We start from the raw sequence: 113,694 nt of genomic DNA on the forward strand, positions 1-113,694 counted from the left end.
CTCCTCCTCCTCCTCCTCCTCCTCCTCCTCCTCCTCCTCCTCCTCCTCCTCCCCCTCCTCCTCCTTCACCCAGATTGGCACAGTGGCACTGGGTTGGATCCTCCTCCCCACCTGTGGAGCAGAACCAGAACCATATGAACCTGAGTGTCCCCATGAAGCCCACCCCATCTGGACCTTCAGTTCAGGTGGACTCACCTTCAGGTTCTGAAGAACCACCGTCAATGTTTGTTTGTTTATTTATTTATTTACTTATTTATTCATTCATTCATTTATTTATTTAGTTGGTTAGTTATTCATTTATTTATTTATTCATTCATTCATTTATATATTTATTCATTTACCTATTTATTTATTTATTCATTTATTCATTCATTCTATCATTTATTTATTTCTTTATTTATTCATTCATTTATATATTTATTCATTTACTTATTTATTCATTTATTTATTCATTTACTTATTTATTTATTTATTCATTCATTTATTTATTTATTCATTTACTTATTTATTTTTATTTATTCATTCATTCATTCATTCATTTATTTATTTATTCAATCATTTATTTATTTAATTATTCATTTACTTATTCATTCATTCATTCATTCATTCATTTATTTATTTATTTATTTATTTATTTATTTATTTATGTATGTATTCATTCATTCATTTATTTATTCATTTATTTTTTCCTTTAAGTGTGCATTCAGCTGCTTTACCACCCATTTTTCTGCAATCTTGGAGATAGTGTGGGTGCAGGTGGACCAGTGTTGGTGCAGGTGGACCAGTGTGGGTGCAGGTGGACCAGTGTTGGTGCAGGTTCTTGTGTCATGAACTTCGGCTGAACTTGGTGCTCCAGTCGCTCCGCAGCACCGAGCGGATCTTCTACCTTTTTTTTTTGACACTTTTATTCTCTCCCACAGATCCTCCAAAGTTTTTCTAAAGTTCTTGTTTATTCAAGAGAAAAACTTCTGGTCCTGAAGACAAAGGCACCACATTCCAACAGAGCTGAGGACCAGATACTGGGGCTGCTAGGCCAACGCTAGGCGAAAAATTTGGCTCACAGACAATCAGAACTGTTTTAAACCATCAGTTCGAACCATAAATATGGGAACATGAACGTTTTGAGAACAAGATGGACGAGGGGTCTGCACTGAACCACCAGCGGATCTTCTGAGTGGAGCCTTTACCTCTTCACGGAGGCTAAACCAGCTTGTGCCGGACACTAACGTGGGTGTGCCGGGTTCTCCTACTGTCAGAGCTGATGCAGACGCTAAGGCTTGTGGGAAAATTAGAGGTCGGAGACTCATCATGTACGTGAACCACTGCTAGTGTTTCTGTGAAGGCGACTGTGTCCTGCCGGGATCTTCAACTGTTAGCTGTCAGCCGTTAGCCTACAGCCATGCAGAGGTTAGCTGTCTGTGGTTACCCCCCCCCCCCCCACACACACACACAGAGGTGTCTAGGGTTACTCTAAGGGGTACTCTGACTTCATTCCATCAGTTCATGAACTGTCCCACTAGCAAAAAACAGGAGAGTTGACCTGCTGTATGCTAATGTGAGGAATGCATACAAGCCCCCCCCCGGGATGTAGAACCACTGCCTGGTCCACCTACAGCAACAGTAAACCCCCCCCCCCCCCCCCCATTCAAAGACAGTCTGCTGCAACACGCCTAATCAGGAAGTGGTCGCCTGAGGAAACAGTGGAACCTGTAGCAGAGGTTTTGTGTGTGTGTGTGTGTGTGTGTGTGTGTGTACTCACTGTGCTGTTGGTTCTTCTCTGGTTGTTTGGTTTGAACTGTAGGAACACAAACACAACATGCATTCACTGTTTACATTTATTCAAGCAAGTAAACAAACAAACAACACAAACAACTGGTTCCAGATACAACAAACTCCGCCCCTCACACATATTGTATCTTATTTTGTCATGGATCCCGCTGATGTCATCATGTATGTGTAATGATGTCATCATGTCTGTGTAATGATGTCATCATGTCGGTGTGTGACGTCATGTATGTGTGTGATGTCATCACGTCTGTGTGTGATGTCATCATTTCTGTGTGACATCATTTTTGTGACGTCATCATGTCTGTGTGATGTCATCATGCCTTGTGTGGCATCATCATGTATGTATGATGTCATCATGTTAGTGTGTGACGTCATCATGTATGTGTGATGTCATCATGTCTGTGTGTGATGTCATCATATCAGCTGACTCTATATGTGACAAGTCTGAAGGAAATTAAAGCAAAATTGATGTTTTTTTTTTAACAACATTGTAAATTTCATCCTTTAGAATTAAACTGTGACCTTTGACCTCAGTCTGTGCTGGGTCAGAGTTCATCTGTGAACTGAACCAGCTCTGAATTCAACCAATAGAATTAATGAGGATTAATGATCATTAATGATCATGAATGACACTTCCTGCTGTCAGACGGCACTGACCTGGGGCTGATGCGTCCATAATGTCTGTCCTTCAGTTCAGCTACGAACTCTGACCTCTAACCTCTGGTCCAGTGGGTTCTGTTCTGTTTTCAGTCCATTGACTTTGACTCAAATAAAGACCTGAAGGAAAATGAGTCTGAAGCGTCTGTGTTCGTTCTGCTGGACAGGTTTTCCACTCCCTGTGACCTCGTTCACACACCGAGGTGAAGTTAGCAACGGGTTGGATATTCGACAGACATTCAAAACCCATCGCCTCAGGGACTATCAATAAATTACTGCTCGTAATGTTTTTCTTCAATAGATTCTCAGGCATGTGACCCAGAGACTCCAAACCTGTCTCAAATTATTATAATAAGGAGGAGCTTCAGGAAACACAACTTAATATGTCTCTCCAGTTTATATTAATATTTTTTATGAATATTATTCATATTTTTATTAAAAAAAAGTCTGTTTTTCTTCAATAGCTTCTCAGTCATGTGACCCAAAGACTCCAAATCAGTCTCAAATTATTATAATAAAGAGGAGCTTAAGGAAACACCACTTAATATTTCTCTCCAGTCTATATTAATTTTTTTATGAATATTATTCTTTTTTTTTTTTTTTTACAAAAAATGTCTGTTTTTCTTCAATACCTTGTCAGTCATGTGACCCAGAGACTCCAAATCAGTCTCAAATTATTATAATAAGAGGACCTTAAGGAAACACCACTAAATATTTCTCTCCAGTCTATATCAATATTTTTTATAAATATTATTCTTATTTTTTAATAAAAATGTCTGTTTTTCTTCAATAGCTTCTTAGTCATGTGATCCACAGACTCCAAATCAGTCTCAAATTATTATAATAAAGAGGACCTTCAGGAAACACCACTTCATATTTCTGTCCAGTCAATATTAATTTTTTTTTTAATGAATATTATTCATATTTTTTTTTTTTTTACAAAAAATGCCTTTTTTTCTTCAATAGCTTCTCAGTCATGTGAACCAGAGACTCCAAACCAGTCTCAAATTATTATAATAAAGATGACCTTTAGGAAACACCACTTAATATTTCTCTCCAGTCTATATTAATAATTTTTATGAATATTATTCATATTTTTTAATAAAAATGTCTGTTTTTCTTCAATGGCTTCTTAGTCATGTGACCCAGAGACTCCAAACCTGTCTCAAATTATTATAATAAAGAGGGCCTTTAGGAAACACCACTTAATATTTCTCTCCAGTCTATATTCATATTTTTTATGAATATTATTCATATTTTTTTCAAAAAATGTCTTTTTCTTCAATAGCTTCTTAGTCATGTGACCCAGAGACTCCAAACCAGTCTCAAATTATTATAATAAAGAGGACCTTTAGGAAACACCACTTAATATTTCTCTCCAGTCTATATTGATATTTTTTATGAATATTATTCATATTTTTTACAAAAAATGTCTGTTTTTCTTCAATAGTTTCTTAGTCATGTGACCCAGAGACTCCAAACCAGTCTCAAATTATTATAATAAAGAGGACCTTTAGGAAACACCACTTAATATTTCTCTCCAGTCTATATTAATACTTTTTATGAATATTATTCATATTTTTGAAGAAAAAATGTCTGTTTTTCTTCAATAGCTTCTCAGTCATGTGACCCAGAGACTCCAAACCAGTCTCAAATTATTATAATAAATAGGACCTTTAGGAAACACCACTTAATTTTTTTCTCCAGTCTATATTAATATTTTTTATGAATATTATTCATATTTTTTAATAAAAATGTCATTTTTTTCTTAGAATCTATTGAAGAAAAGTAGACATTTTTTGTAAAAAATTTGAATAGTATTAAAAAAATTAATATAGACTGGAGAGAAATATTAAGTGGTGTTTCGTAAAGGTCCTCTTTATTATAATAATTTGAGACTGGTTTGGAGTCTCTGGGTCACATGACTGAGAAGCTATTGAAGAAAAACAGACATTTTTTTATGAAAAAATATGAATAATATTCATAAAAATATTAATATAGACTGGAGAGAAATATTAAGTGGTGTTTCTTAAAAGTCCTCTTTATTATAATAATTTGAGACTGATTTGGAGTCTCTGGGTCACATGACAAAGAAGGTATTGAAGAAAAACAGACATTTTTTATGAAAAAATATGAATAATATTCATAAAAAATATTAATATAGACTGGAGAGAAATATTAAGTGGTGTTTCTTAAAGGTCCTCTTTATTATAATAATTTGAGACTGATTTGGAGTCTCTGGGTCACATGACTAAGAAGCTATTGAAGAAAAACAGGCATTTTTTGTTAAAAAAAAATATGAATAATATTCATAAAAATATTAATATAGACTGGAGAGAAATATTAAGTGGTGTTTCTTAAAGGTCCTCTTTATTACAATAATGTGAGACAGGTTTGGAGTTTCTGGGTCACATGACTAAGAAGCTGTTGAAGAAAAACAGACATTTTTTCATTAAAATATTAATAATATTCATAAAAAATATTAATATAGATTGGGGAGAAATATTAAGTGGTGTTTCTTAAAGGTCCTCTTAATTATAATAATTTGAGACTGATTTGGAGTCTCTGGATCACATGACTGAGAATCTATTGAAGAAAAACATTAAGAGCAGTAATTTATTGATAGTCCCTAAGGCGATGAGTTTTGAATGTCCGTCGAATATCCAACCCGCTGCTAACTACACCTCGTTTTTTCACCCCCACTTCCTGGATGTGACTCAGCACATGCTTTAGGTTTATGACAGATATACAGGGTGACCCAAAAAAACCGGGAATTTTTGAAGTGCGTATTGGCAGACATGAGTTCCCGTTTTTTTGTGTCACCCTGTATAATAACATATTATAACAGAACACAGAAGGTTCAGGTTCCACCATTAGAACCATAAACTCTGACCTTTAGATCCAGGTTCTAATAAACTGGTGCTTCAAAGAAGACGGAACAGCAGGACCGCACAGCACCGTGCTGTGGTACCGGAAGTGAGCCACAGACAGTGTCGGTGCCTCATGATGCACCCGCTGTCTCTCCCCTCTCGAGGATAAAGCGGTTCAGAAGATGACTGACTGACTGTTATAAATAAGTCCCTCTATTTTTCACCCTGTGCATAATTTCATTCGTATCTCAATAAATAGTGTATACTTTAATGATGTATGAAGAAACACGGAAGTCATCGCAGGTGAAGTTGTTAAATCTATGTTTATGAACTCTGTTGATGATGTCTGTTCACTTGACAACAGTTCGACTGTGTAGATCTCGACACGTCAGGTCTGTGTGTGCAACGGGAGTCGGCTTTTCTTTTTCAGGTTTTTACAGATGTCTTCAATGCCAGAGTGGTTCGGACAGTGATGTCGAATTCATAATTGACCGGGTAAATCCTATTTTTAAGTGTCATCATCATAATTAGATTTTGTGTCAATTGTTACAAGTTGTTCTAGCAAACCGGCTAGTTAGCATACGCTAGCATTATCTAGCTTATTTGGCTAGCGTTACCATTAGCTAATGCTGTGCTTTCGTTTATTTATCACCTAAATGGTAGATAAAGGTGACAATAAAGCATAGGCCGTATATTAAAGAAGGTGTTCGTTTCCTTGTAAATGTGGCAAATGCTGACATATTAGTTCTGTGATATAAGAGTAAAATTAAGAAGCAAAACTATCAGTGATGGCTAGCATAGTAGGCAGCATTGATAAAATTATTAAAAAGTTGATATGAGTTATCATTCTTTGGACTGTTAGAGCCCCCAAGGAGCAGGCAACCATATCCTGTTTTTATATCGTCTGTTTTATGATGTATGGCAAGGCGGGTTGGTCCTGAGCTGTCATATAGTCAAGACACAGCAGCCATACTACGGCCTGTTGTGGTCACATGATGAGGTAGAGACTGTTGCTACTTCTGCTATTTTCATCTACACATCATCTGGAATGGCATGCATAGCAAACGCAAACTCTGTAGCTTTCTTCAAGGGGTAAGTGTAAGCGAGGTCTGAAAAGATTTCTGTTCTTCACAGCTATTAAAAGAAATTTCCGAGTTGGGTAGCATTTGCGGTGTACGTGTGGTGCTATCAGCCGACCGTTACTAGCCAATCAGCCGTTCAACTGAGGAGATAATTTAATTATGTGAATTAGAATGTTTAGACAGATGTCAAACAGTGTCTGTGAAACAGTTCTTGTGCTTTGCTTCTGTAAACAGTTTGCTGATTGATAGATAAAGTTAGAATAATTTTAATGCCGGTTGATTGAAAATCCGTTTCCTCTCGAGAAAAAAAGAGGAAATCATTGTGGCCATTTCTTGAAATCACAATCAGATTATTATGGTTTAGAAATATATAACTAATTTCTCTAACATTGCTAAGTTTTTCTACAGGTTTCACTTAAACACTGGCTTCTTATAAATCTGTAGTATTTTACACACAATATAGTTTGTCAATTTGCTTTGTTCTTGTAGGTTGTGGGTAATTAACAAGATGACTATCACGTGTTTTAAGCAGACTTCTGAAGCTAAATACCAGTAATCGCTGTTGTTCAGGGGTTTATGTTTACTGCAGTTGCATTTCAAGACATGCTTGCATTTCTGCTTTTATTTTCTGTACTTTTTTTTTTAAATACACACTTATGCTAGGATTAGAGGAGAGCTTATTATTAAAGTAACTTACTGCTGCTGATGTGAAACTGATGTGAAACTAGAGCATTAAACTATCTCAATCATCATATCTGATTTTATTGCAGGTATGAATATAATTCTAGGAACGACATGAACTGTTGCCTGCTGGTCAACAAGACAACTCTAACAATGTTAATGTCTATATGCTGATTAAAAAGGGTGACACTTGCCTATAATACAATAAATATGTTTTTGTTTGTTTCAGGAGAAGCAGTGACATGGCTGCTGATGACAAGTCCTCGTCTTCATCCTCAACGGACTGGAGTGTCGAGCCGCCTGTCCTTTCTCCCACCAGCCCCTCACACCTGACCCACTTCAAACCACTGACTCCGGAGCAGGATGAGCCCCCGCTTCGCTCGGCATACAGCTCATTTGTCAATTTGTTTCGTTTCAACAACAAAGGTCAGGGATTTGCACCTGCACCCAGATATATGTTTGATATTATGGATTAAAGTGAGAGGTATATGAAGCCTTATGGAATTTCACCATTATTAGTAAAAATCAACTACACGAGAACAATGAATGTACAGCATAGAAGCAAATCTGTGAGTAATTAAATTAATATGTCCTAAGGGAGAGGAATTCAACAACAAAGATGACAAGTTTAAAAATGTCACATGATATGACAAACATTTTTTCACTTAATGGATTCAGCATGGAAACATTTAAATGCTCACATCTCGTAAACATCAGTAAATTACAGATGAAAAGGCAGAATGAACCTGTTCATCTCGTAAACATCAGTAAATTACAGATGAAAAGGCAGAATGAACCTGTTCTAAGTATTTAAAACTTACAGGTAAAAAAAAAAAAAATCTAGTTTTGTTTTTTTTAGTTCCCATCCACACATTTTTGACAGACTACAAATGAGCATGACCTAAAATTGTGACTTTCTATGACTCACAGATGGGTTTTGCATACATTGTATGAATAATACTATATATGGCATGTCCAATATTGTTACCTACTGTATCTATAATGTGGATGATACTGTCTGACTTCCAGACATGTTAAATGAAACATGCAGATTTTCACTCAATATCATTTCCGGAATGTTTCACGCATTCCTGCACATTAAATTAAAAGGGTTTGTAAACTAATCCTTTTGACTGGGTATTGTAAAAATAAAGAAATATGAGGAATCCATTACAATGAAATGAAAAGGAAGTGAAAAGTATCAAAGACTACGTTTTAATCTTAGGTAAAACCTTAGTTAAAATATTTGAAAGTTAGTGGAAACTGTAGCTAAATTCGGGAAATGAAATTAAGTCATATCACTATGGCAGAGGCAGGACTATATTAGTTAATCTTGTTATGAAAATGCTATGATTTTCAAAAACCATGCTGAATATCCTTTTCCTGCTGTTTAAAGAAGTCATAGCAATTGGCTCCAGTCTTGTGTGGTCATGTGATAGAAATTGCTTGCCTGGACCAGTGCCAGGAACCAGTGAGCTGCCTGACTCACATGGTCACCCTGTAGGTCTGGCCCGCTGCAGAACATTACTCCTCTAACTGTACTTCAGACTGTGCCTGAATACTATAGGCCTGTTATAGATGAGATTACTGGAAGAGATGTGCATTTTATTGAATTTTAGGAAAACTGTATTTTCTCATAATACGACATTCCTGTTGTTGTTTTATATATTTCTAGTCAGTAGGGCTGTAATCAGCTAATTATTTAGAGTAAAAAAACAAAAACTAAAATTAAGGCTGTAACAGTAATGAAAATTATGTTGCTGAATGATTAATTGCCATACAGATAAATGTGATTCATTGTTTCGTTGTCTTTTTTTCCTGTTCATGTCATACTGCTAGCACAGTATAAACTTATAGTCACCATTTCCCCATTATTTTTCACCGTTTGACCTTTGGCTAGCATTCTTTTAATGAGATAATCATGTTCCATTGTTATCTCAAATGCTTAACTTCCTCCTGTCATAATCAGTTAAGGTTTCAGGAAGAGGTACTTTGTGTATTAATTCTTTGTCAAATCTGTTCAATGTAGTTTTTGATTAGAAAACTTAAAAGGCAAACAGAAATACAGTTCTTATTTATCTTAAAATGTTGAATAATGGCTGCAATATATGTGCATAATTCAAATACTGTTAAATTTATGCTATAATATTGGCATACATGAACAGAAAAAGACAATTAAATCACGAATTGCAATCTCTTAGCAATTTATTTTAAGCTAAGGTTTAATAACAGACAGCTATAGATTATCAACAGATCCATATAAAACTAAATACTGTATTATGCATAGATACATATCTGATCAATTGTTATGGTTTATTTATTTGGATCTTATATTCGTCTGTTGGTGTGGATGGGGGTGGTTGTTCAGAGGAGGGACGGCCTCCTTCAGCTGCTTCAGAGAAGCCAGATGTGCCATCCCCTTCTCCTCAGTCTGAGAGGAGGAGCTGGTCCACCAGCCCTTCCCATTCCATCCATGGTTCACGGACGTACAGGAAACAGCACCCTGAGCACCTCCGACGTACCTCTACCACCTCAGGTAATACACATGCTCAGATGTTCAAATCAGATGTTGATACTGTCATAGAGCATTTCTAGGGCTGGTTTTTTAATGGTTCAACCTCATTTTCAGCTGTTGGGGTAAGCCATTCTTAAAAAATACTGATATGTAAATCTGCAGTAGGTTCACAGGTATAGAAGTAGGATTAAATATATTTAACATGCATGATTCTAATTCATCTTACAGTTTAATGTGATTATGACGCTTGTGTGTTATAAGTATATTTTAGAAGTCTTTAAAATATTGCTGTTAAGATCTGTTCTTATAATGGGCACATCAGTCCAGTTAAATGTGATCTTTTTTATAGCAGAGGATAAATTATTTGATTGGACATACATTTGATTCCTTTTTGCATTAACAGGCCTTTTCATTTCGGCATTATTAAGCTTTGTAAAACTGGCATGTCCTGTTTCCTGATTCAGACATTTTTTTGCATGTCAGTTGATTTGGTTTCAGACCCTCCTTCATGTAAAACTAATCAAGACACAGATAACACTGTTAGCAGCAGCTGTGATATGAGTTACCTCATGTGCTTTAAAGGTCTTCATGTCAGTTCCCATACTGACATGAAGATATGACTTTTTTGAATCTTGCCTTTTATATTCATCAAAATGTAAATACATCTATCCCACAAGTTTGAAAACATTTTTTATTTCTAAAAATATCCGTTTTGCAGTACTCTTGTTTTATTGTCACCGTGATTCATAACTTTCATACGTTGAGCATTGAATTAGAGAACTGAGGAGTTATATTCATACCCTCTTTTGTTTATCACGATTTAGTCAGAGTATGGTTGAATACAACAAGGTTTTATAGTAATTGAACATGGCAAGATTTATTGTATTGAAATTGATTGTGTTTATATTACTATTATACATAATGTGTCTCTTATAAATAAGAGAAGCATTATGAGAAATAAGAGAACATGAAGTTATATTCTGACCCCATTCTTAATTCAGTACAACTTGCCAGACAGACCTTAAGGATACAAACAAGATGATGCTTGGTATTGAATTATATTTAATGTAAATCTTGAGAAATGCGTGTTCTCTGACAGGCTGTAATGTCGTTCTCATGTCTTTTCTGATTACAGTGGATTGGCCAGGTGAGGGGTCTTCTGCACTGTGTAGTTTACTAAAGATGCTTTTAGCTCGACTGTAACACTTTGAAACAGAGTTGCTTTACACCAACTGTTTTGTTTGTCTGAGTGCATGTGTGTGTGTGCGCACACGTGTAAGTATGTTTTTTGCATTTTTAATGGAGTGCTTCCTATTGTTGTTTGGTTTGCCCTAATGTTTTCCACTCAGATACTAATAGTTGGAATGATGTTTGTCATGAATAATTTTAAAGCTAACATTTAAATTCAATACGTTTTGTTTCCTGCCCAGCTTTCTTTAACTACATAATCTTAATCGCATCTTGTGTTATTTTATCCATCTTTACAACTTCAATGGAAGTTGGTCCTGAGGTGCGCATTGTCAAATGTTTCTCACTTAGCCTTTTAAAGTGTAAAACATTATTTAGTATCACCTTATAGCTCATATATTTTGATTACAAGGGTGTGTTTGACAATGCAGCAGAATGAATATTAAAGATCAAATAAATTGTGTTCATTCATTGGGTTAATTAAGTTGTGTGTTTGTGTACATGTGTCTCTGCGTGTATTAGATGGCAGCAGGAAGTCTGATACATCTTTAAGCAACCATGATCCTCGCACAGCTGTACAACTTCGTACGGCACTAAAAAGGCTGAAGGAAATCATGGAGGGAAAGAGCCAGGTAGCCACTCCCTGTTTAATGTCAACTTGTCAACTCACTGTTACAGATACTTTTTGCTTAATTTGTACTTTTTATAGAGTCATTTATTTTATGGTTATGAAGTATTTCTTTATGCCAATGGGCTTTATGCACAGCCCCACTACTTCCTGAACTTCAGGTGGCTCCTTTAATTCCTGTCTTTCATTATTGGACACACTGATTAATCCAAGTGTGCCTGCTGCTTCTTGTTGTGACTACTGATTAATTAGGCACACCTGGATTAATCACTGTGTCCAATAATGAAAGACAGGAAATAAAGGACCCACCTGAAGTTCAGGAAGTAGTGGGGTTGGCCATAGAGCTCATTGTCCTTTTTCTGAGCTGAAACCATGCAGTTTCACTTTATAGATGAATGCTGAGTACTATGGTTGTTTTCCCCCTTTTAGGACAGTGATCTGAAACAGTACTGGATGCCAGATAGCCAGTGTAAGGAGTGTTATGACTGCAATGAGAAATTTACCACTTTCCGCCGTCGCCACCACTGTCGTCTTTGTGGTCAGATCTTCTGCAGCCGTTGCTGCAACCAAGAAATTCCTGGAAAGTTCATGGGCTACACAGGTAAGGCTGTTTTTAGGTTCAGAGATGCTTAAAATGGCTGCGGACCATTATTACCTTCTTGTGTTTATTGTTGTTGTTGTTGTTATTATTATTATTATTATTATTATTATTATTATTATTATTATTATTATTATTATTATTATTGCCCTAATTTACATTAAGTAAAACTCAAAATTGTGCCTCATAGTTGTGCGCCTTTTTATGATCTTTTTTTTTTCTTCCCAGAAGGCCAGCAGTTATACCACAGTTCTACATGTATAGAAGATAGATTTTTCTGTGTTTATTATATATAAGCCTCAATAATGAACAGGGTTGTAACAGATTGTGGATTTTTCACATATTAAGCAGGTTTGGTCAAGAAATTTATTAAATTATGTTCTGATATAAAAGTTAAAAAAAAAAATTATGTTCTGATAGATTTTAATGTACATTAAAACTTTACCTCTTTTGTTTCCTCTTTCCTTGTTAACCCTTTTCTCTTCTGTTTCTTTCTCACTGTCTCCCTCTCTTTCTCTTCTTCTCTCTGAACCTAGGAGACCTTCGGGCCTGTACCTACTGCCGTAAATTAGCCTTAAGCTACGCTCATTCAGCAGACTCTGGCTCCATTGGAGAGGACCTGAGCGCTCTGTCTGACTCTTCCTGCTCTGTTTGTGTGCTGGAGCCCAGTGAGCCGAGGACGCCTGTGGGTGGACGTAAGGCCAGTAGGAACATCTTCCTCGAGGAAGATCTGACCTGGCAAAGGTGAACACACACAGGCACTTTGTCATGTGCACAAACAAATCCACTCACACAAATCTAATCAAGGAAATCAGGAAAAAAAAAAATGCATGACACCTCCAGTGTCAGCCTCATTGCACCAGTAATCACAACACTCAGTGTGATATTTCCATTATTATTATTATTATTATATTGTGGCTTAATTATTGGGTTCATTGATTGTTGTGGTGACAGAAACATATTGCTCTAATTTTTCCTCCATCCTCAATCTATATGTGCTCTTTCATTTCCTTGGTTCTCTGCTGTTGGATATGTGTGTGTGCTTTGTGTGAGCTATGCCCTGTGCGTGGTTAAAATTCATGAATTGTAGATATAATCACTATTGGAAACAATTTTTTAATGTTGAGCTACAGGGTTTTCCCTACCATTCATATACATCTGACTATATACATATAGTGTATCTTTTAGAGTTCTCTACCATATTTTGTAGTCATTTATGGTCATGCTAGATCAGTTAGAATCCTGCCACTATTATACAGCCAGTGTTATTTTGTAAGGATTATTTTTTATGACACACTTTGTGCATACCTCGATATTTTTGTTTTCTTAGTGATAATCTACAAGTTACATGATTTTACATAAATGTGACAATACACAGTTTTCAGTTTTATAACATCAAATCTCGTGACCCCAATCTTACAGTCAGCCTTTCACATAACTTGTAATTTAACTTCCCAACTCTTTTCAGAATCATATGGAATATCTCAAGAGAAGTTTAAACATGTACTAACTAAGAAGGAAAAATGATTGAGATGTAACAGGAATGTAGCTAAATGTGATTTGGCGGTGTGGAAAACTTCCTGAAATTGATTAATAACGCAAAAGTGAAAATTTAATTTGAAACAAAGATTTAGGAAAGTATTCCTGTTTGAGCACAACAACTGGTCTTATTCTCTCTGTTACTTTGTAAAAGATCATTGTTAGTGGATTATCAAAAGATTTCATCAGCCGTGCACAGAATAGTCTGATTGTTCACAGGATGCTCAAAATCAGCTTTGTTTGAGGGACTGTCTAACAGTGCATGCATTTTGGTGTGCAGTCAAGGCTATGTTACTTTTACCTTTTTTGAATCGGTGTGCTTCTTGCTTACATTCTCTATCAACCTGCCTCAAAGAAATTCTTTTTCCCTTTTCTCTCCTGGCATAGAAAAACTCCCATTGGGATGAGAAAGAAGTGAGTCTTGCTGTTTGTTTTATTCATTTTGTTCACATCTCTCTCAGCTTTAGTTGTCTGGAAGTAAAGCTCGATGCTTTCTAGCTCTATAAACTTACCTTCTGCATGCACGAATTGACTGATCAAAAAGTACTCTGGATTAAATGGTGTAGACAAAGTGTAATAATCAACAGATATGATATGTGTGTGTGATTTTTGTACATCAGTATGATTCATCAGGAACCTCAGAGCAGTGGCCTCAATTCCAGACTAACAACACTACAAGAAGACATCGGCAAATCACCAGCTCGGAAGAGGTCAGTCACTGCCTGTAGGGTGATGTCCAACGTACACATCCAGATTAACTTCATTTATCGTCAGGGGGAAATTCATTTTGATGATCTATATGACAGAAAACACTTGAGGAGATTATGAGCTATTGTGTAAAGCTGTAGTATAGACTCAGTAATTTTAAGTGGAGCTGAAATGCTCGATTTATTAACTCCTAATTAATTGTGAGCCATTATTTTATTCATTTTGTGTAAAAATATCAAAATGTCTAATTTGCAGATTTTCTTTTGTTCTTTCAGTCGTTTTAAAAACTTTATTTAAAAGTTTGGGTTGTTGGATGGACAAAAAAGCGCCTCTGAGAGTCTTTTCTGAAATTTTCCAAAGTATTTCTTTGTGGGTGTGGAGTTATTCAGGCCACCTCTTGGCAGCAAAGCCCTTTGACAAAACACAGTGGCTCAGAGAAGTCCACAACTGACTGGAATGTTTATCTTGCATGGGTGTTGAACTTCGTCATCCCGTCCCTAACCACAAAACAATCATCACAGCAGAGTAGATCATTGCTCTGGCTGATCTAATCTGTACCGACGCTTCCCTTAATGTACTTGGAAATGTCTCTGTGTTTCAATCTGACTGATAACAGGAGTTTTGCTTGTTTTTCCTCAGATCTGCCAGTGTGACCAATCTGTCGCTGGATCGTTCAGGATCCTCCATGGTGCCTTCCTACGACAGTTCAGTCAGCCCACCCCCCAGCCGAGCAATCTCAGGCCCCAAAAGTGGCACAAAAATGGACCACAGTGATGAAGAGAGGAAGATCCTATTGGTGATGCCGCCTTTTATAGTTTTAAGCACACAGATGTTTATATTCCCATTCATTTACATTTATCTACATACTAGTCCACTGGAGGCTCCCCTGAAGGAGGAGTAAACATCAGTAGTGGAAAGTAACTGCTCAAGAAAATCCTGAACTTCCCCTACTATTTTTGAATTAGAAGTTGTACTTTCTATCTACTCCTCTACATTAATTTGACAGCTTAGTTACTTCTAAAATGTGTCTTTCAGGAAATGCATACCAAGCTTTAAACATACAATGCACGGTTAAAGACTTAACCAGTCGTTTCCAACCTTTTTGGCAGTGTGCAGTAGGGCTCACAATTTAGATGTCTACAAATTGTTCACAGCTCCACCAAAATTTTCAGAGAACCATTTTATTTCAATAAATGTTTAATCATCTAATATCTAAATCAAAGATGAGAAAAAGCCCAAAAACTGTGAGTAGAGTTGTGTGTGCTTGTGTCTTTTTTTTCCTTTTCTCTGTCATTCATCATGTGATGAGTAGCTTAAATAGCCTATCCAGCAGATACACCAGTAACATGCTACCACTTATTCATCCGTATTAATAAACTACTAATATGAATCAGATGCATCAAAACACTGCTTTTGCTTTAATGCTTTAACTATGTTTTTTTAAATTAATGTTGTCATGTTTTTACTTGAGTTGTTTTTTTCATGCATGGCCTTTACTTGTAACAAGTATTTCACATTGCTGTATTGGTACTATTATTAAAGGATCTGAATACTTCTTCCACCATCAATAGGGACCAGTAAAGTTTATCTGAATCTGAACAGGGGGCATCATACAGTGCTTTGCATTTTACAGGATTCATCCCAGCTGAAGGACTTGTGGAAAAAAATCTGCCACAACAGCACAGGAATGGAGTTCCAGGACCACAGATACTGGCTGAGGACGTACCCCAACTGCATTGTGGGAAAGGAGCTTGTCAACTGGCTGCTTAGGAATGGCACTATCTCCACCAGGTAGCATCTACCTCACTGAACAGTATGCTGATGAAATGCCACATTTCAGTCTTTGCACAGTACTTTGCTGTAATAAATTAATGATTTTCTAGATCTAGTTGCCTTGTGTCATACTGAATTTATAAATTAACCTGGGCTTCAAATTGATCTAAGTTGAACGCTGTCCTCGACTTGTTTTAATATTGCGTTCTTCCCATCCTAAGGGCCCAGGCTATAGCAATAGGCCAGGCACTGGTGGACGGCCGCTGGCTCGACTGTGTCACCCACCACGACCAGCTGTTCAGGGACGAGTATGCTCTCTACCGCCCCCTCCAGGTGACAGCTGTTGTACACAAAATATACACTGGAAAGTTTAAAAAATATCTGATTAAAATTTTGGTGTGCAGTTCTTCTATTACTACCTTTCAGCATGTTAAGGTTTGACAGGAAGTAAGACTTTGGCACCTCTTCTTGTCTCTGTTTAAAATCTGCAGACAATCTACCGCATCACAGCCCTTCTCATTTTGACATTTTTTTTTTAAATTTTGGATAAAAATTCAAAAAAGTAGTCAATTACTACTATAGTGACTACTTGTAATATTTTAGTCATCTGACCTCTTGATTTTATTGTACATTTAATTGTTGAAGTATGATTAAGAAGCTTTATTTACTTATGTGGTTGAACTGCTTGCTCAGAAGCAACACAATAGCTCCTACATCTGTGTTATGATGACTTAACTTTTCTGTAGCAGCAAAAAATCCTTATATCATTTGTTTTTAGAATTCTCCTTTTGATTTGGACACATCCTGCAGCTTTAATTGCCAAATTTAATTGATATTTAAAAAACAAAAGAATTCTGAATGGTTTTACTTTTGTTGTGGCATACTTTGACTCGTGTTTATACTGATTCAATTAGGTCATGTGTTGCATGAGTATCTGATTATTTCAGTTAAAGTTAAATGTCCTGACATCTCTCTGTCTGGCCTGTAGAGTACAGAATTCTCTGAAACACCTTCACCAGATAGTGACAGTGTGAACTCCCTGGAGGGACATTCAGAACCATCGTGGTTCAAGGATATCAAGTTTGATGACAGCGACACGGAACAGCTTGCAGATGAGACTGAGTACACTATGCCCAGTATGTATCTCATGTCTGATGCTTTAAACAGCCCTTTCCACTTTGACACTTTTTTTTTTTTAAATTTTGGATAAAATTTCAAAAAAGTAGTCAATTACTACTATAGTGACTATTTGCTTTAAACCTTTATTTTACTACCTTCTTTGCTTAGATCAGTGCTTCTCGTACAAATAGACTTAATTCATTGCTGGTATGGTTATATGACATGAAACCCCAGCTGCAGCTCACTGACCTATGACTCTGTCCAGATTCTGCCAGCCCCAGTAAGAGAACATCTGTCAGCAGCTTCCAGTCAGTGGTGGACAGTGACTCAGCTGCCTCCATCAACCTCAACATGGAGCAAAACAATGTGGACTTCCACATCAAGAAACAGTCCAAGTATCCACATGTTCCTGCTGCTGAGCAGAGAGGTAAATATTACCACAGGACATGCATCAAAATGCACCATATGTCTCTCTAGCCCTTGCTGACTTGACTCCACCTGCTCTAGGGGTGTGATTCTTAACACAGACACCTCAGTGTCTTGGTGTCAAAATGAAAATGAATCCCTTGAGATTGAATCAAATTACACTGTAATCATCACCCTGTGAGGTTCATGCACAGAGACTCAGACTGAAGGAAAAATGTGATTTGCTATGATTAAATGCTTTTTAACCTGTTAAGGCTGTTGCTTATAGTAATGGATACTTAAATATAACAAAATGAACATAGAATTCACACAAAATTAATATACATTTAATGTCAAACTGTTGTTTAGTAGAATCTCTTTGGACACAAATTCACAAGCCATCAAATTTATCAAAATGGTTATTATGGAATGCATATTTCTCATCCACACTAAAAGAAATAACAAAACCCACGCCAATATGTGGAAACACCATCTGACTATCAAAACCATCAGATGAAATATTCCCAGAATGTAGTAATATAAATAATACATCTTTTTAATCATCTATTGAATGTTTTGATGGCAACTGCATTACTAAAGGGCAACAAAAGGCCACCAAATATGAAAAGAACAGTTTGGTTTTGTTGACCTCAGCCAGTTACAGAGAGTTGTCTGTTTGCATAAGAACTGTGTGTTTTCGATGATCAGGGTAACTACTATTACTACGACATGTCACCCTCATGTGATGAACATATATTGATACAGGCTGCATATATGTCCATTTATAGTGGTGGGGTCGCATTTGTTTCATTTCAGATCACAGTAGATCATACTATTGTCTGAAATGCACAGGAAAATGTAGTTTATGTTGATAATATTCCACTACTTGAGCAATATAGAGATACATAACTATCACCCTACTGAAAAGCGTAGTTCAAGGAGATATTTGTGGTTTTCATAGTAAAAAAAATAAACCAGATAACAGCAGGGGGCACTAGTGTACCGGAACAAGAAAATCCCCCAGATCGTCATGTTAATTTACAAAGGTACAAAGAAAAACTCTTGTCCAGGATTGTCTTGGGCAGTTCTAATCCAAGGATGCAGTCACAGTGTATTTGCAAAGAGTGGCAGAAAATGTCTTTGTGTCCACATGCCACATTCAGTGTGTAGTAACTCATGTGATTAATGTTTCACCTATTGAAGGGGAGTTGGAATGCAGTAACACTCAATTATTTTGTTGTTTCCTCCTTTAGCTGAATTTCTTGTATCTGAAGATGGTGGGCAGAACATTGTCATAAGTGATGCCTTCATTAAAGGTATGAGCTTTGGATGTCTTGTCTGATTTAATCAAGTAAGTTTCTCAGTTGTCATAACAAAACTCTGCATTGCTGAATGCCCCGGTAGAGTCTCTGTTCAACCGACGTGTGGAGGAGAAAGCCAAAGAGATGCTGTTTACTCCGCTGGGTTGGCATCACAGCTCTCTGGACCAGCTCAGAGAGGAGAATGGAGAGAAGAAGGCCATGGAGAGGCTGCTGTGAGTAAACACATCATAGCTGGTTACTAAGGTTGCAGCTTATGATTGTTTGCATATCAGTTTAGTTGATGATTTCCCATCTAATCATTTAGTCTTAACCTGTGGCCTAAGATGACTAAAGTGTTTGTTTTGTAAACAGCAATTCCTAATTCACAGATATTCCAGAAAGTGACTGATTTGGAGAAGATTCATTTCTCTTTTTCTCACCATGTTGCTCTCTACCCTCCCATTCAGCTCAGCTAATCACAGCCACATGATGGCGCTGCTGCAGCAGCTGCTGTACAGTGAGTCTCTGTCACTGTCCTGGCGGGATATCATTGTCCCAGTTGTCCGACAGGTGGTCCAAACGGTTCGCCCTGATGTTCGCAACTGTGATGATGACATGGACATCCGCCAGCTTGTCCACATAAAAAAGGTCAACCATGAGTTCTAGTGAAGTTTGATTTGTAGAATGCAATACATGTAAAGGAAACATAAAAACAGTTTATTAGGGGAACCCTGTTTGTTCACCCAGTAGAGCACATCCCACTTGGCCCAAGGCCTGATCACAATCTGGTTTCAATTCCTGGCCCAGGTTCTTTATTGCATATCACTCCTTTCTCCCCCATCTTTCCTTTCTCTTGACACTGTCTGTAATAGTGTAAAAAAAAAAAAAAAAACCTGCCCAAAATGTAGTAAATTATTAATTCAATTCAATGTTCCAGATGCTTAAAGGATCTTCCTTTACGTTTCAGATTCCTGGAGGGAGAAAGTTTGATTCCATAGTGGTGAACGGCTTTGTGTGCACCAAGAACATCGCACATAAGAAGGTGGAAAAGGATTGTTTTGCTGAACCAAAAACCCACTATTTATCCTTACCTCAACAGGGATTTGTTCAAAAGTGACAAATCTTTTAGATTGTTTATATTGTGTTTTCCAAGAGAAATTTCAGAAATGTGAAAGATTTGATTTGGATGATTGTCATTGTGTTCATGATTAACTTTAGCTATAATGTAATATAGAAATTAATAAGTATAATGAATTTAATGAAAATACAGAGCAAACTGTGGATCTGTTTTTAACAGGCATACTTATCTATGTGTTTAGATGAACCCCTACATCAAGAATCCCAAAATTCTGCTGCTAAAATGCTCCATAGAGTATCTGTACAGAGAGGAGACAAAGTTCACCTGCATCGACCCTATTGTGCTGCAGGTCAGTGAATCACTGGACCACACTCACAAAACATGAAAAAAACAGCCTGATTTGCCCCTTTTTTTTCTAAATTTTTTTTTTTTTCTTTTTCAGGAAAAAGAATTTCTCAAGAACTATGTCCAACGCATAGTAGATGTTCGTCCAAATCTGGTCTTAGTAGAGAAGACAGTGTCTCGTATTGCTCAAGACATGCTGCTGGGGCATGGCATCACACTGGTCATCAACGTCAAACCGGTCAGTAAACCTTCAATGCTTTATAGGCACAGGTTTTATGTAAAATATAAGATAAGGTACATTTGTATTAATATTTTGGTTATTCTTGACAGAATTTCTGCAGACCCATAAAAAGTCTGATACCTAGTAGCATGCATTTTAGGCCTTGAAATGTCTTGAGTACCTTAAAGTTTATACAGTTTTTTGCCCTCACCACAGGGTATTGTCATCAGTTTGTCGTCCGTCCATCTGTCCATCCATATGTGCAAAAACTTTGGCATGGACTGAAGGCTGAGGGTTTTCAAGTGCGGGCATATTTATAAAATTGCCTTAACTTCAGTCTCATTTTGATGCACTTTTTCAGAAGAAATTTGTATTTATGTTGTAACAAAAACAAACACACCATGGAACCAATAACCATTAATGCATCAGAATTTATTGTGCATGCAGTTGTTATGTTGTGATTTGGTGTGTGGACTAGCAAAAAATTACTTTCCTCTACAACTAGTAAGATAAAGTGTTTTCACTTTTTCATGTTAATCTAATCATCTAATATGGGTAAGTAGACTGCTAATTGTGCAAAATCTTTGTAATTTTTTGCCATATGGTCTTAAGATTGAATTCGTAATGGCCTTCAAAAGTCTAAAAAATACCAATGAAGCTAAAATCTACAGGAAACCTTCATCAGCAGTTATTTCAGTATTATCAATTTTTATTCATCATAACATGACGTAGAATAACATCCAATCTTAAATTCTAATCCCTTCTCATGTTCCATACAGCAAGTCCTGGACAGGGTGAGTCGAATGACCCAGGGAGATCTGGTAATGTCCATGGACCAGCTCCTCACCAAACCTCGTCTGGGAACCTGCCACAAGTTCTACATGCAGCCCTTCATTCTGGCCAACGGTGAGCAACACAATTCTACTTCTTACCCTTAATCTCAGTGAGTCCTTAGAGACAACCACACACTGTAGAATAAACAATGTTTGGAAACCAATTACAGATTATTAGTTACCCTGTTAAAATATAGAATAAATATGGTATTTTATTATTTCAGTAAAATAATGTAGCATATTTCATTTGATTTCTTTTAGGTATACGTTACAATGATTGCTGTTGAAGTTTTATTATAATATAGCAGTGTGAGATTCCTCCCCTAATAAATGACATATCATTACATCCATAAACTTAGTTACCTTTCCATCACTGACAATAAATACCAGTTTCCATTCTGTCTGTTCCTGTAGATGAGATTAAGACTTTGATGTTTTTTGAGGGATGTCCTGCTCATCTTGGTTGCTCCATTAAGCTGCGAGGTGCTTCAGAGTATGAGCTCTCCAGGGTTAAAGAGATCATCATGCTGATGGTGTGTGTTGCCTACCACTCCCAGCTGGAGATATCTTTCCTAATGGATGAGTTTGCAATGCCACCCAACCTGGCCCAAAGCACCTCCTTTCCCTGCCTGTTAGAGGGCTCCACTGCAGAGGAGGACGAGGGAGATCTGGAGGACAAACAGAAAGAGACAAAGCCTCAAGAAAGCCTCGGAAAAGCATCAGAACCTGAAGAGTCAGCAGTTGGAGCACAGTCAGAGGAGGATGGGCTTAGTTCTGATTCTTCATCCAAAAACGGACAAACAGAAAACCTCACTAACAAAGTGTCAAACCCCCCTGGAAAGGAGGAATCTGAGACCACAGAAACCAAGTCCTCCTCCCCATTTTCCAACCTGCCTGCACCTGCTTTGTCTGTCTCTCCTCCTTTCCTCATGGAAGAGGATCAGGAAATGTGTTCTGACACTCTGATCAGGGCATCTGAAGGCGAGACAGGGGAAGAGGAAAGTCTTAGGAAGGGGGGCTCAACAGGCATGGAGGATGAGGACAATTCTGAAACCTCCACTCCCAGATTATTCCGGGATCCTCTGCAGGATGACACGGGGCTGTTTGTGGCCGAGCAGGTGGCTTCATCTGATGACCGTCTGAAGTCCATCTCTGCTACTTTCAAACAGGAGCTGAAGGATATTATTCTGTGCATCTCCCCCTTCATCACATTTAAAGAACCATTCCTTCTCACCCCTCCTGGAATGCACTGCCCCAGCAGAGATTACTTCCCTGAACAGGTATAAAGCTGTCTTTATTTATAACCCCAAACAAGGAAAAATAGTAACATTCTGGGAAATGCAGATAAAAACAGTTGTACATGTGCATGAAGGTACATTTAAAAACATGATTTTTAAATGTACATTCACTCATGTTTTATTTCAGACAGTAATAGGACAATATTTAATTTTGCCTGGTTAACTTTTTTTCAAAAGGCCTTTTAAAGAACTTTCGGTTTAGTTGAATAAGTATTAGTTTGTAGACATCATTAAATTGTTTTAAATCTGAATTTCATAGATCTTGGTTACCACAAACACTTTATCTTGTTTAATTTATCCATCTTTTATTGTCCTAGTTTCTTGTTAAGCTATATGAAAGTCTACATTTCTGATGTTGTAGATCTTTAAAGCTACCACTGAACCCAGTCTTTTTCCTCATACTTATGTGCCTACCTCTTGGTAAATTGTAGATTTGCCTACTTCAGTTTAATAAGCAAAGTCCTAGACTAATCTACTGTACACACTGTTTATATTTACATACAATACTGGGTTAAAACTAATGTGACTAGTTAAAAAGTCAGTCTTGTGTTAGATTAAAGTTATATTTTCAGAGTCAAATGAGCAAAGCTAGAATAAGGATTGCCAAATTGTTCTCAAATTCATGAGAAAGTCATTTAAGGGTTTAAAAAATGTTGTTCAAATGACCATAGGAAAGGATTTGAATATTCCACTTTCTATATGTAAAGCAAAATTGAGTGGTAAGGAATTTTAGTGTCCAGCTTAAAGGTGAATACATGTGACCACTTAGACACCACCGCAACAACCACCCTTTTTTTTTTCGAAGCAGTAGAACCACATGGCATCAGGATTACCCTGACAAACCTTTGTCAGTTACTACAGTGCAGTTATATCCACAATTATATTATGTGCTACTGCTGTTAGGGACCAGAAATGCACATTTTTACTGTTCAATGGCATATTTACAGATAAAAAAAAAGTCAACCAGGGAAAAATTACATACCTCTTTCTGTTAGCAATGAAAAGACACACCAAAGTACATCAGAAACCACTGCTTTTTGTTTTTATATGCGTTTTTCATATCTGTTTAACATCCATTAGGTAGTATTCATGAATTTGTCCCGATTGGCAGTGTTTCATGGATCTGGATTTCGTCTTTCCTGTAGGTCTATCTATCGCCTCTCCTAAACAAAGACTTGAAGGAACTCGATGGACGCAGAAAGCGGCAGCTTCTTAAAGATGGGTCTCCATCCTCCCTCGCCAGTGGCCAGAGCAGCGGTGGTGCACCAGCGAAGCCCATTGATGTGCTCCCCTGCCACAGTCTGACCAGCACTCGCATCATAGAACAGCTGAACAGCAGCCAGGAACTTGCCAAAATGTTAGCAGACTACAGAGCCAAGGGGGGTCGCATCCGGCAGAGGGAGACCACTGACCGCTTCGCTCCTATTATTAGTGGTCAGAGCAAAGTGGGGGAAACACAGCTAAAACTTCCAGCCAAGGCTGACAGTGAAGAGGAGAAGCCAAGCAAACAGAATGACCTAAGCTGGGCCCCCAAAGTAAGAACATGAAACAGATTAATGGAATACAAAAACTATAAGAATTTTAACATTTTTAACTCATAAAATTCATTTATCAATCAAAAGTCAAAAAATCTCACATTCTGGCTTCTTAAATGTATATAATACTTACTTTTAGCTAATTGTCACTTCATGATATTTTGATAACATTTTAAAAAGCTATTATATTTTCTATTTACCAGACCAGTATATAGAAAAAGCATGTAATTCACGCTCTTACCTCCTATACATCTCACATCCCTGGTTTTCAGAGCTACATTTTTATCCTGTTGATTTCTTATGTTTTGTGATTTTTTTTTTTTTTTTTTTTTTTTGTCCTTAGCTGGACTGTCTGAACCCTATCAACCATCAGAGACTGTGTGTGCTCTTCAGTAGTTCCTCCGCCCAGTCCAACAACGCCCCCAACCCCTGTGTCAGCCCCTGGTAAACAGTTTGTACACAATAATACAAAATGTCAGAGCTGGTTCATGGGAGGAATTTGCATTATTATTCGTCATTACCTTTGCTGTTAACAGGATTGTCACAATGGAGTTCTACGGCAAGAACGATCTCTCTCTTGGTGTGTTTTTGGAGAGATATTGTTTCAGGTAAGAAAAGTGTTGCATTTTAAATGATGTTTTCTTTACGCGGGCAGCAAATGTGATTACGTGCCTCAAATATGTACTCTAAAATATACTAAATATGTATATGATTTGAAAATATTAATGGGCTTCAGTGAAATATGTAACTCTACAGGCATTTTGACCTAGCCATATATGTGTGGCATATGTTGTTTTTTCAGGCCGTCTTACCAGTGCCCCAGTATGTTCTGTGAGACTCCCATGGTGCATCACATCCGACGGTTTGTGCACGGTAACGGCTGTGTACAGATTGTGTTAAAGGAGCTGGACTCCCCTGTTCCTGGTTATCAGCACACAATTCTCAACTATTCCTGGTGCAGGATTTGCAAACAGGTCAGTAACGATCAACACAAACAGCAATTTAAAAAACAAATTATCGCTTATTCAAAAACAGTCTTTTAATGGAATGTCTCACCATATGAAAAGTGTCCAGAATGACCCACTCCAAAATAAACAAAATCATAAATGAAGGGGGGGGGGTGTGTGTGTGTCTTGGTATTTGTTTTTTCTTTTTTATGCTGACTACTCAATTTTTAAATTGGGTACATTGAGTTGGATTGTTTATGGTGAATTCATAGTGTGTTTCATCTTGACCCAGAACCAAGAACCAAGTAAAAATCTTTAAGAACTCAAGAGACATGAATTTAGGACAAATCCACTGTTTCTAAATAATTTTAAGACACTGAGCCTTGGTTTCAATGTTGTCTTTTGAGCGTTCACCCTATTTCCACTTCATCTTCCAGGTCACCCCAGTCGTGCCTCTGTCCAATGACTCATGGTCCATGTCCTTTACAAAGTACTTGGAGCTGCGCTTCTATGGCCATCAGTACACTAGGAGAGCTAATGCAGAACCCTGTGGACACTCTATCCACAAAGACTACCACCAGTACTTCTCATACAACCAGATGGTGGCTTCTTTCAGGTCGGTCACCTCTTACTTTTTCACCCTCATTCACCTGATGTTGAAACATAAACAGAATGGTAGAGCAGACAATGTTTCTTAACTAAACATAGGTCAGAAAATGGATATCCAGGATGTATTTATGTGACATACTCTGAATGTCGTCCATTATTTCACCATTGCTTTGGCTTCAGTATGACATTTTAATTGCATTCTGGATTAATTATTTTTATGTTTCTCTTTTTCTTAGTTATACCCCTGTTCGACTGCTGGAGATTTGCCTTCCTCGTCCCAAGATCTTCATCAGGAACCTCGGACCTTCTAAATCCAACCTTCAACAGGACCTTAAGGACTTTTCTCAAAAGTAAATACAGTATATATTATGAAAAAACAGTCTGTATTGTTCATACATTTCAGCAGGCTTGGAAGAAAAGTATTATCAGCAAATCTACTTGAATAACAAAATGAAATAATAATGAAGTTATTGTGCTGCTGTAGAAGTTATGTAGAAGTTTCAGTGTGTTTATTTGGCATGACAAAAGGGGAAATTCAGATGTACAGCAGCACAAGACAATAGGCATCAAATACACTAGAAAAATAAAGAGAAGATAAAAATATATATAAAAATTAGTTAAAGTGACTGAATGTCATAAATAGCAATAATAAATAAATTAACGAGTGTGCAGTAGGTGATATTGACAAGTTAGGGACATTTAACAGATGATGAAGTCTGTCTAGAGCAGGATGCAGTGATCAGCTGCTTATGTAGCCTGGTGTTATGTGCATTCTCTCCATTAAAAATGACAAAGATGGATATTATCTAACTAATATAAATATGGCAGCTTTATTTATTGTGCCGTTTCCCTCTCTGCTCAGAGTGACTCAGGTGTATTTAGCCATCGATGACCGCCTCACTTCCCTCAAGACAGACACGTTCAGTAAGACACGAGAAGAGAAAATGGAGGACCTCTTTGCTCAGAAAGATGTGAGTTCTTATCCAGCGTTGTGTCTTATTTCTATACATGGCGGCAGCTTAAGGTCATGTTGGTGTTTTTTATGTGTCCGTAGATGGAAGAGGCCGAGTTACGGAGCTGGATCGACAAGCTTCAGGCGCGTTTGCAGGCCTGTGGTCTTGATTCTCCTCAGCAGCTTCAGGCCATTCTGGAGTCACTAGTTATGAAGAAACAGAGTCTGTGTGAGATGCTGCAGTCCTGGAACAGCAGGTCAGAGTCACTGCTGACGTCATGTGTTTTCATCAAACATGTTTAGGTTCTTGAATTGAAGTAAACTTATATTCCTTTGTTTCCTGTCACTATCCCAGGCTACAGGACTTGTTTCAGCAGGAGAAAGGAAGGAAGCGTCTGTCTGTCCCTCCAAGCCCAGGCAGACACAGACAGACTGCTACTGATGAAAGCAAGGTCAGGAAAATGTTTACTTGTATTCAGTCGTGTGTTTTATTGCAGCACATGTAAGGCCACCTTCAGACTGCAAATCTGACAGTTTTGCTCACATATAACTGAGATCTGTTTATCAAAGTGTGTACAGCACACGCCACAAGGAGTCTGATGTCATTAATTCAGATCGCCATGTTATATTAAATCAGATCTACATCAGATTTTGTTTATTTTTTGCCATGCAACATCAGTCAGATCAGTATGCAACTTTTACATCACTCCATGTGTACTTTCTTATCTATACTATGGAGGAAAAAAAATGCAATCGGGCAGAAAATCTCTTATATTTACCCAGTAATACTAATTTACATCATTTACATTATTTATTTATTTATTTATTTATTTATTTATTTTTGTTAAAATGGGAGATGTACAGATCTCTTCTTTTGTTCAACCAAAAATCCTATACATGATAATGATGACTAACTTCATTTATGCCTTTAAATTAGTTCTGGGGGGAAAATGTGTATTGATCTTGCTTAAACAAATAAAAAAAAAAAAAAAAAAAACAAAGATGGAAGGGTAAGCACTAATGAAACTCAGAATTTATCAGAGCTCACTCAGCTACTGTGAGGCAATGTAATGCAGACACAATAATATAAAGATCAAAAAATGGCTACTTGTAGAAGTAATTAGTTGAAATTGTTGCTGTTATGTTGCTTTTATCTAATATGGGTAAGTTTAAGGAAATCTGACTTGAGAATAGAGCATTTAGTGAGAAAAGAAAAGCTTCCTTCTTCCCTTATTTGCAAGTATGAGTGTTAATTAGGTCTTGAATTGCATTTGTAAAAACCTTAACAAGTCTTAAAGAAGCTTGTAAGCAGCTAGTTGAACCCATGTAACATCAGGTTGAATGTTAATATAACATCCCTGTTTCCCATGGTGGTCCTTACGTTTTCTTTGTTCTGATCCAAATGTGCACTTTGTTTTCTTTGGATAGAGTAATCTGGATTCTTCCCCCCGTAACCCCTCTCCTGTGGTCCAGAATGGAGAGAAAGGTGAGTTTGCCACCTCTGTATTAAATCCTTCTTCATTTCATGTTTCTATGAAGCTGGTTGGGAATGCCAGCTAATCTTCATGAACTTTTTGCGTTTTCAGAGGATCGTCACCTCACCACGATGCCCTCGGGCTCTTCCTCGCTGCTGCCATCACCAGGAGACCTGGCCGCTGAACCGGTCACACCTGCACCTTCTTTAACCGAACAGGACTCTCTCAGCATCCCAGAAGGTACACACTCTTATACACCTAAACAGCTTTTACCTTACCTCTGCTCTGTTAATTTGTGGTGCTCTTGTTGTCAGATGTCTTCGACGGACACTTACTGGGCTCCACAGACAGTCAGGTGAAGGAGAAATCCACCATGAAAGCCATCCTGGCCAATTTCCTGCCCGGCAACAGCTACAACCCCATCCCCTTCCCATTGTAAGCATCACACTCATTCTGTATCCTTCTCAATACCAAGAAATTAGTTTTTGTAGCACAAAAAGCAAAAACTGGCATCTAAAACATGCTCTCTTAATCTTTTCAATCATAAAATAATGTCAGTATAATAATGTTATGTGATGTGTGTGTGCAGTGACCCAGACAAACACTACCTGATGTATGAACATGAACGAGTGCCCATCGCAGTGTGTGAGAAAGAACCAAGCTCCATCATAGCCTTCGCTCTCAGGTAACCACCGGCTTCTCTTTTCTCAGCTCATTATTTTATTTCAAGAGAAAGTAATTCCTTCAAAATATATCTGTAAACATGCTGTTGTTGTGCTGTTAATTGTCTTTTAGCTGTAAGGAATATAAAACAGCACTGGATGATCTGTCCAAGACATCAAACGGAGGAGGGGATGAAACTCCACAGGTCAACAGGTACATGGAAAAACTAAAATATGCATTTCATATTCATAGTTGGTATCTGTTTTTCTGCAGCTGGAAAAACATTATCATCAAACCATGAAATCAATGTTAAGAAGGGGTGTGGTTGCAGGGAGAAACTAATACTAAACATGTTTTAAACCTGCAGATATATTAAATCACTTGTTTCAAACAAAATATTGAATTAGTAAATGCACCTGCCAGTATATTGTGTAATAATAAAATATATTTTTAAAGAAGTGTGTGGATATTGCTTTAATTTCCATTTGTTTTTCTTTGCAGCGCTGGAGAGAGTCGGGCGAAGAGCAGCCCTGCCAGACCCAGTGAGTCGGCCTCGTCCCAGCAGAGCCGAAGCAGCGTGGACGCAGATCCACTCAGTACGTGTTCTCCACTGGCCACTGAACAGTTAATGCACTGAGGGTTAAATGTATTATTATTCATCCAACATTATGTTATTGTATTGTGCAGAGGATGTTGATTTGTCAGATAAACAGAAGAAACAGACACTGAATCCACACATCGAGCTGCGTGAGTTCTCTTTTCTAATTTATATTTTCTTTTCTAGTTTTATTAGTCTGTTTGTTAGACTCAATATAATTTATATAATCATTAATGTAAAAGTTGGGGTGTTTCTGTAACATGCTTAACTCTTGCCTGTTGTTACATTCGTAGAATTCTCTGATGCCAATGCCAAATTTTACTGCCGAATCTATTATGCCGAGGAGTTCCACAAGATGCGAGAGGAGATCATGGAAAGCTCAGAGGAGGATTTTGTCCGTTCACTGTCCCACTGTGTCAACTGGCAGGCCCGCGGTGGCAAATCTGGAGCAGTTTTCTATGCAACAGAAGGTTGTATATACACTAATACTGACCACACATTACACCAGTGACACATTTAAATGTAGATTATTTTCATTTCCTGGAAAGCAACGTTCTGCTCTTCTGTGTCACATCAGATGACCGGTTCATCCTGAAACAGATGCCCAGACTGGAGGTCCAGTCCTTCCTGGACTTTGCTCCTCACTACTTCACCTACATCACTGGAGCTGTGCAGCAGAAAGTATGCATCAAGTACAAACACTGTTATGTAATAAGTCAGAATAAAAATGAAGCACCTGAGTTTGATGTATGTGGAAGATAAATATGATCAAATGCTTGTCGTCAAAAATAATGAAAAAAGTAGTACATCTCACATCAAGTTCACTTCTTTGGTTTCCATCACAAGAGAAATATGACTTGTGTGTTAATGTGCCTTTATGCACAGATTCAGTTTAAGATTGGACACTGTTGTTTAACTTCAAATCATTTCTCACATGACGCACATGGACTAGTCACAAGTATATGTGTACTTATATGTGTGTGTACACTTGTACTTAAGATCAAACTTGTGTGAATTAACTCAGTTGAATTTTACTTGTGCATATTTTTTGTATGATACAAGCCAAATTAAGTTAAAGGCATTTTGGCTTAAAAATTTGAGATAAATCATTTGTTTTAGTGTTAGACCTTGGATGTAGCACACAACTGAAGATGTTGTAATGCAGGATTTCTTTTGCTTAGTTCAGTGTTAATTGTAATAGTGGGTAAATTGAATTTAATTGCAAAATGCATCTATGCATTATATTCAACCTGTTTATTTAAAACAGAGGGAAAAAACCCTACAAAACGTTTTTGTCATTATGCAGTGCTGTATTGTGCTATATTTTATTACATAACGCAAGATTTTTAAATAGTGTCATGAAGAAATATTTACAAAAATGCTTTTCTTTAGCTTTCTGAAATAACAACTGCAATTGTGTCACAGCGACCGACTGCACTTGCCAAAATCCTTGGTGTTTACCGGATCGGTTACAAGAACTCCCAGAACAACACGGAAAAGAAACTGGACCTGCTTGTGATGGAAAACCTTTTCTACGGACGCAAGATGGCTCAGGTTAGACAGTCGCACTATGCCTGTACTGTCTTTGGTACTGAATAACTGCTCATAAAACCACATTCTGACAGTATTTTATCTGTAAAATATATGAAATACCTTTGTTTAATGAGTCTAAATTGTAAAGCAGGCCTTCTTATGCAGGCTCTGGTACATATGAGTCTCTAATGCTGATAAAACTTGTCATCTTCAGGTGTTCGACCTCAAAGGGTCACTGAGAAATCGTAACGTGAAGACTGACTCGGGGAAGGAAAGCTGCGAGGTGGTTCTGCTGGATGAGAACCTCCTGAAGCTGATCCACGACAACCCGCTGTACATCCGCTCCCACTGTAAGTCCATTCTCCGCGCCGCCATCCACAGCGACGCCTACTTCCTCTCCAGCCATCTCATCATCGACTACTCCTTACTGGTGGGGCGAGATGATACTACCGATCAGCTGGTGGTCGGGATCATAGGTGAGAGGAGGATCTCAGATGTCACACGGATAACCTTTTATTATATGTCTGTAGCCCTTGTCCTCTTTGGTTTCATACATCTGCTTCTTTTCTCTGATATTATAATGACCACACTGTTCCTCTTCCTCTTTTTGCAGATTATATCAGGACATTTACCTGGGATAAGAAACTGGAAATGGTTGTGAAATCTACTGGAATACTGGGAGGTCAAGGTAGGTCATAGCTCACAATATTGATGGACTTTCACTGTCATGAAATTTATTTTGATCATTAATTATTGCACTAATGTGTCTTTTTCTGTTCATTTTATTCCAGTATTAGTATATAAACCTAATAATAATTTAATAAAGCACTTGCATCAAAAAGAGAGGAGCTAAATTAAATTTCTTTTGAAATTGCACACGGAAGAATAAATAAATATACAACATATAAAGAAATGGCAGACAGCAAGAAATACCAATAATGGAAATAAATGTGGTACCATGGCTAAACCGGTGTTAAATCTCTGATGTTAAGATCAGTAGATGCTCATCAAAAATGGGAATCTTTTAATAAATTGTTTATGTTTATTGTCCTCCAAGGTCAAAGTGTAGCAAATCAAGGAGAACGAATGAGACATTATTAAAACGGAACCAATCAAACCTCAAATGGTATAAAATGATGTAGAAATTATTGGATATGGGCTCTCTTCCACAGACAATTTTGACATTATTTGATTAAAAATAAATTTTAACACAATTTCAGCCTATTGCAGCATTTCCCCAGAGTTTGTGGAAGACGGAAAAAAAACTGTAAAACTTCTTTTTTTTAGTAAAATAATACATTTTGTATCATTTTGGACAATTATTAACATATCAGTGGTGGGAAAAATTGGAAACAGTGGAGCAGTTATTAAATGACCACCATCTAAAAAGCTCATTTGGATGCTCTCCACATTGACTTTAACTTGAATCATAAAGAAATGCCTGTTTATAGACTGATACACAATCAGCTGTTTTGATAAAAGTGAACATCACTGAACATTCTGTGGGTTTTCCTACTGGTCTCTAATGTGTTGGTGTGTTGTGCTTTCAGGGAAGATGCCTACTGTTGTATCTCCGGAGCTGTACAGAGCTCGTTTCTGCGAGGCCATGGACAAGTACTTCCTGATGGTACCGGACCACTGGACCGGCCTGGGCATCAACTGCTGAGCGGTGCGTAGATGTCCACCTACAGTTCCACACACAGGCACTCCTCATGGACTTTCTATGCATGGAAATGAGCTCCCATATAAAGACGCCTCCATCTGTAAACGCTACTTGAGACCCAGAAGCACACTGGACGCTGTAAAAGACGATGATGTGGACTGTAGCCTGACCGGTACACAGCACAGTATCATTCCATTGGACCAGTAATTCCACCTGTTTTTATCACTGGGGACACATTTCAGTATTATGTGATAATTTATGTTTCCTAGGCAGTGTTTTTATTTGTGCCATGAGTCCAATGGTTTCAAGAGGACCCACCCTGACAAAGCACTGACCACATTCAGTCTCGTGGTTATAGTTTGGTAAACAAACCAATTCATGTAATTTAAAATTTGTAAATGTACAGAGATTATGTAACTATTAAAATATTATTAACACTGATTTCAAAGCAAATGTCTGTTTTTGGGGGGGAATTAAGACATTTAGCAGTATGGGATAAGTAGATTTTTATTTTTTATTTTAGAGCTACAACATTGTGTAACCTTGTTCCTCCTTCAAGTCATGATACTCTTTCATATTCTTTTATTTTTTATACAGTACTTTACAAAAGTCTTGGGCCACCTTTAGCTTTGTTTTACATGGTTGAAGTGGACATGCGTATTTATATCTTATTCTCTTTTCTTCAGAATGCAAAAAGAAAATACAAAAATTATGTGCACAGCCTTAATACACAAGAAACTGAACTAAATGAGGTTGTAAAATCACTAGTGTGAGCCACAAAAAATCAGAAACATCTGACGTGGTTTAAATCATCAGAAAATTCATGCAATAAATATATTGTCTGAATAAAAGGGTTAAAGATGTTAGAGCAAAGGGAGGTCACAATAAATTCATCTACTTTGGTTCATAGAAGCAGTTTTTTCCTTGAAATTTTAGTTTTTACTGCTGTACACACTTATATATTCAGATTATATCTTAATACAGACTAAGAAATGCCTATATGTGGTCATTATAACTTTACTAAACCAACAAACCTAATGCAGGGTTACCGCGGGGTCATAAAAAGTCTTGAATTTACAAATCTGCATTTAATACCTTGAAGTTTTTAGAAGGTATTAAATTTGATATTGTAGGTCTTAAATTACGTTGCCATAAACTTGTTCGCTGTATTATGTTTAAATGTGTCTGGAAAATGTCCATGCTGCAAAGAAACTAATGTTAGTCGACTCAGTTTCACCCGTTCCAACCCGACGATGTACAGTATATTGAAATTAGGAACCAGTTCTCACTAACTTTGCATTCCCCAGTGAGAAATGACTCAGAAAAATGGGAATCAAGGCGTTGGAGTTAGGGGTGTAAGAAAATATCAGTTCTGCAATATATCACGATATTTCATTTCACAATACTGTATCGATATTAAACAGTACTGTATCGATATTTTTATATTTATTCAAATGTAGATATTGTGGAGGTTCATTTTTGGTTTTTTTTGGTTTTCTTTTTTTGTTTGTATTTTATTTATTATTTAACTCTCTTATTAAATAATGTTAGTTCCTTTGTTGGGATTGCACAAAAATAATGTTATGATGTTAGTTATGAACTAATAGAATATGAACATTTGATCAGGATCTGAAACTGTAATGTCTGTAAAACATAATTTAAGTTTTAACACAGGAAAATTTTGTGATATAGCATTAGGTCCTGTTCTGATCAAATAAAAATGAGTTTATTTGTGCATATTTCTGGTGTAATTCAATCCTTCAAGGAAATGATCATTTAAAAAAAAAAGAAACAAACAAAAAAAATTGCCTTTTTAACAGTATCATTGTATATCGTATCGTAATCCTAGTATTGCGATTTGTATCGTATCGCCAGATTCTTGCCAGTACACACCCCTAGTTGGAGTAACTAAATACATTTTCCTAAATTCTAGGAATGTTTGCCAGTATGGCTGTAAAATGGCCATTAAATTCTGTTCTAAGTAGTCTTAAAAAGTCTTAAATTTTACTTGTAGGAACCCTGCTAATGTTGACCTGGGATTTTTGCATATTACTGTAGGTTGATAAACTGATTATTCATAGAGATACTGGAACCAAAGGTGCAAAATAATTGACCGACAAAGACTGGAAAACAAACAAAAAAAAATTGTTTCTCACAAGAAAAATGCTGTGAATGAAATGAACTCTATGCATGTTTGAGTCATGAAAAAGAACTTAAAAAAAAAAAACTACACACACAGTTTTTTTTTTTTTTTTTATCGGTACAGTTCATATAAAAACAAAGGGTAGCTGACAAACAGCCCTCAGCATGTCGTACTGCATCAGGAACTGGTATGAAAATCATCAGACACATGACGATAGCGATTGTCAGGACTGGTGAAGCTCATTTTCTGGTGGGTTATTAATACTGGCAGATGGGTTGGGTCTCAGCAGACCTTCAGCTCAGGGACAGCGGAGGCAGAAAAGACTGTGCTTTGATAACGTGTGCTTATCGGACGCTCGAGTCGTCTCCATCCAACTCCTATGGCAGCAAATGACGTTCTCAGTTACAACAGAGACTTCGCTGATGTGGGGGGGGGGGGTTTGTATACAAAGCTTTATGTCAACACTATGTACAAAATCAGTTCAGCAATTTCATATTAGTACCTAAGGAGGGACCCTCACACCCATAAACAAAACCAGTTCAAGAGGAAAAACTGGTGATTTCATGGATTTTTCTTACTGTCAACAAATCTCAAGTAAAACCCAAAAGCTTAATAAAGCACCAATTTAATCCCCTTCACAAAATAATCCCCCAAATCTGGACTTCTTACTGCTTTTTCAGTAACATTTGGGACCAAAACATGGCCTCTTAAAATCAAAGTATACAGATATACCCTGTTTTTAAGATTTAGTTCTATAGTAATAAAAGTATCAAGTGAAAAACAAGCATGTGATTGGTTTTTGCCTCTTTTTTTTTTTTTTTTTTTTTTTTTTTAACAAGTTTGTCGACAATATAGAAAAATCCAAATACTGTCAGCCTTTAAGGAGACAGATTATCTGCAGTGGTCCCTCGCTGAGAGTAAAACCCTCACACTTTTTCATTTAGGGGACACAACTTCTCACACTGACCTCAAAACACATTTAAGAATCAGTTCACTCGCATTACATCAGTATCCAGTGGTATCGAACCATGCTGTTGGTATCAGTTTTGAGATTTCTGCCTTCACACTCCTAGACGCAGGTGAAATCATCAAATGTTTGTTGATATTGAGCTCTGTGGATCATTCATAACTGTTACGACTCCTATAAGCGTATGTCTAGATCATTTTAAGGCGTCACATGATGGGAAAATATTGAAATCTACATTTTTTTTTGTGAACTTTAAGAATCTTCAGTGCAAATTTAAGCAAATTTCTTTAATTTTTTCTTGCATTTCTGGAGCTTTTGCTCATTTAATCTGACACATTGTCTAGACAGATTTTATTTTAGCACCTATAACAAAAAGGAGGAAAAATGTATCTGCAAGCTTTTCTTTATTAAAATATCTTTAATTAATAACTGTAACATTCAGAAATTGAAGCCACTGTATCCTTAAATTTGATGTGAATTTACCATAAACTGTTAATGTAACTTAATTTGACCATCTTTTTATTTCTTTCTTTCCATATTTCTGATGCTACAAACTGAACGCTGCTTTTCTCTTACTAGCAACTTAAAACTTTTTTAAAGCGTCAATCAGGTTTTTGTATTAATGTCGTTTTTCTGTATATTTGAAATGACATTTGCACCATTTTTTACCAAAAGTAAAAGTGAATGCATCTGAAATTGTCAAAATGATCAACTGTCCACTACTATGAACTTGACTTAGATCTATTTAATTGTAAATACATTTAAACATAAGACTATTCAAAATCAGACAGTTTTATTGACAAATTTTATGATTTTTAAGCCATGTTAGTTTTTACGGTTGCACCAAATCAAATTGGATTCTAGACACATTTTAGACTGAGTTATTAAAAAAGAATGACAAAAAACCTGCAAGTGTAGCTTCAGATTTTAACCCAACTAAATTTAACTCAACTATAAGGACGTAAAAGCATTAGCAACATGTCACTGATGCATTTATTACAACTTCCCTTTAAGAGAATGATAAGTTGTCCATAAAACAGGCTTAAATTTGGTTAAAAACTAGCTTGGGGAGTTCTTAAAAAAGTCGTCCGATACATGTAGACACTCTTTCTTGTGGTAACAAAAGATGGCAGCATTTCAGCTTTAACTTTGATTAAACTTTTTCACATCATTGACTTAAAAAATCAAAGAATCAACTCATGCTATGACAGAAGTTGAAGGCAGATAATCCCAAAACATGGGAAAACTTGTACAACTCAATACCACTCAGGTTAAAGAGACATTAATATGTAATCTGGGTAAACTGACCCTTTCAATTGTAACAACATTAGAATCTACCAACATAGGATATGTTGTAAAAGAAAACAAATTAATCGACATCAAGGCACTGGACACGTTTGAGACAATGGCACATAGCTGGTAGGTAGACAAACAGAAGGGACGGGGGGAGAAAAGTGGTCAAGGCCCTGTGTTATTACTGTACATTTAAGTGCTGGCAGTATTTGTACCATCATGTATCATGTAATAAATACCAAAATGAACTGAGGAGATCTAAATGAGCGTTCCATCATTCAGGAATTTGGTTCAGATGCAAAACCAGGCTTGCATGATTCCACATTTAGAGCTGCCCAGATGTGGAAAAGGTGTTGAATTTGAAGGTAAAAACTGGATCGGCTACCCTGGTCTATAAAGAGTGCAATGGTGCACCGCAGATGGGGGTCAACATGGAGTCAGAACAGTGCAGGAGGCCGTTCAAGGCCACAGGAGAATAAAATGCATAAATCTCTTAAGTCATAATCTCAGCTTTAACTCGCATCTGCACAAACCCTGTGTTCAGTGTGCTGAAGATTTTCTAATTTCTATTTCAGCTACTCAACATCTTAGGACTTCACATTTCAGCCGTAGTTCATCAAAACCAGTGACGTTTGTGCTTCAGTTTTTGCATGAAAAGTCACAGCAAGATCTGAGTACCTCTTCATGTGACTCTGAAGTACCGACCCTGTCTCTAAGAAGTGACATTTATATACTCAGTTCAAATATGACAGAGGGAATAAAACGCTGCCCTTTAATGTTTCTGTAGTTTACAAGTAAGAGTTAAACCAGGTTAGACTGAGGTTTTAAGAAACATGAGACCAAGGAACATGGGATTTTTAAGTGTCATTTACGGTCTTCTGTTATTTTATTTTTTTTCACATACTATGTATTTTTTTGCTGCTATTGATATTTCGATCAAAACAATATTAAGATACATCCACTGCTGTTCATTGCACGTTTACTGCTAATCACTATATTCACATTCTTTCCTTCAAGTGAAACAGCTGCATTAATAATAACTTAGTAAATGCATATGAATTAGATATAATGTAACATATAACATATGGAACACAGACCTTTTAGATATTTTAATCCATAAATGCTAATTCATCTGCATTTTGGTTACTACTAATTAAATTATTTCCATATTTTTTGCACATTTTAGTTATTTCCCAGGTCTGTTGTTTTGTTTAACCCTCCAAAGACCTATGACAGTTGTCATGTCTGATCTGCACTTTACTTCTTACCCCACCCCGCAAAGGGGAGGCAAGGGGTGTTTTTTTGGTTCGGTTTGTTTGTTTCTTTGTTTCTTAACACTCTAGCAGAAAAACTACTGGTTGAATTCATACCAAATTGGGTTTATATACTGCCAGTGACCCAGAATAGATATTACATTTTGGGAAAAGTAGGTCAAAGTTAAAATTTTTTAATGTTTTTTTTAAAATCCCCCCCCCCATTTACTTATAATGGGCGAAATTTCAAATGTCTGTAAAAACATCAGTTTTGTTTCAATTTACTTCAAACTTGGCACATACATAGAAGCAATTGATATGCTGACATCAGCACACGCATAGACATGATGACATCAGCTGGATCCATGCCAAAATAAGCTACAATACGTGTGAGGGGCGGGGTTTGTTGTGCCTGGCACCACTTATTTATTTAGTTTCCATTTAGAAAGCTATATGTGAATGTTTTAGACTCCCAAATGCATTTTTTTGTATACAACTAAACTTTCCTTATAAAATTAGAGCAATTTATTGAATAAAATTAAGAAATTCTGACAAATCAATTCTGCAGAGTAATAGGGCTTGAACACATTGACTATAAAGGCTCTGAATGTGCAAACAGGACATGTGTGTTATTACTGGGAAGGGGAGAAACTCCAATTCATTTGACTTCTAAAAGAATATGGTCAGGAGAAATGGATCACAAGTTATTGAACATTTTTGAGAAAAGCCGTTTTAGATACAGATGATGTTCTTGGTCTTGGAGGGCTAAGACGATTGCATTTTTTTTTTTTCATAAAAGTTTTTAGAGTAAAATCTTGACCATTACATTTAGTTAAACTTTGAATCCTTAGTCTATAATAGGGTTGTATGAATTGGTGAGAAAGTTACACAGCAATATTGAACCTTATTTAAACAAAAACTGAAAATAATCCAACTCAACGCGTAAAAATCTAAACTAGAAATAAAAAATACCCACTTATTCTCCTTTATAGAGCTTTGATTTTGTAGGTTTTACACTGTACTGCTCTGTGCTCAGTGTCATTGAAGCCAAAATATCACCAGATAACAGGTCAGGTTTGTTTTTTTTTACCATTTCTGTTAATATACCAAAATCTGGACCTTTAAACTGAAGCCTTTTATGATTACATAATTATATAATTAAACATGCTAATAATCCGATTACAACTAGATCATAGACACTTAAGCTCTTTCAATGCTAAAAAGTCTATTATTTCATTTTGATTTAAATGATGATTTGTCATACTTATTTTTCTTTTATACTGAAAAAATATCTTTCCGGAAATTTTTCAAAAAGTCTTCATTTAAACTGTTTAAATCATTATAAAAAAAATACTAAAGCCACCTCAACAATACTATGACTAAAAAGTGCAGCTTAAAGCGCATATTGTCAGGAAAAAAAAGCAATGAAAATGTCAGTGAATATTTTAGGTTCAACAAATCTACAGTGTTCTGTGTATCATAAAAGGACAGCATTATATTTGTTTTCTAGTCACATTTTCTGTAAAAAATGACTGAATATATAAATGTTAAATCGAGCAGACAGGGTTCTCAAAACATCTACGTATGGAAGTTAAATATTTGGTACAACAACAAGCCAGAATCATACAAAAGACTAAATTTACATTTAACTTTCTTAATGGTCTTCTTCATTTTGTACAACCAGTTAAAAATGCCTTCTTTTTTTTTTTTTTTTTTTTCTTTAAGACAGACGAGTCTCAGAGGCTAGTTGCTGTGCCATGCAGAGACTAAGTACCGAGGTCTGGTTTGGATTTAAGCACCCGTGAGTAGAAAGAATGAACCATGGTGTAAATTAACACAAGCATGCAGACCCGAGCCGTATTTGGTCCGGATCAAATTCTTCTTCTTGAACCAGAGTTTGAAGAAGTGACTTTAGTAATGGCTGCAGTAGTCAGTCGTTACAGGGCAGTGCAGCTGCTCCTTTCATTGTTTTTGGACGAGTGAGCTAAAAAAACACAAGAGCAGAGGGGTCTCCAGCTGTTTTCAACAGCCGAGTGATTCTGTACAAGTTCCTCGCGTGAAGAGCAGACGATACAGACGCTGTGTCTCGACCAAGTCTCTACCCTTCTGCCTCTCGTGTTGTCAGAATAAAACACTGCATGGTCCTCAAGGGGAACAAAGGAAAGGTCTAAGTGCACACTCTGAGGTAGGAGGGTAGAGAGTCGGTTCGGAAGGGTCAGAAGGTTTCCGAGTCCTCCGAGTCATTCTCGGTGGTTCCCTCGCTGGATGGTCCGGAGGGGTTCCTGGGGCTGCGAGGCCCCCGGGGGCCAGCGCTGGGGACCTTACCCCCCTGATGCGGCAGCTGCCTCAACAGGGAACCTGGGGAGGGAGCCCCGGAGCTGCAAGGGGAGCAGAAAGGCATCATGGTAGCCAGAATGAGAGCCAGACAATCAGCCACCTCTCTGCTAGGAGCACAAGCCAGAGCAGGGGTCAGACCTGAGGTACAGAGACAGAAAAACAAAGAGAGAGAGAGAGAGGAGAGACAGGGTGGGGAGGGGACGGAAACGAAGAGGGAGAAACGAGGAGAAGGAGGAGGGCGAGACGTAGACGTGGAGGAAGCAGGGAAGGCGAAGCAGAGACGGGAGCAGGAGACAAGGGAGGGACGGAGCAGCATTCCATTAGTCTTCAGCCAGCTGACGGTACGCAAACATGTGGGGGGGGTCACAGAACACAGAGACGACCACTGCTGACGGCTACAGGACAAATGCATTCACAGTAACACGTCTAGAACAGCACACGGCAAACACACAGTTTACTGATTCATCAGGGTTCCCACTGTCAGCCAAAAAGGGTAATTATCTAAAACAGGGGGGCTCAACATACGACTCGTGGACCAAAACTGGCCAACAAAGGGTCTAATCCAGCCCATTGGATGAATTTGTGAAATACAAAAATTACACTGAAGGTATTTACAATCCTGTATCAGAATCGTTTTAACTCAGGGGCCACATACAGACCAATATGATCTCTGGTGGGTCAGACAAGTAAAATACTAATAACCTATAGTTTAGTGTAAAAAGTGAAAATACATGAAAATGTTTATATCTACAAACTGTTCCTTCAAAAATATGAACAACCTGAAATGTCTTAAGAGAAGTAACTGTAATTTTAACAATAGTATATCTGTTACTAAATGTGTAAATGATAAACTGAGGTCTAACGTTGTTAAAATTGCACTTTTCTTCAGAAATGTCAGGTTGTTAATGTTATTCACATTTTTTAAAGGATACTTTGTGGATGTAAACATTTTCCTTATTTAATTTTAATTTTTTCACTCTAAAACAAAGAATAAATGTTGGAGCTGACATTATTGATATGTTGATATGTTAATATTTTACTGGTCCGACCCACTTGAGATTATATTGGAGTGTATGTGGCCCCTGAACTTAAATGTGTTCGACACCACTGCTCTAAAACCTTTAATGCCCCTTTTCCACATCTATAATCAAAAAGATTATTTTTTATTCTTAGACCAATGTTTTACGGCTGTTGTTTTTTAAAACTGTAAACCTAATTCACAGTAAGTTTCATAAAACACATGAACTGGTGCATAAAATGTATGTTTGCATCATCTTGTCAAGTGAACCAGCCGCTTTGAAGAAGTATAGCTTTGCACGTGTTAATAAAAGCTTATACATGTTAAATACTTTAAGTGAGACAAAATACAGTCCCATAAGTGCAGAGTTAGCAGGCTCTAGTTGTTTTACTCTCAACATACTGTCTATTGCTCAAAATGATCATTTATTTGTTAATCTGGGAGTCTAAATCAGTGTTTTTTCTTTAAAGGATGTTCATTTAAAAAAAAAAAAAAGAAAAAAAAAACCCCCCCAATATCCTGTTCCATCCTCACTGTACAGTATATTGTATTTCCACTAGTTGTAAAAATGGATAAACTAGGATAAAAATAAAAATTAAATCTCCTGCTACAATCTCTCCTCAGATACATTAATCTGCGACGTTCTCTCTAAAATTGTATGTTTTTAATCTAATGCCCAGTGGGAACTCTGATAAAGATGGATTCACTTGCAGCAAACATTACAAAAAAATCATAAGTCAAACGGAGTTCGTGCTGGAAGGGAAATCAAACGTCCATGCGCACATCGTCAGTGACATGCAATCTACAGCTTTTACACTTCCTGCGGCGGAGGAGGGCGGGTTCATCCTACCGTTCTCATCCACCGTCTGAACGTTGGCTCCTCGAGACAGCAGCTCCTGGACCGCCTGCTTCAGACCGCTACGAGCTGCCAGATGCAGAGGACTGACACCAACCATGACAGACGGGAAAGTTATGGTAATTAGTAACAGTCTGGGAACTAGTTTTAACACTCATACACTTCCAGATTAATAAAGACTATATCTGCAGATGCATTTTTGTTTATTTTTACTGAACTGCACAATTTAGAATGTAAGTAAAGATCAGTGTTAACAAATCTAACTTACGTTCATTCATTCTCATTAAGTTACAGAGAACAGTCTGGATATCAGAGCTTTAGACACTCACGTTTGCAGCGCTGTGTTTGTCGCATTAATGAGCGCAGAATCGGACAGTTTCTCCAAAATCAACAAGACGCAGTCCTCCTTTCCCTGCAGGAGACGAGACATACAGTTACACCGAAATCAGACCCTTAAACCAGAGCACTGCTGAACTCTGAAGTAATATCAATGAAACTGGAAATGAAATAAATGACTAATGCTCTGAAGTGATCGTAATCATTAAGATTAAAGGGGTGATATTTTACTAAACCCACTTTTATTAGTCTTTGGTACATTTATTTGTGTATTTGGACCCTAATAGTTCTGAAAGTTTGAATTTGAACCCTCCAGGTGCTGCAAAGCTATCTTTATATTCATTTTGGCAAAAATAGAGTGGATTTCTACAACCTGTTTTAATTCCTGCTTAATTTTTTACATTTTATAACTAGTTACGCCAGGACATTTGCACATATAAGGTCAAGACTTCTGATGAACATTTCTCCGAGTACACCATAATTGTTTGGGTGTGAAGTGGCTCATTTGCATTTAAACGACCTTTCTGGTGTCATTACTCAGATATAGGGTTGAAGACAGACCTGTGGAGTTGAATTAATGAAGAATTCAGACCCAAGAATAGCATTTACAGGGTGGGGAAGCAAAATTTACAATGAACATTTACTTGTTTTTTCTCAGCAGGCACTACGTCAATTGTTTTGAAACCAAACATATATTGATGTCATAATCATACCTAACACTATTATCCATACCTTTTCAGAAACTTTTGCCCATATGAGTAATCAGGAAAGCAAACGTCAAAGAGTGTGTGATTTGCTGAATGCACTTGTCACACCAAAGGAGATTTCAAAAATAGTTGGAGTGTCCATAAAGACTGTTTATAATGGAAAGAAGAGAATGACTATGAGCAAAACTATTACAAGAAAGTCTGGAAGTGGAGGAAGCAACAAAAAAACATACCAAAGCTTTTATTAAAGCTCTCAAATCCAAAATCAAACCAAAACACTTGTTGTCAACAAGTGTTTTGGTGTTCTTGTGTAAGATTTTAACTTCAAATCATATTTTACTGCATTTCTAACGGTCTTGTCTACCTCAAGTTCAATTGCCATTTTTCTCACGGATTTGGTTGGATCCTTGAGGATTTTGGATTTGAGAGCTTTAATAAAAGCTTTGGAATGTTTTTTTGTTGCTTCCTCCACTTCCAGACTTTCTCGTAAGTTTTGCTCATACTCATTCTCTTCTTTACATTATAAACAGTCTTTATGGACACTCCAACTATTTTTGAAATCTCCTTTGGTGTGACGAGTGCATTCAGCAAATCACACACTCTTTGACGTTTGCTTTCCTGATTACTCATATGGGCAAAAGTTTCTGAAAAGGTATGGATAATAGTGTTAGGTATGATTATGACATCAGTATATGTTTGGTTTCAAAACAATTGACGTAGTGCCTGCTGAGAAAAAACAACTAAATGTTCATTGTAAATTTTGCTTCCCCACCCTGTACAGTTTATGTAGACCACAGGGAAATGTTTTAAAATGCATAATTCCATTTAAAAAACGCAAAATATCACCTCTTTAACCCTTTCGTGCACAGTGGTCACTACAGCGGACAGCTATTCAAAACTGTTCTCTTGAATACAGTATTCATGGATTCTGTTGTTATAGTTCCATATCAGCTAACACACTGGGCGCTCATGCATCATCCCATACATTGCAATTCATACCATTACTGTAACTTTGTTGTTCTTGTTAAACCTTATCTGTAGTAACATGTTTGAGTGTAAAGCACTTGCTTGTTATTGTTACTAGACTGTAATTAACAAAAAAAAAAAGTTCTTTTTTTGCATATTATCTCCAGGAAGTGGGTAATGACCAGTATTAGAGTAGGTTAAAATGTGAGAAAACATCAGATTTGCAGCATTAAAAATGTTTTTATTTCATAGTTTTCACACAGTATATCAGTAAATGCATGTTTCTTTGCTTCAAAAATTACACGTGTGGGGTCCAGCTGAGTGGATATTTTTGCAACTCCATGAAAAATAGGTTCATAAAAAAAAAATTTAAATCACATCGGGGTTTTTTTTAATGCCTAAAGAGGAATAAAAACAGGGAAAAAAAATCTTGATTAAGGGTCTCATAATTCATGCATGAAAGGGTTAAATTAAGACTAAACAATAATGTACTTTGAATGGACTGATAGCAGCTGTAGTTGTGGTCCATTACAGGTAATAGGGAAAAAACATGGAATTAAATGACAGTACCGTTACTAATCAAAATGTCTGCAGTTATGTCCAAATAGTTCTTCATTTGAACTAAATTTAATCTCAGTATATATTGGTGTAAAGACTTCATTTGAGACTAACTATTCCTCTCAGTAAAAAGCTTGTCACAATACATCCCTTGCAGTTTCCAGCTTTATCACCCAGTTTAAAAAAGTATTCATTAGTAATTGAAGTGACATTATTTTGATCAAATAGCTATATTACGTGTTCACTGTAGTAGCTATTAATCAGTGATCTTTTCAAGTGTATATTCACAATAACTGACTGAGTGGGAACAAAAGTAAATCAGACTGAAGCAGGGGTGAGAGAAAACTACCCTATAAATAATCTTTTGTATGTATTTTCACTCTCTCACTGTAGATACTTACGTTACTGCAGGCTAAATGCAGGGCAGTGTTGCCTTCTTTGTCTGTCAGACTGAGGTTTGCATTGGCACTGGTCAACAGCGCCTCTGTAACAACAGACAGAAATGCAAACTGAACTCAAGTGTATTCCGATAATCACCTGTGAAGGGCTAAACACGCAGAAAAACAGCGATAACGGCGTCAGGCAGGTAAACGGTCACATACCAAGAGCTCCGACCCTGCCCTTCTCAGCCGCCATCATCAACGCAGTACGACCCGACTGATCTGCAGTATCGACAGGTGCATCATGGGAAATAAGCAACTGGACACAGTCGACGTGACCAGAGAAGGCTGCAGCATGGAGAGGAGTCCTGCAAAAGAGATGGTGATTTTAATGTAAGTTTAATCAAACTTTGTCTTCATACTGTTTCATCCTTTTTTTTTCATCTTGTAAAAATCACGTATCTAGAAATGTGTTGATTTTTAGTGTTTGGTTTAAGTCACAGGTGTCAAACATGTGGCCCGGGGGCCAAAACTGGTCCACCAAAGGTTTCAATCTGGCCCGCAAGATGAATTTACAAAGTGCAAAATGCAAAAATTACCCTGAAGATATTAACAGTCAAGGGCGTTGATCTCAAAAAATAATAGCATATAACCTAGAAATAATGACTCCAAATTTTCTTGGTTTAATGTGAAAAAATTAATATGACATTATGCCTATAAATAATGGCAACACCAACTTTTTCTCTTTGATTTATTGCAAAGAACATTAAATTCTGATAACCTTTAACAATAAAATGTCAATAACCTGAACAAATATGAACAACCTGAAATGTACGGAGAAAAATAAGTGCAATTTTAACAATATTCTACCTGTTTTGTGCCTTGGTAAATCTGATCTGTAATGTACAAGTATAAATCATAAGTTGAGGCATAATATTGATAAAATTGTACTTGTTTTTCTTCAGAAATTTCAGTTTTTTCCAGTTATTCACATCTTTTTTGCTTTGGATAGAAATAGTTTCATCATCTAATGTTATTTTTTGCGCTAAAAAATTTGGAGTTGTCATTATTTATAAGTTCTCATGTTATTATTTCACTGGTTCGGCCCACTGGAGATCAAATTGGGCTGAATACGGACCCTAAATGAAAATGAGTTTGACACCCCTGGTTTAAATGATAAACTGAAGAATTGTGTGTTCCTTTTGTGTGCTTAAAATTCTCCTCCGTAAACTAAATCACATCTTTAAAACCCTGTTGGATTCATTGGAAAATGCACTGAGCCTTTTTACATGATCATAAAAATCTGATAACTGGGAGTAATCAGATAATTGTAATAATCAGATCTGAGGTGTTTACATGCCCTTTGGAAATGTGATAATCAAAAACCCTGGTTTAGACGCCTCAGTCCATTATCGGAGTACGTATGACCATATCGCTGATAGACTCAAACTTCCTGTTACTGTCTTCCGCTCACGTTTGACTACATAACCTCCATTTGCTACGATTTTAATTGTTTTAACACATGCGCACACATAAAAGAAATGAAATAAATCGCATTAACCTAGATATGTGCAGGAAGACATCAGAGTATTGTGGAGAAATCCAGGTGTGTTAATCCCATTTCTCATAATCAGATTACTGCTGTTATCTGATAAAGTATATCAGATTATACTGTTTAAATGATCCCTTGTTAAATCTGATAACTCCAGGAATCAGATAATGATCGGAGTGTTGGTGTGTATGTGAACAGGCTCAGTGTCACAAATGTGAAAACAGCTGTTATAATTAGAGGTTGATGGTTCACAGGGCATATAAAGTAGTAAAATGAAACCAAAGACAGTAAATATAACAGTAAAAGGCTTACATGAACCATTATAGCTTTTTCCTTTTCACTCTTTGGGTACATTTTGTTAAATTTAGAACTTTTATTGTACTTTTCTCAGTGTGGTTCTCAGTTTTTCTTCCCCACTGCTCACCTGTCCTTATTATCCTTACAGCCGGCGATGTCTGATCCCATCGCCTCCAGCAGCAGCGACGCACACGGCTCGTGATCATTCACACTGTGTGAACACCGATAGAAACAGAGGATTTCACTGATGGATGTGTGCATATGGGCTGAGTTATAGGAAGTGTGTAGCTACAAAAAGGTAAAACTTCAAAGCTGACATGACTGCGCCATTACCTTTGACGCTTAGGGTTTAAAATCTATATTTCCTTACAAATTAGGCTTAAAAAATACAGTGATAATACTTTATATATGTGTGACTTACACAGCGCAGTGCAGAGGAGTGAAAGGATTCCCATCGATGCAGCGGCAACCCTTCTGCTCCAACAAAACCTCCACACACCCCTCATGACCTGGAAACACACACAAACATACACTGTTTACACTACAGATAAGGGGTGTCGAAAAACAAGATAAAAACACTAAATCTGAGGAAAAAGGTACTCAAAACAAGTGAAATATCTGCTCATGCAGAAAGATAATGTCACTTGACAAGATTTCTTGAATTAAGATTGTTAAATGTAAAAATAGGCATGTCTATAGATGTATGAGCACTTAAAATAAGAAATTAACTCTTAAAAGAACATAAATTATCTAACACTTTTAAGTCTAAGTTTTTCTTATCTTAGCAAGAACCAAATAATTTGCAGTGTACATCAGAAATGACCTCTGACCTTCACTGTTCTCCATTATTTTATCATTATTATTATTATTATTATAATATTTATAAGTATTTTTAATGTGCTTCTAGTTTATAATGAGCAGAAGCCCCATCGTTCAGATAAAAGCACAGACCAGGTGAAAACAACAATTAAAAGACACATAAATCAAATAGTGTATCATTAACGAAAGGTCTGAGTGTGTAGATGTCCGATTGGACCCTGACCGTAGTAGCAGGCCCAGTGCAGCGGCGTGTACCCGTTGTAGTCCCTCAGGGGGGGCAGGGACGGCGGCTCGGAGCAGGCGATGCTCAGCAGCTCGCTGAGCCAGGAGGCATGGCCTCGAGCAGCCGCCAGATGAATGGCGGTACGACCTCGAGAGTCGCCGAGCAGAACCGAGGCCTCCTGCTCCAGCAGACACTGGATACACTCCTCCTGACCACACAGCAGCTGCAGACAATGAACGGTGAGAGAAACACTTTATCATTCAGCAGTTCATATCTATTCTGAAGTCTGTACTGTCATGGCATTATCAACTCGTACAGATACTTCGGTTACACAAACCTTTAGAGATATTCAGTTCATCTGCACTTTTTAGCACTTTAACACAACAATATAAACTTACTACAGTGGTATTCAACTTAACTCATCTGATTGTCAGTTTTATGATTCAGGCCTCGGAATTTACCCAGAAGAGTTTTATTACGCTGTGATTCTGTCAAACACATTAAACTCCATATAATTCTTGATATTCTAGGGGACAAATACTGATTTTAATGGTGTTTAAATCTTTGTAAGTGAATAGAATAGAATAGAATAGAATAGAATAGAATAGAATAGAATAGAATAGAATAGAATAGATCTTTATTGCAACTGTCACAGGAACAAAGAAAATCAGTTTAGCAGCTCTGATGTGTTTAGCGCAAAAAAAATTACTATAAAAATATCACACAAATACTCAGGGTTCCTACACAAGTATGGAAAAGTATGGAATTTGATTTTATAAATTTCCAAGTCTGGAAAAGTATGGAAAATGGAAACAAATGTATTGAAAAATATTCATGTTTCCAACTATTATCACTGTTCTATTTTCTAAAACATAAAATTATGAATATCTAAAAAAAGAAATGGCTCGATCTGTTTTTTAAGGCGCTTGCTAGCACAGCTAAAATGTTTGTGTGAGAGCACATACAGTAGGCTACGCATCCCAGAAAACATTTGGGCAGATTGACAAGTTGAATGCCCAGCCGTCTGCTCTTATCCTCCTCCAACCCATTTTAAGGCCCGCCCAGGTGTCGTCAAGTTCCACTGCTGCTTTGACGGACAGGTGATGTCCACACACTGTTTGTGAGTGAGCTATTCAACATGCCTCGTGTGATCGTTGACAGAACTCATAATGGGTAGATCTACCCATTATGAGGTCGTCAGAGAATTTACATCGATGTAAATTCTCTGACGACTGGCCCATAAATCCCAAATATAAAGACTGGTTGGCATTTTTTTTACCAAGACATCTGGAAATTAGGGTCTGGAAGAAGTATGGAATGTTGAGATTTCAAATGTGTGGGAACCCTGAATACTGAAAAATGTAGGCATGTGCAAAAAGCTACAGCATAAAATATTAAATATATGCTACTAAAGGACTACTGAAACCACTGATATGTACAAAAGCTAACTCTATATTACAAATGAGAAATATGTACAACAAATGACGATATATATACAGCCAATATCTACAGTTCTGTATGTAGTCTCTACACTCAGACTAATATGTTAAATTTGCATTTGATGGGTCTTTAGTCTGCAGATTTTGCATCCCCTCTCTGATGCACTCAAGTAGGGATGTAACGATATGAAAATTTCATATCACAGTTATTGTGACCAAAATTATCACGGTTATCGTTATTATCGCGGTATTGTTGAAATTGTGCAAGAAATGTTCAAAAAGTACTAAAACACACACTGAAATAATTTAACCAAGTTGTATTTTTAAAAAAAATAAATAAATGAATAAAATAATTGGCACAATGTACCTTCTGTTGGCAGAAACATTCAAATATGAACCCTTAGTGGTCTGAGCCTATTTTGTCCGTTTTTCAGTCCTTTTGACTTTGCCTTTATATATATATATATATATATATATATATATATATATATATATATATATATATATATGTGTGTATATATATATATATATATATATATATATATATATATATATATATATATATATATATATATATATGTATATACATATTTATAAACAATATATATAAACAAATGTTTACTATACCCATGTTTGGGATCTGTTTTTTCAACACAACTTCATCTATCTCATCTGTCGAGTGTTTTTTCACTTTAACCTACTATAAAAACACAAAAGGACAAAAAAAACACAAAAAAATAAATTAAATCCGATTTGAAAAATGTATTGTTATTTATTTATTTATTGCATAAATAACACACAGATGCTTAACAAACCTTTTCAAAGACTTTAAAAGTGAATATTGGTTCCAAATATTAGGTATGTAAAATTAAAATTGTAATAAATTAAAACTATACTCAAATATTTGACATAAAAGCAGATCTTTACATAGGGTTTCTTCCCCTAAAAGTGCGGTAATCAAACACGGTTATCATGATAATTAGAATTTAAACAGTAATACTAACCATTTGTAATTTTACCACGGTTTATCATTACACCGGTAATCGTTACATCCCTACACTCAAGTGTCCATAAGTAAGAAGCAGAAGGACAAAATGGAGAGATTAATTTTTACTTCTATACAAACAGTAACATATTGTTACTCACCCCAAGATGTAGCGCAGTGAGGCTGTGGTTATCAGCTAAGTTGACATTGGCTTCCCTCTCCAGCAGCAGCGACACGGCATCGACATGACCTCCTGCCACCGCCAGCATCAGAGGAGTCCTACAGACGAAGATGAAGAGACAGATGAAATACAAACGGTGCAAAAGAAGAAAAAAGCAAATCAGAGGAAAAAAGGATCACTCACTGTCCCTGAGAGTCAGGAGCGTCCACCAGGTCTGCACTGTCTGATTCATCCAGCAGGAGGCGCACACATGTCGTATGACCATTCATCACTGGAGGACAGAGGGGTGGGACAGAAAAAAAACAAGATAGAGACAAAAAAAACAATTATTAATAATCCTCTTTATGACACCTATAACAGGCTGCAATGATTCCTGTGACAAACTATTTAGATCACAACTTCAACAGTGAGACTTACAGGTTATGGTTCAGATAAAAGCTGCACAATGTGAGTTGGAATGTGAGGCTGATATAAATGAACAGGAAACGGGAAAAATTATGTCCCTGTGTGCAAAATTAGGACACTATTACTAAACTATCATTATAGATTTGCAGCTTTTTCACTGGTTCCTGAATGACTCTTTAAATACTGTTATACTGTCAATATACTAAAAACTTCTAATATTGTTTTTGACCCCCCCCCCCCATCTATACAATTGAAATAATGCATATTAGCCTTTATAATCACAAACATTTTGATTAATGACTGTAAGTTAATTACATATTTTTTCCAAGTAACTCCAAGAGATTCCAATTAACTCAGTTTATTAATAGTTACATGTAACTAGTTACTTCCCAAAATTGCAACCAAGGTCCAAACCCATATCAATGAAATATTACCCCAGACTGAATGTAAACAGAGGAATATGGAGGTCCACATACTTTGGGCCATAAGGTCAACTAATAGTTAAATAGTTACAATAATGAAAAATAAAATAACAAACGAGAAAAAAAAATCCAGGTGGAAAAGAAGAAAGTCACCACTAATAAAATGTGTGAGTGTTTTTTATGTGGATATGATCTCCATGCTGAATTTGTCATTTTCCAAAAAACAATAAACTAAACTAGACTCGTTCCACACTCAGAGGCATATAGAACCAATGAAATGGTTTCTTATCCCACTGAGTTTCCTGAGCAGGTTTGGATCAGACTGTGGGTCTCTCCTTGTCGTTGTCTTTGCAGGAGGCTCAGATACAGCAGAACACCAGTGTGACACTGAAACTGAAGCCCACCTGCCAGGTGGATGGGGTTGCGTCCATACTGGGTGTCGGTGGTACGTGGTGACGCCCCTTGGCTGAGGAGGGTGTGGACACAGTCGGTGTGGCCCCGCAGAGCCGCCAGGGCCAGGGGGGTTCTGCCTGCTTCATCCCCCTGATCCACCTCCCTCTCCCCCTGTAGCAGCACCTCCAGAGCCTGGGCATGACCGTGGTACGCCTGCACGCACACACACACACACACACACACACACACACACACGGACAGACAGACACTTCAGCTACAGACTCATCACAGCATCTGTCCTTAAAATGTTGTTTATTAATGTATGAACTGACAAAAAGGGATCGAACGAATTCTTTAAAAAGATACAAGAGAGTATAAAACCTGAACCAGAAAAGCACTCAGCGCAGACCTCCACCAAGGCAGATCAGTGGGCCCCCGTGGCCCCCCCACCCCTGATCACCACCAAAATTTAATCATTAGTTCCTTGTGCCAGTATCAACATTTCATGAAATTTTCATCCAAATCCATCCATAACTTTTTGAGTTATCTTGCACACGGACAGACAAACAGACAAACCAACGCCAACAAAAACATAACCTCCATGGCGGAGGTAATAACCAACACTTTGACAACTTTAACCCATAAAGACAAGTGTTACTTTTATGTCAGTTCCCAAATGACATCTAACCTTTCTTAAGTGATTTATCACCATTTATTACCTCTGCCAAGGAGGTTATGTTTTTGCCGGCGTTGGCTTGTTTGTCTGTCCGTGTGCAAGACAACTCAAAAAGTTATGGACGGATTTGGATAAAAATTTCATGAAATGTTGATACTGGCACAAGGAACAAATGATTAAATTTTGGTGGTGATTGGGGGGGCACTGATCTGCCTTGGTGGAGGTCTGCACTCTCTGAGTGCTTTTCTAGTTTATATTATTCTCTGTATTTTGTATTTTATCAGTATAAATCAGGTATTTTCCACTTTTTAAGTCACTGATCATGTAGATGTTAATAAAAGCTCAGATTAAAGTTGAGGGTTATTATATCTAGAACAGAGAACACTGCAGAAAAAGTGACTTTTTCAGTCAAATATATCATTATCTGAACATAAACCAAGCATTTCCATCCACAATCATTGATCCAACTCCATGGGTTTTACTGGTGAATCAATGCTGTAGAAGATGATGGTGTTTACATGTCCACTACAGAGCCTCTGAACGTCCAAATGGGTCATATCCGATGACCATGAACAAATGAATAACTGCATTTTACACCAATTATTTACATGGATTGATAGGATTAGTGGATCAACAGGTATTAAACATTTTAGATCAGTAGATGACTTTGGTCGGTGATGGATGTTTGGGTCTTTATGGGTTAAACGTCTGCTGTGTTGTAATGTATTAGAAACTTACACTTACTGGTAGCATTTTTCTGATTTATGGATATCAGACAGAATCTACCATAAATCTGTCCAGATAACCAGTCACACAGTAAACATGTCATTTAATCAATGTCACACAAGTGCTAACCTTATTTCCTACACTGATATTTCCTCAATTCAAACAATCGTTAGCCAGTTTTCTGTAGCTCTCAGAGTCAAATGGGTTTTGGTTGAGGCATTTGATTTTCTTCCAACATTTCAGGTTGTTCATATTTGTTCAGGTTATTCACATTTTGTTGTTCGTGGATAGTTTGTAATTATAAATATTTTCATAATTTAATGTTATTTTTCCACTAAAACAAAAAAGAAAAATTTGGAGTTGTCATTATTAATGGACATAATGTAATATTTTTTTTAAACATTAACCGAAAACAAAATTTGGAGTCATTATTTATAAGTTATTATGTTGTTTTTTTTACTTGAGATCACATTGGTCTGTATGTGGGATCTGAACTAAAACCAGATCAACACTCTTGACTGTTAATAACATCAGTGTAATATTTGCACTTTGCAAATTCATCCCACATCCTGGTTCTGGCTCATCAGGCGTGCTGAACATCCCTGCCTTAGGGGGTCAAGTAAGGAAAATCTGAAACATGATAATACACTAGGATATTCTGTGAGACTCACTGCGAGGTGCAGGGGGCTCCTGGCGTTTGGAGACTCGGGGTCGTCCTGGTGGCTGTCGTCTCTGTCCAGCAGCTGCAGAACACAAGGAAACACCTCAGCAGCTACAAACATAAGGCTCTGACCTGCAGTTAGTTTATGTGACTGGATCAGCGCTGGTTTGTATTAAAGGTTCAGTGAGTCATTTTAACCCTTTCATGCACAAATTATGAGAACCTTAATCAAAATTTTTTCCTGAGTGTTTTTATTCCTCTTTAGGCATGAAAAAACACAATGTGATTGAAAATTTTCTTCTGAAAAAAAAAAAAAAGAAATAATTTTAAAAATTAAAATAATAATAATAATAATAATAATAAAAATGAAAAAAAAAAATTCTTATGAACCTATTTTTCATGAAGTTGCAAAAAATGTCCACTCAACTGGACACCGCATGTTTAGTTTTTGACGCACAGAAACATGTATTTACTGATAAATTGTGTGAAAACTATGGGGAGGGCTTGTAATTCTGGGGGTTTATGCTCAGGAGAGATCTACATAATGTTACCAATTCATGTCAGAAAAGATATGTAGTGTCTAAAAACTTTAATAAAGATATGTGTAAAAACAAAACAAAACCAAAAAAAATCGAAAAGAACAACAAAATCCATTAATATACAGAAGACCAGCTGTAGAATAGCTGTCCACTGTAGTGACCACTATGCATGAAAGGGTTAATGTTATCTAGTTCTAAAGGGGCAGACTGCTTCCAACTGAATACCCACCTCACTCTCCCCCATGGTGGACATTAAACACGTAAAAGAGCCAGTATTTGATGTTTGGTTTGTACTTTTGGGGTTTTTGGTAAACCCTGTAAAACCTGACCCATTAAAAACTAACCACAAAATTCTAATTTTTTGGATGTGACATGTTTATCAGCCCTTTTAACATAATCCAAATAAAAAATTTCACCATATTATTTTGTTTATGATATTGTTTTTGTATCATATTCGATACATTGGGTGTTTTTGGCAACTTCTTACTCACAACAACGTTAACTTTAGATACAAAAATACATTTTATCAGAAACATTTTGAAAATATAGAACATTTCAGGGTTTTTTGTTTTTTTTTTACATGAAACTTTTTACAGCCTTTTTATTTCCCTTGAATGGAGCCATAATTTCAATATTTTCAACTGAAAAACAATATAAGTGTTCTTCTTAACGTAAGTTTTTGAAAGTTTCCAAAGATTTTCCTGTAAAATGTGTGTTGGATGATTTAATGTTAGCAGCCATATAGAATGGAGCACACAAAAAAAAGCCTTTCCACTGGCTGTAGTGGGATGATAATCCACCAGGGGGCAGAAAACACGTATCGGGTCATATACAATAAGTTTTTAAGGAAAGTATTGATCTAATTGATAAGATAAAGGTCTCAGAACCTGGTGTAGCAAATATGATACAAATGTGTTTATAGGGTTAAGAGCAAATATAGCAGGTGATGTGAATACAACTTAATGCAAATGCTACTCATAATAAGAGAGAAAAAGATGAAGAAAAGAGAGTCCAATGCTTTACCAAAATGCTGGACTCTGTGGACCCACACCCTTTGTAAATATACATGACTCATTCTTAGCTAAACAATTGTTTGTTTTTTTAAGGTGATTTTACACCGCATTTTATATTCAGTTTCTGCAAGTAGGTCGTCCTTAATGCATTCCATCCTAAACTTTGACACACTGCAATCAAAAACAGAAATCTGGAATTTGGGTGATGAACAAAGCACATAGGATCAGTGCACAGATGGAGAAAACGCCTGCAGTCACTAGCCAACATCAAAAGTATTTCCTCCATTGGCCCTCAGTCATCAGCATGTGGTGTGTGTGCTGCTGTGTGTAAACTGACCAGCTCCAGACAGTGTCGGTGTCCGTAGGCTGCAGCGTAGTGAACAGGACTGTAGCCCTGTTTGTCTTTCAGAGATGCCGTCGCTCCGCTCTGCAGCAGGAACTCTAAACATCTGGAACGACACAACAGCTCATTTGTCATTTAACACAACACAACTAATACACACTGAATCAAATCTGAGCAGTAAAATGAGACGATATCAGTCAAACAGAATGCAAACGGATGTAAACACTCACTAGGTATCAATGCTACACTTAAATTACTAAGAAAAGTCCTACCTTCAAAATGTTGTTAAATAAATTGAAAAAAGGATTGAAATGCTGACTTATTGTGGGTTTTTAAGTTGATTTCAGAACAGCACAACAGTGACACTACTTCTCAGTTGAACTTCGACCAATGCACATGATGGCATAACTAAAAGCAACAATGCATCCTTCCAGGCACGGAAGGCAAAATAGAGGAAATGCTGATGTTGTGTGTCTGAATTCTCTGAATTCTACAGCACAAGTTTGTCATTGTATGGAGACTTCAGGAGGAGAGACCTCGTTTTGTGTTTTAACAGTCATGGAGTTTGTTGTAGGACAGCATTATGTGTAAACAGCTCATTGTATGATCCTTAAATAGCTCTAAAATGTTAAAGGTTAAAGGTTAACTCGCTTTATTATGCCTGTGGGGACATTCAGTCTCTGCGTTTTACAGCATCCTAATACACAGCATTAGAATTAGCATTAGCATTAGCACAAAGTCCACATTAGGAACAGTCATCAGTACCAATGAGAGAAGAATTAACCTATATGTATTTGTTTTTAATGGTGGGGGACATCTGCGGAGACACAGAGAGATCAATACACAAATGCTAATGAGATATAGGACATAATTTCCATTAAGTATATGTATTTATTTATTATGACTAATTTTATTCTTAATCATTATTTAGAGGATGAGACTAAATACTTCTACTTCTAAAACAGAGACGGCATAGATCTATACATTAATTATGCAGCGTTACTGAATTCTTCATTGTGATTGGTCAACATTATTCTACTCTTGTCATTACTTTGCTGTACAGTTACAACCATAGAATCTATAGGGCAGTGTTTTTCAACCATGGGGTTGGGACCCCACGTGGGGTTGCCTGGAATTCAAATGGGGTCGCCTGAAATTTCTAGTAATTGATGGAGAAAACCGGAGAAAAGGCCTATGTAAAGATATGCTTTTAGGTCAAATATTTGAGTATATTTTTAATTTATTACAATTTTGATTTTATATACTTAATATTTGGAACCAATATTCACTTTTAAAGTCTTGGTTCGTTAAGCATCTTTGTGTCATTTATGCAATAAATTATATACATTTTTCAAATCGGATTTTATAATTTTTGTGTGTTTTTTGGCCTTTTGTGTTGATATAGTAGGTTAAAGTGAAAAAATAACAGGCAGATGAGATAGATGAAATCATGCTGAAAAAGAAGATACTAAACATGGGTATAGTAATCATTTCTTTATATAGTATATAAAGGCAAAATCAAAAGTATTCAAAAACAGCCAAAATAGGCTCAGACCCTAACAGTTAAGATGCTGCAGCTCTTTCATAATTCACATTTTGAGTTATTGTTTATTCAGTATTAATCGTCAGCCTTGTAAATACAAGCTGGACTGACTGTACATATCCTGACCAGGGAAAATAGAATTAATTTCAGAAAAAAAAAAAAAAAAAAAAGTCTCTGTTTTGAAAGTCTGGGGTCGCCAGAAATGTGTGATGCTAAAATGGGGTCATGAGCCAAAAAAGGTTGGGAACCACTGCTATAGGGCATTTTATTTAGAAGTAAACATCAATCATACTGTTTTAATATGAATATGGTTGTGTCAAATTATCGATTTCAGTGGTAAAAACCAGTGTAATGATTCATCATTTATATAATATAAGAGGGGAAATGTACAATAATGAGAGGGTCTTAATATAGCTTGAGGTGTGGATATTTTTTTGATTCAAAGATACATAAGGATGTTGACTTCATAATCAAATCACGAGGTCATGAATATTCACATCTTTAAAGCACTGCTGCAGGATTTCTGTTTGGTTTTAGGGACGTTTACATTCCGAGTCATGCCACACAGATACCAGTAGTGAAAAAGAAAAACTTGTTTCTATTATATCTTGTTACAGTCTGAGTTTGAAAGCACTTTCTAAGTTCAGATTCACCTGACTTCTTACATATTAATAGATGACAGAGCAGCTGTGTGCAGTAATAAAGAAAACTGAGAACTGAGACGCACTGAGAACTTTTCTGCACTGTTATTATAACTGACTCATTCAGACAGAGAACATTATTATACAGTGTGATCCCCCCCTTTGGTATAATAACAGGCTTACAGTCCATTATACCTAACAATACTGTATATATCTATGACACAGTGATGTAATCCCACCAGAATATGGGACACATTTGGGACAAAACTTCAGTCTAAATTCTAAATATGTCCAACTTACAGCGCTGCTTCTTTTTCTTTCTCTGCCTGAACTCCTTCACTTTCTGGCTCCAGAGCAACACGACGCCTGTAGAAGGGGAAAGAACAGGACAGGAGGGAAGAGTGTAAAGGATAAAAGAAGATCAAAAGCCCAGAGACTCTCCAACAGCAGCACCTTATGGGCGTCTGGTACCTACTACTGCCAACAACTAAGTCAAATAAAGTATGCAGCGCTGCGCACCTCCACTCCTGGAGGCCATACATAGATACTGTGAGCTCAACCTCAGCATAACCTCCCGTTTCCATAGCAACAGTGAGGTGTGAATCATCAGGTTTCTATAAGTAGTAACACTGCAGCTCCAGAGAAAAGGTGTGAAGTGGGGTTAGTTTCCCCACACTGCAGCATTCAGCTTTAGTTTAGTCGGATAGAAAGATGTGAATGTGTCCCTGTAACCCTGAATCACCTCCTGTCCAGGTCTGAGGCGGCGGCGTAGTGCAGGGCGGAGCGGCCCCACTGGTCCGTGGCGTTGATGGCGGTGCCACAAGCCACCAGGGTCTCCAGACACTGGTAGTGACGGCTGGCAGCTGCATAGTGGAGGGGGGTCCTGGGAAACAAAGGAGGTAGACAGAAAGAAAACAGGTCACAGACAGATCCAGATGGACCAGAATGAACTGGATCCACCCAATAAAACCCAGGATCCACCAGAAGTATGTGGACATTACACAAATACACTGAACAAAAATATAAATGCACGACTTTTGTTTTTGCCCCCATTTTTCATGAGCTGAACTCAAAGATCTAAAACTTTTTCTATGTACACAAAAGGCCTATTTCTCTCAAATATTGTTCATAAATTTGTCTAAATCTGTGTTAGTGAGCACTTCTCCTTTGTCCTTTGCTGAGATAATCCATCCACTTCACAGGTGTGGCATATCAAGATGCTGATTAGACAGCAGGATTATTGCACAGGTGTGACTTAGGCTGGCCACAATAAAAGGCCACTCTAAAATGTGCAGTTTTACTGTATTGGGTGGTCCAGGGGCATCAGAAAACCAGTCAGTATTTGATGTGACCACCATTTTCCTCGCACAGTCTTCTTCATGAATTCTCTGAAACACCTTTGGAGATGGCTTATGGTAGAGAAATGAACATTCAATTCACAGGCAAAAGCTCTGGTGGAGATTCCTGAAGTCAGCATGCCAATTGCATATTCCCTCAAAACTTGTGACATCTGTGGTATTGTGCTGTGTGATAAAACTGCACATTTTAGAGTGGCTTTTTATTGTGGCCAGCCTAAGGCACACCTGTGCAAAAATCATGCTGTCTAATCAGCATCTTGATATGCCACACCTGTGAGGTGGATGGATTATCTCAGCAAAGAAGAAGTGTTCACTAACACGAATTTAGACAGATTTGTGAACAATATTTGAGAGAAATAAACCTTGTGTGTACACAGAAAAAGTTTTAGATCTTTCAGTTCAGCTCATGAAAAATGGGAGCAAAAACAAAAGTCGTGCATTTATATTTTTGTTCAGTATACATTACATGACTGTATAAAATCCAGTTTTGATGATTCTGATAATGACACCATGTGAGTTGTTTTTTTTCCTCCAAGGTTTTTTTAATTGAATTTTTACATTGTAACAATCAAGGTTCTACTAGTTTTGGATTTTTCATTATAGTTTAGTTTTATTTGGTTTTGACTTTTTTTCTCTAATTCAGTTAGTTTCAATTAGTTTTTAGAGCAGGTTAGCTAGTTTTAAATTAGGTTTTGTTATTTTCTAAATGCTTAGTTTTAGTTTAGTTTTAGTTTATTTTATATTTTTTCTCTTCTTCTCCATCGTATTCAAATAAATCCCAGACAGGACTCTACTGCTTTCTCCCAACTTTAGTCTCCATGTTTCCAGGTAAAGTGGGACGAGAAGACGACTCTAAACGATAAGTGATGATAAATGTCGGACCGTGAAGTGTCGTATGCTGCCACCAGCTAAAATCGCTCGAGAGAAATAAATCAATTTCATATCAGTCTGACATTGACAAAAACAAAAACGAAGGGAATTTTATCCATAGTTTTTATATGTTTTAGTTAGTTTTGTAAGCACACAACACAGTTTCAGTTATCATTTTTTCTTTTAATTACAATTTTTATTAATTTCAGTTAACAAAAATGTTTTTTCAATTCTTGTTTTCATTATTTCGTTAGTTTTCGTTAACGATAATAACCTTGGTAACAATCTTTTTTTTTTTTTTTTAATTAGTGATAGTTAACAAGACAATGTGGACAGAAAAACAACAACACATAAACAAAGGGAAACTCAAACAAATAAACAAACAAACCAAAAGCAACAACAATGACAGAGTATTGACAAACAACAACAACGTCATATTACAAAGAAAAAGATCAGAAATGTAAATAGCAACTAAACCATATAGCTTGGTTAGGGGTGATAGGGAAAAGAGGAAGAGGGGGGTGTAAATGAAAGTGAGAAAGAGAGAGGGGGGAGTGAGGGGGAAAATAATAATTGTTGTAATAATACAAAAATATTTAATAATACCAGTAGCCTAATTTGCTAGAATTATTGTGGCAGCGGTAGTAACTTGGTAACAATCATAGCTGTACAATTGAATGTCATAAAATATAACAACATAATTATGTACCCCCACTCTGACAGAGTACCAACCCTGATGCACCTGAAACTCTAACAAAAATATATAAACGCACACCCAAAATAAAATTAATTAAAATAAAATATTTTTAAAAATAATAATAAAATCTATCTATATATATTATCCTTAGTTACAATGACAAATTGTTTGTGTCCGTCTTTTTAATATATGATAAGACAGGCTGCCACACTGCGTAGAATTTGTCTGCATTGCCTCCTGTGGTATATCTTATTTTTTCTAATGTCAGATAGTTCATGAGGTTTTTTTATCCTGAGGTTGAATGTCGGTGGATTTCTGTCTTTTCTTTTAAGAAGAATGAGCCGACGAGCTATTAACCCTTTCATGCATAGTGGTCACTACAGTGGACAGATATTCCACAGCTGTTCTCTTGTATTTTCATGGGTTTTGTTGTTTTAGTTGCATTTCAGCACACAGTGGACGCGTATGCACCATCCCCTACACTGCAATTCATACCATTACTGTCTTTTTGCATATTATCTGCATGAAGTTAGTAATAACTAGTATTAGAGTATGTTAAAATGTGAGAAAACATCAGATTAGCTGCATGAAAAATGTTTTTATTTCATAGTTTTCGCACAGTATCTCATTTTTTGATGATGGGTTTTAAATACATGTTTTGTTTTGTTTTGTTTTTTTCTTCAAAAATTAAAAGCTTGGTGTCCAGCTGAGTGGACATTTTTGTAATTCCGTGAAAAATAAGTTCATAAAAAATTTCAATCGCGTTTTTTTTTCATGCCTAAAGAGGAATAAAAACACTCAGGAAAAAAAATCTCTACTATGGTTCTCATAATTCGTGCATGAAAGGGTTAAAGTTGTGAAACCATGAGGGGTTTTGAAGACTTTTAACACTATCAACTGATGAGTGGGTTTTGGCTTCATGTTATAGACCGTTACTGGCAGGAAATGCACCAAGAAATGTGCTGACAACGCAGTGAAGATGACATATAATCTGTACCACAGAATGCACGAGCTGACTAGTTCAGTGGACATCCTCTTCCTCCTCACTAAACCATTAAAAAGGACAGGTTTTTATTTGTTTCAACATCTTTTTTAAGCAAGGATTTATTTATTCCAACACCTTGGCTCACCTCTCCTCTAGCAAATTCTCCACTAAAACAATTCCTCTCCAGAAACGATTTCTCTCAGATACAGTTGCTGCATCCTACACTTAGCAACACCCAAAACATTTGTGACTGCACTGTGTGTATTTACTCCACCCACTATATTTCAGTTAGTGTTTCTGATGTTAGGATTTACTACTTTAACACAAGGAAATTGTAGCTCTTCTTTTGTCTTTGCATTTTTGTTTTATCATTTGTTTGTTAAAAAATGTAAAATCTGTCAAAAATAAAATATAAAAAAAAAAATAATGAAGACTGAAAAGGAAAAAAAAAAGACAAAAAAATTGTATCTTTGTAAAATGTTATTCAACCTTAAGAAGCTTGTGTATACTTTCAAAACAAATTCAATAAGAGTTTATGGCTTGATATAAGATGCCCATTCTGGATCAGGTCAGGAGTTTTTGCCGTGCCACTCAGGTTTAGTCCATGTGAAATCAAAGGAGACTTCCAAACTGACCACTTCTAATTTGCTTCGTAGTTGCACGAAATGTTATTATTCCTTGTAAACACCAAACAAAATCTCACCCTCACGTCACCATTAGTTTTTGAGATATTGGGGCTTTGAAAACGGGGTGTGACTCTAAAAATAAGTGGGACAAAGAAAGATGATACATGAAATTTTCAGGACTTGTTCAAAGATGGAAAATGTCTTTAACTGATGTGACAGAGGAGCCACAGCTGCATATCTGCCAGATTAGTGTTGAAAACTAAATTTGTGCTTCGTTTTCACATTGAAGCACCTTCAATCTAACACAGGGGTATCAAAATCATGTCAGTTCAGGGGCCAAATTCAGCTAAATTAGATCTGAAGTGGGCCGAACCAGTAAAATAATAACATAATAATATATAAATAATGCCAACTCCAAACTTTTCTCTGTTTTACGGTGAAAAAAGTTGATTTACATTATGAAAAGGTTTACATCTACAAACTATCCTTTCAAAAGATGTGAATAACATGAAAAAACTGAAAAAAATAAGTGTAATTTTAACAATATTCTGCCTCAGTTTATCATTTCCACATGTACATTATAACTTACAGATCACAGTGGATCTACAAATACACAAAATTTTTATTAACAGGCAGAATATCGTTAAAATTACACTTACTTCTCTAAAGACATTTCAGGTTGTTCATATTTGTTCAGGTTATTCACATTTTTTGCGAAATTATACTTTGTTTTAGTGTAAATACATGAAAATATTTACATTTACAAAGAGAAAAGTTTAGAGTTATCATTATTTATAGATTATTATGATAGTATTTTACTGGTCCTGCCCACCTGAGATTGAATTGGTCTGAATGTGGAACCTGAACTAAAAGGTTTGTTAATATCTTAGTGTAATTTTTGCATTTCACAAATTCATCCCAAGGGCCGGACTGGACCCTTTGGCGGGCCGGATTTGGCCCCCAGGCCGCATGTTTGACACCTGTGATCTAACAAATGTTGATTTTCATTTCTCATGTTGTAGTACTATTGAGGTAAATAAGTATTTTTCTTGAAGAAATAAAACTTTAGGAATTATCCCAGATGGTCAGTCAGGAAAATTTTGTGAAATGTGGTGACTGGCGAATGATTTAACCCTTATTAAGGCATTTTTAATCTGCTGCTATAACTAACTCCAGTCTTATCACATGGACTTCCACATGACACAGGCACACGACCACAGTATTTGACCACAAGAGCTTCAGTGAGATCATCTGCTGATGTTGCCCAGAGGTTTTGTGTCTGATGTCAGGGTTCTGTGCAGGCCAATCAGACTTTGTCAAACCAAATTCAGAAAAATAACCACACAGTCATGTTATACAGGTATGGGCTTTTTTTTTTACACAGTACTCACACAACAACGGACATGCAAGCGTCTAAAATACTATTATTTTACATAAAAGAAAATAAAGACAGGTGTGGACAGAATGTCTTCAATTCTAATAGTTTGAAGTGGATTGTTGTCATGAGGCAAAACCCTGTTTTATTATTACATTCATTTAGCAGAGGTGTGTAGCTGCTAACGCCCAAATTACACAAACCAGCAGGTGTGTGGCGGTAAATACCAAACCAACTGTTAACCAAATGACTCACAGTTATGAAATGATGTTACTGTAGCTGACTGGAAAATGAAAGTTAACGTTAAGAATCATTTTGTCCTGAAAAAGTTTTTTGTTTTTTGTCTAAATAATACTCCAGAAGCAAAAGATGTATATATCACAAAGGCAACAAGAACAAACTTATAACCTAAACTGAATATTTTTTCTATCATCTAATAAATGATTGAAAATGTCGCAGATAAAAACCTTCCAGTCACTAACCTGCCACAGTTATCCCTCCGGTTGTGCTCTCCACCGCTGCTCAGAAGCAGCTTCACACACTCCACATTACTGCAGACAGGAAGCAACAGGACAGAAAAACATGTTTTACAGCTACAACCACATTTTTGAAAGTATTTGATTTGTATTTGTTTTCCTTGAACAGCTTCACAGTTTGCTTTCACTTTCTTTGCAATCTTACGATGAAGTCTTTTTCCTGAAAATTGCAAGTGCAGCTAACAGTTACTTTTATTGTCAGTCAAACTACAAAAATAAGACAGAGGTTTGGTAGAATTGTCCTTGTTTTTCACCTCAAATTGCAATTTTATCATTATTTTACTAGTTTGTGATCTGTTTCCTCTCCCTCTCATTACCAGGAAACACGTAAAAGGATAAAAGCTGAAAAGGTAGAGTGGCGTAATCTCTGTCACTATTAAGTTGAATTCTACATTCATTTTTATTCGTTATATGAGTCATCTGCCGGTTGCATTTCAGTTTTGTTTTCATTTGTTGTTTCTCTTAGGTATGTGGTTGCTTTACAGGCTTATTCCTCTGTTGTTTCTTTTGCTGGGACTCCCACCTTCGCTTACAGGTTTGCTGTGACTAGTATTACTTGGCATTAAACGTGCTTTTTCACACTGCTGCACGGTGTTGGCATCTTGTGTAATATGTTTCCCTGCAACTGAAATATATGGGGGCTCGTCCGGGATCTGAGCCCTGGGAACTCTCAACCTCATGTGAGAATGACGCCCCTGAGCTATTAATTGTACGATCATAACCTTTAACAGAAATATGAGTAAAACTTAACAACATATGCTTTTCAGTTCATTATTACTAAAGAGTTCTGACAAATCCAGATTAAAAAAAAGTTTCAACATTTTGGCAATGATAACGTATTTTTGCTAACATGTGATTTAATTGCTAATAGAAGTATTTGAAACATAAAAATCTCTCTTATTTTGTTCTTCAGTGTACCTCAGAAACAAAACCAACCAAAAAACCTGATGCAGTAAAGCTATTGAAAAAATCTGTCATTATTGAAATTTTTTGTCACCAACATCTAAGATGCTGATATGATGGGGTTTTTTTTTCCATCACCCACAAATGGTTCTTTTTTTATGTTAACTAATTTTTGGGTGTTTGACATATTTAAGCTACTTAAGTTATTGAAATGATACGTTTTATGTCATAATTCAAACAGTCAATTTATAATAGTATCACACTATGCACATATACAAAAAGATGAATAAAAACCCTATTTTCCAGAGATATAGTAATGAATGGGAGTACAACAGCATTAGTTATTGATGGCATGTAAACATTTGTTCTCTTTTTTTGTACTTAAATAACAAACCTATTTTTTGTTGTGGACTGTATACATTAGCTCATCAGCCAAGTCATGTACAATTGTGGCAGGATAATATAAGCTCAGCTTCTTCCGACTCCTTTTCGGACATAAAGTATTGTTAAAGAAACACAGTGAAATTGTTATACAATTGTGTGATATTTGTTTTCTCTTTTGGTTGATTTATTTCAATATACTGGAGTGTCCTTTTAAATCTGGAACATATTTTGTCTACTTATGTTCGAAATAAAAATCTATTTTCTTGTAATTCCAATTTTTACTCTGTTTAAGATTCATTCATAATTACAGTGTTGTATTTTTAACCCATAAAGACCCAAACACCCACTGGCAACCAAACTCACTGACTGATATAAAAAATGAAATAACTGCTGATCCACTAATCTTATGAATACATGTGAATAATTGGTGTAAAATGCAGTTTGTCATCTTTTTGTGGTCATCAGATATGACCCATTTGGACATTCTGAAGCTCCGGAATGACTGTAGAAACACTGTCATCTTCTACAACATTGATTCGCCAGTAAAACCCATGGAGTTGGATCAATGACAGTGGGTGGACACACTTGGTTTATACTCAGTTAATGATATATTTGACTGAAAAAGTCACTTTTTCCTCAGTTTTTTTCTGTTTTGATATAATAACCTTTGAATTAACTTGAATTTTTATGAATATCTAAATTAAATGTAGGAAATTAGACAGAGGAAAATACATGATTTACAGTGAAAAATACAAAATGCAGAGGATAATATCATAATAAATGGAGATAGATCATTTATGAAATAGAGAGGAAAATTCATTTGGGAACTGCTATAAAAACAGCATCGGGTCTTTATGGAGTTGGATCAATGACAGTGGATGTACACACTGGGTTTATGTTCAGTTAATGATATAATTCAGTTAAAAAGTCACTTTTTCTTCAGTTTTCTCTATTTTTGGTATAACAACCCTCAACTTTTCTCTTAGCTTTTATGAACATCTACATGATCAGTAAATTAAATGTAGGAAAATATCAGATTTTCACTGAAAAAACAAAAACTACAGAAGATAATATTACAATAAATGGTGAAAAATCACTTAAGGACGGTTAAGAATAGAGGAAAAATTCATTTGGGAACTGCCCCAAAAGTAGCACTGGGTCCTTATGGGTTAAAGAGCCAAAGACTGTAAAACCAGAGCATCATAAAACAAGGACGCTGTGAAGCTGTTGCCTTAAATTCCATGTCAGATTGTTTGTTCACAGGTGCACAGGTACATTTTACCCTTGGGTTTCCGTCTAGTGTTAATGAGGAGTGTTGCTCACCCTCCAGCGGCGGCAGCGTGCAGACAGGTCCTCCCCAGAGTGTCCGGAGTGTCTATCTGAAAGCCTGCAGATAGGACCGAGTCGTTACACATTATGCTAAACCTCCGACCTGACGAGGGCAGCGCAGGGAGACGGAGGGAGGCCAGACAGTAAACACACAGCAGCAGCCACAGAGAAAGAGAGAGAGACAGGAAGAGGAGGGGGTGGAGAGAGAGACAGGTGTTAGTGCGACAGGTGAAAGGGAACACGGTGAAGGTCAGGTGACAGTGCACGATGCCAGGCCTACACAGGAAAACACACACGTGGCTGCAAGCTACACGTTACACACATTAAAAAAACTAAAGACAACAGGTCATCGTAAGGTCACAGAGAGATCGAGACAGTCTGAAGCCGACACTGAGACAAATCTGAGAGGAAATACAGCGAGTAGTTCAGTCTGAGGGTTTAACCCTTTCATGCATAGCAGTCACTGCAGAGGACAGTTATTCTACAGCTGTTCTCTTGTATATTCATGGATTTTGTTGTTTTAGTTGCATATCAACCAACACTGTGGATACTTATGCACCATCCCATAACACTGGTCTGCAAGGAAAATGCTTCCAGAATAAAAGTAATGAAATTTTACCACATGAGAGTCACTGATAAAAAAAAATCAAGTCAAAAATGCTGGTTGGCTGAACTTTCCAAGATACAGCCTTGGGTCAAAATGTGAAATTCAAGAATTAACGAGAGAATGGGTTTGACTCAAAAGGAATATTTGTCTCAGAGCTACAAGATCTACTTCAAAACACTGTCTGCACATTAGAATACATTCACTTTACAGGTTCTATTTAGTGGAAGATTTAAAAAACTATTATATAAATGTACATAAACCAATATATATGTGTAATAACACTTAATCATATACCTTGAAAACATCAGCAAACCGGCACTTTTGTCATTTATTTTCCAATTAATCTTATTAAAATACGTAACATTTAGCACATTTAATCTCTGAAGCAAATTATTTCTAAAAAAAAATCGTAGACCAGTGTAATATACTGCAATTCATCCTGTTACTGTAACTTTGCAGTTCTTGAGAAACCTGATCTGTAGCAACACATTTGAGTGTAAATCAATTGCTAATTGTTATTAGACTGTAATTAACAGGTTTTTGTTTTTTTTTAACAAGAAGTTGTTGTGTGTTGTTTTTTTGCATATTATTTGAGTGCATAATAACTACTATTATAGTATGTTAAAATGTGAGAAAACATCACATTAGCAACATTAAAAAAAACATTTATTTCATAGTTTTCACACAGTACGACAGTAAATGCATGTTTCTTTGCTTCAAAAATTGTCCAGCTGAGTGGACATTTTCATTAATCCATGAAAAATAGGTTCATAAAAAAAAAAATTTCAATAACATTGTTTTTTCATGCCCAAAAAGGAATAAAAACACTCAGGAAAAAAATCTTGATTAAGGTTCTCATAATTCATGCATGAAAGGGTTAAGAAGTGCTCAGGTCAAGTTTTATTTACAACATTATTCAAACAGTAGCATCACTGTACCTTCATGATAATATATTTACAGTTTAAAGGTAGGGTATGCAATTCTAATCACTATGTTTATGCTTTATTTTTTATTATTTATTTATTTTATTTTTTTAAAATTCATGTTTATTGGGTAATGACGTGGATTAAAAGATGGTACTCATGCTTGTGTTGTTAACAGGGGAATTTCAATATGGTGAGAGGAGCTTTTCAAGGAGTAGTAAAGGGAGGTGTCTGTTTTTAGTGTTGCCAAATGAGCAAACCTTTATTTAAACTCTTCTCTCTTAAATAACGTAACAAATGCTGCACCTTTAAAGTGTCTATTACTCTTTGCACTGACAGTGTCCAGTGATTGCGGGTGATTATTCGACCAATCAGCCGTCAGAAAGACACGTGAATGTGCGGTGACTGAATGGACCCAACATCCAATCACTGATCGTCTTTGTTTATTAGGAAATTCATTTTATGATTTTGTTTTGAATTATTTATGACTTCTTAAACCAGAATTTATACAGTTAAGTGTCTTAACATCTTGAGACCCAGGAAAGTAAAAATTTGGGGTTTTTTCTATTAAATAATTGTTTTGATTGGAAACTGCATGATGAAACAGTTCTTTACGATACATTTTTTTATAAAATATCCTTTACATTGGACCATGTTTTTTTTTTTTCTTGTCCCCTACATAGAATAAAAATGCATTGCTGGGAGCTTAGTGTAAAGCATAATTGAGCACTTTTTTTAAATTCAGCTTTATTTTCCACTGAAAATAAATGGCAACTCTGGTTTGTTCATAAACATTCATTCTCAAAAACTGCTTATTCCACCTTTAAATGTGGAAAGACAGGATTCCTACACACTGGTAGAATACAAGTGACATCAGATTATCATTTAGAAAAAAAGCTCCTCAAGTGAAGTGACAAATGTTAGTTTCAGAGTTGTGTACAGCAGTTATTAGTAGAAGCATCAGACATAAGAACTGAACACTCAGTAACACTAAAGAATCTGCTCATACAGGACCATATATACTGTGCAGCTTTGCAGATAGATCATATAGCAAAGCATGAGATGAAAAAAGAGTAATAAGCAGTGAACAAGGATCTAGGAGTGTGCCTGGACGTTTTTCAAGATGAGCACAATCAGCATAGTTTTCAAAGAGCTGCAGCAGTCATAAGAACCAGGACTGAAGAGGTTAAAGGAGTGATTTTTTGGTTCTTTAAATGGAATTATGCATTTTAAAACATTTCCCTGTGGTCTACATAAACTGTAAATCAGTCCCTCCAGGATTTTGCGGGATTTTTTTTTATTATTGTGGCCTAAAATGTCTAATTTTGCTTCAGCTTTTCCAAAAAATTGCAGTGAAATTTGCGATGATTTGAGGCTTCTTTTATTAAAGTCACAGGAACATGGGCATTTGTGAATTACCTAGAACAGTCTTTTTTGAGTTTTTAGCTTTAAAAAGCACCAGGAAGCAATGATTTTAAACAAAACAGGCTTTTTTTCATTTGTTCATTTATTTGTTTTGAGCAGCCAATGAGAGCGCAGCATCACAGAACATCAACCAATCAGAGCGCAGCGTCACAGAACATCAACCAATCAGAGCGCAGTGTCACAGAACGTCAGCCAATGAGAGCACAGTGTCACAGAACGCCAGCCAATCAGAGCGGAACATCACAGAACGTCAGCCAATGAGAGCGCAGCGTCACGGAACTCCAGCCAATGAGAGAGGAGCGTCACAGAATGTCAGCCAATGAAAGCGCACCGTCATGGAACGCCAGCCAATGAGAACGCAGCATCACAGAATGCCAGCCAATGAGAGCACAGCGTCACAGAACGTCAGCCAATGAGAGCACAGCATCACAGAACGCCAGCCAATCAGAGTGGAGCATCACAGAACGTCAGCCAATGAGAGTGCAGCATCACGGAACGTCAGCCAATGAGAACGCAGCGTCACGGAACGTCAGCCAATGAGAGAGCAGTGTCAAGGAAAACACCAGCCAATGAGAGCGCAACGTCACAGAACGTCAGTCAATGAGAGCACAGTGTCACGGAACTCCAGCCAATGAGAGAAGAGCATCACAGAACGTCAACCAATCAGTGTGCAGCGTCACAGAGCGCCAGCCAATGAGAACGTAGCGTCACAGAATGTCAGCCAATCTGAACGAAGCGTCACAGAACCCCAGCCAATGCGAGCACAGGGTCACACAACCTGAGCCTGATCCTTAGTTTTTCTCTTTCCTGTTGTGCTGTTACACAGTTATAACAAATATGTTTTGTAATAAATAATTTATATATACAAATGCAGTGTAGAACAACATCACTTTCATCCAAATACATGCAGTACGTTAATGCTACACTTGGGTCTGAATTCTTCATTAATTCAACTCCACAGGTCCATCTTCAACAGTCCTTCTGAGTAATGAGCGCTGGCCCTTTAAATGCACATGATGAGCCACTTCACGCCCCGCCCCCTCCAGGTTGTCGTCTGTGCTGCTCTGTCCCGATGACCCAACAACTGAACATTTTAGGTAATCGGCTCAAAGTTTGGACATATTTTCAGTATGGACTACAGCCGCTGCTGCTGACAAACAATTATGGTGTAACTGGAGAAATATTCGTCGGAAGTTTTGACCTTATATGTGCAAATGTCGTGACATAACTAGTTATAGATGTAACAAATTAAGAAGGAATTTAAACAGGTTGTAGAAATCCACTCAATTTTTGCCGGAATGAATATAAAGATAGCTTTGCAGCACCTGGAGGGTTCAAACTCAAACTTTATGAACTATTAGGGTCCTAATACACAAATAAATATAAAAAAGACTAATAAAAGTGGGTTTAGCAAAATATGACCCCTTTAAGGCGACTTTATTAGTCTAAAACCAAGAGGTGAGACACAGGACTAGGCTAATAGAAGAGATATGGAAAGCATTGTGTCTAATGCTAATTGTTTCAGTGTGGATGCTTGCTGATTCAGGGGGAAAGGCTGTGAACAGTCAGCAGATCCTTGTGGTTCTGCAGATGAACTTTTGGCCTGCTTGTGTACAAAACATCCATTCACACCTTTGACTTCCAGGCATTAACACCTCAGGCCAAACCTCTGCTCACATTCAGAACGGATGCTTTCACAGCTGCTTTTGATGGAAGCTGAACTCACGTCTCAAAAAATGAATGAAAAATCCCATCATTCATGGCGTTTTTAATCCTTTATACTTCGCCTGATTTTCACTGTGCTTCGGATATGGAGGGTAAGAGCTTCTAGTTCCAGATTTAGCTCTGGATTCACCGAAACACAAAAGCCCAGCCGTCGCTGATCACAACAGCCCTGACCAGACACAACACTCCAGCTGCAAAGCATGTAAAAGCCTCCTTTGTTGTTCAGCACAACAACTCAGCAGAGCCACATGAAGAGCCTGGTTTCAAGCTGCTCCATGCCTCTGGACATAAGGAAAATCGTCAAAATGATCTGGAACCAGGGAGTACTGTTGTCTTGTCCCTGTTTCGATTTTGTATTTGTCAAACATCCTCTTTTCTGCCCTGAGACACTGACAAAATAAACAGATGAATGGAGATGCAAAGTACTTTAAAGCCAAAAGAAAGTCGAAAACTTTTCTGCAAGTATCAGCAAAATATTAAGAACCAAGTGCATCCTCTGAGAGACAGTTCAATAGAAAACAGCGTGTCCATCCAGAGAGACACGGGAGCCATCAGTGAATAATTACACTCAGTGAGGCCTCGTCTGTTTCTGGGACATTGTGATTCACATTTGGCCTGAGCTGAATGCATGTGTTTGTGAAGGAATTCACCACCAGGAAGCAAAAAAAAAAACAACCAAGCTCAACCCTCCCTGAATATTGTACGGAAACAAAACAGACTCTGGATCAGCCCAAAGCCAGGACAGCATCCAAGTAACAGCCAAGGACGAGTAACGCTTCTTAGAACTACCATGGAAAGTTTGCAGTTAAAGTTTCATTTCCTCAAGCACTGATATATTGATGTGAATCATCTTTTATTACCCCCCCACCCCCGAAGGGGAGACAAGGGGTATTGTTTTTGGTTCGGTTTGTTTATTTGTTTGTTTGTTTGTTTTTTAACACTCTAGCAGCAAAACTATTGGTTGAATTCATACCAAATTGGGTTTATTGATTTCCAGTGACCCAGAATAGATCTCTTTACATTTTGGGAACAGTAGGCCAAAGTTCATATTTTTTATGAATTTCTTAAATCTTTGTTTTTTTCCCCATTTACTTACAATGGGTGAAATTTCACAGGTCTTTAGCAGCGGAACCATTTATTGAATTCATACCAAATTCGGTTTATAGATTGCCAGTGACCCAGAATTTATGTGGTTACATTTTGGGAAAAGTAGGTCAAAGTTCAAATGTTTTCTGAATTTCTTTTTTTTTTCGTCTCCCATTTACCTTTAATGGGCAAAAGTTTAAATGTCTGTAGCAGAAAAAATATTGCTTTAATTCATACCAAATTTGGTTTGTAGATTGCCAGTGACCCAGAATATACGTCCTTACATACTGGGAAAAATAGGTCAAAGTTTCAATTTTTTATGAATTGTTAAATTCGTTTTTTCTCCCATTTACTTATAATGGGCAAAATTTCAAATGTCTGTAGCAGCAAAACTATTGGTTGTATTTATACCAAACTAGGTTCAGAGATTGCCAGTGACCCAGAATAGATGTGATTATATTTTGGGAAAAGTAGGTCAAAGTTAAAATTTTGTCTGAATTTTTACTTTTTTTTTTCCTTCCATTTACTTATGATGGGTGTCATGGTTTTGTTTTAATTTACTTCAAACTTGGCACATATATAGATGCAATTGATATGCTGACATCAGCACATGCATAGACATGATGACATCAGCTGGATCAAAGCCAAAATAAGCTACAGTACGTGCGAGGGGCGGGGTTTGTTGTGCCTGGCACCACTTGTTGATACTTTTTTTGCCCTGAATTTTGCCTCACAGGTTACACACACATAGTGTCCAAACCCCATGACAGTAGAGCAGGCATGCCCAAAGTCCGGCCCGGGGGCCAATCACAGCCCGCGGTCAGATTTTATACGGCCCACAGCTTCAGTTTTATATTGTATTATTTATGGCCCGCTTGGACTGTTGAACCGAATACATGAATCATAAAAGGTTCAAAATGCAGTTTCTCCTTTCACCTCATGGTGGCAGCACCACTAACTCTATCTGGCTCTGTGACCTTACCGTGAACCCTTTTTCGCTAATTTCTAACCACGGCGCCTGTAAATAAAAAAACGAAAGTTGACAGTGAGGGCCGCCGCTTCCAGGAGAGATGGGAATTACAATTTTTTTTCACTGAAAATTGAGGCAATTATGTTTGCCTAATTTGTCAAGAGACTGTTGCCTTGTTTAAGGAATTCAATGTAAAGAGACACGAGCAGACAAAACATGCTAACGCATACGACAAGCTAGCAGGGAGTAAGCGTTCCGAAAAAGTGAAGCAAATTCAAGCTGCTTTAAACTCACAACAGTGACTTTTCATGTGAACCTGGGAGTTCAATGAATTCGCCACCAAGGCAGGCTACCAAGTTGCCAGGTTAGTTGCCTATAACTGCTGGTGTTATGTACTTATAGATGTGACACAAAATATTACTTTCTGAATGTTTTTTTCAAAGAGTAAGAGTCATATGTTTTAATCTTAAATGTTAACAGACTTTGCATTACTGAGTAATATATGAGTAATGATTACTCATATAAGTCATGTTTAAAATGAATGTGGGGTTAAGATTTTTATCAACTTGGATGTTTAAGATACGCTGTACAGTTTGTTCTATGTTATCTGACTCCAGATGTGAAAGGAAGGCAGAATTGTTTTTTTTTTTTTTTTTTCTATTTGTTCACACCTGAGTGGCTTAGATTTGGTTACATTGCCATTTAAAAAAACAATATTGTGACAATGAAAATAAAATTGTTGTAGAACAGCGCATTTATATGTAATTTTTACTGTTTAAAAAATGTCTGAAGGGACCACTGGCCCCTGGCAATGTCCACATTATCAGATCTGGCCCTCTGGACAAAAAGTTTGGACACCCCTGCAGTAGAGGAACTAAATCTCTACTACCTCTTATATAAAATGATGCCTTAATAGTATTTCAAAAGACCTAACCCACAGGTCACAGCCATTTATATGAAGAAAACAAGTATTAATCTGTGTTTTATTATATTACTGTTTGCTTTGAGGTTTACCTGAGGACAGCAGCTTCCTGCAGCAGTCAGAATGTGCATTCAAGGCAGCCAGGTGGAGAGGAAACATGCCATGGACGCCTCGCCTTTTGGTGAAACATGGAGACAACAGACGGTTATTATTTATTACATAAAGATTCCTTCTAATACCAGATATCTGCAAATAAACAGACACCTTGTGCAGTCTGCTCCGCTGGTGATGAGTGTGTTAATGAGGAGTTCGTGGCCATAACGGGCAGCGATGTGTAGAGGGGTGTTACCGTCCTTATCCACACTGTCGATCTCCCCGCCTAAAAAATACATGTTGATTTAAAAAACCCTTAAAAGGTCCTGAAACACTCTATTAGATTTAGAAAACAAATGAATGAATAAATTGCGGACATCTCACCACTCTGGATGAGGGTTTGGGAGCGGGTGAACCGTCCATGAACTGCTGTCATGTGAAGAGGACTCTTCCCATCTCGACTCTGAAACAACAAAACACGTCACCTTGTTTTAATGATAATGTTCGTCAGTACAATACATTCATTTCATTTCATCTGGAAAAGCTGTAATCATTAAATGTGTCGATTCTGGCATCAATAAAATGTCTGTTTAAAGCTTAAGGGAAAGGCCTGGGGGTAAATAACTGGTGTAGTTGTTATTCTATTGAACACATCCCAGTGGAGAAAACAACAGCACCAGTGACCCCCTTTCATCGGTTTGGGCTAGTGGTTCCAAGAATCCTCAACGAAACCAGGTCAAGAACCAGAGCTAATTTGGTGGGAAAAGAAGGAGTGTTTTTCTTGTAGATTTACAGCTTCATTATAAGGTTTTTCTTGAATAATGACCCCACTCCAAAGCTTCCATATTATCATTTTTTCAACAATGGTCCCAATAAACCCCCACAGTAACAAAAAAAATAGGACCAATGGCCCCGTAGCTCATCGGCATGTTCAATCAAGAATCAGTAAATTGAAATTGACGCAATATTAAAGTCCTGTGGTCTTGATGCAGGAGATCAATCTCCCAATAGAAGGGGGTGGTTCTTACACTGGAGGATACTTCAACTAATTAAATCAAAGTTCATATATTTATTTTATTGGTTTATTTAATAGGGACCATCTATATTTATGAACACTGTTGTACAAAAAATACACCCATGTAAAATATGCCAGAATTAGTAAAAATAACTACTTTTCATCTGCAGTCCCTAGACAGGTGACAAACAAAATAATAATACAAGAAAAGCACTCGGAGAGCGCAGACCTCCGCCAAGACAGACACCCCCCCCCCCCCGATCACCACCAAAATTTAATCATTTGTTCATTATCAACATTTCCTGAAAATTTCATGAAAATCTGTCCATAACTTTTTGAGTTATCTTGCTAACAAACAAACAAACAAACAAACAAACAAACACACAAAGCAAAGTGATCACAATACCTCCGGGCGGAGGTAATAAAACAGCCAACAATTGATACAGCACTCATTCGCTATAAATTTTAAAAAAAAAATTAAAAATACACACAATGACATAGACATCATCAAAACAAACAAATAAAACAAAAAAACAAATAGGCATAGGATGATCACAGGGGCATTAGCCTATTCATTCACCTCTATACTTACATCCAATTTATCCTATCAGTACTCAGTAGTAACTATATTCATATCTGAATAGTAACTATATTCATATCTGTGACCACTTCCATGTTATAAACCATCAAAATATGGCCCATTATAAGTAAAGGAAAATTTTCAATATATCAAAAATTTGTCAAAAATAAAAAAAAAATTCTAAACTGTGGACAAACTTTGTTAAAATTTTCCCAAGGAAGCTACATGTAAAATTTGAAATGAATCCGACCAGAAGTTTCGTCAAGTTGCTAACGAAGACGATACTGGGGACTCAAACATCAGAGGAACAGTACACTTTTGCGGGACTGAAAAACATTAATGACATGTTTCTTGATAATCAGTGGTAAAAAGGGTGATGAGTGAAAATGCTCCTGTTTAAATCTCACTAACAGCACAAGTAACAAGTGGTGCCAGGCACAACAAACCCCGCCCCTTGTACGTATTGTAGCTTATTTTGGCATCGATCCAGCTGATGTCATCATGTCTATGCATGTGCTGACTTCAGCATATCAGTTGCCTCTATATATGTGCCAAGTTTTAAGTAAACTGAAACAAAATTGATGTTTTTATAGACATGTGAAATTTTGCCCATTACAAGTAAATGGGAGAAGAAAAAAAGAGATGTAAAAAATTTATTTAAAAAAATTTAACTTTGACCTACTTTGTAAAATGTAAAAAAAAATGTAAGATGTAAAAAAAATTCATTCAAAAAATTCATACAAAATAATGAGATCTATTCTGGGTCACTGGCAATTTATAAACCCAAATTGGTATGACTTCAAGTAATGGTTTTGCTGCTACGGTGCAAACAAACAAACAAAGAAACATATATCACATGTTATCAGTTATGCATCGTGCAGACGTTCAGTACCTGCACGTTAACGTCAGCCCCGTTGTTGACCAGAAACTCCAGACACAACGCTCCATGTGTGGAGGCGGCGGCAAAATGCAGTGGCGTGAAACCCTTGTTGTTGGGTTGGCTGACGTTGGCGCCGTAGTCGATGAGCTCACTGACGACGTTGTCCTGGCCGTTAAAACAGGCCACGTGGAGCGCAGTGTTCCCAAACGCGTTGGACTCGTCTATCTGTTATCACACAAAACAATACTTGTTGTTACGGTCGATGGAAAGTGTTCTGAGCGATGAGTTTGTGAATGAGTGAATGCGTTTGTTATGTTTGAATGAAGATTATGTGTTCAGTGTAGGAGTGTGTTGTATTGTAATCAAACATTTAAGCACAAAAACTTCAAGTAAAATGCAATGTGATTAAGTAGAATTTTAAACAATGTCTGCTTTATGTAAGTATTCATTTTTTCTCACTTTTTATCTCCCTCCCTACATTTCAAGGCAAGTTTTGACAAAGACACACAACCTTTTTATTTAAATTATTAATGGTGAAATAGTTTTCATATTATATTAGCATGACATGGTTCAGTTAGCTTTGCACAGAAACCGCTGGTGCAAATATCCTTCAAATAGCTACTTTTACTGTAATTTAAGTACTTTTCAGAACCTGTACTTTTTCAGATTGAAAGTAATAAGTAAGTTGAATACCACCTCTAGTCCTTTTTACACATATATCTATACCTCTAAGCAAATATGTGCATACGTCTGCCACCTATGACTGTCCTTACACCGCAAATTATTTGGTTCTTATTTCTTATTTTAAGTGTTCATACATCTGTAGACAAGCTTATTTCTAGATTTAACAATATTAATTGAAGAAATCTTGTCACATCTGCATGGACAGATATTGCACTTGTTTTGAGAACCTTTTTCCTCAGATTTAGAGTTTTTATCTTGTTTTTTGACACCCCTTTTTTGCAGTGTATGTGTGAAGCAGTGAGTCAGTGTGTGTTTGTCCAGACCTCCACAGCGAGGTTGAGCAGGTGTTTGACCACAGCGATCTGTCCGCTGGAGGCCGCCGTGTGGAGGGGAGTGTACCCCCGCTTGTCTTTACAGCTGATCTCTGCCCCCTGGTTCACCAGCAGACACACAACATCCAAATGACCTGCAGGGGGAGCACCAGAGCACACACACAAGGAGTTAAAAGGGCATTTAGAGCAGCGGTTCTAAAACTTTTTATAGTGGACAACCCCCTGAAATATATTTTTTTGCCCCCAATTCTCACTTCAGCATTTTTGATTTAAAAAAATTAGGTAAAATTTGCTTCTGTGCCATAGGTGTCTGTTTTTATTTTCAAATCTTCGTAAACAAACAACATATATCGTCGGCTTCCTGATAAAACCTGCTATGTGACTTTTGGCAAATTTTACAGGAGAAACAAAAAACTGTTTATATAACAGGAAACTGTGAAATATGATAAAAAAATATCTGTTCCTTTAATGTTGGTACTTATGATGGAATGTAAACAACTTTCACAGGAGACTGAAATTTGAAGCTATAATAGGGGAGATAGCAGGTTTTTATTCCCAACCAAAAATGTCACTTAGCAGGTTTTATCAGGAAGCCGACGATATTTAACTTTAATATATTAAAAATATCAAATTTTTATGAGCAAAATATAAACTGGAAAGTGCCCTCATTCATTGATAAGAAACATAAATGAATTAGTCATTAATAAATAAATGAACCTTTCATCAGCCAAAAGTAATTACTTAATTACTCAAATAAACTCATTTTGAATAATATAAAATAGAAATGCTCTTAAAATGTTACCAAAGCTTGGGGGGGGGCTCCGAGTTTTTAAAAAATACTGAAATGAAATAATGTCAGGAGTGTCAATTTTGTTATATGAATGTATTTATTGCAGTTTACATTTCAGAATTAATTCTCATCATTTATTTTGTATGCAGAACATGATGATTTATTTAATGTAGTTTTCCCAAAAAATTTCAAATACACCCTGGGCTTCTTCCAAGTACCCCCATTTGAGAAAGATTAATTTAGAGGGAGTGTTTTTAATTGAGTGGAAGTAACATCCACACATTGTTGAAAAGGAAAAGGACCCATTTCCAGACAATGAAGCTATAGTTAAAGTAGCATGTCTGTTTATATGTGTGAACAAAAACTGTCGACCCGATACGATGTCTTGTTTCTGTTCATGTCTCACAAACAGATGCACCAATCTTTATGAAACCTGCAAGGTATATTGACTGAGTGAATATCCAGAATTCATAAAACAGCGTGAGAATGATCATTACTCTTTCCTTCGTGCATACTTTGCATCCCTTCTCAGATTCTCAAAGTTTTTTCCTGGCCTTTTTTTTTTTTTTTTTTTTTAACCTAAAAGCAAAACTCAAAAGCATGTTGGCATTTGCATCGGTCACTACATGGACCCTGTTCTCTATTAGTGAAAAGCTTGCAGGTCAAAATATAAAGGTAGACTTGATTCTAATATATCAAGGGCAGGACTCTGTATATACTCAGAGGGATAATGTGCAGTGAACTGGTCGTTATTGTTATATCAACCACATCAGTGTGACTCCAGTCCTGCATCACCCTGTTAGGGTTTATTTCACAGCCATGACTGCATCTCTGTACATTACTTCTTACATAAAACCTTCTTCCTTAAGGCATCTTTACACAGATCTCTAAACCTCCAACGTCAATGGATTATAGCAAACATAATAACTAATATATAACTGGTATTTCTACATTTATTCTATTATAAAATTGGCGTATTCATATAATTTGGGCAAGAAAAATTAAAGCCTAGAGGTCATAATAGGATGTGCTGTCATCACCTTACAATCTTAACCATGTTTCTATATTTGACTATGTTTAGATGTATTAATATATACATTTACATCATTATTTTATGGCTATGTTGTGTGGAGAATGCACACCATCAGTGGAAGTGTTTTAGGCACTTTATTCTATTTATTATAAATAAAAATTTCTATGTTCTTTTAATGTTTTATAACAGTAAATAAAGCCTAACAAGTGGTGCCAGGCACAACAAACCCCACCCCTCTCACGTATTGTAGCTTATTTTGGCATCGATCCAGCTGATGTCATCATGTCTATGCATGTGCTGATGTCAGCATATCAACTGCCTCTATATATGTGCCAAGTTTGAAGCAAATTCAAACCAAATTGATGTTTTATAGACATTTGAAATTTCGCTCCTTATAAGTAAATGGGAGAAGAAAAAAGACTTTAAAAAATTTGAAACTTTGGCCTATTTTTCTCAAAATGTGATGACATCTATTCTGGGTCACTGGCAATCTATAAACCAAATTTGGTATGAATTCAACCAACAGTTTTGCTGCTACAGACATGTGAAATTTCACCCATTATAAATAAATTGGGGAAAAAAAAAGGATTTTAAAAATTCATAAAAAATTTGAACTTTGACCTACTGTTCCCAAAATGTAATGAGATCTATTCTGGGTCACTGGCAATCTATAAACCAAATTTGGTATGAATTCATCCATTAGTTTTGGTGCCACAAACATTTGAAAATTTCACCCATTATAAGTAAATGGGGGGGGGGAATGTAAAAATTCATTAAAATTTTTTTTAATTTGGCTTACTGTTCCCAAAATGTAATGAAATCTATTCTTGATCAGTGGCAGTCTATAATTCAACCAATAGTTTTGCTGCTAGAGCGTTAACAAACAAACAAACAAACAAACAAACCAAACCAAAAACATTACCCCTTGCCTCTCCTTCGGGGGGCGGAGTTATAAATCTATTTGAGTGTAAAAATCCTCAACAGGTTGGTTAGAAACCACTGATTATTTTATTCCAAGCACATCAGAAAATAACATGATGTGTGATGCAGTAATTCTTTAACAAGGTGTGTGTTTTACCCATGAAGGCTGCCCAGTGCAGCGCTCGGCCGTCCTTCTTATCAAAAGCGTTGATGTTGGCTCCTTTTGTCAGCAGGAGGTTTACCATCTGACAGAGACGCAGAGGGAGGTAAATTAGTGGGAAGTAGATATATTTATCAGATACACGCTTGTGCTTTTTCCGTGTGCACAGCAAGTGTGAAGGAGTGTGTGTGTGTGGGCGACAGGTCTTTATATAACAGGGTCGTAGATGCACCTCATCATTTCGCTCACTGTGGAGGAGCAGAAATAGACGCAGCGTCCATTCAGTTTGGCTCCGAAACTCTGCTGCCTCTCATTGTTAATTTTAGCTTTGGCAGATTTGTGAATGGTTTTGTCTCAGATGCGTAGTTCGTCATGTGAACGGCCTACCTGATGATGCAGCTGCACTCACCCACCTGTTTCCTTTAACCAAGCTATTCATCCAAAATAGCACAAAGGATGTTACATCAGCCTGTTACTTGGTGGAATACATCTAAGAGGAACAGCTCTAAAGCTACAGAAATAATGATTTAACTTTTCCGACCGAACCAGAAAAAGACTGATCTCACAGCCATGGAACGGCATTATTACATAATTATTGTGTGAATGCTTGAAATTTAATAAAAAAGAAGTAGATTTTCAGAACTATATGATAATCAGACAGAGAAGAACAGTAATATCTTTGCAAACATGATTTTGTTCTTGACTCTCAGTGTTTTCAGATGCATTTTAACTCTGATTAATTAAGCATTTGCAGCTTAAAGTAATGTCAGGAGGTTGAAATGTTGTAATACATGATTTAAGGAATAGATGGTGTTTATTTCTTCCCACTCATTTTCAGCTTTTGTATAATAGGATAAATTTCCTTTTTTTGTTTTGGTTGTTTTCTGTTGATAATTTGCTTCGGGCATTTACTTTGCTGATGATCATATTGTGGTTTTTATATGTCTGAAAGAATAAAGCATTCATTCATTCGTTTTCAACACTTTACACGATATCCTGGAACTGGTGTGTTTATGCTGGGGGATAAAAGTTTCCATTTTAATGCTGAAAGGGAATATTTTTCTTCAAAACTTTTGTAGATGTACATTTGTACTTGAATTGTAGAATGTTTTTTTTTTCAAGCTGAGTTTAAAAAATCTATTTCTCAGAGATCTGCAAATGTTTTCTCACAGCTCAGGTCTGAAACTCTGGATCCTGAAACTTTGGATCCTGGAGGCCTTTGGTCTCTGCTTAGGTCCAATCACATATTTGTTCAAATGGTATTAACAAAATAACTGACATTTGACATGATGATAAATCTGAAACACTGACAACTCAAGAAAACTTAAGAAAAATCTATATTATAAAAGCCAAGTGTGTGTGTGTCTGGGGATTCACTCAAAATGCGGAAAGAGCTGACTGCTGCAGTTTGGCATATTTATGTATTTTTGGTCAAGGAAGAAACTAGTGAAAATGGCAAGTTGATAGAACCGATATTTTGGGAGATATTAGTAATTTTGGAATACAATAACATTAGAATCAAGTTGCTATGGCCAGAACACTTTGGCGGTGACTGCTGGACAAATGTGGTACAGCATGCACAAATACACAACAGCATAAAAATAACCACATCTAGAACCCCTTCCCTTGTCGGCTTAATAACAAATATGACAATAAAACTAAATCAAAGATCTTGCCCAACTTTGTGTGTTAGATTTCAGGACAGATCTGTTTCAACCTTTCAAAGCTTTTTTTTTAGTTGTACGATGCAACACAATTGCGCAGTACCTCAGTGTGGCCGTTGAGGGCAGCATGATGCAGGGCCGTGCGTCCGCCGCGGTCCGACACGTTGACGCTACTTAACAGCGGGATGATGACTTCGGCGCATCGCAGTGCATTATTGGCGGCCGCCACATGCAGCGGTGTCTGCCAGTTCTTGTCGCGTGCGTTGACATCGGCCGAGTGGCGGATTAAAACTCGCACAGCCTCCTGAGGAAGAGTTAAGAAAAGAAAATTTACATTTCTAAAACTAAAGATGCATGATGTCTGTATGAATAGAGACACATCATGGCAGCACTGGTTTTAAAGGGGCAATTTGTAAAAACCGTCAATCTGATTATGTAGCTTGTAAACTGTTTATTTTCTTCCATTTAGCCGACCAATCAGCAGTCAGATACACAGGTGACTGAGCTGTGAATGGATGGAAGGGAACTTTGATATTGCTCTAAATCACAGACAAAGAACACACCTTGACACTGCTTCTATACATAATTACATAAACATGAATAAATTCAAATATATATTACCTATTATGTGATAATATTATGAACATACAGGGTGGGGAAGCAAAATTTACAATGAACATTTAGTTGTTTTTTCTCAGCAGGCACTACGTCAATTGCTTTGAAACCAAACATATATTGATGTCATAATCATACCTAACACTATTATCCATACCTTTTCAGAAACTTTTGCCCATATGAGTAATCAGGAAAGCAAACGTCAAAGAGTGTGTGATTTGCTGAATGCACTCGTCACACCAAAGGAGATTTCAAAAATAGTTGGAGTGTCCATAAAGACTGTTTATAATGGAAAGAAGAGAATGACTATGAGCAAAACTATTACGAGAAAGTCTGGAAGTGGAGGAAGCAACAAAAAACGTACCAAAGCTTTTATTAAAGCTCTCAAATCCAAAATCCTAAAGGATCCAACCAAATCCATGAGAAAAATGGCAATTGAACTTGAGGTAGACAAAAAGACCGTTAGAAATGCAGTAAAATAGGATTTGAAGTTAAAATCTTACACAAGAACACCAAAACACTTGTTGACAACAGCAACAAATCCAACTTTAGCAATTTTTGGGAATCGTGTTTATGGCTGCCTTCTAGCCCAGATCTAAACCCTCTGGATTATGCTATTTGGGGCATTTTAGAACATGCTACCAATAGAACATCACACAGCAATGTCGACTTTCTTAAAGATACTATTAAAGAAGAATGGGAGAAGTTGTCACCCGAATATTTGAGGAACACTTGCGCAAGTTTCAGGAAGCGTGTGAAGGCAGTTATTGAGAAAGAAGGAGGACACATAGAATAAAAACATTTTCTATTATGTCAATTTTCTTGTGGCAAATAAATTCTCATGACTTTCAATAAACTAATTGGTCATACACTGTCCTTCAATCCCTGCCTCAAAATATTGTAAATGTTGCTTCCCCACCCTGTATATGTTATAACACTTCCTATTAATATAGTCTTAATCTTAATGGAGTTGGCAAAAATATTTTTTCTTCTCATAGTGGACCGGACACTTCAGTAGCCAAGTTTCCATGTAATATAAAAATAAATTAAATTGAAAAAAGAAAACATGAATAACATGCTTTTCCATAAACTGGTTTAAAGTGAATAAACTAGGCTGTGTAATGGCATCAGAAGGTGGCAATGAGACGTTACACATGAGTCTAATAAACAGAGTAGAAGAAGCAGAGTCTAAAAATAGCTTTATGGGGCTTTTTTTCCATGTTTTATTCTTCAGTCTACCCTAATATTTGTGTTTCCACCTGTTTTATTGCTTCAGTGCTCCAAAGAAATGACCTGTCATGAGTTAAATCATGTGAGTTAAACATTTACTACACTAAAATTCACCTTTTTTTGCCATTTCCGTAGACGTTTTCATATGCAAAACTATAAATACGTATTAAAAGTGTTTATGGGCATGCATCTAACGACTCACTTCACTTCCTGAGGGACAACGTTGTTTTAATAGACAGGATGGGCTGGAACTAGCAGGTCAGCATATCTTAAGTACGTATCTGATGATTATCTTTGACCTAATAACTAAAATATATAAATTCACACTTTTTTTTAATAAATTCAGTTAATTTCTGAATGATTTAAACTAAAAATTACAGAGCTAAATATAACATGTACATGAAATATCTTGATATTTACACCAAAGCTACATGGATGCCCTGCCATAAACATTTTAACTGCAGAGACACACGATGATCAGTTCAACAATATTAAGGAAGATTGTCTTTATTACAAAAAAAACAAATATTACAAACAATTAAGACCAACAAGTCATTTACAAGATACACTTTGTAATAGGACCCCCCAGAAGCAATCCTCAGCTTATAAATGGGGGCCCCTAAACATGTGATAAGAGACACAATTCACATTATAATCTCTACTATATTCAAATGTTCTAAATAACTACAAACATACTCCAAATATTTGCCTATCTACCAAATGAGGATTCACCTCCTTTTCCTGAGTCCTATTGTAGTCAGCATATTCCAATATTCTCAGATAATTTAATAGTCAGACATGGGTCTTTATCCACATAAATAAAGAGTTTAAATGATTTGTACTTCAGCCATGTGGGGTTTAGCCTCGTCAACTATTTACAACTAGGTGCTTCTATGAAACTGGTCCCTAAAAACAGGACATGGGGCTAAAAATTCAAACCAGGTGTAGACTAATGTGATGAAGCAAGTTTGGAAGCACTTTGGGTCTATTTTAAAAATAAATATTTACTGAGATAAAAAAGAGAAACTATTTTGTAGAAACACATTTTTATATTATTTTACATTATATTTAATACAAAAATCTGCATGTAACACGGTCAAAAGGACACAAAATTTACGTGCTACTATTTTTTAAAATATCTCTTTATTCTCTCACAGGTACATTTTGGGAATCGAACTAATTATGCAAGGTAGAGTGTTTGACAAAAATGACCGCTGTTGCAAAATCATTCGTGATTTCTATGCGTTTAACTGGGCAGGTTCCGCATGTAACGCAACTGGATACGATGGGTTACATACAAAACCTGGAATGAGACTGCCGATTCATGAAAAACCTGCATGTCTGGGTTAGAAAAACCACTAGGATCATCAACTTTAACACAGTGTCTTTATTTAGAGGGGTATAAAGGACCATTTCAAGCCATGTGGTCCAGATCAAATACACTGACACCTAGGAAGTTTTTCCTGTCCCAATTTTGATCCTATTTTTGACCCAAATATTTTATTAAAAATTCATTAATGTTGGGATGGCTCAGAGCAAGAGTATAATTTTTTTTGCATTTATTGGAGGACATCATTTGGTACATCCTGTGGAAAATATGTCTAAATTTCTCTTTTATTATTGGGTTTAAAAAGCTGGTAAAGTGCCAGGTACCAAAATGAACCCAGTTTCATGGAAGCATCCAACTACAGATTATGTATTCCTGCAAACAAACAGAAAATTGGTCTTGGCTGTACAGGAAACCAGGCCCACACCAGTAGTAAATACCCCCACAATTATTCTAGACATGTGGAATTACCAGTTTGGACACTGGGAGTGGTGTGATGAGCCGGTATTTTCTAGCTGTCATGTATGTCTGACACTAATGTCTCCGAGTACAGGGAGAGTCGAAACATGCTGAGTGTGTACGCCTGTCTATTTACAGGTAAACACCACAAGGTATGGCTTGGCTTCCTGACACCTGTGTCACAGTGAGGAGCTGGTGCTTGAGTCACTGCTGCAGAAAGAAGAAAGGGCTGTTGTCAGCAGGAGTGTGTGTGTGTGAGCTCACCTCGCTCCGAGATGCAACAGCGCGATGGAGGGGTGTGAGCCACATATTATCTTTGGCATTAACTCGAGCCCCTGCGGAAAAAGGGGAGCACACAGGATGGTGAGGATGGATCAACATGGCACTGATCATTTGAAATATAAAGTCATCATAAATACTCATTAGTTTTAATTCTATACTTGCATATGAATACCGAGTTTCTTATTTTTTTCTTATATTTCAGTCTTTTTCTCTGCACTTGCTTGTTGTATGTTGCTGTTAACTGTGAAATTTCCTCAAGGTTGGATGAATAAAGTCTTATCTTATCTTATCTTATCTTACCTTACCATAAACACCCAAACATCCATCAGCAACCAAATTGAACCAATAATCCCATCAATACATGTTAATAATTGGTGTAAAATACAGTTTGTCATCTTTTCATGGTCATCAGATATGACCCATTTGGACATTCTGATGCTCTGTAGTTACCATGGAAACACCGTCATCTTCTACAACATTGATTCACCAGTAAAACCCATAGAGTTGGATCAATGACAACGAATGGAGACACTTGGTTTATGTTCAGTTAAGGATATATTTGGCTGAAAAAGTAATTTTTTCTACAGTTTTTTTCTGTTTTGATATAATAACCTTTGAATTAACTCTGAGTTTTTATAAAAATCTTAGTTAAATATAGGAAATTAGATAATACTTGATTTACAGTGAAAAATGCAGAGGATAATATCATAATAAATGGAGATAAATCAAATACAAAAGGTCAGATAGAGAGGAAAATTCATTTGGGAACTGCCACAAAAGTAGCACCGGGTCCTTAGGGGTTACAAAGGCCCTTGAAGTTACATGCATTAAAATAGAAGATGGATTCATAGTGGAGTTAGAATGACCGACAGACTGCAAAAAACTGAATAAAAAGTGAAAACGGACACATCTGCCAGTTTTCATTCTCTCTCAAAAACAACAAGATGTGCCTCTGCCGAAGAATCCTTTTGTTAAATGCTCTGGTCATGACTTATTTACCTTTTCTGATTATATGTGGACACTTATTTAGTTGACACTGCATTTTTTAAACTTTATATTTATTATAATTGCATTTCCAACCAAGTGGAGAGGAGATCTAGTTGAGCACATAAAAGATTATTTTATTGCTAATACTGTTAAATAAATGCAGTTTTTTGGTCTCATTTGTTCATATGAAATTGTTACCTGATGATACAATACTGAGATTTTATAACAAACAATTAATTTACACAAGTGCCAAGTTTAATTAATATTAAGCGTCAAGGTCGTTGGTTAAAAAAACATAACAACAAACATCAGAATTTCACATTTGTCTTGTGTACAACATGAAGCAGTATAAAATAGATCAATTCCCAGGTGTTTTTACAGCACTGTTGTGGAACCTAGATGTGGTGAGAATAAATATTAGTGAGAAAAGACACTGAGGAAGTCGAAATAGAAGAACAAATGAATGTTATTTGTTTACCCGAGAGGATGAGGAGCTCTGTGATCTCTGCATCACCCAGGAAAGCTGCTGCATGGAGCGGCGTGCGCTTTTCTGCATCCTGAAAGAAGAAAATCAGTCAAGTTTTGACTCAATCACCAGTTTTTTTTTTGTTTTTTTTTGTGGTTTAAGGGTGTGGATGTGGTTTTATGCAACACTTGGATGCAAGTCACCACAGAGGTAACATGTCTTTAATATATTTATAATGTCTTGAACTACTCCGTCTGCTTTTGGATTGCCCCTAGGGGATGAATAAAGTTATTTGAATTGAGCTGAATAAGGCTAAATGATACTGGGAAAAAAATAACACTGCAATAGTTTTCACCAGATTATTTGAATAGTTTACTTGGGAAGACTTTTTCCACAGTGAGCAGGGGGATTCTGAAATGCATCTGCTTCGAAAATAAATATTATCCTATATATACAATGGTGGCAAAATGATTAGAACACCTGAAAGATCTGAAAATATCAACCTATTTTTGCCTCCAAACATAATTTTATGCCATAATGTTCATGAAACATGCAGATGGTCGCTCTGAGCACAACAAATGTCAGATGAAGTGAGTCATACTGTTTTTACCCACTTTAATATTTACTAATAGAATATTATTAGCCTTGTACATTCAAAAAAATCCCAGAGCTGCGTCCTAAGACTCCTGAATCACCGTCAGTTTAACCATGATCACACCTGACAATGATCACACAAGCAATTTGGCTTCATCTGTGAAGGAACATGATAGTGAAATAGGCCTGGGTTGTTGTTTTTTTTGTAGGAAAATGACCTAAATCTCCTCATGATGGTTCTATTCTATGGTTTATAGAGTATAATGATGACTTTGTAGATGTTTCATTCATTTTATGGGTGTTCTAATGGCCAATTTAAATGTACACATACACAAATGAAACCTCTTGAATATGAAAAAGTGTTCTTATCATTTTGGCCGCCACTGTAAAAAACATAACTGTCTATCTTTTACTCTGAAACTGTTTATTTCTGTCACGTCACCAGGACGTCCAGGAAGAAGAGATCTTATATGTCAAATGGATCTTTCTGGATAAATCAAGGATAACTGAACTAAAATAAAATAAAATTAATAAAACATTTTGAGTGAAAACAATCCCTTGTTGAACCTGCTCTGCCACATATACATACAGTACAAACAAATTCCGTCTTTTTGTGAGCAAATATTCCGGTTCTTTGTCGATTTCGTTGCTTATTTTCAGGGAGGGGTTGATGACTTGTGTTGGTTGTGACACACAGATCCAGAAGCATTGTTAATGGTGTTTCATAACTGAGTAAATTATGCATCAAGCAAAAAAAGTAAAGTCCAAGTTACTTCATCTTGATATTCCATACACTACTCAATGAGTATTTTAATCCATAAAGACCCAAACACCCACCGATGACCGAAACTTTCTACTGATCTGAACTGTTAATACCTGTTGATCCACTAATCCTATCAATACACGTAAATAATTTGTTGTCAAATACAATTTGTCATCTTTTCATGGTCATCAGATATGACCCATTTGGATGTTCGGAGGCTCCATAGTTACCGTGGAAACACAGTCATCTTCTACAACATTGATTCACCAGTAAAACCCATGGAGTTGGATCAATGACAGTGGATGGACACACTGGGTTTCTGTTCAGTTAATGATATATTTGCTGAAAAAGTCACTTTTTCTTCAGTTTTCTCTGTTTTTGATATAATACAAATCAGTGATCAGTAAATTAAATATAAGAAAATACCCCATTTACACTGAAAAAACTCAAAATAAAGAGGATAATATTATACAAAATGATAAATTGAAAAAATAGAGAGAAAAATTCATACAAAAGTAGCACTGGGTCTTTATGGGTTAATAATCTATGCAAGTCTATCCAAAGTAATGACGTAAATATGTGTAAAGAATCATCCAAATCTCTACAAACACGGCTAACTGGGCTGCTACAGATATGAAAACTGTTGTACGAATGCAGGCTGAGAAGTAAAGAGGAGGGAGTGTTATCAACTCCCAGACGATGAGCTGAGGATGAGTCCCAGAGATGTCAGTGTCAACACATCCATTGTTCTTCTCAATGAGCTCACACACACTCGGACACTAAGAGTCCTGACGACTAGCCCACATGTCCATGTGACCGGGCCGAGCGCAGCCTGTCCAATAAAAACAACATCTAAAGTGGACGATGATGGCGAAGTGGGTGTCCTTTACCAGCACTTCCCATTACATGCAAATCCATGTAGAACAGTCCGGGTGTGGACGTGTGTGGTGTAAATAATCCCAGATGTAAATTAACACATGACCTGGACTCGGGCTCTGCAGATTCTCAACCCTCGCTCCTCCTTCTCTTCCCTTCACATTTGAATGAGGCTGATTAATACAGGAACTGAAGACTGAGGGGCTGAGGAGGAGACTCTTGTGTTTTTGTGCTCTTCTATGTTTTCTTTTTATTTCGTTTACATCCCATCAACCTGCCAGACACAACAGGTAAATCTGGCACATTTACATTATATTATGGCACTAGCTACTGCCACAGTACTGTGGAAGAAATATGGGTTTGTCTATTACCACAGAGCCAATAAAATGTTAGCATTTGTACAAGAGCCAAACATGGATACTGTTCCATGAACTCATTACCCCAGTGGTTTCCAACCTTTTTTGACTCGTGACCCCATTTTAACATCATAAATTTCTGGTGACCCCAGACATTCAAAACAATCAATCAAGATATGCCCTCTAGATATTATGTCCTGCATTTTATTTGAACTTGATTTTTATTAGGAAAAGGGTGTGGTGTTTTAATTATAATGAAATACATATTGAATCATTAAAATATTTTTTATTAGTAATTGATTTTTATTTTTGTTTTTTGTTTTTTATCAGTTACTAGAAATCTCAAGCGATCCCATTTGAAATTCCAGACAATCCCATGTGGGGTCACGACCCCAGTGTTGAAAAACACTGCATTATCCTCTTGTTGCCACAGTACTGTGGTGATATATGGCATACTCTTCAGTGCATTCTTTTGTGCATTTTGCTACCACAGTACTGTAGCAATTGATAGAAGAAATGACAAATTAGTGATAGTATATAGTATAGAATAGGAATTATTGTTGTAAATGCTCTATATGTTGTTTTTATGGTGTTCTTTGCTCTGTGCAGTCAGTGAGCGTGAGGCTAGAGAAGGTGGGCGGAGCTACATGTTAGATGCAGCAGTGTGCCATGTGACTTCTCACTTCTGTCTCAGTTCTGTGTCAGTTGTGTATTGAGTGCTGTGGTCTGAATTCTGCACTCTAAACATTGTCCCAGTGGCTGATTTGTATCAATGTTGGATTTTACCTACCGGCACCCTTGGCGTCGTGCATGCATTTACACGTTTTCACAGTCCGTAAAATTGTCTTTTAAACTGACAACCATCATATGTGTAAATCATGGCATGATTCAATGGAATTCAAAAGTTTCTTGTCTTTCATCTTCAGGTTCTATAAAAATGTCGGTCCAATGGGGCACAACAGGAAGAGGCGGGACTTCACCTCTCTATACTGAGCTCGCAGTTAAAACAGTTAATGAAGCTGAGCTGGAGTTTAACTGTCATTTAACATAAAAGAAAAATAAACCCAAGAAATGGTATCTGTGTTTTCTAGGAAGTTTGAATAATTTTACATTAACTATTTGTTGACGATATAGCATCTTATATTTAATTAGGTTAAAACTTAATGCACATGATTTAATTATTTAGTTTGCTCTTGTAACATCTTGGTTTAACGACAAGAAATTGTTTCACCTTTCTATTACTTTTTTCTTTACTAATCTGCTGTCCATATTAAATAAGAGGTTGTCAACTTTTTTCTGTACCATTCCTAATATTGTAGGGAGACTGCGAATCTTAGGCAAGTTTGGAGGAGATTTCTTACTAAAAAAAATACTTCATGTTTAATTTAAGGATTCGTGATGTGTTTAATTTGTGTCTATAGTGTGCTTTTGTGCTGGTAAATGTCACAGGAAACGTGTCCTCACCAGGGCATTGATGTCTTCAGACTTGTATATGAGCATACGGATCTCTTCAGGGTCTCCGCTGAAGATCGCCTGGATCAGAGGAGGCTGAGGAGATGAGACAAAAACACACAATCAGAGTGGAAAGACATCCAGCACATGACCACAGGAAACATGTCAGTACACATGATCAATGTAAGCAGTCGCTTTAGAGTTTAAGTTTATCTGAGTAAGACGCCGTGACGAAACCACGTTAGTGCAAATATTTCCTGGAAATGAGGCCGAGTATGATCCTTCCCACGATATAGATGTGTATGTTTGTGTAGCAGTGCTTGACTTTACTGCAGCTTTTGTAAACACAGCAGCTTACAGTGAGCGACTATGAGAATGAAACCTACTGTCCTCTGTACAAAAATGGCCCTGATTATGAGGAAGACTTCTTCAAGCTCCTCTCACATACAAGCAGCACTGACCGAGATATCTGGAGCTGAACAGAGAAGCTGCTGTCTTTAAAAAAAACTCTTTGTAGATACAGATCATAAAAATAAAAGGCCTCCCCACAGAAAACACTCTAATGAAGGGCACTGAGTGAAGGTCATGACTCTGACGCTCTTATTTTCTCTGCAGAATCACAGAGAAATGTTGTAAATACAGGCTCTACACACACAAAGCAGAGACTATCAGTGTCAATCAGCACTCCAACAGTAATGGTTTTTGAGCAAAACAAGCTGACAGTGAAACCTTTTTCTACAGAAAAGACAGTACAGAGCAATTTAAGGTTCCTGTTAGAGAGATGTGCAAACAATTACAACCCAATAACATTATTGACATTCATTCCTGAGCTGAGTAGTTTCACCTTTAGTCCTTTCACTGTCACAAATACTACAAAAATACTCCTGACTTAAGTAACCTACTTAATGTAAGTCGATGGTTAACTGTTACCTGTGATAACACCACCAGGAATGTACTTTGTTTCTATTTTTCACACACATTTTGGTTATATAATGTAAATATTGTCAAATGAGTTTATTCTGATTTGGTATAGGCGTATTTTGTTCATTGTTCTGGCTTGAAGTCTAAGGACAGGAGTGAGTAACGTTATTATGTTAAGTTATTTGATGATGAGAATGGGGGTGGGATTAAATAAGTTTTTCTTCTTCCCACTCCTTTTTGAGTGTAAATGAAGGATTTTGGAATTTTTGAACTTGTATGTATTCTGTAAATGCTCGGAATAAACAATGAATGAATGAATGAACATTTTACAGTGTAAATTCAAAACATGTTCACTGAACATCATTTACTCTAATGGCAACTGTTTTATTTCAGATTCAGCCACATGTTATAAAAGTGTTTCAAAAGCACCTTCTGTATGCATGAAAGTGTTACTGAGGATAATATAAACAGGTCTACTTTTGTTTGCCTGATAGCTACTGATTTAATACAATTAAAGTGAAAAAGGCATGTGACTACTTTATTCCCTGTAGTAGTAAACATGCAGAATATACAGTACACAGTGCTGTGCTAAAGTCTTAGGCCACCTTTAGCTTTGTTGTTTTGCAGGGTTGAAATGATCATACATATTTATTTCTCAGTCTCTTTTCTCAGATACAACAAGAAAATACAGAGAATATATGTATATATGTATGTACAGCCTTAAAAAAACACACAAAGCTGACGTATATGGGTTGTAAAGGTTAATATTTAGTGAAACCTGTGATCCCATGACCGGAAGCAGCAAAAACAGAAACATCTGACATGTGTTGAATGAAACCTGGCATAAAATATCAGGAAATTAATGCAATAAATCTCATATTGTCTGAACAAACAGGTTAAAGACATGTTAGGTGCAAAGGCAGGTCACACTAAATACGACCACTTTGGTTTAAAGAAGATGTTTTATTCCTGAGGCTTATGTTTTCACTGCTGTACATACTTCACATATATTCAGATTGGATCTTAATACAGAGACTGAGAAATGTATATATGTGGTCATTACAACTTTACTAAACCAACAAACGTAATGTTGGTGTAATGCTGGACTCTTGCACAGAAGTGTACATTAATATTATACTGTAGGTCCAACGTTGCTTGTGTAAAGTGTGCATCAACTCTCCACAGTTTTCCTGTTTGTCCCACTTGTTTGTGATGTTAAACAGCCTTCATATGTAGCAAGAGGAAAAGGATTTGAGGAGGTAAAACCAGCAAATGTTTCAAGTCTTTGTTCACTGAAACAATAATTCAACACAGTTTAGACCTTAGCGGAAGTTTAAGTCACCCTACTTCCCTCTATATCAGCGTGGGTTGGAATTGTGAGCTTTTGCATCATATCATAGGGTAATATAACCTGGGTTAACATGTTAGCATGCATTTTACACTGTAGTACATAATTATCTGTATGTAAATCTGTACATTTTGATGGTTTTATTAGTAATTTTTATATCTAAGTCTCTTAATTTGTCACATCATTATGTTGCTGTTTTTTAATGTGGTTATTCTATTCAAAAACAGTTGAATAGAGTTCATTTACATGTGTCAGAATACAAATAATTTTCCCAAAACTGTAGGTTAAATCTGAATGCAACTCGACATAAAAGGTGTTGATGTTTATCTAAATTAGCATGAACAGGACTGTAGTCATGATGTGTCCCAATATTTTTGTCCATATAGTTTAAAAACATTAATATTTCTTTCAAGTTTAATGGGAGATTAGATTAGATTAGATTAGATTAGATTAGATTAGATTACATTACATTACATTACATTACATTACATTACATTACATTAGATTCTTCCTAAGTGAGATGTGAAGAAAGTTGTTGGTTGTGGTAGAAAATTATTTAGTCAGGGCATGAAAAATATTTTAGAAATTTAAAGGTAGAACATTTAAAATCATAGTCATGGATAAAAAAAAAAAAAAAAAAAAAAAAAATATATATATATATATATATATATATATATATATATATATGTATATATATATATATATATATATATATTAAAATCAATGTTGGGCGAAATTAAGTAAAAACCATCTCTGAGGCTTTTTGGAAGCAAAGATAACAATTTAAACCAAATTAACCAATGCAATGCAGTGATATTTATCACAATATAAAACTATATTATACTATATTATCATTATTGTTTTATAGCCCAGACCCCTGTTAGAAAAGAAACACCTAAATATGTATAGAATCTGTATAGTTTTATTACTTTTATTATTATTTTATATTAGTTTTTTGCGATATTGTTTTTTAATTGTTTTATTTATTTCAGTCTGAAGAACAAACACAGACCACAGATCCACCCAATCCATAGATGCAATACCGGTAATCACTCCATGAAACGAAAATTTATAATACAAACTTCACTAATTAAATAATTAATTTACACAGTCAGGCTGAAAAGGAGTGGGCTGAAGCTGTCTGCTTATTTTGCCTACCCTTTATACATAATCTTACAGCGCGTCCTCACCTTTAACATAACTATCTTTATGCATTCACACTTTTTCTTGCACTATATTCTCTGCTGCTGCCTTGAACATTGAATTTCCCCGCTGTGGGATCAATAAAGTCTTATCTAATTCAATATGTCCCAATACTTTTGTCCTTATAGTGGACATAGATAATATGTTGGACGTTCCTGTGCATTTCTGTAAGCTCCTGCTTCACTTCCTGTTGCACAGTCTCGCCTTCTCAGAAACATGAGAGAGGAACCACAGAGCATTTCACTTCTGCTTTAACACAACAGCACACAAGATGACAAAAAACATTCGACCACTTCCTCAACGTTTCTACTGAATTGGACTCGGTTGTAATGCCACCTTACAACTACTTAAATCACCTGTGGGTGTGAATGTGAGAGTGAGAGTGAATGGGTGTTCGTCTGCATATGTCAGCTCTGTGATGAACTGGTGACATGTCCAGGGTGTACCCCACCTTCGCCCATCGGTAGCCGGGGTAGGATCCAACAGAGGATTATGTCGAAAATGAATGAATGAATAGTATGGTTTAAGTCAGCATGAAATGGAATGCACTGCTGCTTCCCAACACCACTACGGTCTATCAGCTAATAAGGTTACTCTTGTTTAAATCAGCACAAAAAAAAAAAAGCATATTTGTCATTTTACCAGCTCTGGTTTAAAAAAAAGGGTGAACAGTGATCTCAGCTGTTTCAGTGTTATTCCCTACTCACTATACAGTTAGCATTTGTATATTTCAATACTTTAGTAGTATATGTGGGTGCTTCTATTAAAACTGGTCCCTAAAAACAGGACATGGGGGCTAAAAATTCAAACCAGATGTAGACTAATGTAATGAAGCAAGTTTGGAAGCACTTTGAGTCTGTTTTAAAAATCAATATTTACTGAGATAAAAGAGAAACTATTTTTTTCAAATAAAACCCATTTTTATATTATTTTACATTATATTTAAAGCAAAAATCTGCATGTAACATGGTCAGAAGGACACGAAAATTACACACTAGTATTTTTTTTTTAATATCTTTTTATTCTCTCACAGGTACATTTTGGGAATTGAACTAATTATGCAAGGAAGTGTGTTTCACAAAAATGACTGCTGTTGCAAAATCATTCGCGATTTATATGTGTTTAACTGGGCAGGTTCCACATGTAACGCAAGTGGACACGATGGGCTACATATAAAACCTGGAATGAGACTGAGATTCATGAAAAACCTGCATGTATGGGTTAGAAAAACCACTAGGATCCTCAAATTTAACACAGTGTCTTTATTTATAGCGGTATATAAGACCATTTCAAGCCATGTTTTCCAGATCAAATGCACTGACACCTAGGTAGTTTTTCATGTCCCAATTTTGGTCCTATTTTTGGCCCAAATATTTTATTAAAAATTCATTAATTTTGGGATGGCTCAGAACAAGAGTTTAATTTTTTTGTATTTATCTGAGGTCATCATTAGGTACATCCTGGGGGGAAATATGTCAAAATGTCTCTTTTATTATTGTGTCTAAAAAGCCCCAGTTACCAAAATGTACCCATGTTTATTTAATATTCTATTCTGTAGCTTTTTGCACATGCCTACATTTATCTTTAGTATTTTTTGTGATATTTTATACAGTCATTGTTTTTCTGCTAAACAGAAAAGAGCTGCTAAACTGATTTTCATTGTTCCTGTGACAGTGACAATAAAGAACTATTGTATTAATGAAAATATAAAGGCTATTTGGAGGCTGATTAGACTAAACTCACATATTACTGTGAGCCACTGGTATTTATTTATTATTTCTCTTATTATCTTTCCTATAGATGACTCGTTTTGCTTGGATAGAAGTGTCACCCTCAAATCTTATGAGGTTTAACACCTCAACACCGCCACCAACCACCTTCATATCTTGATGATTTCCCCAGACTGTGGTTCGTTACACTGCAAAAAATCCAACATGGATCTGAAAAATGAGATTCAATGTCACATACTGTTTTAAAATAAAATCACATGCAAGCAAAAAAAACCCAACAGATTAGAGACATTGCTGCCTGCAGAGGTCTCCCTCAACACCTCAAACTCCAATGTCTGAGCGGTAGAAAGGAAGGAAGATGGTTTAGACACATCTGTCACATGTTTATCTGTGAAACTTCCTTCTATTTTAATACGAAGCAGGAAGCAGAAAGCACGTTACCGAGGAGCATCTATGCACGTCAGTAACACAGAATGAAGAAAAGTGTTGAGATTTATGAGTTGTCGTACAGGTTCACTGATTAAACAGGTTTAATCAGTGTTTACTCGAGCACAGTGATAAGAAAGGGAAGAAGGTGACACATTAAGGATAAAGAGCAGTGAACGAGGTCCCAGTAGGAGTGGATGGGGGGTTTGTGCCTTTAAATAAGCAGCCAACACTTGGCAGCATACGGCCTCTTTAGCTATGCCTTTCTTTGCAAGCGCTCCTCGTGCACTGATACACGTTTTCACAACTCACACATGCTCAGAGCTGGCATCGGTCCCTCGTCACAGCGTCTGTGATCGCCATGGGGACTTGGGGAGTCTGGTGTTGGCACAAGACAGGCAACAAGATTTACGGAGTGTATGTGTGGGAGTCTGTGTGTACGCTCCTGTATGGCAACCGTTGTGAGAACCAGTCTGAATTTTACACCAGTAGAGTTCCAACCTGACCTACAAAAGAGGGCTATTATAGTTAGTGAAACCACAGACTAAAAATTAAACCCAGAAGTGAAAATAATTTTGTTAACTGAAACGACAATTACTTAGTTAAAAGTAAAAAAAAATAAAATCAAATTTCCCCTTCCAAAATTTAAAAATGTTAATGTAATTAATCACTGGCAGGCAGAACTTGACACAATTAAGTGTTCGTTAGCTAACATAACACTTCTAGAGTTACTGATTAATGACTTTGTATTTATTACTTAGACTTACAAGTTCCGTTCAGCAATTATCTGGATCCTAATATGGTGAAGATAGTTATTCTCAAATATGCATCAGCTATCTTTCTATAACACTCTCATTGTAGAGAGCCGGAGAATCAGACTGTGAAAATACATGAATGCAAAGACTACACACCAGAATGTCGAAGAGATGATGCCATCACAATCTGCTCAGAATTGCTAAAGATGTTTCTGCAGCTTCAACATGAGCAGAATGTCGTGATTGTCACCACTTTTAATACTTTTTCACCTCACTCATGAAGACTGAGTTAAGATGTGCCAGGGCAGCGGCTAGTTTTGTGTTGCTGATGTGTGTCTAGGGCTGCACCTAGTTGGAAAAAAACTGACGTTGCGATTTTTTTTTTAACCCTGCAATATGAAAAAATACTCAGGAGGATATAACAGCTGTGTGATGCTGATGTAAATGGTCAAACAAATTAGTCGTGTTTTGTCGTTGTGGTGACACAGAACACATGTTTCAGTATCATCCTTCTTGTAGCTGAAATAATTCCAGATCACTGAAGCTGCTTTTCTTTCTGGCACCAAGTCTTTGTTTTTGGTGATTTTCTCTTGTTCGTTGCTCATTTTTCAATGTTACTAGCGACTCACTCCATGTGCAGGGGTGTGGTCTGCTTCGACAAACTGATTAAGAACGATTGTGATTGGTGGATCGCTGTGTGTAGGGTGTGTCAGGTACCCAGGCTGAAATTAGATGAGAACATGTTGAGTTCATTTGCCCTCTACATTGCAGGAACTTCGATGTGACTATTGCGCACATGTACATTGCGATGTCGATGCTCAAACGATATATTGTGCAGCTCTATGTGTGTCACATGCAGCAGATGTAGTCCACTGAGCTGGTTAACACAAAACTACACATTTCTTCACTATCTTTGCCACATACCGCAAATTTCTTGGTTCATAAAACTGACAATCATGTCAACGAAAAATTTTTATTTGTCTCTAGTAACAGTCGATGATGTGTTTTTCCAAAGCTAGGTCCCATAGTGCATAGCAAAAGGTGTGGGACTTCCATTCTCTACTATGCCTACATTTAAAAATCCACTAGTGGCTAACTTCTATTAGAAACCTCAAGCAGATCCACAGAGGAGGGAGTGAGGGTCAGTGTGAATAAAAATATTTGCCCAAAAGCACATACTACAGCCTCATCAATCCAGCTGATCATTTAAACAAACATTTATATGTTAAAAAATAACAAAAGCTGATAGTAGTACACCAGTGTGTGTTTGTTCTGGCATTAGCGCTGATCCCTCGAGTATGATATTTCATTGTGCAGTGATGAGCTGTGTTATCATAGATATCAAAGCCGACAGAAAATTATGACCAAAGACAAACAACTGCAGTTTCTCTTTGTACACATCTGCCTGAATGTCAGACAACTGATAAAGCAATCAACCATTTCTTAAACTGTTTACCCAAACATATTGCTTCACTACATAAACCGTCATCATCTTCAGGCTACTATGCTATAAGTTCACTCAGCCAAAGGTGTTTCGGTTGAGTTTGCATGGTGTTTTTTTTTTTTTTGTATTAATCAACCGGCAATCCAAAACAAAAGAAGGAACAAATACTTACATTTGAGAGACTTATACCTGCAAATCATCTCAAAAAATCACTAAATTACTATTAAAATGTTTACAGATCGTGTTATTTTCAGTCACATCTTATCACTGTCTATGAAACTATCTATGTTCAGCTTTCTCAGCTTGTGGGTTGTGACCCAAAAGTGGGTCTTGGACATGTTCTTAGCAAGGTCAGAAAATTAAAGGTTAAAAATATCTATTATTATACCGACTGTCAGCAAGCCTGGTTGTATTGATGGAAATGCAGACTTAGAGTATGATTGAAAGGTGACAAGTGAAATTCACCTTGTTATTGTTGACAAAATTATGTAAATATGACCCATGGTATGATGAATATGGATTTCCAAACACTGACAATAAAAGGGGAGGGTGTGATGTGTATATATGTATATATATATATATATATATATATATAAAAAAGACCTGAAATATCATTGAGAACCAAAACCGTGTCTGCACGTGTGTTATGTACGTTATGTGCTCTGAATACATATATATTTGCTGTGTCTACTTGCTTGTTTTTGACATTTGCTTGGCTTGAATGTCTGTAAAAGTGAGTGGTTATTTAATGATCATGGGAAAATGTGGGTCAGAAGTGAGACCAGTTGAGAACCACTTAAAGGGGTCATATTTATCTAAAGCCACTTTTATTAGTCTTTGGTACATTTATTTGTGTATTTGGACCCTAATAGTTCATAAAGTTTGAATTTGAAACCTCCAGGCGCTGCAAAGCTATCTTTGTATTTGGATTTCTACAACTCGTTTAAATTCCTTCTTAATTTGTTATGTTTTATAACTAGTTACGTCACAACATTTGCACATATAAGGTTAAGACTTCTGACAAACATTTCTCCAAGTACGACATAATTGTTTGTCAGCAGCAGCCGTTGTAGTCCTTACTGAAAATATGTCCAAACTTTGATTACCTAAAATGTTCAGTTGTTGGTTGTATTAACGAACTCAAGTGGTTGAACGGGACAGAACAGCACAGACAACAACCTGGAGGGGGTGGGGTCATGTGCATTTAAAGGGCCAGCGCTCAAAACGACCTTTTTGGTGTCATTACTCAAAAATAGGGTTGAAGATGGACCTGTGGGGTTTAATTAATGAAGAATTCAGACCCAAGTATAGCATTTACAGTTTATGTAGACCACAGGGAAATGTTTTAAAATGCATAATTCCATTTAAAAAAGCAAAATATCCCTCCTTTACAGAACATTAAAATATCAACCAATAAATATATGATACACAACTATCAGCACCAACCCAGGTCACCTAATGGGGTCTTGGTCTGTTCCAAGCATAAATATTTCTCCTTAAAGCCACAGTGATGTCACCCAAGCCCCGTTCATAACCCGTAACAAAGACAAAAGTGTTGAGACGACGCAGGGCCGGCCTGCTGTAAACAATCCAATCCTGTCACTGCAGGACTCTGTGGAACAGATTCAGGACCCTGCAGAAGACGCCGATTTCCCCTTCTATCTTCCCCTCTCATTCTTATCCTACACAAACTTCCTCCATCAGATTAACTCTGTTTTCATTCCGCAGAGGGTCCGCAAACACACATGCACACAGTCTAACCTGCGACACATAAACACCATGTGCAGTGCAGTACACCACGCCTGCTCTCAAACTCCAGAACAGAATGAAAGCCTGTGCTGTTCAGCCATGTCTTCATTTCCTCTGATGCCTGAGGTGGCAGGCCTCTCACTGGCTCATCTCCTTCCCCTCGGGGGCAACGACAAGCTTGTGATGCCATCAAGCCAGTCAAGTGCTAAATCATAACCCACTACTGTGCTTATTATTCTTTCAGTCTCCTTCTTAAAATATCTTCCTTAGCTCCGTTTAATGGAATCCAAGAGGCTTATTTCAATAAACAATATAAGAAAATAACACAATGACTTATCTAAGTATACTTAATTGTACAGTTGGACCATTATTCCGTTCAGAGACAGCATATTTTTCATTTATTTGTAATATTTAAACAATTTCCTGCAAAGGATCAATAAAGTATCTATCTATCTATCTATCTATCTATCTATCTATCTATCTATCTATCTATCTATCTATCTATCTATCTATCTATCTATCTATCTACCTACCTATCTATCTATCTATCTATCTATTATATCCTTGAAAACTGTTTTAATCATTTAGAGCAACACTTTTACTTTATATATTTTTTAGGAGAAAAAAAACTTGAAAATTCTCTGATTCCAGCTAATTTTCTGATTTCGTTACTCCTATAAGACAAGGTTCAAGGTTCACTTTATTATCATTACATGTAGTATATACATGAAATGAAATCAGCACTCAGGACCAGCAATGTACATCGTAAAAATCCTACAAAAATTAATCCTGTATTAAAACAATAACAGTAAAACCTGATAATAACAATACAACCTAATAATAAAAAACACTAACTAAAAAAGTAAATCATAGACCAAACAAAGAAATATGAGGACATCATCTTGAGCTTAGAGAAATGATGATCTACGTTTTTCACAATTTTAAAGACCTGACAATATGTTACGACGACTAGGCTACTACTACTATTCCTCATACTACTACTACTACTACTACTACTACGACTAAGAAGAAGAAGAAGAAGAAGAAGAGGAAGAATAGTAATAATAATAATAATGACATATTTTTACAGACAAGAGGACACCCCACCACCAGAAGAGAACAGTCAACATTAAAAACTTAAAATGAACAGACACTGGTAGGTATATATATGTGCATCCAGTTTACAAACATGCATCAACAGCAGTGCAGCAGAAGAAAGTCCAAAGAAGTCAACAACTTCCTGTACTTTGTGCTCAGTGTGGTGGGAAAATGATCCTTGTATCCAAAAATAGCCCTTCAGTGCCATGCATGTATATATTATCAAATGAGAGGTGAAAAAAAGGAAAGCTGTGCATATGAGCAAAGTATTTTGAGGAAATTAAAGAAACAAGACCTACACTGGTGTGAAGTTGATTTGGTAAAACCTTTTCTGACTTCTCAACCTCAACCATCATTACGCAGCAGTAGTAACCTTGCGCGTCGACATGAAAATCAGACTAAATGTGTTGTATCATAGGTTGAGAAAGCAGACAGCAGGTTTTCATATGACCCACTCTTGATCAGCACATGATGAAAGACAGAAGATCTATAAGCCACTGAGCTGCCTGCTGCGCTCAGACATCCAGTCATTATCAGCCATCATCAGCATGTTTTCTGCAAATAACAGGAAGTCCCGCAGTTCTGGGTTACATAAAAGCAGCTCCTCTCTTCTCTTCCCTCTGACATATCTGATATAACAAGACTAAAAAAGCTGCAACAGATCAAGGAGTTGGTGGGAATAATGGTACCGAGTAACCACCAGCTGTTGTGTTTTCGAACACAAGCAGCCTTCTCAGTGCCACTTGTTCATGAACACATTCGCTGGGATTAAGTTAACCACGAGTCTGACATTACAGGGAAGTGAGGCCAGAGACGAAAGTGGCTCCTAAACCGAGGTCTGCCCTGATAATTTCACTATTTTTATAATTAGAGGTCACTCCGCCTATAATTGTAAACCTCTCAGATATGTGTCCTTGGGATACAGTCTTATCAGAGAAGAATTTTACTTCAATGAAACTACAAATATGGCAGTTTAGAAGTACTCCAGTACAAGTAAAACATCTGAATTAAAACTGACTGCAGATCATTCTATTATCTATTATCAGCAACACAGATGTTATCTGTGTTTTATTTTATTTATATATCAAGTTAATTTGATTAATTGAGGTTTTGTTTAAGAAAAAAATCATAAAAAATGCCTAAATCCGAAAAAAACAAACAATAACTCAAAATGTAACCTGTTTGCTTCTTGGAATAAATCAACTGTTGAGTTTTTTTCAGGCAGATGTGGCATGTAGTTTTAGTATATTTCTGAATCACATTTCGTTTCCTGTTCGTGTGATCAGAATGGCACTGATCAACATCATAAATCGTCCGTAACAAATCAGTTTATTTTTAACCACAGTGCCCCAACTTTACTTTTATTCATGTTGAGTTTTATTAAAAATAAGTAAGAATTTTATCACTTCTACGAACATATTATCACAGTTCATCCATATGACTGAATAGATTAGTATTATTGCATTGTATCTTAAAAACTCTATGTAATAAGTAACAGATCATGTAAATAAAACAAAACTGATAACAGATGTCAAAACATTCACAGCAAAGGTTAGGAAGTGGCTGAAAACAAACAAAGAATGGACCCACTTCTAAAATTTAGAATGCTTTTTTTTTCTTTGAGTGTGTGATGTGATATAAACAGGCTTTTATAGTGTTTTTTATGATACTGTTTATACTGTAAATGTATTTATCTATTGAAAAGCCCAACCAGGGACAGAATATGCAAACTAGTTCAATGCCATATAATACCAGATGATCTATATCACAGGTATCAAACATGCGGCCCAGGGGCCAAATCTGGCTCGCCAAAAGGTCCAGTCTGGCACTTGGGATGCATTGGTGAAATGCAAAAATTACACTGAAGATATTAACAATCCTTTAGTTCAGGTTCCACATTCAGACCAATTCAATCTGAAGCGGGTTCGAACCAGTAAAATACTACCATAATAACACATAAATAATGAAAACTCCAAATTTTTCTCTTTGTAAATGTAAATATTTACATGTATTCACACTGAAACAAAGCACAATTTTGCAAAACATATGAATAACCTGAACAAATATGAACCTGAAATGTCTTAAGAGAAGTAAGTACAATTTTAACAAGATTCTGCCTGTTACTAAATGTTTTGTGTATTTGTAGATCCACTGTGATCTGTAAGTTAGAATGTACATGTGTAAATGTAAACTGAGGCAGAATATTGTTAAAATTACACTTATTTTTTTCAGTTTGTTCATGTTATTCACATCTTTTGAAAGGATAATTTGTAGATGTAAACCTTTTCATAATGTAAATTTACTTTTTTCGCTCTAAAACCTAAAGAAAAGTTTGGAGTTGACATTATTTATAGATTACTATGTTATTATTTTACTGGTTTGGCCCACTTCAGATCAAATTTAGCTGAATGTGGCCCCAGGACTTAAATGAGTTTGACACCCCTGTTCTATATGTCCACTATGTTTCACTGTATAAATAAATGAATGAATGAATAAAATAAATGTAGTGGAATGTAAAGTATAATTTGTCAATGAGCAGTAGTAGAGTAGATGTAGGTTATGCATTTATATCTAATGAGAGTAGTATTTGCAGATCCTGCACACATGCATGTGTAGTGGGTTAAATGTGACATTACAGCAGATGCATATTCATTATTGAGGACATATGCACTGTGCAGCCCTGGAGGAAACTGAGCAGGAAGTATCAGAGAAGTGGGCTGTCCTAATTTTAACGGAACACCGAAAATTTGTATCCAGTAAAAGCTCAAATCAGGACAGAGGTTTGTGCACAGTCTGCAGAAATGAAGCAAGACAAAGAAAAGCACAGATGTTCCAGCACACATTTGTATGAAAGTCAATGAGTAGGTAGAAGGGAAATGAATGGGCTTTACATGCTTTAGCTAAAAGAGAGAGGAGGGGGGGGGGGTGTTTAGGGGTCTGAGCTAGGCTAACAGCGGCTAGCCACTGTACCTGGTCGGCCAGTTTGAGAACAGCCATCTCTGGGTCAGCTCCGGAGGCTCATCCGCTGCCTCCGACGGCACCGCAGGACCGGCCGGGGACGGAGCGATGCTGCGCCCCAAACCCCGGGCCCTCCTCTGCCCTGCTCTGGCTCCTACTCCTCTCTTCTTCTCCTCCTCTTCCTCCGGTCTTCCCGCGGGACTTGAGGAGACTAGATGTAGCAGCACGGCTCCTCTTTTTTTTTTTTTTTTTTTTTTTAGCAGCGGTGGTGCTGGAAGGAGGCCGGGGCCGGCTCCAGGGCCATCAGCCCCCGCTCTACGGAGGCTATCTGCGGGGAGGCTGCAGCTGCTCAGCCGCTCGGAGGCGCAGGGAGGCGGGGAAGCAGCTTAACCCACCAGTGTAAACAATCCACATTTAGGGCTGGTGCTGCGGCTCTATCCGAGTCTGTGCACCACGTACCGAGCCTCCTTCTCCTCCTTCTTCTTCCTCCACCTCCTCTTTTTGCTCCGGTCTGCAGAGCCTCCCCTCCGGAGACACAACCAGACTGAACTCAGCTCCACACAGATCACACAGGAAGTTGGTGCGATTGGTCTGTCCTCCTCTCAGATGCAGAAGTGGAGGAGAACCTTCCTCAGCATCAACAACAGCACACCAACCTCCTCCCTCCTCTTCGCTGCTGCCATCCACTGGATAGAAAGGCACTGCAGCCTTTTAACTGCATCCCCACCAGGAAAACCAACAAGGTGCATGAAAGATGAATGTGAATGTGAACGCACTCAGGCTCAAAACTGATGCTCATGTTTTAACAATTATCCTGCAAGTCCACAAGATGCACACATGTAGGCTTTCTGCTCTAGGTCTTTTTTTCTGTTGCAACTTCCATATGAATCCTTCTTTTACATGTAACCTTTCCATAATGATTTATCACCATTTATTATAGTCCCATCCTCTGTTTTTAGTATTTTTTAGTGAAAATCAGATATTTTCTTATATTTAAGCCATAAAGATCCAAACACCCACCATTTGACCAAAACCATCTAATAACTTCTGATCCACTAAACCTATCAATATGTTGAAATAACTGGTGTAAAATGCAGTTGATAAGCAGATCAAGAGGCTCCATAATTACCCTGGGAACATAGTCATCTTCTACGACTTTGATTCACAAGTAAAACCCATGGAGTTTGATAAATAACAGTGGATGGAGACTTAATTTTCTGTTTACACTGCAAAAATGAAAATCTTCCTCAGTGTATTTTTCTCATTTCTAGCCAAAATATCTCATCACACTTAAAATAAGACATAATCACCTATATAGTAACTTTTCAGTGAGATAAAAGAACTAATTTTTAGACTATAGATCTTGAAAATCTTATTTAAAGAAATCTTACCAAGCTAATTTTCACTTGTTCCACTGGCAGATTTTTTTTTTTTTTTTTGCTTGAATTAAGCAAAAAAAAAAAATCTTGACTCAGGCTCAAAACTGATGCTCATGTTTTAACAATTATCCTGCAAGTCCACAAGATGCACACATGTAGGCTTTCTGGTCTAGGTCTTTTTTCTGTGGCAACTTGAAAATGAAAATCTTACTCAGTGTATTTTTCTCATTTCTTGTCAAAATATCTCATCACACTTAACCCTTTCATGCATGAATTATGAGAACCTTAATCAAGATTTTTTTTTTCCTGAGTGTTTTTATTCCTCTTTAGGCATGAAAAAAAACCCCAATGTGATTGATTTTTTTTTTTTTTTTTTTAAATCAACCTGTTTTTCATGGAGTTACAAAAATGTCCACTCAGCTACACCATGAATTTTATTCTTGAATCAAAGAAACATGTATTTAAAACCCAATATCATAAAGTGATATGAAAACATTGAAATGAAACCATGTTTAATGCAGCTAATTTGATATTTTCTCACATTTTAACATATTCTAATACTAGTTATTACTCACTTCATGGAGAAAATAGGCAAAAAATAAATATTAACAATTGATTTCCACTCAAGAACTAATCAAAAACAGCAAAGTTACAATAATGGTATGAATTGCAGTTTATGAGAGGATGCATAAGTGTCCACTGTGTTGGCTGATATGGAACTAAAATAACAAAACCCATGAATATACAAGATTAAAGCTGTAGAGTAACTGTCCACTGTAGTGACCACTATGCATGAAAGGGTTAAAATAAGACATAATCACCTATATAGTAACTTTTCAGCGAGATATAAGAACTAATTTTTAGACTATAGATCTTGAAAATCTTATTTAAAGAAATCTTACCAAGCTAATTTTCACTTGTTCCATTGGCAGATTTTTTTTATTTTTTATTTTTTGCTTGAATTAAGCAAAAAAAAAAAATCTTGACTCAGGCTCAAAACTGATGCTCATGTTTTAACAATTATCCTGCAAGTCCACAAGATACACAGATGTAGGCTTTCTGCTCTAGGTCTTTTTCTGTGGCAACTTCCATATGAATCCTTCTTTTACATGTAACCTTTCCATAATGATTTACCACCATTTATTATAGTCCCATCCTCTGCTTTTAGTATTTTTTAGTGAAAATCAGATATTTTCTTATATTTAAGCCATAAAGATCCAAATACCCACCATTTGACCAAAACCATCTAATAACTTCTGATCCACTAAACCTATCAATACGTTGAAATAATTGGTGTAAAATACAGTTGGTCATCAGATATGATCCACTTGGATGTTCAGAGGCTCCATAATTACCATGGAAACACTGTCATCTTCTACGACTTCACCTGTCAATATGTTGAAATAAGTGGTGTACAATACAGTTGATCATCAGATGACCCATTTGGACGTTCAGAGGCTCAATAATTACCATGGAAACAACATCATCTTCTACGACTTTGATTCACTAGTAAAACCCATGGAGTTTGATAAATAACAGTGGATGGAGACTTAATTTTATGTTTACACTGCAAAAATAAAAATCTTACCAAGTGTACTTTTCTCATTTCTAGTCAAAATATCTCATCATACTTAAAATAAGACATCGTCTAAAAATAAGTTCTTATATCTCACTTAAAAGTTACTTTTTAGGTGATCATGTCTTATTTTAAGTGTGATGAGATATTTTGACTAGAAATGAGACAAAAATACACTTGGTGAGATTAACATTTTTGCAGTGTAGTCAATGATATCTTGCTGAAAAAGTCACTTTTCACTGATTTGATCTAATAATCTTTGAATTGACCCTGAGCTTTTATGAACATCTACATGACCAGTGAATCAATATAGGAAAATACATCATTTACACTGAGAAAACTTAAAATAAAGAGAATAATGTTAAAATAAATGGTAATGAACCACTTTAACAAAGGTTAAATATAGAGGAAAAATTCACATAAGTACCACTGGGTCTTTATAGGTTAATTCATTGATCTTGTAGATGTTCATGACAGATCAGAGTCAATTCAAAAGTTATCACATCAAAGTAGTGAAAACTGAAGAAAGCAAAAATGTAATACTCTAATTCCAGCTTCTTAAATTCTAATCAGTCCTGGATAGTATAATGATCATTAAATCATGGAATCCTTGTAATCAATCCTGGAAGTTGAAGGACATCTTGAGCTTTGAGAAACAATGATCATAACATACTACTATTACTGACAACAACTACAATATGATAATAAAAAATCACAGTAATAATATTTTTCCATAGTGTGACAAACTCAGAACACATTTAACCCATAAAGACCCAAACAGCCACAAGTGACCAGAAGCATCTACTGTTGATCCACTAATCCTATCAATCCATGTAAATAATTGGCGTAAAATGCTGTTTGCCATCTTTTCATGGTCATCAGATATGACCCATTTGGACGTTCAGAGGCTCCGTAGTGAACGTGGAAACAACGTCATCTTCTACAACATTGATTCACCAGTAAAACCCATGGAGTTTGATCAATGACAGTGGATGGAGACACTTGTTTTTATGTTCAGTTCATTTATATCTTTGCTGAAAAACTCACTTTTTCTTCAGTTTTCTGTTTCTGATTTAATACCCTTCAACTTTAATCTGAGCTTTTACGAACATCAGCACGATCAGTGAATTAAATATAAGGAAACACCTGATTTTCACCTAAAAACACTAACAGACAGAGGATAATATTATAATAAATAGAAATAAATCACTTTCGAAAAGTTAAATCTAGAGAAAAATTCATTTGGGAACTGACATAAAAGTAGCACTGGGTCTTTATGGGTTAATACTGCTTTATGTACTCCTCCACAGTCACTTAAACAGCTAAAAATGTATCATTAACTTAACATAAAAAGATGTGTCTACAATTGATGTCATTTTTAAAATAACATGGGTTTTACTGGTGAATCAACACTGCAGAAGATGACAGTGATTTGATGTTTACAATAAAAGCCTCGGAGCGTCCAAATGGGTTGAAACTCACTACCAGTGAAAAGCTGAGAATGTAACCTTACTTAACAAAGCTTATGTAACAGTGAACTTACAAGAATAGTCCCTGTGTGCACTGTATGCACAGTATCACCGTCATATATGATTTTTTGTGATTAATACTCTATTCATGGATAGGTATGGTGCATTTCACTGCTGTAGATATCAGCAGAAATTAGAAAAACAACACAATCATCTGAAAATACTCACCCTCCTGTCTGTCCACAGTATAGACCAAAATATCTCGGGTAAATGAGCTGCCAAGTTAGTTCTTTGACAACAGTCTGATCTGTCTGATAGAGTCTTTAAAGCACTTATAGCTGTCAGTGAGCTGTGTTTACACCCCTTCTCTGAAAAAGCCCTGTGATTGGCCAAAGGCGTCCATAATGGGTTATAATTTCACATCAGGAGAGAGAAGAGAGGCAGACCAAGTGATTACCCATCATGCCTAGTGCCTACAGTATAAGCCTGTGGGGGTCTGATTCCATAAAATGAGGTAATCTGAACCTGAATATTTGTATATGTATGATTTTTTTTCTTCTTTGATGACACATATATATTCCAAGATGACGACACCGGGATTCATCAGGGTCAGATTGTTCAGGGAGTATGAGACATCATTTTCACACATGCATTGACCCCCACAGAGTCCAGACCTGAACTCCACCGAGAATCTTTAGGATGCGATGGAGAAGACTTTACTCAGTGATCTAACTCTCCCATCATTGACACGAAATCTTGAAAAATTAATGCACATATTGTACTGTGTGACATAGACGATGCGACTGTGAATGCATCCCATAGTGAAGCAAATCACACTAATATTAATTTAATGTTGTAGACTGTTTAGAATACTAAAAAAAAGCTCCAAAATGAGTCGCTCTGCAAAAAAAAAAAGAATATCTGACTTAAACTGACTTGAATTTGGAATATTTATCTTGAAAGATCATTTTTTAGATGTATTATTGAGACTTAATCCTTTTAACCCATAAAAACCCAAACACCCTCCGTCAACCAAAATCATCTACTGATCTAAAATGTAAAATAACTTTTAATCCACCAATCGTATTAATATTTTGAAATAGTTGGTGTAAAATGCAGTTTGTTTTCTTTTCATGGTCATCAGATATGACCCATTTGGACGTTCAGAGGCTCCGTAGTAAACGTGGAAACACCGTCATCTTCTACAACATTGATTCACCAGTAAAACCCATGGAGTTTATTTAATGACAGTGGATGGAAACACTGGGTTTATGTTGAGTTAACAATAGATTTATATATATATATATATATATATATATATATATATATATATATGTACACACACACACACACACATACATATATATATATATATATATATATATATATATATACACATATATACACACACACACACATATATATATATATATATAAATATATATAATTTTTAAATCTTACTATGAAGACTTTAAACAAGTATATTCTGCTTAAAATACAACTTTTAGCATTCTGTAATCCTTAGATATTATTTTCTTATTTTAAGAAAACTTGATAAGTGCAATTTTCCTACTGCACTGGCAGATACTCTTACTTGAAATGCAACATTTTAACCCAATAAGGAGTTTAATTTTCTTATTTTTGCACAGGCCTTTTTTACAGTACTCTCCTTATGAGCTGTTATTACATTACACAGACCATAAACCCCTGTTAAGAAGGCTGAGGCCTACATTAAAGTTGTAGCACCATCATCTAGTATCCTGCTGTATCACTGCTCATGTCACCTCGTGTGTTTGTTGTTGTTTCTCTGTGGAAATGTTTCCAATCACAGTCATTTCCCTGAGGCAGGTCACAGACTCAGGAAGTGTACCCACCTTCCTACCTACCAGGTCTGGGTATTGACTCAACAAACACACAAAACCCGCAGCAGCAGAAACACCAACAAGTATTTTTCATGCTTTGTTATGTTTGTGGAGATGCTTTTCAAAGATCAGAATGACAGAAATCTGCAGGAAGCTCTTGCCCAGAAGATATCATATTATCTTACATTCTGTTTGCTTTTTATTCTGCTGATTACACAACAAATACACATTTATAATACTAAATTAACCATAAAGTACATCACAGTACAGTAGACATGCCTGTGGGAACATGTGACCTGGGTCGGACAAGCCCTGACTCACCCAAGAGTGAATATATTTGACATATAAATACTCTTTTGTACAAGTTTCAACTACACCAGACACGTAATGGAAGCTTATTTAACAGGCACACACACATTTTTTCCGACAGTTTTTCTTCAGCTACCTCACACACACTTACTAAACAGACTTATTGCCTTCGTAGATTAGGAGACCCAGAGCCTGATGGTGACTACAGGGGGAATCTGGGTCAAAGCACACGAGCCTGGCAGCACAGCAGTGGTGAGCTGAAGTGAATGAAAGAGGAGAGTGGGGGAGGTTTTTTTCCATTGTATGGGTATGAGCGTTCATGCATGTGTGTAGGACGGTCTCAGTGCTTTTTTTAGAGAGGCTCAATTCCCAATTCATTTATCAGCTACATATGTGACGTGACTGAAAGGGAGTGATGGAGGAATGACTCCAAAAAGGTCACACAGATAGAGAAGGGAAGACATTAAAACATTACGGAACACTTGAACAGTAAAGGAATAAGAAGGTTCTGCAGATGTGAGCTTGAACCCGTCGTAGGATAGCCTGGAGTTTGTTTTCAGGATGAGTTCACCCATATGATGTGAGTGTTGACTCATCCTAAACAAGAGAACCCAGACAGCCCTCCTGTTCATTTCTTTATCTTGTTGTGTCTAAGGTGGATGATAACAAGGAAACTAGGTCTGCTGCTGTCTAATCCTCCTCAACAGAGCCAATTAACCCCAACTATTCCACTATTACAGCCAGTTGAAAGGCTGCAGGATAAAACTCTTCTAATGTCTAATACTTTAACACCACATGATGAAAGTACTCCATTAAAAATAAATGTTCTGCACCCAAAACTCTATTATCAGGAAAATGTACATAAAATATGAAAAGTAAAAGTAGTCACTGATGGCCCCAGTCTGTTTTACTGT

At 36.6% G+C, this 113,694-nt stretch overlaps 2 protein-coding genes across 6 annotated transcripts; one reads left to right on the forward strand and one right to left on the reverse strand.

Moving 5' to 3' along the window:
• Window positions 1–5,669: 5,669 nt before the first annotated feature.
• pikfyve (phosphoinositide kinase, FYVE finger containing) lies at window positions 5,670–33,042 on the forward strand. Of its 3 annotated transcripts, XM_030124674.1 has the most exons (44): window positions 5,670–5,810; window positions 7,308–7,504; window positions 9,447–9,614; window positions 10,729–10,740; window positions 11,304–11,413; window positions 11,839–12,010; window positions 12,544–12,751; window positions 13,934–13,960; window positions 14,167–14,256; window positions 14,894–15,050; window positions 15,888–16,045; window positions 16,249–16,360; window positions 17,016–17,163; window positions 17,412–17,573; window positions 18,805–18,867; window positions 18,956–19,085; window positions 19,320–19,500; window positions 19,820–19,894; window positions 20,172–20,279; window positions 20,373–20,513; window positions 21,275–21,401; window positions 21,743–22,608; window positions 23,772–24,161; window positions 24,505–24,605; window positions 24,698–24,769; window positions 24,964–25,135; window positions 25,546–25,724; window positions 25,954–26,067; window positions 26,580–26,688; window positions 26,772–26,926; window positions 27,025–27,121; window positions 28,098–28,155; window positions 28,256–28,384; window positions 28,459–28,579; window positions 28,734–28,829; window positions 28,940–29,020; window positions 29,309–29,403; window positions 29,495–29,554; window positions 29,699–29,875; window positions 29,983–30,086; window positions 30,831–30,959; window positions 31,153–31,414; window positions 31,552–31,626; window positions 32,489–33,042. In XM_030124674.1, the coding sequence occupies exons 2-44, from the start codon at window positions 7,321–7,323 to the stop codon at window positions 32,602–32,604; spliced, it is 6,291 nt and encodes a 2,096-aa protein (XP_029980534.1). In that variant the 5' UTR covers window positions 5,670–5,810; window positions 7,308–7,320; the 3' UTR covers window positions 32,605–33,042. The 3 variants fall into 3 exon arrangements, with proteins under 3 accessions (XP_029980534.1, XP_029980535.1, XP_029980536.1); XM_030124675.1 differs by lacking the exon at window positions 10,729–10,740; XM_030124676.1 differs by lacking the exons at window positions 10,729–10,740; window positions 13,934–13,960.
• Window positions 33,043–39,036: 5,994 nt separating this feature from the next.
• On the reverse strand, window positions 39,037–106,827 carry ankrd44 (ankyrin repeat domain 44). 3 transcript variants are annotated; one of them, XM_030125240.1, is made up of 28 exons: window positions 106,198–106,827; window positions 92,566–92,649; window positions 88,525–88,603; window positions 87,042–87,112; window positions 83,250–83,450; window positions 81,480–81,567; window positions 78,570–78,712; window positions 77,575–77,787; window positions 75,472–75,550; window positions 75,259–75,373; window positions 75,087–75,169; window positions 67,331–67,394; window positions 64,667–64,735; window positions 59,016–59,156; window positions 58,574–58,639; window positions 56,084–56,195; window positions 54,205–54,276; window positions 52,143–52,344; window positions 51,095–51,182; window positions 50,892–51,009; window positions 48,307–48,529; window positions 47,686–47,773; window positions 47,392–47,475; window positions 45,638–45,783; window positions 45,437–45,519; window positions 42,798–42,880; window positions 42,463–42,554; window positions 39,037–40,732 (listed from the first exon to the last, which is right to left on the reverse strand). In XM_030125240.1, exons 1-28 carry the CDS (start codon window positions 106,222–106,224, stop codon window positions 40,473–40,475), a joined length of 3,174 nt encoding a protein of 1,057 aa, XP_029981100.1. In that variant the 5' UTR covers window positions 106,225–106,827; the 3' UTR covers window positions 39,037–40,472. The 3 variants fall into 3 exon arrangements, with proteins under 3 accessions (XP_029981100.1, XP_029981099.1, XP_029981101.1); XM_030125239.1 differs by having other exon boundaries at window positions 67,331–67,439; XM_030125241.1 differs by having other exon boundaries at window positions 39,037–40,635; window positions 67,331–67,439; window positions 106,198–106,826.
• Between the last annotated feature and the right edge of the window lie 6,867 nt (window positions 106,828–113,694).

This window comes from Sphaeramia orbicularis, chromosome 21, assembly GCF_902148855.1.
Source record: "Sphaeramia orbicularis chromosome 21, fSphaOr1.1, whole genome shotgun sequence".
NCBI classification, from domain to species: Eukaryota; Metazoa; Chordata; class Actinopteri; order Kurtiformes; family Apogonidae; genus Sphaeramia; species Sphaeramia orbicularis.

Bases quoted from the DNA above. Each gene is read 5' to 3' on its own strand.
- pikfyve (XM_030124674.1), top strand. From the start codon at position 7,321: ATGGCTGCTGATGACAAGTCCTCGTCTTCATCCTCAACGGACTGGAGT. The intron at 20,280-20,372 runs GTCAGTGAATCA...TTTCTTTTTCAG, and splicing joins TCGACCCTATTGTGCTGCAG to GAAAAAGAATTTCTCAAGAA. The intron at 31,627-32,488 runs GTAGGTCATAGC...TTGTGCTTTCAG, and splicing joins TGGAATACTGGGAGGTCAAG to GGAAGATGCCTACTGTTGTA.
- ankrd44 (XM_030125239.1), bottom strand. From the start codon at position 106,224: ATGGCTGTTCTCAAACTGGCCGACCAG. The intron at 92,650-106,197 runs GTACAGTGGCTA...TCATCTCCTCAG, and splicing joins TTCTCAAACTGGCCGACCAG to CCTCCTCTGATCCAGGCGAT. The intron at 56,196-58,573 runs GTAAGTTGGACA...GTGTCGTTCCAG, and splicing joins AAAGAAAAAGAAGCAGCGCT to ATGTTTAGAGTTCCTGCTGC.